General features: G+C 38.8%; 1 protein-coding gene across 1 annotated transcript; it reads left to right on the forward strand.

Annotated features, from left to right (window-relative positions):
* The first annotated feature begins 11,417 nt into the window (after positions 1 to 11,417).
* LOC113526581 (cadherin-2) lies at positions 11,418 to 109,153 on the forward strand. The gene is made up of 16 exons (XM_026913759.3): positions 11,418 to 11,669; positions 13,118 to 13,226; positions 67,408 to 67,643; positions 80,721 to 80,870; positions 81,439 to 81,594; positions 85,050 to 85,194; positions 86,383 to 86,555; positions 89,629 to 89,766; positions 91,306 to 91,491; positions 91,737 to 91,990; positions 93,478 to 93,620; positions 95,471 to 95,704; positions 97,693 to 97,926; positions 98,805 to 98,944; positions 101,429 to 101,593; positions 107,522 to 109,153. Exons 1-16 carry the CDS (start codon positions 11,613 to 11,615, stop codon positions 107,726 to 107,728), a joined length of 2,727 nt encoding a protein of 908 aa, XP_026769560.3. The 5' UTR covers positions 11,418 to 11,612; the 3' UTR covers positions 107,729 to 109,153.
* The last annotated feature ends 35,026 nt before the right edge of the window (positions 109,154 to 144,179 follow it).

Genomic DNA, 144,179 nt, shown 5'->3' on the forward strand with positions numbered 1-144,179 from the left:
TAGAGTAAACTAGTGATTCTGCAAAGGCTACATGTCACTGGCCACATACTGATGATGTGCTTTCCTTCCAGAATATCCAAAATAATAGCTATCTGTGTGTCGGTCTGGAAAAACCCGATGTTACTGCAGATGAATTCTGCCAAAATAACGAAAAATTCAGTTATGGCAAGAATATGGGTTTTATTCCTATGACATATTTTGACTCTTCAACTCTAAGGAAGCATAAATATATTTGACCACAAGTACTTAACCATATCTTGGCTGTCTTCCTGTTGGGTAAGGATCCAATTTAACCAACATGCTGGTAAAAAACAGTCAGTCTGCTTAAAGATGTCTAAAACCTTGCTAGCTAAGTGCGATTTCCTCACACTAAATGCTGGTTTGGATAGCTACGTGCTAGAGCAAAATGGACATAATTCTAACAAATTCAGTCTACAATGCGAACTCGCTGCATTCGGAATGAAATCTTTAAATGCAATTTTCTCCCTTTTCACTTTCGGTTGTAATCGGACTTTAAATTGCTAGAACTTTGCCTTTGGTACGCAAAGGAAGTATGTACAAAAAGTACAGGAAAGTTGTTTTCATAACTATATAATGAAGAAAATTTCACCATGTGACGAGTTTTCCCAGGCAGATACACATACAGTATAACATGCTGACTAGTTAGCTCTCTGAAAAAATCTGAACGCTTCACATTACTTTAAGAACTCGCCAAACTTGAGAAAATGTTGCAGTAAGTAAGCTGGGTGTCTATGTTACCCGTAACCTCTAGCTAGCGAGTAAAGAATGCTATGTGTAGTTTTAATGTTCTGTGTTAATACATGGGTTTAATCAATTTTACCTCCATTTAATTACATTGAATGTTCATGCTCAGAAATTGGTACTAAATTGTACCATTCCCCGTTGCTAAGGTGGTAACCTCAAGCATACACCATTTCTACATTTTCTACATGTAGTATGTGCTGTATGTATTACCTAGAAAGGTTGATATAGTGTATCATTAAAGGTTTACTCTAAAACATAATAAGGGTCCAGTTACCACCCTACCCCAGTGACAAGGAAAGGTCCAGTACCTTTAGTACCCTTTTTTCTGAGAGTGTCAGGAACTTATTCTGAAATGCCTATCTGCTCCTCTGTAATGAGTATCTGCTGAATACTTTCTTGCTCTTACTCAAGTACTTATTTATATGACTACTTTTTTAAATCTTTTTTTTGTGAGCTAAATGACATGATTTAGAGTGTTTGCGGAACTGTAAGGGTGAAGGGCAAGAACTCAAAGAACTTGTGATGGAGTTCTGGGCTCAAGGGTCTTGGGTAGGCGTTGTAGAAGTCAGGAGGAGACATGGAGCTGGTGAAAACTTCAGTTATTTACATACTCCATATTTTCATTATCTACTTAAAGTTACAAATCCTGACATGGTGGTGCCTTGCATGTGATAATTTGCAAGTTGTAACGTAAAAACGTCATTTCCCACCTCAGGACTTTCAATGTATAATGTAGAAAAAACAAATAAATACATTGCCGCCCACGAAAGCATGTCTTTTGTGTGCTCTGTCAGAGCATGTAAAGCTTATTAAAAGCTACTTTAACTGCACTTTCACGGTTACAGGCATGAGTGGCTGTTGGTTCTGTTCTATCGTAATGAACTTCGAACATTCATGCAACATTTTAGACTGAAATTGCAGCACAGCAACAACAGCAGACAACAGCGAGTACCTTAGCAGCAAGCAATCTAGCTAACATTAGTGATTAACATTAGTGGTTATAGATTTAATCAAGCACTGTGTCTGTATATTAACTGATTTAAAGCCAATAACTGATTTGAAAACTCATTTGAAAGCAGAGAAGGGGAACTTTACACTGTTCACAGTGTGAGCGGCCATGTTGATTTGACATACCTCTTTACACAGGGAAGGAACTGGTAGTTGAGCAGACTACCCTAAGTTGTCGAGTTGAAATTTCAACTTGAGGGGACGTTTTCTGTCATTTTTATCAGTTGTAAGCAGGGAATTACAAGTTGCAACATGGCCTCGAATGCAGCATAAGCTCTGCAGGGCTGTAAAATCTCCAGGAGCTGCACTCAGCACGATATAATAGGTTTGAAACAATAGTTCCTCCCCTCTTTCCAGTCAGAGAGAAAGAGAGAGATTAATCCTGACACTGTTATTCTCAACCATTAAAGGTTTTAAACTAGGTTGTGTTTGAGTTTGGGATTGGAAACCTGGCCTAGAATGCATCACGTGTGAAGTCTATTTTTTAGACTTAAATCTGTACTTTACTTTTGACGTTTACTTGCTACAAGGGGTTAAAGTGGAATTTGGAAGGTGATGGAGGGTGAAGTTTCACACCAATGATCACTGAGTAGACCTGCATTAACATTAATATAGAGTTAACCTATATAGGTGTCATTTTGGCTCTCTACACACATGCTAACAACTCAGTTGAGACATATTGACTGGGATAATACTGAAGCTAAGTTAAACATTACAATAGAATGCCATTTGTGTTTATTTTTCAGATTTCAATTAATTCACTTAGCCACGTGCATTGAATCTGTGATTGTGAGATCAGATTACACTATAGACTAGCTAGCTAGCCTAGTCACCAAGCCAAGAAGCTAGCTACATTTAGGTAGCTAGCTAGAGGAACATAAAATCAACTTGATTTGAAGTGATTTACATTCCTGCCTCTAATCTTGTGAATCTTGTGCCCTGAGGTGACGTTTTAGCATCAGACAGCTTTAAGGAGTTCGATTTAAATTCCTAACAAATCTAATCTTTAACAGATGAATCTGCTGCTACGTATACTTTGTTTTGCGACAGCTAGCTTTAAGCATTCAGCTAGTTTGTGTTGTCAGAGTTATCATGCTAGCTAACATTTAAAGCTGTTGTTAGCTAGCCTTAGTGCATGTTTCCCTGTGTTGCTTGATGAAAGTAACTAAATGTGAATCTTTTTTGTATATTTACTTTCATAGTTTAAGCAAATTTCAAACTTCAGTGATTGAAGCATTTAAAGCTGAGGTTCAGGGTTTAGCAGAGGATTTGTTTAGATGAGAAATTTCTTTAGTGATTTTGTTCAGTGAAAAATTTCTGTACTTTTACTTGCTGGGGTTGTATGTTTTATTGACCAGATGTGCCACCCAGTGTTCTCAGAAAAATGTACTAAATTGAGGTGTTAAGGTAAAAATGCTTACCACTGGAATCGTAACCTCAAGGGGTACAATCTTCAGTACCTTCTTAAAGGAACATAGTTAATGCACATAATTGGACCTTAAGGACCTCTGTTGTACCTTTAAGGGTAAATTTACATTGATTGCCTCTTGGGGAACAAAAATGCACTTTCAGTAAGATAGCATGAGAAAAAGGGGTGTTATGATCTCCAGAGCCTGATTACAATATGGAAAGAAATGAATCTTAGTCTTCACTTTTCATGTTGCAGCTTATTTTTATTCCTGTTAGAATAATGCAGCAGTTACAGGATATATTTATCCCTGGTTCTTCAGCAGAAACCTGTGAGAGGAATAATAGAAGAATAATCAAGCAAAAACAGAAGTGTATTTATCTCTGTAGGTCTGGAAAGTGGATCCAAATCCTGTAAATCTCACACTCTGGATATGTTTTTGCCCCTGATAACACGCCTAACGCTCATGATGAAGGGTTTATGATGATAAACAAATTAAAACACACCTGGTGTTGGGTTAGAAAAGAACACACATGCAGCACACTGCGTAGTCAGGATCAGGCTTGGGAACTGCTGGAGTCATGGAAAGTGAGTAGGAGGTTTATTTATTTTGGACTAGATTGAAGCTCAGGTATGGAGCCAAAATATCTAATAGCGATCACTGAAAATCTCTGACCATTGCAAATTCACAGTAGAGTGCTCACAGTATGGCTCATATCAACATAAGGATATCAACTCTAAAAGTCTTTCTAAAACAATTGACGTTGCTTTACACAGTGCAATTTTCATCACGATAATGATGTCAGATAAAACCGTAAATTATGAAAGAATTCCTTGGTTAGGAATAAAAATCAGTGGTCTTGTGGTGCATACGTAGCGATTAGTCTGTCTGAATGGGACCCTGGTGTATTTTCCTCTTCGGTGCAGTGCTTCAGTCAGGTGAGAACACAGCAATTACACTCAGATGCAGACTAAAACGACCAGTCAAGGGTGTCTAAGCAAGGTGGTCCCTCTTCTAGTCAGGCTCAAAATGAACTCTAGCATGGTTTGATTGCTGTGAGAATGTGATTCGACTCTGTATCAACCTGACTGCAGGAAGCGAACCAAACATGCCTCGTACTAATACGTTATTGCTTCTATAGTAACAACTGGGCCACAATTTGTATAAATTTACACTGAAAGATTTAATCATCCAGAACTGTATGAAAAACAGCATATTTTATCACTTATCTAATGATCATAACCATTAACATTATTTATAAATTGTTAGATATGTCACTTTGTTGTAGATCTAGTTCTTTTTAGGTCAACTTTTTCTGCCTGTTTTAGTTAACTGATGTTAACTATATACAGTTAGGTCCGGAAGTATTTGGTCAATGACAGAGTTTTTGTGATTTTTACCTTTATAAACCACCAGGGTAGACTTTCAGCTTTATTTTAAGAGGTTCCACAAAAATATGGCATTTACCATTTAGGAATTACAGCTATTTTAAGCAAAGTACTTCCATTTTCAGGGGCTCAAAGGTATTTGGACAAAGTGACATAATTGTAAATATAACCATAATTTTAATACTTAGATGAAAAACCTTTGCAGTATTTGGTGAGGCTCCAGACTTCAGAAGTCACGAAATTCTGAGTTTCCTACCTGGAGATGCTTTGCCAGGCCTTCACTGCAGCCACCTTCAGTTGCTGCTTGTTTGTGGGTCTTTCTGCCTTCAGTCTTGTCTTCAGTAAGTGAAAAGCATGCTCTATTGGGTTGAGATCAGGCAACTGACTTGGCCATTGAAGAATATTCCATTTCTTTGCCTTCAAAAAGTCTTCAGGTGCTTTCGCAGTATGTTTAGGGTCATTATCCACCTGCACTGTGAAGCGGCGTCCTATCAGTTTTGTAGCATTTGGCTGAATGTGAGCAGAGAGTATAGCCCTATACACCTCAGAATTCATCTTGCTACTTCTGTCAGCAGTTACATCATCAATAAACACCAGTGAGCCCGTTCCATTGGCAGCCATACATGCCCATGCCATAACACTGCCTCCACCATGTTTGACACATGATGTGGTATACTTTGGATCATGAGCTGTTCCTTTCTTTCGCCATACTTTTCTCTTCCCATCATTCTGGGACAAGTTAATCTTGGTTTCATCAGTCCAAAGAATCTTATTCCAGAACATGGGAGGTTTTTAGATGTGTTCTGGCAAAGTCTAATCTGGCTTTCCTGTTCTTGAATGTTACCAGTGGATTGCACCTTGTTGTAAACCCTCTGTTGTAAACCTTACATTCATGAAGGCGTCAGTCAATTGTCCAAATAACTTTGAGCCCCTGAAAATGGAAGTACTTTGCTTAAAATGGCTGTAACTCCTAAATGGTAAATGCCATATTTTTGTGGAAACTCTTAAAATAAAGCTGAAAGTCTACACTTTGATCACATCTTGATATTTCAAATCCATTGTGGTGGTGTATAGAGGCAAAATCACAAAAACTCTGTCTCTAATGTTAGCTAAGTCAAACATACTACATTGATAGATTTTATTTCACACTAACGATCGTTTACCTCGACAGAAATGGAGGATGCCCTGCGAGCCCAGATAAGAGCATGTGATACAGTGGAAGGGGGCGTGGCTTCCAGGAATATTATTATTGGAGAGGTCGGACAACTCAAATCATTCCAGATTGGCTCATCTTCTGGTTTATTGGAGAGAAAATGACTGCTGTTTTGTTATATTTTTGAAGTCGAACTCATACTAGCGTACTCCAATGTTAAATTGCAGAGCTCTTATGCAAAAAAAATGCATAAATATTTGGAGGTTTGGTGATATAATTGGAATAAACATCACTGGTCATCACGGCAGTGTAGTATCTTGCAGAGATAATGAAATTGTTTCATCTCAGCATAAGCCTAGCAGTCTCTCCACATAATTTAAGCCTAATAATGAACCAGTTAAGATGCACTGCACTGTGGAATAATGAAGAAAAACATATAATCATAAAATTGATATCGGGAAGCTTAAAATCTCCAGTGTCAGCTCTTTGTAAAGGCCAGGAAGTTTTCTACCATGGGAAGAAAAGCGGAGTTTGTGCTTGTGGGATTTCTCTGTAGTGAGACAAGCTGTGCTTTTTTGTTTTATTATTTTCAAGAGAGAATTTCAAGAGAGAAACTTAATCACTTGTGTGGAACTAGCATGTGTGTATTTATTTGAACACCTGTGCTCATGTCTGGCTTTCTAACATGTGCTTGAATATGTTTCTTGGCGAGTATGGAAAACAAAAAGTCAGAAATAGACCTTTTAATCAGGGTTGGTTATTGTCTTTGACCTTTCTGCTAGTAAATAAAGCCTAACATTCTGTTCATTTTCCATACATGGTTTGGTTGTTTACATCTGGCAAAGCCGACCCCCAAAAATTCAAGCAGATGGTATATAATACAGAGACAGAAGTGTGTGTTGTAGGTATGGAATGTAGCACAGTGATGGGAAATGAAGGAGTAAGGTGGGAAAATGACTCACGTATCTACCACGATTACATCATTCTGTCCCTGTCACGAGAAGCCGAGTGATTACTGGTGAGCCATTTTAATTCAATTTCATTGAATTCAATTTCATTTCAATCAACTCATCTCTGAGCAATTCTTTTACTGTCATTAATCACGCACAATGTCGCGAACAAGAAGACGCTTATGTCTCAGTGGTACACAATAAAAGGCTTATGTAAGAATAATATTTGACCTCCAAGATCTTTATGTAAAATGTCTTTAATTACTCTGACTGCTCTTTCAATAATGCACAGTTACATTCAAGCAGACATTTTGGAGTTGCGAAGGCTTTTCTTCTTATTCTGGGAATCCTCGCTGATAAAGCTGCTTTGATTATAATGAAGAGCTTTATGAATAAGCAACCACATCTCCTTTTCTCCCATCTGTTTAATGAAACATTTTAAAGTACAGTGTAAATTCTAAAGGATTGCCTCCAAACGAATAAAGCCGTAATTACTCAAGCGTTAATGCCTCTCAGTCCTCAGTATTAAAAGCTCTTATTCATAAAAGTTGTGTAGATAAAAGGGCAGATTTGAGCGTCTGGTGTGATGTGTGAACAAATCTGTGTCTGATTCATGAAACTGGCGTAAGACATCAAATGAGCTTTTATTTGGGTTTTTTGATTTGATTTTATTTTAATGCACTGGTTGAATCATCTACATACCGTATATGCAAGCAACACACCCTAATTTACACTCATACACTGTATATACATTTCTGAACACCGTGTATTAACATAACTAACAAAAATGGGTTCAAGTGAAATATGCTCAGAAAGAAATAGGTAAAAGTGAAGGTAAAAATGTTTACAACTATTAATTTTATTAAAAGATTTTATTGATGTAACACACTCTAATTTTTAGGTATCTTTAGGTATTTAAATTTTCATTTTTTCCCTTTATTCAGTGAAAAAAATTCTAATAAAAATTTTGTCCAGCAGTGAACATCTAACATAGAAGAAAACCTGCAGGTCCTGTGATAGTGAGGCGATAAAAAGAACAGGCTTTAGCAGGCTACAGTTATCCAGGATCCTAGAAAAAGATGTAAATTAAATATTCATTTTAGTGAAGCTCAGTTCGAGGTGCTTGTGTGTGAGTTATTCTGTTCTATTCTGAAAAATGGCACAAAAAGGTGCTTTTTTGCAGCCCTCACTTTTTTTTTTTTTTTTTTTGCTTTTAGCTAGATTTTTTTTTATTCATTGAAGAACTTGAATGGGTCAGATGAAATCCAGTCAGTCTTAAATAAAGCTTTTTTTTAAATAAATAAATGTGAGCCAAATTTCCATCCTGAATGAATAACCAAATCCATAGTCATATTAACAAAGTGCTGAGGGCAAAAAAAAAAACATCCAACACTGAAAAGCAAAAGAGCAAAATGAATAAAGTCGCATCTGACATGTTTTAATGTTGATATGAATTAATGTAATAACTCCAAACAACTATGTAATGATCACCAGATATCTTTGAATAACCCGGGTGTTCTTCCTTCTTCTGTCCAGGTATCCGCATCCAAGTCAATGCTTTGTGATGCCTTTGGTACGTAAGTGCGACTTTTCCTCAGTGATTAAAAATCCACGTCTTCACCACTGATTTACATTTATGAATTATATTCTGACACGAAATCCCATTACTTTAGCACAAGGTTCGCATGTGCAGAATTACTGCTGAATTATTAATGTTATTTCCAACTTTTATTTGCATCACTTACTGCATACTGCTCTACTTACTGTACTTGCTATAATTATTGATCATAGATTTCAAATTATTTTGAACTCAAATCATGCATTTCTCAGGTTGTTCAAAATGTTGTTATGCTCCAATTTTCACACACACACACACACACACACACACACACACACACACTACAACCATACATGAGTTTGTGATACAGATAGTGTTGTGGTTTTGAGACCACAAATCAGTGATCTCCGTCTTGTCTCAGTCTCGGCCTATGAAGGCTCGAAATATCTTTTCAGCACCACCCAAGACAATAACATCATTTTCATGAACAAGTACTTTGTAATGTTCTCATTACAGTACAAAATGTATAAATACACCGATCAGCCAAGTGAATAACATGGATTATTTCATTACAAGATCTCCTGTTAAGGGGTGGGGTATATTAGGCAGCAAGTGAACAGTCAGTTCTCAAAGTTGATATGTTGGAAGCAGGAAAAATTGGAAAGTGTAAGGGCCAGATTGTGATGGCTGGATGACCAGGTCAGAGCATCTCCAAAATGGCAGGTCTTGTGGGGTGTTCTGGGTATGCAGTGGTCAGTACCTACCAAAAGTGGTCCAAGGAAGGACAACCAGTGAACCGGCGACAGGGTCATGGGTGTCCAAGGGCTTATTGATACATGTGGGGAGTGAGGACCAGCAGGTCTGGGCTGATCCCACAGAAGAGCTACTCTAGCAATTGTTAATGCTGGTTATGATAGAAAGGTGTCAGAACACACCGTGCATTGCAGCTTGCTGCAGATCGGTCAGAGTGCCCATGCTGACCCCTGCCCACTGCCGAAAGCTCCTTCAATGGGCACGTGAGCATCAGAACTGAACCATGGAGTAATGGTAGAAGGTGGCCTGGTCTGAAGAATCACATTTTCTTTTACATCATGTGGACGGCAGGGTGCGTGTGTGTTACTTACCTGGGGAAGAGATGGCTCCAGGATGTACTATGGGAAGAACGCAAGCCAGCAGAGGCAGTCTGATGCTCTGGGCAATGTTCTGCTGGGAAACCTTGGGTCCTGGCATTCATGTGGATGTTACTTTGACATGTACCACCTACCTAGACATTGCAGACCAATTACACTTCATGGCACCAGTATTCCCTAATGGCAGTGGCCTCTTTCAGCAGGATACTATGCCCTGCCACACTGCAAAAAGTGTTCAGGAATGGTTTGATGAACATGACAAAGAATTCAAGGTGTTCACTTGACCTCCAAATTCCACAGATCTCAGTCTGATCGAGCATCTGAGGGATGTGTTGGACAAACAAGTCCAATCCATGGAGGCCCCCCTCGCAATGTACAGGGCCTTAAAGGATCTGCTGCTAACCTCCTGGTGCCAGATACCACAGCACACCTTCAGAGGTCTTGTGGAGTCCATGCTTTGATGGGTCAGGCTGTTTTGGCGGCACAAGGAGGACCTACACAATATTAGACAGGTGGCCATGTGTGGTGTTGGTCTTGGTCTTGGTCTTGACTTGGATTCCATTGGCTATGGTCTTGGTCTTGACTTGGTCTCAGCCAAGGTGGTCTTAAACCCAATACTACATACAGATACACCAAAGACACTGAATCTGAAAAGATTCATCAATAAGGAAATTTTCATATGCTCATTTCCTGATCAGACTGTACGCTACTTTGGAGAATAAAGGCCATTGTGTTTTAGTCACTGTTTTTCAAATATCAGTCGTCAGTTATTATACATCACTTCTGAGTACTGATTCATGTTTCATCAGCTATTATATCAAATTATATATTTCTTTCCTCATGACACCTGATAACTGTATTAGAGACGTACAGACTGATAAGGTATTGAGAACTGATAAGTGAGTGATGCAGACTGAATGGAGAAGTCGTGGAGTTTGTGTACAGTTGTACCGAGCAGACAGCTGTAGCGAGGTGAATATCTTCTCTAAGAAACATGTTCGAGCAGTCAGATATACTGTGTATCTTTGTGTAATTTAGAAAATTTCAATTACAATCGCATCTATGTTCTTGATGGAAGATGGTTCTTCAGTTGTCCCTATGGTGGAGCACTTAAAAGTAGAAACCCTACAAGAGAGTGTTTTTCAATCAGAAAGGTTCTAGCACAAGAAAATGTAAAGAAAATGGCTGCATTTCAGCGACTCTAGTTTTCTACACATGAACCATCAACCATCATCTCCAGCCATTCATCCAGTCACATGCATTTAAATAAATGATTTAGCTGAAGGCAGCTCATCGGACCAGAGCCTAGCTACATGGCTAGACATATTAGATCAGTATAAACTCAGTTTTCACAAACTGTCAAAGATTTTTCATCTTGATCAAAGTCAATGATGAAAACAGAATGATTGTGCAGAAAAGTGTGCGTTTATTCTCTCCATGTCAAATTCCTAACTGACGTCTCATCTGTTCAGAGTCCCTGGCTGGAGTCAAAAGCAGTAACATGAATCGCCTCCCTTTCAGATGGTCTTATTTGGAAGTTATAATAAAACTATTAAGCATTTAAAGATTCAGTCACGATTCAGTCATGTTAGCTGCTTATCTGGCTCATTTGGAAGAAAGGAATTTTATATAACTGGACCTTCACAATTTTTTTAATGCTGGGTTGATGGCATACATCCATTTAAATCTCTCTCAGCTTCTAAAGACATAAAGGAATGAAAGAATGAGGAATGAGAAAAGATGTACAGAAAATGAAGGCTGAGAATTTAGAAATGGAGGATTGTAAGAAATGAGGAATGCAAAATGAGAAGAGATGAATGAGATGAATTGAGCGTGGACTATGAAGGGAGAAATGAGAAGAGAAGGATGATATGCTTTATTCTAAGTTAGACACGTCCTTCTTGGAGAAGAAGAAGAAGAAGGAGAAGAAGAAGAAGAAGAGGAAAGAAGTATTTAGAAGATGCGCATAGGAAAGCCAAAATCGGAGCAGCCAGTAGGGGGCGTGTTTGAGAGAGGATCCTGAGTGTGAGTGTGTGTGTGTGTGTGTTCCCTTTCTCTCTCCCCTCTCTAACGGAGTCGCAGCCTCAGTACCAGCGAGGCGCTCAGAGCGGATACACGGGCGGAAGGAGAGCTTCATGCCGCTGCCGCTTGCGCATTAACCGGGACGTTTTCTCCCCAAAACCACGCGGGATATTTACCGGGAATTCAAGCGGAGATAGAAACAAATAAAGGACAAGACTAAAGTGTCTCAATGGAGCTAAGCTTAGGCCGGGGCTCGCTTCTGCTCTTCCTCCTGACAGCACTCCAGGTAATGTGAATCCAGTCACTGCTCCTTTAAGCTGCTCGGGTTAAGAATACGCGCTTGCTCTAGAGCACAAATACGCACAGAAAAGATCAGAAAAGATCATCATGGTCGTATGTAGTTTTTGTCCGTTTTTGTTTGCGTAACTTTGCACTAAGCTTGACTTTCCCCTCAGCGCATTCTCTTTTTACGCACCTTTTCTGTTTTCATTTCCATAACGCATCATATCCCGATTATATATGTATATATTCTTAAAAAAATCATGCTTTTCTAAACTGTTATAAAGTTGTTCATTATGTCCAGACAGCACTATGACCACTCTATGCATCTTCAATGGAGTTATGTGTTATGAACGTTATGAGCTTTGTCATTCTGACGCGCTTTAACTTAACAGGCATGGACAGTTGAATGTAAATGATGTGTTGAAGCTGATCCCTGGGGAATAAAAAAACAATTCCCCAATCTGTCAGGGTTAATAATAAGGCTTTTAATGATATATTGTGATAAATTGTAGTGTGTGGTGGCTAGTTTTTCTATGGAGAGCAAACTGGTAGAACATTTCCGTCAACCGTTCCCTCATAACACCAAGACAAAAAAATGTCTTGTAAAAAATCCCAGAAAGTAAATTAATAATTAAGAGAAAGAACCCCATGTAGGTTAAACGGTTAGGAATTTTAGAATAGTGGATGATCTTTCTTTTCCCTGATCTTCTTTTTTCCTGTTTACTTTCTGCCTGATTAATAATAAAGAACATCTTGAGCCAGTTTCTCAGCCGATGTGTGGTGAGTAAGGTGTCCTGGTAACTCAGTGATAACCAGCTATTGTTCTCCCTCGCCTTGTTTTCATTGAAATTCCGCGGATTGAAAGAGTGCAAGTGGCATGAATAGCTGTGATGCTGTCCTGCTCTGGAGCTCGCATTCTTTTAGGGCCCCTCACAAAAGCGATTGTATTAAGACCGTGGACTGGTGGAGGTTGTGGAGGGTGGGGGGTGGGGGTCCTGGGGCAATTTGATATAAGGGTCAGTGTAGGCACTGAGAAGTTTGCGAGGAGTTTGCATGCACAGAATCCCAAATCCTGTCTTTTTTTTTATCTGTATTTAAAAGAAAACACTTCACTTCACAAGTCCTGTGGCACTCTGAACTAAGGCCACCATTCAGACGGAGCAGTTCCATCTCAAACAGCCGTGGGCAGATCTAATGCTGCTGATCGATCACTGGCTCTCGCACAAGCTCGGTGGAAAACAAAACGGCTGCTGTTCTCGTTTCCTGCCACGCTCCGCAGTAGAACACTTAACCTCGCCGGCCTCATTAGCCTAATTGCATTCACTGTCCCACTATAAAACAGGTGCTGCCTTTGTGTATGTGTGTGTATGCATGTGTGTGTGTTGAGGGGTTAAGGGCCATGGGTTAGGGAATGTTAATTGTGCACTGATGAGTCACTCTGTGATTTTGCAGACTGGCACAGAAGGCAGAAGCTCCGTACCATGCAAGCCTGGGTTTTCTGAAGATGTGTATGACGCACCGATGCCTGAAACCCTACTGGAGGGACAGCCGCTTCTCACCGGTAAAACAAAAAAACAAACAAACAAACAAAAAAAACCCACAAATAATAAAGCACACAGAAGCTTGTTGTGGGCTCAAGGCCATGCTTGTGTGTGTGTATGTGTTTCTCAAGTGCATGTGTGGCTAGTAGTTGAGTACAAAAAAAAAAAAGTGCTTTCTGGTATATTTGAAAATGTGTTGGTTGTTTGTAAGGTGCTGTAGTGGTGGTCTGTGTGTGTGTGTGTGTGTGCTTGTTTTTATATTTTGGTGGGGAACGAAACGAAAACTTTTTTTCCTTCTGTTTTGCAACAAAAACTGCAGCTTTTATGTAAAGGTCAATGGAAGGTTCTTATAATAGAAGGTCCTTACTGTGTATGCTGTGTGTGTGTGTGCTACTCAAAGGGAAAGTTATCAAATGTCCTTTGTGTTATAAGGTGTTCAGTGTTGTGTGTGTGTGTGTGTGTGTGTGTATCACATCAGCTCCACGTGTGGTTCTGATCTATGGTGGGTGAAAACAAGCTTCAGACATGTTTAACCAATTAGCCACACTGTTATGTGGGCTTAAAAGCCATGTTGTTTGGTTTGTACACCAATAAAAGTTCAAGCTCTGCTTCTAATCACCAACTTGCAGAAAAAAAAAAAAAACGAGCTTTTCTGAAAAGCCTGCAGAGTTTTCCACTTTGTGAAATTTGTGTGCTTCGCTGCCAGGAAGAAAAACAATGGAAAAAAGAGAGGAAAGCAGCTTAAGCAAATTTGGGTTTGCTCGTAAAATAGAACTTTTATTATTTATTTATCAGCAGTTTGAGGAAGAATCACGTTTCTTACCTTTAGGTCTTGGTTTTAACTAGAGATGCACTGATACCACTCTCAGACCAAGTAGGAGTACGTTATTTGGAATTCGTCGATGTCGATACCGATAACGATAACGATAACGAAATCCATAACCCACTAAGTATTAATCAATCAGGGATATCACAGGACGTATACTTTAGTTTACGTTTCCCTGGTTTAAATAGTGGCCCTGAAAATTGCATGTTCATGCGCTACTAGACTCGATGTTTTCAACATTAGCTAGTTGAATTTAACTTAAGTGCATTAGCTAGCTACAAGAGTTACCTTGGATTGACTAGGGTTGCAATGGAGAAGAGCGGGTTTCCATTCATTCTTTTATGACAAACTATGATGCACTTATAGGGAAAGTATTGAGTGTTGTGTATTGTGGATATTTTCATACACACTAAATGGCACTGTATGGATGTGGACCGATTTAAAAAAAAAAAACAGCATGGTTACTTGCAACTTCAAAACAGTAAGCACAAATCAAGTCATACGAAGGTTAAAAAATTGGATTCTGGTTGGAGTTAGCTTTTATACAAATTTCGTATAACATTCATTAATGTAAAATTGGACACAATCCAACCACTTGCCTCATTTGTAAAAAAATCTTATCATAATAGTATTCAGTAAAGTACCTTAACATTTCCAGGAATTGTTTTTTTTTTTTCAATGACATCAAAGCCAAAAAAAAAAAAAAAAAGGACATGTATCCAGCTCACAAGTACCTGGCAAAGCGGGCTGGGGAAAAAAACGTTCCTTTCTTCTATTCCCCTGAGTAGCATCCTTGTCGTTAAGACCCCAAGCTCGCAAAACATCTCAGAATGACTTCTGGAGCTTTTATGATCTCTGAGCGTGTCCAACGCGTCTACTGTTGAGAGCCATTCAATGGCCATTTGGGAAATGAAGGCAGTGTCCCATTCCCATTCCCAATAAATGCAACCCATTTCAGGCTGGTCATACAAGACTTTCCTGAGATCTAGAAGAAAAGAATTTCACATAAAAACTACTTCCTGTTTGGTCATGGAGGCATTTCCAACCTGAGCTCATGAAGAAACCAAAAGAATTTGAATGAATGAAGGTGATGTAGGGTGGATTTCATTTGATCTTGTATAAATTAAGTCAAAAGAAACGATAGGAACACTACATCTAAACTTGTGTAACCTATCACACCAATTGGTGCAAGTGTTACATTTTTCAGATCCTTGCTGATTTTTTTTTTTTTTTTTTTTGTAATGTGTACTGGTTCTGCGAAGGAGAATTGGATTTTACATACATGCAACCAGTTGCTTTTTTAATTAGAAACAAGAATACTGCCCTCAGGGCTGAAATGGTCCTCGTTTTAGAAGCTACACCATCTTGGAACAATGCTATCCCAATGACTTCTTGACAGTTTTAAATGAACGTGTGAATGAAGCCCATATCCAGCTGCTCCGTAAATGGTTTGATGGCGTCTTGATGTGCTGCAACCAAATGAAGCACAGCCAGTAATTATTGCCTCAGAGAACCCTCACCATGGTGTTAGCTCCTTCTGTGGGCTTGCATTTGATTAGAGCCCCCGTCTGAACAGAGTGGCTCTGGGAGCTGCTGCTGGATTTCACACATTCGCTACAGATATCACATACTAGTGGAGAGGGTGAGGTAGTCTCAGGGAGATGAAGAGATGTGGGGGAGGGGTGTTGGAGGGAGCCATAGAGAATGAGAGAAGGACAGAACGAGGGGAAGGAGAATGTCATGGGTTAGAGGTCACCATTTGCTTTCTTTACCCTTTAAACCCATTCCACTCCCCCACCATTCAGTCTCCTCCAATGGGGGCACTTTGCTTTCTACTGGGTTTGGAAGATCAGCCAATAAGCAAGGCTCAAGGCCACTAGTGCTCAATGTCCTCTTTTTCGAGCAAGCTTCAGCATCCTCCCAACCTATTATCTCACACGAGCATTGAAAGTCCCTTGATAATTCAGCTCCAGATCTCCTCTGCCCTACCTTTATGCATGTTGCACAGCCCAATGGGGAAGCTAATGGCCAGAGACCGTGCTAATGAAACACCATCCGCTAATGGTGGCCCCCTGTAGGGCGCTGATTTTCACGAGACACGGCTCCCAACAAGAAGCCTCACACTCTACTCGGCAATTTCCACAAATGCAACCATGGCATTTGATCAGAGTGGGTACCATATTACTGTGAGGGTTTTTCATAAAACTCAACTCATTAAATGTTATCGTGGACATATCAATTGCTTTGTATGTGTTTTCTAGGAGTGGCTGAGTTTTTTTTCCTTCCTTTTCTTGCAAGGGGCTCATGCCTGGGTGAGGCAGGATTAATAGCATGCCAGGCTAGTGCGAGGATGGTGGTGGTGGTGGTAATGGTGTGGTGGGAGGGTGGGTAGGGGGGGCACATTCATTACTTTGCTTAATTGCAGCCTCGAGGCTGTAAATAATGATTGAAATAACTCTGGACTGACTCGTGCTGCAGCCGCTTGTTGCTTTGTAACACGGGCCTCAGCGTTAATGGCTGAGCAGGTCTGGAAATATGTAACACGTGTGTGGTGATGCACGTTGCTCATATGTCTTGTCATCCTGGATTTTAACATAGAAGTGGTTTTTTTGTTGCAGAAGAAAATTGATGGCCTCATCTGTCTAATGTAGGGAGCTTTGCTTAATAGTCTGATAGCTTGAATAACATCACCCAGGCAGCAAATTTTAGGAAACGATTAACAACATTTGAGATGAGGATATATGTTTAAGTAAAGAAGGGAGATCTTTCTATATGTGTTATGTCTGTGTAGACAGATAACCACCATTACTAGAAGCTTAAAGGCACCATAAAATGCTCCAGATAAGCTTATCTCATTCTTTATATAGTTGATAAGCTGAGGGAGCCATTACTTCTTTAAATGTACTCCATTACAGCTCTTTGCAGCAGGTTTCCTCATGGCTATTTTTAATAGATCCTGATGTACTGCTGATGCTTTGTAATGGCCTACCTTTTAAAGCCATTTTTACCCATGGCATCATGATTCAGCCCAGCCATTATGACTATCTGTTCCCAAAACTGGGTTAATGAATATTCCCCAAAGCCTAATTGAATGTAGTATACTTTCAAGGCGCCACCCAGCATCCCTACACCCCCCACCCCCACCCCTTCAAAGCCATCCATCCTGCTTTCATTTCTCCTCGCCCTCCACTGCTCTTCTCCATGGCTTGCATTTTTATTGCTAATGAAGCGTTTCTTGGCATGACGGAAAGGGCACAGTGTAGATTCTAACCTGCTTCTTGGTTTTCCAGTGCCTTTAGAGAGAAAGACAGAGAGAGAAAGAGGGGAAGAATATGTGGCCATGGTGAGCATGAGACCTTCTCAACTAGGGTCAAATTTGTAAGTGGGGAACCACAGTTGACTGACTTCACAATCTTGTCGAAACAAGCGAAGTCAATACTATCTCATGCAAGAGGCGCTCACTCGTAACTGCACTCTTTCATTTTTTTTCCCATTCAGCTCTGACGAGTGGCCCACAATAAGATAACTGTTTTATATACCAGTGATGTCTTGATGGTAAAAAAAATTCAGAGAATGGTTTTGTTTAACATATTTGTAGAAATGCTAGCTCAAATAGGCTTGTTGGCCTGATTTTGATGAGTGGAAATAAGTTTTAAAATGCTTTTGTCTTTGAAAATTGTTCCTAATTGTACAGTTAATTAATTATCCAACTGTCCACTTTAATGATGATTATATCCTAGATAATAAGATGCCATGGTGTTTTTTTTGGAGATTACTTACTCTTACTGATGGAGAAACTTTGATGTTGTATAAAGGCAGAATTGCATTCTCGATCTGTCTGACATTCTGGCAACATTTTGGTAAAACTCTCCTCTGAAAAGTACCTGTCACATAACTGTAACCTTGCACACATTCTGTCCTTTTCAAAATGAATAAACTACAACCAGTTTTTCTTCAATCAAGAGTTAGTCTACATATCATATTGGTGTCTATAATACTAAGGGACAGATACAAAAAAAAGCTTTGAAACACAAATTTTGGGCATTTTAATCAATTGAAAGTCAATGTGTTAAGTGTATTAAGAAGTGCATTAAACAATTTATTGAATAATCCCCAATTAATATGTTCCTTTGGGATTACAGACACTGGCATTCTGTTCTAACACAAATGAGTCCTACTAATGCAAATGGCCAGAAACACCAATTGTTCCCTTAATCCCACTAAATTAAATGAGAATGGATTAAACCGGGACTACATTTCCACACACATTTCCAGATTAAGCCAGACCATGTAGAATCCAACCTTATTTAGCAGATTCCGAGAGTGCCAGTCTTGATCCTGGCGTCACCACTGACTGACTGTTTTTTTAAAAGATTTTCCATCTCTAGCGCAACGCATGAAAGGTTGTTAAGGATCTCTGTGATGTCTGCACGCACCATTACAGCAGCTCTGGGTACACCTTGAACCACTTTAGACTATTTAGAGAATAGTGTTTGGCCAAGCCTGACCCTTACGACCTGGCCCCTGTAAATCTGGCTCGGGGTTCATGCCCCCGAGGCATGTTCTTCATCCAACAAAGCATGTGTTTGGTTTAATAGACGAGCGAGTAACCTTAAATCACATAATGCCGAGACCTTGTCTAATGACATGAATATGGCTTGACTGTGGAGGAAAGAGTCGTAACTCGGGGCCTGATCAAATTGGGCCTGGGATCTGTGGCGTATTGTTGTCAGGCTTTACGTTGTCAGAAGATGGATGGTGCACATGTGGCCTTGCACATCCTAGTGCTTAAAACAACTGCAGTATCAGTGGGAGATGGATTTGATTTTGATTCGAAATGTGACACGCTGTAAGACATCAGGGAGAAACAAGATCCATGACTTCAGCTCACAGAGCTCCCAATAAAGCCACTGAGTCAGTAGCTGATCTCAGTTGCTCCCTCGCCCTTATTGTCTTCTCTCTTTGGTGAAATCTTCATTCTCCTCTGTCGCTATACATCTGGACATGAAGCACAACCTGACTGCTGAGAAACGTGTTCCTTTTGATCCAGCATAGAGGCCACAATGTCTAGGGTTTCTGGGCCAGAACTGCACTTGTCTTTTTTTTTTTTTTTTTTTTTTTTTGTTTTTTTGCAAGGTGTGGTTTTCACCTCTTGAGCGAGACAGGAGCAGATTGATGAGTTCAGGGTCACTGGGTTGATCAATACATTGTAATGAAGGTTGCATTTCAGTTCTTGGATCACGCTGACGGATGTTTAAAATCAGGCCGCTGCTTCTTCATTGGACAGTGTCGTGACAAATAATAATCGTACCCCTGTGGCTACATTTATGACACGCTGTTGCTCCTACTGTACCATTTTGTCATATGCTGAGTTCTATTATGTGCTGTTTTGCATGTGTCATGAACGTTTAAACGAGCACAGGTTTATTTTAGAAAAAAAGCATGTAATGAATTTAACCATTTTTCTTTCCCAGCAGAGTGGAGTTGTGCCTGTTAAATGTGTCAGTGCTTTGTCTCACACTTTGTTAACACGTTTGCTTTGCACGATGATCCTTGTACTGCCATGCATTATTCATGTATTGTGATTTTTATCAGAAACTTGCGAAGTAGCATGAATATTCAGATGCTATTTTTAGTCTATTTGTGGTCTATTGCTACTCTTGTGACATTTTAAACCTTCGCTGAATTTTTTCCCAAAGAGAACATTTGGTACAAGTTACAGCGATAGACCATATGGCTTTATGTACTCGTGTTTTATTTCATCCTCCTTAAAAAGACAGATGTTGCATTTTGACTGGATAAAGTACAGGAACTGATTTATGGTGGATCTTTAAATGTCTTATGAAACAAGTTATGTTGTGCATAATTATTCTAGATATTTGTAAGCTAGCACAGAAACTCCGTCCCTTTGAGACATGCTTTTTATAGGCTCCAGTTTATTGACATTATTGACCTCATGGTCATCTGATGTGTATTGAGTCACTCTGGCCTGCAATGACAGCCATATACTTTTATGTTGTAGCATCTATTAAACAAAAGATGAGCTTATTGTGAAATGTTTATTGTTCATAAGAAATGGGTATTTCGAGGATTGAGGTGCCTTTTAGCTGTTGTAACTCTTAAAGATTTAACATGCATTTAACCATGCATAAAACGTACTAAGTGATCTCAAATATCTTACATTAAACAGGTTTCTTTGCTGACAGCAAAGAGCATTTTTCTCTTGAGTAACAGCTTTTTTAGCATAGAACTAGCAAATTCACAAAACGTGGGACACTTTACCTGTGTCCAAATGTCTTTTACCTTTATTTTATATACGCATTTGTAAATGTAATATCAGTGAGAAACAAATGGCGCCCCAGTCGTTCCATCCCCCAGTTATTTCCTTTTAGCAGTAGGAGTTCAGCGCATAACCTTTTGGCAACTTTGGTGCCCCTTGTGTTTCAACGCTATGTATTTGTGACACGGCCAAACCTTAACGCTTTGAGAGTCAGTGCGACTAATTGGGGAGCTCCTTTTAAGGTCAGTGACCTTTACTGAGCTGTGAGGGCTATTATTTTATTCATGTTTGACCACCTTGGCTTTTGCATTCTTATCAGGGCAGGCAGTCTGGACAGTGTCTTGCCTGGGTTGAGGCAGTGCAGGACGTTTGGAATGTCCCGGTACTGATAAAGCTGTTAGCATTAACGTTAGCTCGCCTTTTCCACCCGTGTGTCCTCTCTCTCTCTCTTTCTCTCTGTCTCTCGGCACTCGGCTTGTTATCACAAGCAGAGAACGTGAGTGACACTGACATTAGGCAGCCGAATGAGGTTCTAGCTTTCAGTTTTTTTTATCTACTTCACCTTCTTTTTTGTTGTCGGGTGTGCGCCTGTTTGCCCTTGGCATATAATTAGCCCGCCTCAGCTCTCTTGGCCCACAAGGCTGGCAGGTTTGTGTCCGCTGAGAGTTCTATCAAGTGCTTCCCACCCCCTCTCCATTTGCCACTTGGTCAAATTTCATGTGATCCATCACACTTTTTAGCCAGTGCTGTGTTCAAAATCGTTAAAGGAGGGGAAAAAAAGTAACATCTGAACGCCACTCTATTGTAGTTTCTCTCTCTCTCTCTCTGTCTCTCGCTCACTCTCACTCAATCTCAGATGCTCTCACCACAAGCCATAATTTTGTGCACCCAGAGATGACAGTCATTTTCCAGCTCTAGTGTCTGCTCATGAAAATGAAGCCTCTTTGTCGGTTATATGATTGTGAAATGCACCTGTGTCACCGCAGGAGGGGACGGCATCATGGGATGAACATCTGATATGCCACATTTGTGCCTCAGTTGTTTTTTTCTTGTACAGACGTGCCTCCTTCTCACACAGAGACACCGAGGTCTCTGCTAACCTACTCCACATTTGTGGGCTGAATTTGATTTACCTTCATGTTGCTCTGCAGAGAGAGTTCTACGACCTGCACATCTAATGAGAGGGAGTAGAAATAGCAGTGCTGACCTGGCTTTCTGCTCCACTCGAAGTAGATGGGGGAGGGAAGCGGCAGACAAAAGAAAGAGAGAGCGGCCTGGCACTTGGCAGACAGCAGATCAACACTTTGCAGAGAAATGTTTATTCTAGCAAAAAGCTTCCTTGTGTATTTTCTCTCCTCCTCATTCTTCCTCTGGTGTATTTTCCCCCTGCTCCTTCTTTTTTTTTTTCCTTCTGTGAGGGGTGAAGGCTGTTTGGCTTGATCTTGTGTCTCCTCCTCTACAAAGAGGCCCAGTATGCCCTGCTCAGCCGTTGTTGAGCTGCCAGTCCACCGAGCAACTCAATGTCCCTTTTATTTAGACCTCTCTAGTTCGTTCTCGTTTTCTGTCTCCTGTGGACGCTCTTTCATTCTCTGTTTCTTTCTGTGTCCTTTTTTGCTCGGGCCATCTCAGTGTCTCTTACTGCAGTTTATCTCTCAATCTTTCTACCTTCCTTTCTACATAATCATACATGAAGGACAATTTAGAGAGTCGTGTACTTCAGTAGTAAAGGTAAAGGTAGTAGAATTGAAGTGTTTGTCAGCTGTGCAAGCAAAATGCTTCTCAAGATGGTCTTACTGATTTCAGCTTCAGAAGCACTTTGCTGTGTTTGATACACATATATATATATATATATATATATATATATATGTATATATATATGTGTGTGTGTGTGTGTGAAATGTGAAGTGAAGTGACTTGTGGCCAAGTATGGTGACCCATACTCGGAATTTGTGCTCTGCATTTAACCCATCCTAGTGCACACACACAGAGGTGAACACACACACACACCGTGAACACACACCCGGAGCAGTGGGCAGCCTTTTTTGCTGCGGCGCCCGGGGAGCAGTTGGGGGTTCGGTGCCTTGCTCCGAATATATATACACATATACACATACACACATACACATATGTATCAAACACAACAAAGTGCTTCTGAAGCTGTAAGCAGTAAGACCTCTATATAAACCCAGGGGGTGGTCTCCCTATGGAGTGGGTGTGGCCCAGTATTTTTGCTGTGTTTGCAGCTTCTCTGAGCTCTTCTGCAGCCACTGCTTGGCTAGCTCAGTCAGCAGAGCATAAGTCTCATAAAGCCCCCTCTACATGTACACAGATATTTCAGAAAATTTAGCTTTTTCGCCTTTCCCTTCCACCAAAAATGGTGTTCTGGGTCACTCCGGTTTCATTGTTTTGATGTGATCGGGAAAAACAAGAAGTAGTTCCATCTCATCGTCAGGCCACACATACGAATCCTTGCATTCATCATTTTTCATTTTAGAACTTTTGGCCATGTTGGTGTTTTTCCTATATTTAAACTCCTCTAATGCTGAATATGTTTATGCCAGTCTATGGTATGCTATCGCTTTTATGGCATGCTTATGTGAGTGTTTTCAAATCGTATTTGCATTTTCTTGTGGATGGAGATATTTTTGAGAATGCTGATCATGTGGATGGGAATTATGTATGCCCGGGGCCTTGATCTCAGGGTCGTTGGTTCCTGCCACACATTGAGTGAGGTGCTTTCCTTTCTAACTGGGTTTTGGCTTGTGTTTTTAATGGATACTTCAAAGCACTTCTGGATGAGGCAGTCTGCCAACTGCTGGAAATGTAAATGTGAATGTAAATATCTTGGATTATCTCCAGTGTCGAGATCACGGCTCTGAATGCTGATGTCATCAATGGGACAACCTTGGATTTAACCTTCGGCATTCTCAAGGAGCTCTTCTTCCACTGCCTGGTATTTCTCTAGCTTTTATTTTTTAAACATTCTGTCATTTGGATGTTAAGGTCACTTGGGATTGCTACTTCTATCTATTATCACCACGTCTGGTTGGTTCTCTATAACATGTTTATCTGTCTGGATATGGAAGTCCCACAGGATCTGTTGGAGCTTTGTTGTTTTCTACTACTCTGTGGTTTCTCATATTTGACATATATAGAATGTCCAGCTCTTGCTCCTCGCAGATGTTCATGTATGATCCCTAACCCCATGCTGTGTGATGTTTCTGTATCTTGCACCCTGCTGCTTGGTGCTGGATTGTCTTGGGGGCTTTTTTGCACAGTCTTAACCCTTCTGCTTCGCTTGATCTAGCGACTGAGTGCTTTGTTGTATAAAAATATATCTCTTTTTTGATTATTCTCATGCCTCTTGCGTCTTCCTCCATTGCTCTCTTCCTTCACCCCCCACGTCTCTATGCTCAGTGTGTAGGTTGGTGATCAGTTCATCTTTTCCACCGAGGCCTCCATTAAGCATAGAACTAGAGGAAACAATTCAATACCAGCAAATCCCTCACTCCTATTCTTCTTTCCATACCCCCTTTTGTTTTTCTTTCTTTCTTTGGGGTTTCTTTGGCAGGCTCAGAGCAGGGTGTGGCTCTCTTTGGCACGACTATTTGTTCTCTGAATCGGGCATCAGGTTTCCCCAGTGGCACCGCCTGTCTCCTGTAGCGTTTGGATCTCCATGCATGACACTCGCAGGACACAGGCTGCCGTAATAATTCAACAATGAGCTCATCTCCTGGAAAAGCACAAGGAGGAGAAGAAGGAGGAGTGGGAGGAGGAGGTCAGAAATGGTGGTGGGCATGGTCTGTGGTTTCTCAATCCCTGCACTTGGAATGTTTTTTTTTTGTCTTTCTCCCACTCGTCTGATTCAGCTCATCAGGTAATTGCTTCCTGTTATGAGCCAAGCCAGGTGTGGAATGGGGAGAAAGCACAATGATGCAGTGAAATAGTGAAACTCAAGGAGAATACAAGACAAAATAAAGATGCTGGATGACAGTAGAATACAAGAACAATGAATAAAACTCCACAGATCAAGTAAAGTACAATCAATATGCACTGTAGCAGTGTGACTGCTGAAATCATCAGATATTCTAAGACCGCTTGCTTTTTCAAGCTGTGACAGATTTAGCTGTGGCACAGAGGTGACAGTGAAAGTGGGAGATGATGGTAATTGACCCTGATCCAGTAACCACACGAACAAAGGTTTACTTCCTCCCTGGGAGGCACAGAAACAGCGATCAAACACTTCCCACCCGGGGCTTGGGTTTCACAGCAGCATTTCCGAGTGGACACGTTCTTCTTCCTCTCCTTTCTCTTGTCTTCAGCCCTTTTTAGTCTGCCCATCCCTATCTTTTTCCTCCTTCCACCTCTCACACTGTTCTCTTCCATGATGGATCGTTCATGCTGGCCTTCTGACCTTCAGTTCTGACCTCCTCTGTCACTCTTAGTCCAGATAAATGACTGATGGAGAATAATTGATGGGGCCTTGGATTCAGGTTTTAGAGAGATACCTGAAGATAATGTAGCTCTGGCCTGCGTCTAGAGTCGTTCCTCTTTCCCTCGAGTCGACTAGCACGTCTCACACTCTGACGAAGGTGGACGAGTTACTCTGTTGCTTGTCCATTAATTCCTCAGAGAGAGGCTATCGAGTCGGAAGCCTCCACCAGACAGAGAGAGCATCACGTTGATTTATGTAATAGAAGATCTTGTGTGTGTTTTCTGGAAGGTTTCCAGGAGCTTCATCCCCAGCTCCAGAGACCTCACTTGTCAGTGCCTCCCTCTCTGTGATCTTTCATTTCATTTAATTTATTTAAATCTGGAGAGAACACATCAAGGGCAAGCTTTAATTTACAGCAGTGCCGAGTTACCAAAAAACAGAAGATGGCAATGAAAGCATGAGAGACTGTAATGAACAGACAGGCTGGGTGATATGACGATATAATATCATTATTATGATAAATTATATCATCAATTTAAGGGGGACTAACTAGCCTAGTGGTTAGTCTCGCATCTCTGGGGTTGGGGGTTTGAATCCCACTTTGTGTGTAGAGTTTGCATGTTCTCCCTGCGCTTTGGGGGTTTCCTCCCCCAGTCCAAAGACACGCGTTGTAGGATGATTGGCATTTCCAGATTGTGTATGTGTGTGTGTATGTGTGTGTGTGTGCAATTGTGCCCTGCGATGGGTTGGCACCTTGTCCAGGGTGTGCCCCGCCTTGTGCCCCGAGTCCCCTGGGATAGGCTCCAGGCTCCCCCGTGACCCTGTGTAGGATAAAGTGATACAGAAAATGGATGGATGGATATCAACAATTTTCCACAACACTACTCTTTTGCTAGTAGTTGTTAGCAAAACTATAGATGATGCATACTGTGTATCATAGACATGCCTTTAAATATTGTCATATCGTCATTAGTTACCTTCTGATCAATCAGAATCAAGAAGTGGATATTCTCAGTATTTAGAATATAGCGTTATCTCAGTGCTCTCATTTTAGCTTTATTGATTGACCTGCTGCCATTTCCAGAGCGCCGGGTGAAGGAAAACACACTCCTCCATCTTACGCTGATGTCACCAGGCCTCATATCAGCTCTGCTGGCGTCAGTATTTACTGTGACACAAACCAGAGGCCATGAGCAGGAAACATTACAGTACAAGCTTGTGTGTGTGTGTGTTTGGAGAGCAGCTTCAAATATACACTAGCTCAGGAAACTGTGATAGACCACATCTGCACGGTCTGGTATGTGTACGGTCCAATTACGGTCTCGAGTGCAGGAGGCATCTAGCCAGAAGGGGCACTGCTTAACATCCTTTACCGACCAAAATGGCAACATAAATCTGAAGTGGACCGCTCCGACATCCCTCTTCTCCTCCACTAAACGAGACACGGCCTGAATTAAAGCCCAGCTCTCAGCCTTAGGGCCGTTTCCCCGCCGACGCTAACGGCTCCAGCATGGGCCACTTTGAGATGAGATGAGTTTAAAAGTGCAATAAGCATTTCAAGATGACACACAAGCTCCCCACAATCGGTTGTTGATGGTTGTTGCTTTTTGTTTTTTCAAAGTCGTAACTGAAGCGTGTGTATCCGTTCATGCATGGAGCAACGAAACGGCGTAATTGTCCTTGTTTATGAAACGTAATACACATTCGGTTGTGAGCGCAACAAAGCGCCAGAAGGTAATTTGATCGACCTGGCGATGGTAGACATGGAAACATCCAACTCATTAAGGATGCAAAGCCTTCTCTCTGCTCCCTTCCCACTCCCACTCCTCCAACGCACACACTCATCTCCTGGATACCACTCTCCCTCTATATCTTTATCTTCCCTTCACCCTTTCTCTACGTTCAAGTTTCAGGAAACTTTACCTCTGACTCTTACAATATGTCAACACTGGAGACTCCTTACAAAAAAATGATAAATGAATATCTCTACAGAAAACTCCACCATATTAAATATTTTTAATTGGTCTATGTGGAGTGTCCGCCATACAAGTAAGCTGTTGCTATAGAAACGATAATGTATTAGAGTGAGTGCATTAATGTACAGTAAACCTGTGATTCGACTTGCATTGGGAATTACTCTCAGAGCTGCTGTCAGATAATTAATCAACATCTTCTGACCAATCAGAATTCAGTTACGTGAATTCAGGCAATTTATTTATTTTTCTCCATTTGAAAGATAGTTGGAACCACATTTTTGGAACGACCTTCTTGTTTGGTATCCTGGAGTCCAGATCTTGCTGGCTCTACTCATCCTACCACATGCCGATAACTATTGTACATATATATATATATATATATATATATATATATATATATATATATATATACACACACACACACACACACACACACACACACATTAGTTAACAGCATGTGGTAGGATGAGTAGAGCCAGCAAGATCTGGACTCCAGGTTATATATAAAATTTGTATGTATGTATGTATATGTATATGTATATATATATATATATATATATATATATATATATATGCACACACATGGCATGGAAAAGCGAATATAACTAGGTAGGATAGTGTTCTTCTAAAAAGTGTGCCCTGAAGCAACGGATTCTAAAATACTATTTTTACATACTATTTAGTAAAGAAGTATGCGATTTGGGACAAAGCCTTATAGTGTTTTTTTTTTTTTTTTCAAAAGTGAGTGAAAACTGAGTGAAAGCGTGATGTAGTGATGGTCACATTCGCCCAAACAGTGGTTCTAGCTCTACCCATATGTCCATATTTGGTCTTTTGATAGCCTGCCATCAGAAGAATTTAGCATGGGTACTTAGATTAGATATGGGTCAGTTGGCAATGGAAATAAAACGTGGACTGGACAAAGGACAAAATGTGGAATGATGGATTTGTACAGTGGAAAAACAGTATTTTATTCTCTTAATCTTACCTTTCTGGTCATCCCCCAACCCATGTCCACCCTTGCCCGACTCTCTCTCTCTCTATCTATCCCTCTCCCTCTATCTCAGTAAGGACACACACTGTAACCTTTGGCAGGCGAGGCTGCAGGTGCTGACTGGAAGACTTTACTTCTATTAATTCAGGCCCTGGCCGATATTTCAGCCAGCCGATCTGAATTTTTCCTGCCCAGCACTGGTGACATGGAGAGCGGCCGTCTGGACCCAGTGATATTGACTGTTTGAGCAGCTTGAAAGCTCACCTAGGTGACAGCATAGTTTCTTTTCTTTGAAACGTGGTCACAGAATTTGCTCACGCTTTTTTTTTTTTTTTTTCCTTCAGCTGAGCAAACAGAACTGAATAGCAGCCATCCAAATTCACTGTGTTACGGACCAACGAAAATGTAGATGAATTAATATAAAGTGATATACTTTATTATAGCATACCAGGGTAAGTTCTTTCTGCTGTTTCTATAGCAACAACTCACCCAGGGACCTGTATAATAAACTGATTAAAAAAGTGTTGTTATTTAAAAAAGTAAAACATATAGTCCTTGAAATGCTGAAGTATTTCATAAGGAGGCATTTATTTAATGTTTATGGAAGGAGTCTCCAGTGTCAGGAAGTCTTTAGTCAGAGGACTGAGGACTTTCTGGTTTCTTAGTAACATGACTAGTGGTGCTTTTTTCTCTTATTAACTTCAAGAAACAAAAATGTTAGACTGGTGAGGAAATGACTGTTTATAGCTGCTTTAACGTAAGTGAGAAGAGCAGCTTGTCTCATGGACGTCATTAAATGTAACGATAAATGGATAAAAATGTATGACGTGCTGTTCTTTAATAAATTGACAATTGTAATTGTAAACAAATTGCTGTGGTGTAAGAGGAATAAAACACGTCACGATCTGATGTTAGCAGTGTTGGTGTGTAACTCTGCTTCACATCAGGCTGCATCACACCACCCTTAGATGATTATTTTCCTATGACAGCACACCCTCAAGTGTTTCATTGCTTACTTATCTTTTGCTGAAGTGCAGTCATAACAATGAGCATGTCATGGTTTATGAGGCCACAAAAAAAAAAGCCTCGCTGTGGGTCAGTTGTGGAAAGAATTCAGCTCATGCACAGGAGTGTGTGTGTGTGTGTTTTCTGTCTCTTCTTCGTGGGAGGCCACAAAGGAACGTGACCCCTCCCTCCTACCCACTCACTGGCCACGCATAGTTTTTAGACTTCGATCTCATGTTTACACAAGCGCGAGACTCTGAGCACATCAAAACCCGATGTTTTATTTATTTATTTTTCGTTTTCAGAGATCTTTTGTACTGTGTATTGGGTGTTGTTTACACTGAACGTTTGAAAAGGGCGGTTTCTGATCTTGAAACTAGTGCTTACATGTTGGCTTGGATTTATTTCCCCAGCCATTTTGCTTGTTGAAGTGTACAGCTTGGCAAGTGGATAGAGGAGATTTGCCGTGTGGGTATTGGGGATTTAATATAGAGAGGGACAGATTTTATAGCTGATTATTTGAGTCTCGTGAGCTTTTCCAACCTGTGTGCTAATATCGTCCTGTGTGGGGAAAGCGAACGCCGGCGTAAGCAATGTCGCGCTGGAAAGTCGGCTAAATCCCGAGTGCAGACTCGGTGGATGTAGTTCACAGAGCATCCGAGTGCTCGTAAATTCTGCCACACACATAATTACTGCCTATGAGCCTTTGTAGCTTTTGCAAATGAGCGGTTTTCCTTGTGCGGCCTATTAAATTTCCGCTGGCAAATTGAATAAGTGGAGGAAAATGACAGCTGCTGGTGGGCCGGCGTTCCGATGTGAAAGCTTTGTTTTTCTCCGGGTGTTCAACAGTGACCGCGTTGTCTCCGAGGCCTGAGGTCACTCGCACAATAACAAGGCATTGTGCTGTGAAAATGCAGTGCAGCCACTGGTGGATTTCGACACTCTGTTACTCCGCCTCGACTCGAAGAGCACTGACAGGTGCATCAGAGGCAGCCATTTCCCTGGATTTATGATGCATTTCCATTTCCCATTCGCGAGGGCAAATACAGGGCCTTCTTTTCTCCCTGTGATTTTATCAGTTTAGTCATAGAGCTGTGGAATTTAAAGTCTAAAGCAAAGCTATTTACCTTGTTCTGGCCTTGACTGTCATGGTAGATAGAAATGCAGACTATGTGTAATGAGAGTGCGTTTGTGTACGTGCGTGTGTTTTGTTTGTTTTATTAGACCTGTTATCCAGGCAGCCAATCAAACAGCAGCACAGCCGCTCGCATTGCTTTAAAAACTACCGCACTGAAGTGAGGAATGACATCATTACAGCCAAAGAGGAAGCCTAAGAGCTCTTCTGGACTCTTTTACACATATTTAACTCAATTTCATTCAACACGTTATTCATTTTAAATGATGCACTCGGAAATAAAATGTTATTTTGCATTACAGTGGACAGTGGCTCCTGATGTGGATTGTTCAGACTAGAAGAAAGAATGTGTGTAAAATAATAAAGAGTCAGAAAAAATCGATGTCATCTAGAGCGTTTATAGCGCTTTTGGTGCATGAGATAATTTGACTGGAAACATCTCAGGGATTGAAAGCTTGGCTAGTGAAGAGAAATTAAGAGCTGCTATAAAGGAAGGAGAAGAGGAATTTAAAAATCTGCTGTGAAAGATGTAATTAAAAAATCTATGGAGAGTCAATAAGTTGACACTGGAGACTCCTTCCTTCCCAGAAAGCAAGTCCTTAATCCTAAAAACTTTCCGCTATCCAGTTTCTTATGCATGCCAAGCTGCATTTTTTTGTCTACTAACATCAACAGAGAGGAAAAAGCAAGACTGGTGAGGGAATGACTGTTTATAGCTGTGATAACACAGATATAACTGATAACACAGACTAACTGTCTTGCACATCTTTCCCAACATGAAATGTAGCTGTAAATGGATAAAAAGTATGAACTTTTGTTCTATAATGAATATAAAAATTGTAATCGTTGGCAATTTGTTGTAATATAAAGGAAAAAAATACATGGGGTTACGCTGTTATTGGAAAATAATCAACTCTATAATCATCACACTACACTGTCATTGATTATTTTCCTACAACAAAAAGCCAGCAAGTATTTTATTCCTTACTTCCTCAGCCCCAGCATCCAGTAAAGCAGATTTAAGTCTTTTTTTGTTTTGTTTTTGAGCGAGCCCTTATTTTGGGTGGATTTTGGACAGAAAAAGGAACATCACAGATTTGAAAGATTTAAAATAACACTTTGGGTTTTGGCTGCATTCATTTTCCTTTTCCTATTCCTTTCATCGTGAATAAAAACAAATGTTGTTGCTATAGTCTTGAGGCATTGGCACATATTTTCTTCTAAAAGAAACCCTCTGATCCTCTCACATTCACACACACACACACACACACACACACACAGAGGAATTCATAATGCGTAGAGTATGAAGTAAGGCGCATACATTGTCCTTGTTTCTCTAATCACTCTTTATTGGTGCAGCATCATGCTTATCGTGCGCTCTCACACGTTAACCTGATCAACACTCTGTGAACTAAATGCAGCCTAGCCTCCGAACACGTTTTATTCAGCGCTAGCAGCTGGAGCCTCATCGTCCAGGCCGAGCGCAGAGGAGATGTTCAGTCTTCAGGGCAAGTGCTAGTCGTTCGTGGATGCAGCTGTCAGCAGGAGTAGAGCAGCACTCCGGCGCCGTCCCATAACTCCCCAGTGATGATGCAGTGTCTGCTCGCATTTGGCCGGCCGCGGCTCCTGCGTGCTGATTTATGGATCCGTAGCATGGCAGGAGGTGAACGGGTGGCTGTTGAGGCGAATCTGTCTTAAATGGCAGCATTTAAGATACACGACTTCAGATATGGGCTGGGTTTAAATTGCTGAGTTGTACTGAGTGAAATTACCCGAGACAAAACTAGTTTTATGCAGTCATATTTCTGCTTTTGCAATATGCGTATTTATTACAACAAACAAACAAACAAGCAAAAAAACTCTGGCTTGACAAAACGCTCATTTGCTAATTGCAAGCTTCTAAAATATTGAGTGCTGACATTGTGTGAATTTGACTAAAAAAACCTTTTATATAGTCTGCTGTTTTATTTGAGTAACAAATGAAACACTCGGGGGCGGTGTGTGTGTGTGTGTGTGTGTGGTTATGTTATAATAGGAAAATAATCAATGACGGAGTGGTGTGATGTGAAGCAGAGACACTGTCACAGCCCTGAAGTTGATGATATATTCCTATAACAGCATATCCTGAAGTGATGTATTCCTGTTACACCACAACAATTTGAAATTTTTTTAGACTTTTTATCTTTTTATAGTTACATTTAATGTTGTGGACCGTCCACGAAACAAGTTAGTTCATATCATCACTTACAGTTGTAGTGTATGTATATTGTATTTATTTCTCTTTTGTGAAGTTTACAAGAAAAAAAACAACAAACGTGTCATGTTACAGAGAAACCACAACACATCAGCGTCTCTCATCTGAAGACTTTCCTGCAGTGGAAAACTTACAGACTGTTACAAAGCACTGACACTGGACACTGACTCCTTCCATAACATGATAAATAAGCATCTTCTCTCACAAAACTTGTCCACCATGCAAGCCACTGTGAAACAGCTGTTGCTATGGAAACGATATCGTATTGATTTGCCTTGCAGCTGGAACAACTCTCAGAGCTGCTCTTATAGAAAATTAAACAACACCAATTGAAAATTCAACAGCGCTGCATTATAAGAACAGTTACAAAAGCTTATGCAGTCTCTAAAACTAAACCATAACCTTTATAACTTTTAATTAAAAGAATTAAGTTGTGCAAATTCCTGCATAATACCACATTGGCAGTATCAGCATTGTAAAGGCCAATATTACAATATTACAAATAATTAGCAAATGTTTATATTATGAAGTATAATGACCTGGTTTGCCTGGTGAAAAATGAAGAAAAAAGGTCAAAGGATTTCATTTGAGACATTTTTTCTAAAATAATAGCTTATTGGTAGATATTGCTATAAAAAGTCAGGAAGGCTTATTTTTCCAGGTTGAGGCTAAATAAATCTTTCATCCTGAAATTTTAGCAAAACAGCATGGCTGAGTATTCAGGGAGTCGTTCAGTGGCAGGCAGAAGAATGACGACTCCTTAGCCAGCCGTTCGCTAACAAGTCCTACGCGACTCTTAAAATGGAGAGAGTTAAGAGCCAGGCTTGACACTTAGAGTTTTATCTGTTCCCAAAAAAAGTGACAGTTGGACTAGAGATCGTCACTGGAGAGATGGAGCAGGAGAGTGGAACAGAGAGTGGAGAGTGACGGAGAGAAATAAAGAACAAGGGTGTCTCAGGTGAGAGTAGTTGTTTGCTGGGTAAGTAAAAAAAAAAATAATAATGTGAAGTACACAGCTCACAGCATAACATGTTGAAGAAGACTGTTTTTTTTTTTCTCCTGTCACATACTTCGTGTCTTTGTAATCAAAGGATAAGCCACAGGGAAAGCTTCTGATGTACACACGAATCCCGCTCAGATTAATGGGTCTCTGTGAGGATTCGGAGCAGCCCGTATGAAAAGGCTCGTTGTCGCTCGAGGACGAATAAGCGTCTCGGCCGTATCACTAATCTGACCTTCAGACGTATTGCTTTCTCAGTGGGACGTCCTTCCACCTTTTCGTTTCTGACTGGAGGCCTGTTTACGTGGCTGCGGCATTAAAACTGAAATCAAACCACACAGACGTTACGTCATATTGTTGTTCTGTTACTTTTTTATTTTATTTTTCTTAGTCATCAGAAGAAATCCTGAGAAAGTGTGTTAGCAGTCACGAGCAGCACCTGGATGTGTATCGGAGCGTGAGCGGCTATCTCCGCAGGTTATCTGTGCTGAAATGTGAAGGGGTTTATTTTCAGCTGTCTTTGCTGATCGTTATTCTTAGGCTCCCCATGCCTGGGTGGATAATAGCCACCCTATAAATGGGGTGGAAGCGAGCCTCTAACACCTCGGCGCGCTCGTTTTCATTCTCTCGCAGCAGAGGGGCCGTCGGGAGCGCAGGTGTTAATTGTCAAAAAGTCACCTGTTACAGAGAAGTGCATAAAAGCTCAAAGGTGTCGATGCAAATCTCATTGCACTCTTTTCTGTGTTGACGGCAAATGGCTCGCTGACTATGAGACCTTTCTTAGGCTTTAAAAACATTAATTATGTGGTGTCGTTGTGACGGGGGCGGAAAACTTAGGGAGACGTCGTTTTATCGGCCGACAGCTCAATTGAAATGGCATTTTCTTCTGTGTTCGGCTTGTTAAACTCTTTAGCAGGCAGATGAAATCATCCCTATAAGGCACCATGCGTACTGACCAGTGAATAGAAGTGAACATGAAACTGGAAGTGAGTTTAACCTTTGTCCAAAAAAAAAAAAAAAAAAAAAGATTTCCTCTTTGCTTGGCAGCCATGTAATGTAAAGACCTTTTCACCCACTGGTGAAAGAATGTGAAGGTTTACTGTGGGAAAGATGCTCTTTGCTTGATTTGCAGTGAGTTGCAATGAATCATAGCTGTTTCCCCTTAAATGGACATTTCACTTTATGGAAAATAATCCAAGTTCAAATCTGAAATGTTTCATTAATATGAAAGAATCTATTGTTTTGATGCCAAAATCCTAATCTTGCTTTGTTCAGCTAGGAAGTGAGTTGCCCAAAGTATAGTGAGCAAAGTATATCCTGTTGTCCTGCTCAATTGAACTTCATTTTAAAAATTCCACCTCAGGTCTGCCATTTAAAAAAAAAAACTTTTTATTTTATTTTATTTTATTTTATTTTTCTTATATAGCACATTTCATACATTTAAAATGCATCTCAAAATGTTTTGCAGTGTGTAAAAAACAAAGAGTAAAGAAGAAATACAAGGATAAAAAAATAAAAACTAATAAAAAAATTAAAATGACAAAAAATAATGATAATATCAGTGACAGAAAGAAGAAAGTAATAACAAAATAAAATATCAAAATAAATAATAATATGTGTAAAAATTAAACTACAATATTTAAATATGAAATAAATATATATATATATATATATATATATATATATATATATATATATATATATATATATATATATATATATAAAAGTAGTGTAAGAGTAAGGCAGATAATAAAAGCTAAATGTTTTTAGCTATTTTGTTTAATCAGATGTTTAATAGCTGCAGCCTGTTGAATGTTTATGGGTGATGTGTTCCAGATCTCAGGTGCGTGAAAACAAAAGGCTGCTTCATGTCTTTTTAGGTTTCATATGCGTACTGTGAAGGAAGCTAGCGCAGTAATCTACCAGGTGAGACTGAAATTAGAAACATACACAAGTTCTCTAGTTGTGTGTGTTTGTGATGAGCTTGTAGCTTTGCTCTTTTTTACTGGCCTCCCAGGAGGAGTTGCTCAGCGAAAAAGAGGAGGGGGGGACAGAGAGAGGGAGAGAGAGAGAGAGAGGGAGAGAGAGAGAGAGTCCATCTATTGGCCCCATATGGACTTCCCCCAGGCTTTCTCCAATGGATTTGACATGGATAACACTGTTGTGTTTGTAGTTTAGTAGCACTGGGCCACTCGTACATCCAGCCTTCTGCTTGATGAGCGTGCCGCGAGGCAACACACAGGTCGCTGGAAATATGGAAAAAGCAGCGGGTTGTCCAGGGCAACAGAGTGCTCTCGTCTTGAATTTCCCTCCAGCTCTCTTGGCAGTGGGACTCAAGCTAATTACGAAGCAGGAAACCAAATGAACACTAGTGTCTATGAGTACTCATATTATGTCATGTGGGCTTCTTAAGTGCTCCAGGATTCAGTTAATTAAGGCTCTACTTTGAGTTTAGATTTTCTCATAAATCAGTCCAATTAGCCAAGCTTGTAATCCATGTCAGGCTGCCGGCCATTTGTAGTAATAACACCTTAAATACATAGATGCCCCAGATAATTCATCGCGAGATTGAACAGAACCCATTGATAAAACCGAGGGAGCGGGCGTACAAGGCTTGTTTTACTGATTGCTGATCATTCTTTGTTTTATTTTAAAGCGGATAAACAGTTCAACTTTCTTCAACGTTGAACAGCAGGTCATCGTCATCTATATTCGTTACCATCCGCTCTTCATTCTTCATCCAAAGATCTAATCAGAATACACTGAAATTGATCAGAAGGAATTTCTTTCCTTCACAGAGTGGCAAATGAAATACAATTAAAGAAAAGTTAAAAGGTACGTTAATTAGTTTATAAAAAAATGCACGACTTGGAAATAACTGAAGTATTGAGCCTTGTTCTCTGAGCTGTTTTTTTAAAGCCGTCCTCTGAAGACGGTGGTAATTGCAGACGCTAAACGAGGAGGCAGAGGCTCGTTTCTGCTTTCAGTTAATATGAATGCTAGCATGGTGTGCGGGGAGTCTTTAATAGCCATTTTCAAGTAGAGCTAAAGCAAATTAAACCTGATGGGCCTCCTGTCTCGTACGGCAGGCCTTAATGTGCTAGTGATGGACTGAAGATCTCGGCTTGGAATGCATCGAACGATAAATCCGCCTTTGCTCCCACGGCCCTTTGCGCAGCCGGTAATTGGCCATTAGGCCGGCATGCAAGATGGAGGAGCCAGATGTCTGGGTAGTGGCCGGGACTCCACGGCGGGTTGTTAAGTTGGGGAGGGGGAATGGAGGTTGTAAAAAGAGAGAATATCGGGGGCTGGACAGTGTCCCTCATTAAACGCGATGGTGCTTGGTCTGGTGGGGACCATAAAAAGCAGTGTAATGATCTTAGCAGAGGAGCTGCTCAGTTTGCCCCACACTCTGAGCTGAGCAGTAAAAGGAATGAAGGAGCAGGAGAGGGGGTTGGAAAAAAATTAATTCCCCTAAGATCCCAAACTGTTGCTCACAGCTAGGGCACACCTGTCCTTGAGTATATGAAAGTACCTCAGAGTCCTTACATGTCCCCATTCCCTTTGCCTCTTCTCTCCCTGCTCTGGTGCATGTCCTTAAATTGATAGAACATGAATAGCTCCTTTTGGTCCTATCAAAAGCAGCCTGTCCTTACCTAATGAATATCCGTCCTGATTCCTGATTGAGTGCAGCATATGTGATGACAATTTTCCTGGATTTGGATTGTAATCCCATCCTGACATGCTCTTTGCAATGGGTTTAACATGCCCCTAAGGTTTATCATATTACCCATCAAAGGGGGAAGTATTCATTTGATCACACATGGTCGCGGTATGCTGGGAAACAAAAGAAGGTTGGATCTTCTGTTCGTTTATTTGGTTTAGGCTGGCAAATGGTGAGGGTCTAGTCAGATTAATAACATTCAGCAAGGTGTTAAATATCCAGAAGCTGCTATCTATTCCACTCCTCCATCCTAATTTGTTTACCCAGCTCTCTTTTTCCAAACTCAGGCTAGACGCAGCTGTTAGTTGGAATGGCAACGACTTCTCATCATGAAGGCCGTAGGGTAACACGTGGGCGATCAAAAACACAAATGTTTGTGGTCGAGGGTCCTCCTGATATCCTGGGGTCACCACAGCTGTCGCCCACACTTCTCCCACACGTCCAGCTCACTGCTCAAAGTACCAACTGGTGCTAGAGAAGGAAGCAGTGATACGTGCGAGACACAAGGCCAGGCATTTGCAGCATGGCCAGAAACAAAGATCGGCTTTCAGCGATTAGGCTTGGGGCTTTAGTGCTAGGATAACAATTGCAAATCCTTTTAGTGCCAATATTGTGTTCCCCAGTGTGATTATTATGTCTCATTGGGGCAAATGGGGGAATTATGAACTTTTTTTTGAGAGGGGAAGTAAATTACCAGTTAAGATGTTCAGGTCAGAGAAAGGGAACAGATGTAATATTCACGAATGAGTCCGAGAGGGAACAGGCTGCCCCATTTCCTGGATCAGGAAGCATTTATTCCAATGAGCAACACTTGGAAATGAGCCCCAAACAGGTGCTGTTTCAAACACAGCTGTTTAGAGTCCCGTGACTCCATAGAATTATCAGCTCGTATATTTCTCTAGCTCTTCTTCCGTGATTCTCAGTTTAGATGATATTCAGCGTATTTGTTATTCCATTTTGTCGCCTTGTTCTCACCCTGTCAAACCTGCTCTTGTGTTTTTCTTGCTTTCCCCCTTCTTTAGTTTGCTTTGTTCTTGCTCTGTAACTGATCCCCGCAGCACAGGGACCTCTGGCTCACATTAAAGGGCAGATCATTTTCAAAAGTAGCCGGGATAATAACGATACCAATACATGTTTTGGTGCCGGTGGGTGCATGCCGAAAGACAACGCTAGCTAGAACACTAGCAGAGATACTAAAGACAGCTAGCACCTTCTCATAAAGAGGCCATCTCTGTGGGGTTGTGACTTGCTTCTGCTCTCCTGAACTTCATGCCTTCGTTATGGAAATTGCATGTTTTTGAACATGTGTGTGCTAACCGTTGAATGCTAATGAGCCCGTTTTGATTGCAACAGCTAAAATGGGGCAGATGAGGAAGAAATCTGATTAGAAATTGAAGATATACTTAAGATATGAAAGAAAAAAGCATACTACCTGGACATTTGTATGTATCTTTGACCTGGGAAAGTGGATGTAGTTTACATGTAAAGGTCTTAAGGTACAACCATAGCTCTTATGGCCTAATTATGTACCGTAACTACATAAATACAGGAAATATATTCACATTCCCAGGTAATCCCCCTTGCAGGTATCAACTCCATGCCAGGCAATAGTGTAGTTTAGTATGATTTTTTTCCGCTCAGGATGTAGAGCCTGTATATAATGTGGTGGATATTGCAGACCATTTGCATATGTATGGCATCAAAAGGGTTTTTATTCCCTCTTTAATGCTCGTCAAGTAGAGAAAAAACCAAGCTGGAAAGGGAATTCTAGTAAAATGTGTTTTCTAAACATATGCAAACAATCCTTTCATACTTCTGTATTAACAAGTCTTACAAAGACCACATTAAACCCCCAGCCTGAGTGGCTCCATTAAGTGCTGAACTATTCTACGTACCATTACAACTAAATATTTATTTTATAAGCTTTTATTTGCATTGACTATCATAATTCTGGTGTTATTAGGGAGGATATCATACTTACTGATTTCACAGCAGTCTTTAAACCCTTCCATTATGTTGAGTTAAAAATGCCAGGTACTGTGACTCAGCCCCTTGGTGTATAATTGAATCAGCCAGCGTGTTTGTTGCTGGTCATTGGAGTAACCGGAGAAGCCCTTGTGCCCTCCTGCCGAACACTGTCATTGTGAGGAGCTGAATGATGGATTTGTTCATGTTGACCTAGAGGACAGCATGAGCTTAGCACATAGTGTTAGGAGAATGGTTATTAGTATGACGTCCGTTTCTATGGTTTCTATGGTTTCTATGGTTTCTGTGACCCTAGAGCTGGGGTACTAGGAGCAGGGGTGCTTAGAAAGATCTGGATAAGCAAATAATACAACTGAATGGAGACACCAGTTACCTTTTAATGCTGAACCATTAAGAATTAGTTAATGGTTGTAAATAAGACAATTTGAAGTGGTTCTGTTTTGTAGTTGCGCTTCACAATACTGCTTTTGATTAGTACCACAGACTCTGAAGAGATGAGATATCTGTTTTGAACTAGAAGCCAAGAACAAACCAAGAGCATACTTGTCAGTCCAGTTGTCTTTAAATATTCTCTTGTCATCAACAACAACATGCAATGTCCTCATGTTTAGAAAACTGGAGTCGCCGAGCTGGAACCATTCTCACTTGAGAAATCACACTTGGGTGCGGACCAAAGCAACTGCGAGGTGGTCTCTGTCCGCTTCCAAGAGAACTCTCCTTCATTTCTGAGAAAGTGAGTCGACTCTGAATTGATCCAACTGCAAGACCTGAATCAAAAACATGCTGTGTGTTTTGGGTTGCAGCATTTTTTTTTTATAGATGTGCGCTGATAAACCGAGCCACGGGGTGCCAACTGAGCCAAAGGATGAGCTGTAGTGCTGTTGAAATGCCACATGTTCTGGAGATTTGGACCAATGAACAGAAAGAGAAAATCAAAGCTGGATGTGACACAAAATGTTTTAAATGAGTTAGTTAACTAGCTCTGTGTTGTCCATGCTTGGGTCATTTTTGACTTTTTTGAATTTTTTATGAGCAAAGGTCTGTTTAGTGTTTTCCATCTCTTTATTTCGTACCAGTGAATGAAAGTGGTTTATGAGGACTTTTTCCATCAATTTTGCTCAGATTCAGACTTCATAAACAGACCTATAGGTGTGAAAGCGCTATTAAGATGTCATTCTTTTCACTTCAATTCATATAAGCCAGTTTTAAACCTGGATTTGGAGGGTTATGTCCATTTCTAAGCTGTGCTTTCTTGGAAAAGGAATAGGAGTACCCCAGGGTTCGAATCTAGGAGCCCTTTCATTGATTTTAATGCATGTGCATGATGACTGGATGGATGAATAAAGGGTATATGAGTGGTGCTGGATGATGAGTGACTCTGGTCTTGTTATAAAGGAAACCTGTGGCTACAACACCAGCACAGCTGGACGAAATAACTGTTTCCGCTCCTTTCTTTGTTATACGCTTGCTCTATCTCTCTTTTTTCTTCCCTACTCTCGCTTGCTCTCTTCTCTATATCTCCTTTCTTTTCTCTGTGTTGTGCTTGCTTGCCAAATGTAGGTATTGTTTGTTGGAAAAAACACAAAGAAAGAGATGGATAGGGAAACATTTACATGCAATAGTCGTAAAACGATTCCAGATTCAGGTACAATAGAATGGAGTGTGTGTGTGTGTGTGTGTGTGTGTGTGTTGTGTGTGTGGGCAAGAGATTTTTCTATGTGGGTGTGTCTGGATATACCTTCTCTAAAACAGCAGCAGCGGTAGGATAAAAGGTGTACGTAGGTATACACACATGCTTGGTGGACGTTTTTTTTTTTTTTAAACATACCACAAACTACATTAGTGCCATATGGAGTGAGAGATTACATTTGCACTGACATTAAATGTCACTTCTTACATCTGCCACAAGGCAACTGCTTGGGAAAATGAAATAATAAAATAATAAAATCAAATCAAACAGCTGATGGATGGCTCACTGTGATGCCTTTTCCATTTTCAATTTTTTTTTTTTCTGCAGACCATCTGTTTTGGAATATAGTCACTGCATTAGTCAATAAGCGGGTCAATATTTCAGCATTTTCCCATCTACTGATGTGACTGCTGATTGGGTTAAGGGGATGGGATTCAGTTAGCGGGGTTTTGCACAATTTCAAGTGTGTTTTTTTCCTTTCTCCTTTTTTTTTTGGAAGGATGTCAGTGCGAGTCTCAGAAATAGTATTTCAGCCATCTGGAACGGAGAAAGACAGCAGAGTTGCTTCATTTCACACTCAATAAACATCGACTGCTGTATAAACATTCAGAAAAACCAACTGTAGCCAAATGGGTTAAAAAAACATGATGTGGAAAATGAAATACTTCTGAGTTTTAAGTTATGTATATAGTTATAGTCTGCTGTTCTCTCTCTCTCAGTTATTTACTGATTCAGAGTCAGTTTAATGATCCATAATGTATAATGTATGAATGTATATGTATAAATAATTTTATTCGAGATTTTCTCCAATTCCTGTTTTGTGCAATGTTGTGAAATTTTATAATGGGCTTTACTTATTTACTGATTCAGAGTCAGTCTAAGTATATATAACATTTATCATTTTCTGCAGTAGCAAAACAATTTTTTTTTCCTAGATTCACCCAGAATTTTCATTTTGTGTAACTTTATAAAATATAATTCGTTCCATTCTTTTACTGACTCAACATGCATTTAGTGATTTATTATATTTATCCAGCTTTTTTGGATTAATAAACAAAAATTCTAGACCCTCCTTGAATTCTTAATTTGTGAAGCTCTATAAAACAAACAGGGCTCCAATGATTTAAAGATGTGGCTGAATAACTCTAATAAGGCTAAAGATTTTTTATATTTAGCATTTTTATTGCGTAACTAAAACTTTTATCAAGTTTTTTCCCACAAATTTTTAATTGGCTTCGTTCACGTACTGATTTAGGGTTAATCATTTTAATGATTTGTAATATTTATTTATGATTTTTGCATAAATATACTCTAATTTTATTCTAGACTTTACTCAAATTCTTGTTTTGTGTAACATTTTTGAAATGTAATGAGCTTCGTTCATTCACTAATTCAGAATCAGTCGAATTATTTATATCTATTTATATTTTTTTTCAGAATAAAATTTTATTCTAGACTTTCCTCAAATTCTTGTTTTTTTTTTTGTTATTACATATTAAGATCTTTTTATTTATCTATTCCACTCCAGCAGGATTTATTCTTCCACAATTCTGAAATAAAAGTGTGAGATGATGAGTGTGAGTGCCATGCCTTATCTTTATCACAGAGTGAGAGATTAAAAAGCTAATGCATATCCTAGTGCACATTCAGCCGGCTCTTCAGAATAGACTCAATCTGAAGGCTCCAAATTGCTATTCTTATATCTGGAGGCGTAGCAGGGGACACTGGGAAGAAAATGGGACACCACCTGGCACAGTTTAATCCTCCTGCTACCCCTCCACCCGCCTTTTCCGGAGGTTTCTCCGTAGCCTGGAGCAGGCTGTTACAGTATGATGCCGAACACACGGAGGCAATCGAGGTCCTGGCTAACTGGGTAGACGTGCTTTTAGCTTGGGTTTAAAACGAGCGAATCAAGTGATTGATGTCGAGTTGAGCGCTGCTCTTTAATCAAACGTTCATTTTTTTTTCCCGCTGTATTTGAATCGACTGTCGAGTGGTGGGAGGTTCAGTGGAGCTCTAAGTCATGGCTACAGTTTTAGCAGGCGCATGGGACGCAGTGAAAAATCACTTGCTGTATCAGCCGAGCTCGAGCTCACGAGTACTTCACGGCAGGTGATAAGTCAGATGTTTAAAAATATGAGCATGTTTAAAAAAGATATCCAGGCTTAAAGGAGCAAAGACATTTGACTGCAGTCATCATTTTTTTTAATCAGTAACTGAGTCAAATAGCATCGTCCTAGTATGCTAACACATTGTGTCATTGTGTACAGAAAGGCCAAAATCGTCATGGAGACACAAACACGTGTATGTTTATGGCTTTTAAAGAAAATCAAAACTGAAATCAAAACTATCCTTTTTTTTTTAACCATGCTAATTCACGTCCTTGGACATACTGTGCAGTTATTAGCATTGGTTCAGATTCTGACCATGCTAGCACAGTGCTATTTTGCTCAGTTGCTCATAAATATTGTGACTGCTGCACTCAAGCATCTTTGCTTCTTTATTTCTTTTTTTAAAAACATGTTCATCATGTTTATGAGTAACCGAGCCAGTTCGCATTGTCCTAACGTTGTCCTAGCATTGTCAGTTCAGAATCAAGGCTAAACCGTGCACTGTTTTTGAGAGAAAAGCAAAGCTGGTATTCATGAGTACTTCACGAAAAGTGATAGGTCATACATTTAAAATATGAAAATCTGTTTAAACAAGAAATCCAGCCTTAAAGGAGGAGAGATGTTGGAGTGCAGTCATCATTTTTAGGAGTAAATGAGTCAGATAGCATCGTCCTAGCGTTGTTGATTCAGCTACTAATAAATGTACTTTTTTTTATACAGAAAAGCAGAAATATTCATGGATACATAAATGTATGTATAGATTAATGGCTGTGAATGAACTAAAAACATAACCTGAAATCAAAACTGACTTGATACTGATTCATGTCGATTCAATTCAGAAGATATTTATGTACATTTAGATTCATTTGATTCAATTCAAAACTGAATCAGTGATTCAGTCTTAGTTTGGAAAAGTATTTTTAAAAGACTTCACTATTATTTCTCATTTTCTGACTGAACAGTTTATGAAATGTTTATACTCGTTCCTACAATGTCGAGGTATCATTTAAGGAATTGAATCGATTCGCATTTCAGTAATGTTCAATATGATTCCGAAGCTATTCATTTGATTCAGTTCCAGCTAGCAGTTTGATTCAGTGATTCAGTGTTATATGGAAAAGTATTTCTAAATGACATCCCTTTATACTTCTCAAGAATATTCCTGTATCACTAAGTCGATTTTAGTTTAAACATGTTTATGTTGTTAATAAATTGTGATTCATTCAGCTGGGAGGAACGAATCATTACGCAAATAAGCACAGAAAGAAATATCGAGTTGTATTCAAAAATACATCTCATAATTGGACGAAAAAATGCATTGTGTTGTTTTTAAGGTCAGAGGAAGCAGCAGGAAGCGGCATTAAGTTTGGCAGATGATGAGTGTTAGGGTGCTTAGGGTGCAGGAGGAGGAGATGAAAGAGCTTTGGGGTGGTGGATTTGTCTCCTTCCTCCCTGTCTCATGTTTAATCACTCATCAGATGTGTGTGTGTGTGTGTGTGTGGTGCCATACTGTAACTGCTGCCTTTGTTTGGAAGAAATGAACGGAGTTTGCGAGTGATGCATGAAAGGGATTTTAATCACTTTTAATATTCTTACTTTGCAGAATTGTACGCCATGCAGCAAAACCCCCTGCGTTGATTTAACACCTACAGTATCCATTCTTCCTGCCGGACACAGAGCGAATCCAGCGCACGGGATTTTGCTGTGCGTGCTGCGTTTTGTACGTTTTATTGATGTTAATGCGCATTGCTTTGGCAGCATTTGGCAACGTTACTCTTCTTTGATGCCAGTGGAGCACTACTGAATCGAAGTGCTTCAAATTGGATTGAATTGAATTGAGTGGGAAAAGTGATTTTTGTGGTTTTGTTCTCATTCATTCTTTCAAATTCCTTTTGTCTTGCTTTTTTGGCACTCAGGTGGTCGTTTGTATTTGCTGTTTAGCCGAAAAGATGTACTATCTCTCGAGTATCTCAATCGCACAATGTAGCTTTAATCTCAGCAAAGGAAGAAACGGCAAGCTAATCTGTTTGAAGCTTTCCTGAATACGCTTCCTGGTTGTTCACCTCGCAGCATTGTTTGAAGATTACCAGACGCAGAGTCGGAAGCGCAGCAGACACACTCGTGTTCTCTCTCGCGTCTCTTGAGGTCAGAACGACTCCGTAATGCATTAACGTGACATTTAGAGGCATTAATAAAGCCTCTAAACTATTAACCTGACATTCCTGTGAGTTATCACAGCTTATCCTGCTTAACACAAAGAGCGAAGGCCAGAGGCCGGTGAGCGCTTTTATGTGTCCAGGCACATTTAGGGCTTTGTGGTTTGTACACCCTGCTTGGAGAATGAAACAAGGGACAGATGGGCTTGAGCATCTCACATACACACATACACCTACACACACACATACACACTCATACACATCCTGGTTCCTGGTGGGTTTGGCTTCCATTCGCTGTTATAAATCACAGATGTAGGGATATGGACATGCTCATGACGGCGTGATGGTGCAGTTTACTCTCAGCCGCCCTGGAGTTTGTATAAGTAAAAAAATTTCTGAATTAGCTACACAAGTCTAATCTAACCAATTTGTTTAGTAAATATATTTGAAGAATATATTACAGTCAAAAAGGTTAAAATGCTCAGCTCTGTCCTATTGGATGATTTATTTTGATTATGGTATTCGAATTGATTCTCATTTTTGAGTGTTTTCATTTTCTAGTTAAAACTTGTCTTCCTTAAGATTAAAAAAAGAAGAAAGAAACAAATTCAGGTAGTGTTCAGCGACAACAATAAATTTAAAGAAAGGCTGATTAGAGACTGAATTTTGTAACTGTTTTAATGTACAAGAAAACAAACTAACTTGTTTTGCAGATATTCTACAATATGAAACATAACTATAAACAGGTGATGTTTAGGTGACGTGTTCTTTAAGGAAGAAAAATTGTAATTGTTGGCAAATTGACATGATGCCTTGAAAAGTTTCGAAAAAGAGAAGAGAAGCTAATGAGGAAACAGCTGTTTACAGCTATTGAGATGCAAGTGAAAGCAGGAGCTTGTTTTGCAGATGTTCCACAACATTAAACGTAACTGTAAATGGATAAAAAGTACAAGGGTTAAGTAAAAATGATAGCTGTTGGCAAATTGCTGTGGTTAAACACTTTGTAATAGTCAACTTTGGTGAACTTCAACAACTGTCAGGCCTATTGTTGATTATTTCCCTACAAAATCACAAAAAAAAGTGTATTTTTCCCCTTACTTAGTTCCTCAAAAGTTTCAGTGGAAACTTGACTTTGCATTTAACCCAAGAGTACTGAAATGAATGTCACTGTCCAGTTCCTCATGTGAGCTTTTCGTAGCAGTCGGTATAAAGTCAGTGTGACAAAAGTTTCGGGATCAAAACTCTAAAAGAAGAGGTCGAAAACATTCCTGCAAACATCTGGATGTATACAAACAGCAGCCCTGTTTCTAATATTTATGTGTTTGTTATATTAATGCTTGTCACTAGTGAGATATGAAACTGTATCCATGATGAATACTAGTTGTGTACACGGTTTCTTGGCACCAGGTCACGAACAAGCACATCCCTGATATTATATTTCTATAACAACAGGTGCAACAGGTCCTTCATGTTGTGAAAGCAATGGCACATTTGCTCTGAGAGTAGACAGAGTAGTGCTGCAGCTCTGTAGAAGACGAAATGCTGCTCTCTCCGCACACACTCGCACAGCAGAAACATTTCCCATCTGCTGTTTATAATCCAGAATGGTTAGAACTGGAGGACCAGCAGAGACTCAAATAACAACAGAACAACATGCAGTTTTATTAGTGCTGTGTAATGAATAATCTATCATTTCTTAATCGTTACAATATTGGCCTTTGGAACACAGATATCTCAGACGGCTACATTATGCAAATGAGCTCTCGGACAGCTAAATGTTTTTATTGCGTGCTGTGAGTACCGTGACCAATTTCAGCCGCCGTGGTCGAGTGTTTCTTAATCACAGCATTTACACGATCCAGCACGAAAATAATTTCGGTCAGAATAATGTAGACTAGTCTATAATGGATCACCAGTGGATTTATTAATATTTATACCATGGTTCTGTTGAATTCTCAAATCCGATTGGTCAGAAGATACTGCAAGGTTTCTACTGATGCACTCCTTATAATATGGTATCGTTTCTATAGTAACAACTTACACATGGACTTGTAACCACATCAACCTTTTTTTTTTTAACCTTGTAATTGTTGATATGGTGACATTTTCTTTAAGGCAATGTTTATTTAGCATTTATGGAAGGAGTCTCCAGTGTCAGTGCTTTGTAACAACCAGAGTTAAAGTTCTCACTTTATGTTTTCCGTCACAGGAAAGACCTCCAGATGGAGGAGTTAGAACTTTGTGGTTTGTTTAAATAACTTCAAGAAAGAAGAAAAAGAAAGGCTGGTTCGGAAACAAAAATATGTAAATGTAAGTGATAACAGGAAGTAACTAGAAATCCTACAACATAAAAATGCGACTATAAATGTATAAAAAGTACGACATAAAAATGGAAATATTTGATTTTAACTATATGGTATTTGGACTAAATTTGTTTTAATTTGTTAATACAGTGCAAAATTCACATTTCTATTTGAAAAAAAAATGAATCATGGAGTGTTACATCGCATCTTATCTTTAATGTCTATGATTAAAGGATGGCGTGGTAGCTAGAAAATGAAAAGAGAGAGAGAGAGAGAAAGAGAGAGAGAGAAGAGAGCCTGGTGATTGAACGTCTGTTTAAAGCTGCTATAATGAAGTGAGAACAGAAACTAACTGGTTTCATGGATGTTCCACAACATTAAGCATAATTAATAAACAGATATAAAATATGATGTGTCATGGTTTAATAAAAAAAAAAATTGTTAGCGTTGGCAAATTGCTGTGGTGTAAGAGGAACAAAACACTTCAAGATGTGCTGTTATATGGAAAGTACTCAACTTCAGGGTTGTAAAAGTGAATGGGTTTCATATTAGGCCACATCACACTACTGAAATAATCCATCACGGATTGTTTTCCTATAACAGCACACCTACAAGTATTTTTATTCTTTACTTATTTTAAAGTAGGAGTTACTGGAAGTAAGGTCTGTGACTGTGCACTTCCTCATCTGGGCTTTAATTAGCAGTCTGTATGTAGTCCGCGTTTCAGCTTCAGTATCAAAACTCTACAAGATGTGGAGAGTGAACGCGTCTATGCAAACACCTGGACATGTATTAAGTTTTAGTTGGAACATAAAATGAGTACTTCTGTGCAAATTGTTCAGGTGCCACTCTGATGCAGGAGAAAAGGGAAGTGTTTAAAAAAAGAGGAAAGATTGAATCACACTGAGTCACCAACATTTGCAGTTATTTTTAGTAGAAAGAAAAAAATCGCATCACTAATTGTCGAGTTCACAAAATTCATCAGAGCAGATTGTGAGATTTTACCAGAACGAAGGCTGTAGATTATAAAACATCTCTTCACGTCTACTGGAAAAAGCCTCTTGGTAAGTATCAGCTCGCCTCCTGCCTGAGCAATCAGTCATGCATAAGAAAGCAAGCTGCTTTCTGGAATGAGTGAACTCTGTGTCTTACCACACCGAGTGTGTCATTGTGAAGTGATGGCGATGATGACAGTTCCTCTTGTTAGAAATGACCGAAATGTTCCTTCGTGTTCTTGCACACACAGTTTCTGGCTAGACACACGGTAGTTAAGACAACCACAAGTTCCCACCATTCACACCCCATTCGCTCTCTATCTCTCTCTTTCCATATTTTATATACATATATATAAATATATACACACACACACACACACACACACACACACATATATATATATATATATATATATATATATATATATATATATATATATATATATATACATACATACATACATATGCATTTCTTTGATATTTGGTGTTATGGTTATTAGCACAATTTACCACCAAGTTCACCATCAATGGCCCTCCAGTCTTGATTCAGCCTGCCCGCAGATATACACACACACACACACACACACACACACACATAATTGCGGGTACACACTGAATGATCTCCCCCTCCCCCCTATTCATCCTGTCCTTCCTCCGTCCTCTCTCTCTCTCTCCCCCTCTCTCTCTCTATCTCTCTCCTCATCCCCCTCTCTTGCTCTTGCTCTTGTTCTTTTTCACTGCAGCCGCTTTGCAAGAGGCAGAAGGAGAGAAATAAAAAAAAAAAAAAAAAGCTGATGATAATGCAGTAGCCTAGGCTGCGAATGCTGAGGGAAATCAAAGCAGGCGTGTATTAAACAGTACGTTTCTTTAATTTCCTTTTCGCAGAGATGAGACTCAAGAACTCGGGACGGTCTAATATATCACCGTGATGATGAAAAATGGTAATTTTTTCTGAGATGTTCCAAAGAAATCTTCTGTTATTCATTTGTGCTGTGTTTGTTCAAAGTAGTCAAAGGCAGATAGTGACATCACAGTAGATAAAGCCCTGCTGTACCACAGTGCTGCGGAATTCTTGATTCTGATTGGTCAGAAGGTGGTGATTAATTTTCAGTAGGTCCAGCTATTAGTAACAGCTTAAACAGGGAGCTATATAGTGGATGCACCAGATAAACACCAGGTTTAACACCACCTAATATGGTGGTGTTTTTTTGTAAGGACAAGTACGTTTCTAATTTATGGAAGGAGTCTCCAGTGTGAGCACTATGTAACAGTCAGAAGTAACACTGTAACTTTAAGTTTTCCGAGACGGAAAAGACATCAAGACAGAGTTACCACTTTGCGAGTTTTCAGTAACGTGACAAACTTTCAACAGAGAAAAAAAAAGCTGCTATAACATAAGTGATTACAGGAACTGTCTGTAAATGACATGAAATATAACTATAAATGGATAAAAAGTATGACATGCCATTCATAAATGTACATATAAATGGATATAAAGTATTACATGCTGTTCTTTAATGAATAAAATTGTATTTATGGGCAAATGAGTGTAGTATAAGAGGAATAAAACACTTGGGTGTGGGCTGTTACTGGAAAATAATCAACTTTTGGCCAGTAATAGTAACTTTGCTTCATATTGGGCCACATCACACCACACTGTTGTTGATCATTTTCCAAAATCAGCATGTCCTCAAGTGTTCTATTTTACTTAGCTTACATTTTGAAAAAAAACCAAAAAATTATGGAAACACTCCTACAATTAAAAATCCTTCAGCAGTGTCGTAAAAACGTTTTTCAAAGCAACCTTCTGTGAAAAATCAGGAAACTTCTTGGAGCCAAATTCAAGTTCCTAGAACCGGAATATTCAGAAAATGTTACGCTGGGATTGCAGGCCCTCGTTATCATGGCCTTGTCTTGAGTTTATAAAGAAGAAGAAGAAGAACGCTGCTTGTTTTCAGTCTCTCCCCATCTCCTTTGTGCTCTTTCTCTGTTGTTCTTTGTGTTTCCGAGCTGAATTCGAGCGGAGATGATTAGGAGAGGAGTTGGCCTGCGCGTGCTGTATGCATTGGCATCTGTTCTAATCCTCCCTCCTCCCCCTAAAACCCTCCAAATACCCTCACACCACCCTCCTCTGTCCCAGTCCTCCCCTATCCTCATTCTCCCTCTTTTCTCTTCCTTCAGATAGGATTTGTCAGTTCCTCACAAAATCTGGAAACATTGTTTTTTTTCTCGTTTGTCCTCTTTTCCCCTCTCACTGCATTAAGAGGTTTGTTAAAACCTGTCATGTGTTGTAAGTGGGATGGCTCGGAAAGAAAAAAAATCATTACTGAGGTGAAGTGTAGAAAAACAGGGAATATGAGAGACAGTGAGGTCGTGACTAAAAGTTTTTGTTCTGTCTGAGCTTTACATAACATTTGTCCTGAAACAAGTATATGCTTTTGATCACGTTCCAAGTTACATAGATAGATAATGTTTCCCCGAGGCTCTAAGAAAAACTGTGTCCTGATGTGATATTATAGCTGTAATTCCTCAAGGACTTGTCTGTCTCTGGAACAAGCAGACGCCTCTGTACTGCAAGCCCACTTTAATAAGTTGATCAAATCTGACAACTTGACAAGAATCAAGGTCGATTTTTCCATTTGCATCACATTTACAAAATTAAAATACTTTCCAGACATTTTAGAGCTTTAGTGAACACTGTACACTTTGTTGATAATTAAGATGAACTCAAAAATTACTTTTTTCCCCTCTTTCTTACAAGTAAATCAAAAGTAAATGATCAGAAATGTATTTAAATATAATATACAAACTTGTTACAGTGTACCAAAACAATCATATGTTTGTTCGCCAGTAACATTAGCTAAGTTAGTTAGTAAGCTAGCTGAGCACCTAGAGGTTGAAGGTTCTATATGTACATATAATCCTACGAAAACTTTCAGTGTTTCCACGTCTGAGAAGATTCCATCAGGTAGAACCCTTTTTTACAACCTGAGAACCCTCTGATTAATCAATGAACCTATAAAGAACCTTTAAAGAACGTTTGAAGAACCTTTTGCAGTTCTCTTTTGGTAAAATTTCAGAATCAGCCTTCCAAATGGCGAAGAATGCATAGTTTAGTGTTAATAAATTTGAGAGTCAGCAATTCAAGAGGAGTTAACTCCTAATCATATTCATACATACACATACATACATATACATATATATAGTTACTTTAATTAAATAATAAATGAATAGAAGAACGTTCTGTGATGACCCGCTCCCTCATCTTCATGGGCTTTTCTTGAGTTTCTGTTTTGGACATTTCTCACTTTTTCTCTTCTAAGAGCATACTCTTGACCACTTATGCATGTGTGTTATTGAATTTTGTGAGTCATCACCCTACTCCATGAAGGGACAGAGCTATACTTCCATTAAACTTGCTTCCTGAGCCCTCGTGCTGCACTGTCTGTTTGTCCAGCACTTTATTTCCTCACTGAAGGCCTCTCAGTGCTGTCTCACCTCTCCTGGCCTCGTCTAACAGCTCCACATGGCTCCATAAAGAGCTGTAGAAAGTGAAGCTGTGGTTCTGCTGTGTGGGTCGGGGCGAATATCTGCAGACGCTGCTGATCATTTGTCCTGAATAAAGAGGGCACTGGGGACGCCGGTACTGCTCTGAGCGTACACATACGCCGAACAGAGCATGAACACTCAGTTTACTCAATGCTTATTATTCAAGAATGCATTATTTAAAGCACCATTGGATGTGTAATTAATCTATGTAAAATATTACATTGTCTAATATTTTTAAACGACCACCAAATTGCTAAAACTTGCTTAGGAACATCTCCTTTACCTAAGAATATGCTGTTAGGTTTGCTAACTGCTACTAAACTAGCATTTGTCACAGCTAGACCTTAAAGAGATTTTAATATTTAAGTCTTGATTTACATTGCTAGTCAAACGTAAAATATATAACTTAAAATAATTAAAAATATACAATAAAACCCAACATTTTGTTCACCAACATTAGCTTAAGTTAACTAGCCAGCTAGCTAACTGCTCTTAAGCTAGCATGTTTGCCACAGGTCAACATGAGTGCGATTTTGTTGTGGTTATATTCTCCGCTATATATTAAGAGTACAAAAATACCATAAAACTCTGATTTTGTTTATCATTAACGTTACCTAAGTTAGCTAACCACCCAGCTATCGAGCTAGCAAACACACTCCCCTTTGTCATAGTCTCGATTTGTACTGCCATATGCTTCATGATTTAACATTAGCCATACTTACACAACTAAAATACACAACACCCAAGATTTTGTTCATGACTAAGATTAGCTTAGTTAACTAACTGGCAAGTTAACTGAAGTTTGTTTTTTTGTTGTTATATTCCCAGCTATGCATTACAAAAATACCATGCAAATGCTAATTATAAGTTTATCATTAACATTAGTTAGCAGTTAGCAGGTTACTTTAACAAACATAATTTTTTGTCATCACTGTCATTAGTGCAATTAGCTAGCTGGCTTAGCATGCAGGCTTCCATAAAACCATAATTTTTTTCCATTGCTAGCATTAACTAGGTTAGCTAGCTGGCCAATGATAACTGAGTTTGATGCTAATTTTATTTAGCTTCTATGAAAATGACATAACTTAAAACTCAACAGTGAACTGAAAAAGTAGAATATATAATTTAAATTTTACAGATGCAGTACGAAATTTGCTCAAATTAGCTGTTCAGAGATTGTAATCTCAGAAAAAGCGTGTTGTGCTGGAATTTATACCAATATTTTCATATTGTCCAGCCCTAGTTAGTATAATATCAGAGTGTATATAATGATAAACTGTAGTTTAATGATTTAAATAATGGCGATGATGATGATGATGTGCTTGTATTGGGAAATATCTCAGGCTTTTCTCCTCTCTAACCCAGCTCTTTACAGAATGCCCACTTGGCCTGTTATTCATAAGAATATTGGTTGTACAGATAGAGAGGAAGTAGTGCGTGTAATTGGAAATATTCGGTATATCCAGCCACTAGGGCCTGAACTCTGGATGATGAACAGGCTTCTCGGGTTCCCTGGGTTGCCACGAACAGGAGGCCAGTTCCTGTAAACAAGTCCCACGCTGCATGAAAATCTCTCCTGGAGTATCAGAGTATCTTCATTATGAGGGTGGAGGACGACACCATGCATAATTCAGTGTTTTTCCAGCTACTGCAGGTCATAGCAGCGGGTCAGAGAGAAAGGATTTGGGTGCGCATGTCCCTCAAGCGTAAACATGCTTAGCACATGTCGAGTGTGTGTGTGTGTGTGTGTGTGGATCCTTACAGGTCAGCAGGTGCTATTGTTGTTGCTGGATGCAGACTGAACGAGGGACAGAAGAGCGCTGGCTAATGAAGCGAATGGGCCCGGGGATCGAGCAATTTGTCAGCAATTTAATCACGTCCCAATCTACAAGCATGTTCATTCAATCAGAGATCAAATTATCTGAATTATAGAGGAGGACTCGGGGGAGGGGAAATGGCTTTTGTCTTCCTGTAAAGCTTCTTTGTCCTCCGCTGACTTCTCCCACTTCGTTTCCCATGCGTTTTGGATGTTGGGATGTCCAGAAAAATCGCCTTTGGAATGGATTTTAATGACAGATAAGACAGAATAGATTAAATATTTATAGTAAATGATGACAGACTCACAGTTGCACTTCCTGTCCCGACTTCAAATGCTAGTCTTACTTCAAGAACTCATTAAAATGGATTTAACCAATATGGAAATTCCTTTCTCTAACCGCCTGGTCCTTTTCCCATCATGTGACTCAGACTGTGGGTGGTGGTGTTTTCTTACTTTCTTTCTGTCTTTTCTTCCCCTAGAGAGGTTGCTTGCTGGGTGTTAGGTGTTAGCATCCTCCCAAATATTTAGCGTGAACCATCTCTCTCTCTCTTACTTTCCCTCTCATGCGCTCTGCAGGAAATGTCGGGGAGGACCGGGGTGATGCATTCAAATGGAAATGAATTGGAAGGGGGGGTGGGGTGAATTGGTGTGTGTGTGTGGATGGGGGGAACTCTTTGCTGGAATCCCCACAGATCAGCCTGTCAAGTGCTGAGCTTCGATGAAAAGCCGTTTGAGAAAAAGACAGAGAGAGAAAGAGAGAGAGAGAGGCTCTAGCTCTAAACTCGGCCTCTTTTTGAACCTTTTGTCTAGAAAGTGTGCAGCGGGCACATCGCTGTTTCAAAACTGTATGTGTTCCTGTCAAATCAGCAATGTCAGAACGTACATAAACACACACATGCACACACACAGGCATAGAGGGATGAGATGCACCAGCACCAGCTCCAGCTCCTTGTGCCTTATTTGAATAGCTACGAATGCAAATGGAGGTGAGCCCAGCCCAGAGCCAACCCCAGATGTTCCCATCTCCCTCTCTCTCGCCCTCTTGAGGCTGTGATGTTGTCATCGCCTCACGAGAGGAGGCGTTATTGGCTTTTCATTTGTGGCCTGGCTCCTAATTTATGATAATGCAAGTGCTCAGATCGAGCTCTCAGGGCTCGGGACCTGCGCATTTATTGATCTGCAGCCACACGAGCTACACGCTGTCAATAGTTAATCTAAACTTATTTAATTGGACATTTATTTGAATTTACTGCTGTCTGATTAGATTGCATAAGACACCGGGCCTTGACGGTGATTTGCTGTTTATCGGAGTCATTAATTTCTAATGAAGGTTGCAATGTTCACATGACGTGTCACATAACAGATAGTGTAAATGTATAATCTACAAGACAATATGGATTTCTCGGCATACATCCTCAATGGCATCGTTTTTGTGTATATTTCTTTCTGTAAGGGCATTACCTATATATATACCTCAGCATTTCTGAGCCTGAGGACATCCAGCAGGAAACTGCAGTGCACCAATGCATGTATTTCATTTGCAGAGTCACGTTCAGTCTTCTGCTCGGTGTAAGTTATGACCTGGTTCATACCTACATTACTGTGATGGATCTTCTGTCATGGAAGGCTACTTTTGGTTCTCTGGGCAGGCTGCATGGAGAGAACTGAGGAAAGGATGAGGTCAGTTTGTGCCATGAAATGGAGATCAGCAGCACTGTTAACACTTATTGATAGCATAAAAATAAGAATTACATAAACAGCTACTATCCAGCCTTGGATTCATGTCAGTTTTTGTGACTATTGATCATGAGAATCATTTTTTTAAAGCAAGGAATGTGAAATGTTGGAAAGTCTAGCCATAAGAACTTAAGCTCTATGTATGTTTCCATGTGCTGGTTTCCATGTGCTGGCCTGTAGCATATTGGTTTGGGTTCAATCTCTAGAATGAAACTAACTTGCAACTAATAGATACTGTACAGTATACAGCAAGGGTCATCAACTGGCAGACCTAGCAAAGTATTTCAGTGGATAGAACTGAGCACTTGCAAAATACTAATCAGCTGATCAACATATGAAAAAACTGGCCGTAGTTCACTGACTTCAAGTTTTGTAAACATGAATCATTGCGGCTTATGTAGCAGATCCTCTCTCTGGGCAATCTCACACATTTATGTAAATTATTTAGCTGAGGGCAGCTCTGCATTTTGTGTGTTTATTCTTGTTTTCAACTTCAAACCAGATACCTCATCTGTCCAGAGTCAAACTATGAAACAACGTAGCAAAGTCAAACTACGAAACAAACAAACAAAACCCTTCAGATTGTTAGCCATAAACTAATCTCTAATGGTCATTCTGTCATGTTAGTTGCTTATCCTGACCTTTATAAGTAAGGAATTTTATGTAACTGGACTTTCATGATGTTAGCTACCACTTTTTAGCCTAGGCAACCAAAATATAGGACTGGGCAAAACACTGGCGCTTTTACTATGTAATTTGTCAGCCCCTGCATTTTACTTTCATGGGTGTCTTGTGCTGCTTCTGATATAAAATATGTTTTAGTAATTGTTAGTTTTTAAAAATGACAGGAAAGCGGATTGGGCTTTCTTCATTGGACCAGTCAGTGATTTTAGATATGGCAAGCGCTGCCCCAATAGTTTCTCCTCTGCAGAAAAATCAGACTCTGGAACAAGGTTCTGGTTTAGGTTCCTAATGAAAATTGACTTCTAGTGGAAATGTAGCTATAGTTCCTCAATTCCAGAAGCTTCGTGTGCTGGAGACATGCCAGTATACTCTCCTAAATGGTATAGTGATATACTTAAGATATTGATTGTTATAAGCCTAATAACAGCTCGGCATTAAGTGGAGTACTGCTGCATCAAACCCTCTGCACTGGTACGTTGAGCAAATGAGCAATGAAATGTCATTCTTTGGCTCTTTGGATTCTCTGCTGACAATCAGAATAGCAACTGTTTCTTGTCTTGCTAATTATGCTGCACAGCAACACATCCCTTCAATAAATGCTAGTCCGTGCCCTTTCTTTGTTCATTCCCCTTTTGCCGTTGAGTGGAATGAACCGTGTGCTCCTTTCAAATGCCGTACACCGGAAAGTACAATTAAAATCATGACCTTTACTTAAGTGCGTAGTTTGGGACTTGCATTTCCCAGCATTGTTATATTTTTTTTTCTTTATCAGATTGCTCAGGGATGATAGAGCAGACCGACAGTTTGGTCTTTTTCTTACCGCAGTAGTCCTGTTTTGGCCTCTGTCTAAAGAGCTACTCACAGGAGAACATATAGATTATTCATTTGGCAAGAACCTTAAGAGGCAAATAGTGTGAAATGGATCCTATTGTTGGCTTTGATTTCTGGTGTAATGCTGCATTTTATTGTACACAGAATGATGGGATAAAGAGTTGAGAATGTGGGTAAGAACCACCTTGTTTGAGTTTGCATGGAGTGTCAGAATGGCTGCATACATGGAAAACAGCATAGCATGGTTCCTAGCATGGTGAGCACTTCTTGCACTTAGTTTTTGTCCATGTGTTGTTTTATGTCTTGCTATGTGCCTTTGTTTTGGTTCTAGTCCTGTCTCTGCCCCTGTTCTGTCACTGGTTCTCCTAAGGTGTGCACCTGTTCTGTGTTTCGCTCTTAATTAGCTTGTCTATTTATACCCTGATATTTTCGTTTTGTTGCAAATTCTTATCATGCATTTTTGTATTGTTAAGTAGATACTATTTTCTTAATTTTAGCTGGCGAGAATTGTAAGATGGGAAAAGATGCTGCGTTTTTTCCATAGTATGAACCATCAGTTTGACTCAGGCATCCACACATTACTGAGTAGAAATACCAGAATGCATTTAGATGCAGAAGTCTTCCGAGTGAAATATAAAGGAGCCTAACTTCTGGCTCTTGTGGTGGGATTGAATGCTATTAAACCCACAATATTTAACAAAAGGACAATTCACTGATCCACGTATGTTCCACACTCCTTCTTATACCCAGAGGCAGCAGGTCCAGATGATACTATCACTTGTAAATTGAGGCTAACGATAATCTGACTCGCTAGCTTAGCACTCAGCCCTTCAGAGTGAGTTTAGATGTAGTGTTACCAGAGTGTAGGCAGGTGTTAATACTTCTGTCACCACTGACCTACAGACTGGCACATGAGCCGACCTAGAAGTCAATGAGCTGTTCATGTCTTGTCCAGAAAAGCCAAACCAATGGCCGGATTGTGAGGAAAGCAGCCTTTGACGTCTTGCGATTCCAACCCTTTTTTAATCTCTCTGTAAAGCCTCTCTATCGAGCAGCCTTCATCAGTGTGGCGAGAAGCAAATCCCGGCAGCTCCCAGCTGATAAGCACGCGAGGATGTAGCTTACGTTTGTCAGGTCTCGAAAGCTGCAGTCTGTGATTCAGCCACTGGCTAATCCAGACAACTCAACTGCAAGCTGTCTGGGGGCTGAGAATTTATCCAGGACAAAGAACTGTTGCACACTTTACTTTAATAGCAGAGGTTTTATTTATTTCTTTGCCAGGGTGCAGAAAGAGGTCAATATTGTTTAGCCTGAAATGTTTTCCTGTGCAATTACTGTTCATATGTTGTGTCAGCAGTAATTACAGGGATGGTTAGTTGTTATTCTGTAAGCCTACAGCTAGTGTGAACACAAAAAAATTCAATATTTACTTTAGTATTAATTTGCTAAGTCATGCACAGCCCTGAAAAGGTTCCTTTACTGCTTAATAATGAAATGTGTATGATTTAAACTTAATTAACTAACATGCTACATGCTAAGCTATCTATCACTATCATGGCCCACTTAGAAAAAAGAATCCTTTAAGGGGAGTTCTTTGGACAGTTACAGTGCCTTTGCTTTCCAAGGACATATTTGCTAATTGCTAACTCGGTAGTTACTCCAGGTCTGAGACTAATCACAACCTTCAAAGTTTCATCAAGGGTTCTTTGTGCAGTTAAGGTTTGTTAGTTTTGTAACATTCTAAAAAAGGATCTATTTGGGCCCTTTTTGATAGGGAAACACTACATAGAACCAGGACAGTTTCCCCAAGTAGGACAACAAAAGAACCCATGCTGAACACATTTGCGAAAATGAGAATTGTCATTTTGGCTATTGTTTTTCTCCACTGTAGTTATTCCATGTCTGAGACTAAACATGAGAACCTTTAAAAGTTCTTTAAAGCTTCAATGGATAGTTAAGTATTCTTAGTTTCCTAAAAAGGATATACTTGGAACCCTTTCTGACAGGAAAATACTACATAGAACCTGGAAATTTTCCCAAGTGGGAAAACAAAATAACCCCTGTGGAACATATTTGCACAAATGCTGATTGCTAACTCAGCTATTGTTTTTCTTTGCTGCAGTTCCTCAGGTCATTAAGGTTTCTTTGGATAGTTATGGTTCCTTAGCTTCCTAAAAGGGAACTACTTGGGTCTCTTTAAAGTGGGACATCTTAAGTACCCTTAATGGCTCTAGATTTAATCTTTAAGTGTAAAACTAATTGTACATCCTTTAAATTTGTACATATGTAAACAATGTAAAGTAAAATACATGTAATTATTTTCCAGGTAAAAATTCCAGGTCATTTCAGCCATACAGTCAGATAGCGTGGTACTGGTACTCGAGATCCATCCTTATCCAGAGAACAGGCAGTTAATACTCAGCATTATCTGACTCTTGAAGCTCTGTGGTGCAGAATCTGATATTACATGTCTGCTTTAATGCAGTGAGGAGATCTCTCAAACGGGAACAAGGGTGATTGTAGTTCTAGCAGACACTCGATCTATCTGTCTGCTTGCCATGTTATTGTCGTCACAATGGGATTCAGGTTTTGAGAGAAGGAACCCTTTTGGGGAAAGCAAACGGGGGCACGGGCAGAGGGCGAATGTACCGAGTGCCAGAGTCAATTTCACATTTTCAGTGTTGTCGAATCTAAGGGCCTGCGGGTCACTGTGGCCACACAGAGGCAGGGTTTTGATTGCAGAAACAGATCTGTAACTGTTCTGTTGGTTTTTGGACTGGAACCTGCAGTGCGGCACAGGAGGCTGTGAATCAAACTGTCTGAAGACAAATCAGAAACTGCTGGTAACAGGGAGTTGTTTAAATTTCAGAGGCTGTCGGCGATTGATGGACAGACCTGCCAGCATGGCTATGCATTTTGATGGGATTTATGGATATCAGAGACTGGCACATAAACAAACCTGTGTAAAATGTGCAGTTGGGAAGAAATAGAAAGTTTCAGTAATGGTGTGTCCAAGAGATGATGCGATTGTGTCAGGAAGAAAGGAGACTCTGGTTTTAATGAAAGCTTTTCCTATCATGATCAAATGGTTTTAATGGTTTCCAAAGGGGCCACAATTTTTGATTGAGTTACTGATCCAGGATATAGTCATTTTGGAATTAAATGCATATTTAAATTTTGGGTAAATATTTGCTAGTTCTATAGATGAAAGCAAAATGTTTAGGATTGTATATATTAGAATCACAGGTGGTGTGGTGGGGCAGTGGGTATTGGGTGGTGGATACGCGTTACTGCCTTCAGGGTCCTCGTTTCAATCCTGATTTTGGGATACTATCTTTTCAGACAGTTTTCTGTGTTCTCCCTGTACCATATGGGTTTCATCCAGGTTTCCAAAAATATGCCACTGGGTGAACTGGAGATGCTAAAGCTTAAATAGAAATTCAAATGTTAAAATGAAAGAGACATAGTACAGTAGATGTTGTTGGCAAGCATATTAAGAGTTCATGAAACCTCTAACCTTTAGCACAAGGGCACTATCATAGAAGACCATATTCCTGTTGGAAATGTTTGAATCCCATTAGTCAGTCATCTACAACCAGTTACAGTTCAGTTGTGAAACCGTTTGGAACCCAAATGGAAAGGGCTAAATACCTTTACAAACCATTACGAAACACCAAGTAGAAGCCTGTAATGTTTTTAGCAGGAGAGAGTGTGTGAGAGCAGATGACTGAACAAATTTGGGTGTTAAAAGAGGTAGGAAACATGAGATCAGAATGAAATCACTTGGTGTTAGTGCTGCAATATTTCTAGGCACCACTCCTTTTATAGCTATAAGCACATTACTGTAGCTATGGTGGCCTCCATTCATTTATTTCTCTCACGACCAATGTAAATGTCCTCAAAATCGAAAAGGATTAGATGGTGAATATCCATCTTATCAGCTTTTTTTCTGAATCCTGAAGCTCAGCAGTGTATGTGGCCCAATCAGAGGCGTCTCTCGACACTGTAGCATGTGTTCTGAGACACCCACCAGCTCCTCTCTAGGGCAGAAAGGGCGACTTCCCCGCCAAATCGCTGCACAAGCTGGATTTGGTTATCTGTGCTGTTGAATAATGCATCACACAGGCAGCAGTGCATCCTGGGCATGTCCTCTTTATCCCTGCCCCCTCCTCCGGTCGGCCTCCTGATGAGCCTCCTATCCGGGGCGTTACACGCCTGTCGCTTTGCTTTTCCTCTGCTGGATTACTGGCGTTTGTGTATAACAGCATGTGGAGTGGGTATAATGGTGATGATTTAAACCCCGGCCGTTATAACATGCCAATCAGAGCAGATTTCTGTTCATCAGGTGTTCAGTGCTGTTTTCCTCAGAGAAGGAGAACGGCTTAATTCACTTTTTAATTCATTTTATACCACACCGCTGTTGAATTCTCAATTCTGATTGGTCAGAAGGTGTTCATTAATTTCTTGACAGTAGTTCAAATCACAGGTTTGCATTTGCTAATGCATTTGCTCTGAAACATTGTCATTTTTGTAATATCAGCTAAGTCGTAGGAACTCCACATAATCTCACATAAACTCTTTATGAAGATTTTTATTTAGCATATATGGATTTTTTGTCTTTTTAAGCTGCAGAAAGAGAAGAATACAGAGGCTGGTGAGGGACGAAATGTTTATAGCTGCTATAATGTAAGAGATAACAGGAACTAACTTCCACAACATTAAATGTAACCATAAATGGATAAAAAGCATGATATGTCATTTATTAATTCCTCTGGTTTAAAAGAAATAAAACACTTCAAGACATGCTTTTATCAGCTTTGGGGTGGTCGCTGATTATTTTCCTATAATAACACACCCCCAAGTGATTTATTCCTCACTTATTGGTGCTTGGACATATTTATCACTCTTCATTTCTTTCTCTTTCTCTCTCTTTGTGCATCTTTCCTGTCAGAGGTTTATCCGGTATGTCACGTGACGTGAAACAGACAATGCGAGGGCCCAGGCCATTGTATAGGAGCTGTTGTTTGTTCGTGGAGGCACTGTGTGTGTGTTCATGCATGTGTGTGTGTTCTGAAAAGAGCCTTTCAGCTAAAGCTAATGTGGGCCAGGGTGCAGGGTATTAGGCTGGCCCATGCCTCTGCTGATGTGGCCCTTTTCTGCCTGCATTGGCGCTTCAGTCCAAAACTCTATAGAGAACTTTATCTCCAATGGCCATGACGACGTATCTGTTGTGTGTGCGCGTGTGTGTGCTTTGGAGCGGAGAGTGTAGTCAGTGTTTGTGGAATGGGAGGAGATGCCATTTATTTTCGAACTCTTGTCAAACCAGGATTAAACCTAAATCAGCACTGCTATCGTTGCACGATATGGACAGAAATAACATTATACTGCTATACCATGCGACGTTCCTGGAATTATAAACACATAGTGGTGTGCTGTTATAGGAAAAACGAGACAGTTTCTCTGTCTGCGCTCGTATTACGACATAACGTTATACGAGCATTACGAGCAGAATTGCATTAGCCAACAGGTTAAGGTGTGTGTGTAAAGGAGGAGCCGCATGCTACGACCACACACACACACATCATTTCATTACTGTTGGAATTTGCTCCGTCGGTGGGGGATTTCTGCTGTGGCGCCTTAAAGCTGAAGAGGCCTCCCAGAGGAGGAGAGATGCAGTGTGTGCCAAAGCTCAGCCAGGCCAAGAGTCTGAGCGCGCACACACACACACACACACACACACTGTACTGTACAGGCAAGAATCTGCCAGATTGTCTTACAGGACTATTCTGTTTTCATAACACACATAGACCCACGCAACATGTAAGATTCACACACACACACACACACACACACACAAGATAAACACATAAAAATGTTTGCCTGTGTTAATCCATATCACATGTAAGTGCCATAGACACCTTAAGCTCAGAAAAATGTCTGAAATAAAGCACTCCATCACCAACTCTGCTCCAAAACTTAGGGCTTTGGCTAACTTCTCAAACACGCAGACGGACAAATTCCCTTCAGCTGGCAATTACCTTGCTGGTGAATCTGTAGCGTCTGTGCATGTCTGCTGTCAAGGCAACCGAACACGGAGGAGTTACTGCGAGCTCACTGGATGTGAGGAGAATCAGACAGTGCTGGTGATAAAATTAATTAGTGCACTCGGCATATTGTTTTTTTATGTTCAGCTCTTGGTGCTGCCCTGAAACCTTTCTCTGGATCTCAACGTGCCATACAAGTCACTGTTTCTTTTTTCTGGACTTCTTTTTATTTATCACTCCCTGATTTTGGGTTGTAACGTTTCTTTTTTGTGCAGACATTCAACATGTCTTGCTTGCACACATGTACAAATGTAAAAGTTTTATGGCCAGTATAAGGACCCGAAACCTCGGGTTGTAATTGCGTGGCACCACAAGCGATGTTCGGATCTACGCAGAACCTAATAAACATTAAATTAAATGAGGGCATTAAAAAAAAGAGGCGAGATTTTGTAGCAATTACAGGCAGGATGTGTGGAATAATAAACAGCTCTCCTAAAGCCAGTCAGCCGTCCGAGAACAGAAGTCCGACCTAAACGGAGGACGTGTCCTGTTCTGATAAACTGCTATGGCACTACCAAGCTTTCAAGTGTCATTAAACTCTCGATTAAATGGCGTTCGATTAACCAGCTGTTCATTTTCTTCATTGAATGAAGCTGTGGATAATCGAGTCAAGGGTTTTTTTTTCGAAATGACAGCGAAACATGCCTCCTGAATGCACTTAGACACCAAAGAGCTTACTCTATATAACATTTATATTGACATCACATGACACTTTAAGTGCACAAACATCAACTCCATTCAACTAATTATAGTTCTTCTGATGACAAAGTGATTTACAGTTTTCACACCAACTTCTGAAATTACTTTTACAATTAACTTTTACGATTTTTATATGAAAATTATTTTTCCAAACTCTATTGATTTCTCCTCACGTCAATATTATGGGCTATTTTGTGTACATTCATGACATAATCCCAGTTATGGGAGAGGGGGTGAATACTTATGCAAGCCACTGTACAGTCACAATTAGACAGTGTGTCTGGATTTATTGCGCTACTTTATAACAAGAATTTACATATTTCAGATAATGGGTATGTCTGACCTCTTCACTGGATTGTTGTTCCTACAGTTTTTGAGAAAACGTTGCCACTTTGAGAGTCACTATCTGATTACAAACCGTGGTTAGGCTCACGTACGTTTCACTACGACACGTAGCTATCCAACAACTTGATCAAAGCGTGACATTGACTGTGTGAGGAAATCACACTTAGCTAGCAAGGCTTTACGTCTTTTCGCAGATGACCATTTGTTAAATCCTTACACAACATTATTTTCCCAATAAACCTCAACAAATCTCAACATTTCCATGTTGTTTTGGTGAAATGTGTTGATGGTTTCGTAAGCCTGAGGTGTCCAAGTGACTTAAAGACAGAAAAACCCATTTTTGGCTCAAAAACCAATAAAAAATGATTTATCTTTTTTTTTTTGTTTTGTTTTTTTTTAGCCACAGCTATACCAGATGGTTTCCCAAGACCACCACATATATAGATCAGTTTTTGTTAGCCATCTTTGTTAGTAATGTACAAAATATACATTATGATTCTGAGCATTTTGGTTTTGGTCAATCTACAGCCAATCAGATCGTCCACAAGCATTTTTATAACCATTTTTTAAAAATGATTGACAGGAAAAATCTCAGACTTATTCATTCTTTAATAATAAACTCTGACAAAAATGTAATAAGTGGAATAACCATCATAATACTATTCAAATAGGATAAGATTTAAGGACAGATTGGTGTGTCTTCATTCAGCTTGTATTCATACATTTAATAACTTATAGTTTTGACCTTTATTATAAGCGCTTGTTTGTAGAACTTGTGGCCATGTAAGTTGCACTTTATCATTAGTAGGTCACATGACCATAACTTGTGCTAGGAACTAAGTAACTTACATAAAAGCCCAGGATGTGTCGCTTCTTTGACAAGTACATTTAACTGTTCTGAGTTTTAAACTTGGCCAGTATGTAGTTTCGTTTTAGTCTTGATGAGCAACTATAGAAATGAGAGAGCACTTCCTGGAGTGTCTTTTTAAACCGAAGAAAATAAAAAAGCAAAACCACTTTTCCCCCCAGGATATACCCGAATCTTTCGTTATTTCTAGGTAGAAGACTGCGTAATCTTTCCAGATGTGCAGTCCATAATAATTCCTGACACGACAGATTCTGACTGAAATAAAATCCCACAGATACTGCGGTAATAATGACATTACCCCAGCTTATCATGTAGAACGAATCCGGTCTGAACAGGGCTACAGTCAGAAGAAAGTCAGTTTAACGAGAAGGCACTTTTTAGTAGCTAATCTAATTCAGTTCAGTTTTAAATTTCCCTGGAAAACTCTGTTGTTGTCGAGTTTTTCTCGCTATGAAGTCTAGATTTTGTTTCTGACTGATAGGTAAGCCAGGTAATGGGAAACGTCAGCTCCTTTCTGACAGATTGAAGTCCAAAATTGCTGAAGGAGACGCAGTAAATAGTGTCTGAGGCTGTTTTTTTGTTGATTGTGAATGGCTCAGGGAGAGAAAGCTGCATGTGTGTAGAGAAAAACACCAATTTTTCAGGTGAAGTCAGTGCCACAGACAGCGCCGTACCTTTGTGTTGTGTATATAATGAGTGTTGTGTCTTTTTGGTTTGTTTCACCCTTTCTCTCTCTCTCTCTTTCTCTCTCTCTTGTGTGTCAGGGTGATAATCGCGGCTGAAATTACATTTGCTCTCATCTCATAGTTCTCGAAGGCCTTCCCAATTCACTGTCCTCTCCGAAGGTGGAAACAGAGCCAGCGCTGGTGTCCAATGCATTTGTTTACACCAATTGTGGCTTTTTTTTTCCTCCCGTCTCCTCCTTCCTGCTCTCTTTTTCTCTCTGGACGTGTTACAAACAGAATGAAAGGAGACAGGGATGGTGAGAATGAGAGAAAGAGAAAGAGAGAGAGTGCTTCTCGCTGAAACGCTTGGCTGCCTCGTGCGTTCGTGTGGCTTAAATGCTGTCAGTTTGTCCAGAGTCGACAAAAAAATTACACGCACAACATCCGTCACGACGTCTGCTTCTCTTCCATCTCATCCTTAGTGTTGTTTCCTCTGTTGTATGTTTTTTTTCCTCAAGACTTCAGTCACCTCTTATTAAACATGCTTTTATATATTTTTTGGATATTCATTTTTAATCGTAAGCTCGGTATTAAAGCCTGGATCGAGACAGAAATCTTTGCAACTTTTTCGGCCAATTTGCAGTTCAGAAAGTGCCTTTCGTGTGTAAATGACTGCATTTATTAATAACTCCCCGCTCTAATTATGCGGCAGAGATCGTTAGCATCGCTGAGCGCAGAAGGAGGGCTGGACCAGATTAGCCTGATATATTGTGTATGCCATGTGGCTAGTTGGTTTAGAAAGTAAGTGTTTGCCCCAAGGGGCCTAGTTTCATGCCCAGGAAGAGAGCCCCTGTCAGGGCACCGTGTCATCGTTCTGCTTCAGCAAGTGTGTGTGTGTGTGTGTGTGTGTGTGTGTGTGTGAGAGAGAGAGAGAGAGAGAGAGAGAGTACAGAATGAGAGATGGAGAAAATGAACACATTAGGAATAAAACATTTGGGGGCATGCTGTTATAGGAAAATAATCAATGATGCAGTTGATTATTCCCAAATTTTCCCCAAATGGATTCTTTTCCAATAACCTCCGATGCCCCGAAGTGATTTATTCCTCTTATATCATAGCAGTGTCAACGGTTACAGCATTTCTTTTTTCTCTCACTTAAACTTAATGAGAAAAAAAAAAAAAACGCTGAAGACTTTCCCTTGTTGGAAAAATTACTGACTGGTACAAAACGCTGACACTGGAGACTCCTTCCATAAATGATTCTACATTTTTCTTTGATAAATAGCAACATTTTTTAGTCACTTTATAATTAATCTTGTGAATGATCTGCTATGATAGAAACGATAATGTATTAGAAGGAGTGCATTAATATAAACCTTACTGTTGGAACTACTATCAGAGCTGCTGTTAGAGAAAATGAATCAACGTCGTCTGACCAATCAGATTCGAGAAATCAGCAGCGCTGTGACGTCATTTTTAATAACAAACAAACAAACAAACAAACAAATACTGACAGTGCCGCTCGCAAATATCCACCACCTTGAAATAACACGATGTGCGGAAAGGAGATATATTAATAAACGGCGCATCTTTAACCAGGATGCACTTTCTTCCTCCAGCAGGCGTGAATAAAACACCAACACGATCCAGAACGAAGGTTGAGAGGAGTTCAGAGTGGAGCCACGACGGAGTGGTAATCTGCCGGAAAGAGGGCTGACTCTCATGTGCTCGTCGTTGTGATTCTGTCCGCATCCTTTAGGGCTGCGCTTTTCCCACTTCCACTCGTTTTTTTTTTTCTTTTATGCCGTACCTTTTCGCAGAAAAGCCAGTGGGGCTGCTGAACACCATCCATAATGTATGAGCGTCACACTTTTACCTTTTTTTTTTTTCAGCAAATCTTGTCCAAAACATGCATTTATGTTCTCAAAGATAGACAGACAGAAGCACACACAGATACGCAGTGTCCTGTGGGGAATCTCTCTCACATTCACTCACTCTGTCTCTTTCTCTGTGTTTCTTTTTTTCTGCAGTGAGGTTTCAGGACTGCGGACGAGGAGAGCGAGTGCACTTTGAGTGCAGCCAGCCGACAGATTTCCGGATCGAGATCACCGGGGAGGTGTTGGCTCTCTGGGCACTCCAGCCATCTTTATCCTCCCTGTCCTCCTTCTCTTCTTCTCCGCTGCTTGTTATAGCGCGAGATGTGTCCACGCAGGAGCAGTGGCAAACCGAGATCCGGCTCCGGCCATCGGCAGGCCGCGAGTCACAGGTATGAAACTCACAAAGCAAATGATCAAAAGTATGTAATCTCTGTATCACTTTGAATCATTAGCCAGTGACATTTTTGATTTTGTTCACGTTACAAACCTTATTGATCAGTGCGAATTACTTACTCAGATCCAATCTTTGTCATCATGACTTGCGTCCGTGTTTCTCACTGATCCATAACCTGACATTATGGTGATGTGCCCTGAAACCACTCACATTCACACCTTTTCAAAATCAGTCACACCTTCATACAGCCTGAACAACAGAAAATTCAGAGTCACAGGACTGTCCATCATTTCTTTTACAATCAAATGAACAAACCTGCAGCACAAGCCTTCAAAACAATTTCAAGCTTTCAATACAAGCACAGTGTAAATGCATCATATGACGATTATATAGGGAATAAAGCACTCAGGGTGTGCTGCTATAGGAAACTAATCAATGACAGGATGGTGTGATGTCACCTGACGCAAAGGGTACTTACTGTTACCACTGTCGTAACACGAAGTCACGAAGTGTTTTATTTCTCTTATACCACAGCAAACAATTATCAACAATTATGTTTTTTTTTTTATTTAAAGAAGAATATTTTATTTCTTTCATGTTTAGAGTTACGTTTAATATTGTGTAACATCCATGAAACAAGTACGTTCCTGTTATCGCTTACGGTACAACAGCCTTTCCTTTTTCGTTCTCTTAAACATAAGATAAAAACCACAAATTGCTACAAATATTAAAAAAACCCCACAAACTGCAACGTTCTTTGTCTTGAAGACGTTCCCATGTCGGGAAACCTTACCTCTGTTACAAAGTGCTGACGCTGGAGACTCCTTCCAAAAATCTTTACCATATCAACGCTCCCACATTTTTCTTTATTAAATAACAACACGTTGTATATGTTGTTTATGTGAAATGTCAGCCATATGTCCCTGTGTACATATAAAAATCCGACACTGCAATGTAACACAAACCGTGATACAGCCTGACCATTAAACAATGTTCAAGGCTCACATGATATGTTTAATGCTGCATTATAGAAAGAAACTCTTTCAGTTCTTCACTGTGCTATCTTTAAATGTGTGTTAGATATCTTAAATAATCACCTATGAGCGGTTTGTGTATGCTGTTTATAATGATTATAGTGGTGTTGCAATAGGGTGTGGGTGTGTAAATGAGTCTTTCCTGCTTAAGCGCAATAAAAAAAATGGAATACTTTAAATAAATTTAAATGATGCACAGTTTAGAAAAAGACAGAAGTTTCTTGATTTGCTTTTTTTGACAATGCTGCTGGAAAATCTAGCAGCAGACAATCCAGGCCAGCTGGTAGCTTATTTTCCAGCTTCCTTATTACATGACTGCATGATTGATAAATATTTGAGGTTTTGTAATTGCTTGACCAGCTTGGCGTGCGTTTTGGCAGCCGGTAGTGGGTCAGACTGAGCTGAATTTTTCAGCAGGGATCCTAAAAATGTATAAGTCCAAAGCAAATTACAGATAATTCTTTATAGTATAATAATAATAATAATAATAGTAATAATAATACAAATTCAACTCTACCTCTAAAGAGATCTTTGGTTTTTGTCCTTTTGGGGAAATCTGTGATGTTTCTATTCAACAGACAGTCTAAGTAGAACTCCTTTAGAAAGCAGGAACCATGAAGCATCCAAAGAACCCTTGGGGAACCCTTTGTCTCAAGAGTTAGTCTGATCGCTTGTTTTTCTTCATGGTCAGGAATCACACGCTGTATTGTTGTGTGTGGGATTTTCCTTTCAAACAAAACGGTAACTCTGAAACCTCTAAAGGTTCTTCGACTCTTATTTTCGATACAAGACAGAGTTTCCATTAGAGTTTTCGATTCTGCGTAGAAGCCCTTAAGAGAGCAGGAACCATCAGTCATCCAAAGAACCCTTATGGAACCCTGTTTCCTGTGAGTGTAAATGTGAGCTTCTTGTGAGCTTGTTCGTCCTTATGGGAAGGAATCAGACGCTATTTTTTTTCTCCTTAATCCTAAGGCTGAATTTTGGCCCTGTCCTATGCAAATATGCAAAACCTGTTGATGAATGGCCGCTGTGCGTATGCGTGCATACTTCAGTGTTTAATGAAGCTGAGTAAAAGCTGCAGGTCCTCTCTGTGCACTATTGTGCCATATGGTTTATTGTGCCCGAGCAATAATTCTGTTTCCTCTAATCCCATTCGCCAGTGCGTTACAATCACCATGACCACTAATTACAGATATAGAAAAGAAATGAAATTAACATTTCTAAATGGCTGCACGCGATGGGCGCTAAACTTTAACAGGCCTAATAACAGTATAGCGTAAGACGTGCCAGCTGCTTATGCTCCTGTTGTTCGGCGGCTCCATCAGCATGACAGATTCGTATAAAGAACAAGAGATGTTGATTGTTGATATAACCTTTAAAAAAAAGAGTGCTGCCTTCCATCTGTTTGCTTTCCACGTTATTGCGCTTGAAATTCTTCACGCCTTTTAAACCCTGTGATTTAATGGCGCAGAGAAAAGAGGTGTTCTGTGTGAATAGATGCACTGTGATTAAAATCTCAATGTGTCAATTCGTGGATGAACACAAACTTAAATACAACAACTTGGGGAGTGATAGAGGAGAACAAGCACAAATCAGCTTTAAAAAAGGAAAGAAAACAGGTTTTAGCCCATTTAGCTGGAGATTGACAAGGCTACAACTTCTCATTATGCTGTATAGCTCCTCTAGTGGTGAATCAAGGTATGGCAATGATTAAACACATTGGAAACTTTAAGCGTTCTTGGGTTTGTCTTTTTTTTTACTGTGGAACCTTGACGGTTTCCCTTTTAGATAAGATTCTAAGTAGAATCCTTTTAGAGAGCAGTCAGCCATCTGAAGAACTCTTGGAGAACCATTTTTCCTGCAATCACACATTAGCTTTATGTCTTTTTCTTCTTCATGGTAAGGAATCACATGCTATGTTTTTGTGTGTGTTTGTGTTCGTGTGTGTGTTTATTTTCGATTTTCTGGTCTGTCATAGTTTCTACAGCTCCCCTAGTGGTGAACCAAGCAGTGCTGATCAGGAATTGAAGAAAAGCTATGTTCAAAACTGTCCCTATATATTGCGCTATTTTCATGGTCTGCCATTTTGTTGCACTGTCCAAAAACATACTGGAGAAATTGAGTGCACGATTTTAATCCCATAATGCACTGTGATATAGGAGGTAGTGTAGAAACGATAGATCCTAGCGGCTATGAAATACCCAAAATGGAAATCCATTCTTTGATACGTGCTCCCCCTCTCCTCTCTCTGAGGAACGCAGTGGGTTACTATGGTAACATCGCATCAGAGTACAGATTTTTTACTAATTTATGGAGTTTTAAGGAATTTCTATAGCTTAGGATTGGTTTATATTCAGCTCGGTTACTTTATTATACGAAATCCTTTACTTCAGTCATGAATTCTCTTCCCTATTATAAAGTTCTGTGGCTCATTCCCGATTTTCCAGTGTAGGGAATAGTGAATATGGAGTGCTTAGGACGTAGGTTAGAGCTGTCAGATTTAAACTTTTCCCTCCAGACAACGTGGCATGGCTCAAGAACGGCTTAACCCACATCTCACGTTTTGTCGTATCGATATCTTTTTTCCAAGAGTCCCATACGATCCACCCATCCACATATAATCCACCATTTTCAGCTTCCCAAAGGAATTCCAAACGCCTTCTACATTCACTGTGCTTGTTCACTACATAGCATGTAACAGAAAGGTCTACTTGCCTACATTTCCATGAAGCCTCAAAAATGTTTTCCACTCAAACATTACTGCATTTTCACCAAGATGAAAAGTTTTGGCACCCACTGGCTTTGTCTAGAATGCTGACCACCACGTTTGATCGCTAGTCATCACACAGCCTTTAGAGAAACTCTTCCTGTTCCTATTTTATGTGATGAAAAGCACACACACACACACACTCAGACAGGATACAGATAGTCCTCGGTTTTGGTTTGTCATGCGTTGCGACATTTTCTGGCGAAAAAGTGCCTTTACTTAGTGACTGGACCAGATTTGTCAGTGACGTTACTTTGTTATAAATAGTTTTCCCTTGATTTGGGCTCTGCATCATTCACGGGAAGTCTTCGCGGCTTTATGCAGGCCACATGCATGCGGTTAAAGCTACAGGACCGTGTGTGTGTGTGTGTGTGTGTGTATCATCAGCAGGCCGTATGGATCAGAGCACGTTGTTGGGTTATATATAACCTGGCGCGTGTTCTTTAACATCATGAGGTGATGAACTCATTTGCACTTGTTCACGATTCAGAATGTGGTGAGATCGCGTCTGTGTCTGTGCCTCGAGACACCAGGGAACAGGATCCTTTTTCTTCCTTTCTCTCTTTTTTTTTTCCACAGCTTTAAATGGTGTAAATTGTCTGGGTTATGAAGAGTCGACTGTAACATCCCTAGTGGAATCTTTCTCTCTTGCCGTCTTTTTTTTTTCCTTCTCTTGATTGGATTCTGTCCCTGCTTTCGCCATTTCCCTTTTCCTTGTGGTCTTTTTTCATTTCCTAACCCTCTCTGTCTTTTCTCAGCACCTTGCTGGTGCTTCGTTGCTGCTTTCCAGACCTCCTTTCTAGCAACACATGGCTTTCTAAACGAGTGAAATTTCTAGAAATAACAAGAAGGAACACAAATTAATATGTTTTTATAGCTTTGTAAAGATTACACACTCAAAAACTAAGGCTTAAGATATACTTACAGAAATATCGTTTTCTTTACTAAACCCCACCCCCCAAACCCATCCATAATTTTCATGTGTTTTGTGAATCAGGGCTTTCATAGCCTAAAACTACAGAATAAATATACATGATACAGTCACACTGATTAAACCGCTAATTTATAAAATCTAGAAATAGTACATCACAGCATCTAATTATAACATTAAATTTAAAAGAGGGTGGCATTAAATACCACAAACACAACAACACTGTTTAAAGCAATCAGTGTAAGTTATTATCAATATAAATAGTTTAGATTTCCTTGTATACAGTATACACATGTATCAGTACATCATCACAGGTCTAGCGTTAAATATTTCTTTAAATATATATGATTAAATATATGATTAAAGGTGAAATGTGTAATTTTTGAATTACAACCGCAATGAAAACATTGACAAGGTTTCTTCTTGTCTTAACTGCTAAAATGATGTTCACCTTGTTGCCTGTTAAGAAGAAAAAAAAAAAAACTGAGCAGGTATAATCCGGGGGCGAAGATCATTTCCGGGACAGAAAATTGTTAGCAAACACCTGAAACGGAAATGAGCCAGATTCGTTGCATTGAATTTTTTTTCTAAGACATCTAAGAAATGATTACTGATTAAATGATTGTTACACTTTCAAATTTAACATACCGCACCTTTAAGTGCTAAAAAGGAAAATTTAAGCTGTTAAAGTAGTAAGATATTCAGAGCTAAAAATGAGTTTAAAAGAGCTTTCTAAAGATGTACACACTCAAAGCTAAGACTCAGGATGTATTTATAGTACGATCTCACATATTTTCTTTACTAACCCCCTCCCCATCCCACCCAATCCCATCTCATAACTCCTTTGTGCTTTGTCAGTGGGAGGATGTATCAGGGCTTTTCGTAGCCTAAACCTAGTCAGCGTAATGAATACAAGCTGCACGACGTGGCAGCTCCTCCTCATTAAACTCCTGCAGGTTTGGGCTTTTAATGATGTCGTTAATCTCCGTGCTCATTGTATTTATAAGGATGTGCCACCAAGTAAGACTGATATGCAAGCTCCTTGTAAACATGCATATGAATATTAAGTGTAAACACAAGTACTTGCTGATGAGACAAGGATTCTGGCTTGTTGACTTTCTTTACCATGTGCCATTTTATATCTTATTAATCTTTGAATGAATGGATTTACAAGCCGAAGGAGGAACACACATAATCTATACATGTTCATTAATAGGGATACGGCTGGACCGTGATGTCACCGCTATCAGCCCAAAGTTCATATGCAATTAATGACATTTCCATCAAGCCCTTTTGCTCGCAGGTTCTCTAAGGTCATCATTAATAAGCAATCTCCATGCTGTTTGTCATAAATCAGTGTGTGTTCACTTATCGCATCAGCAATTAGCTCCGTTATCAGTGCAGAGAGTAGCACAGGCCCACAGGAGTGCTTAAATCAATGACCGGTAAAGATTTCTTCATTAACATCTTCATGACCCCTTATGTTTGCACAAGATGCAACACACGTCATTTCACCCACAGGCTGAGAATAATGAGCGATCAGGATCATTTTTATTCCAGTGTAATCAAGAGCAGGTCACGCTCAAGAAGGTGAAATCTCGTGTCACAGTGATGCTTTATCAAAGTTTATGGGGAGTAGAGAACAGAATATATACTAAATCGAGGATGTCTAAACTAGCACTCGGGGCCGTTTCTAGCTTTCAGAGGTATAAAAAGTTGTTTAGAGCCTCCGAGCCACCAGAGGGCGCTGTAACAAAGCAGGAATTATATATAGCAAGTAGGTCCAATCAAAAAATAAAGAACGATTAAAGGTGCAGTGTATAATTTTTGAATTACAACTGCAGTAAAAACATCGACAAGATTTCTCTGTCTTAACTGATAACCCCACTTCTGCAAAACGAAGTTTACCTTGGTGCCTTTTAAGAAGAAAAAAAGCAAAACTGAGCAGGTGTATTCTGGGGCAAAGATAATTTCTGGGCCAGAAAACTGTTAGCAAACACTCGAAACAGAAACTAGCCAGAGTCATTGAATTTAATTCAACATCTAAGAAATCATGTGATTGTTCTATGCTTAGAAATACTCTTTAATTTAACATACTGCAAGTCCTAAAAAGGAAAATTTAAGGTGTTTGTTAAAGTAGGTTTTTAACACATTTAGAGTTTTAAAACTCTAAAAATTTTAATAGAGCTTTCTAAAGATGTACGTACTCAAAGCTAAGACTCAGGATGTCTTTATAATAATATCTCATAGATTTTCTTGTGTCTCAGTGATGCTTTATGAAAGTGGGGACTAGCTAGCTTTCAGAGGTATAAACAGTTGCTTAGAGCCTCCGAGCCACCAGGGGGCGCTGTAACAAAACAAGATTTATATATATATAGCACGTAGGTTGTCACTTCAGAAAAGCCCTGCTAGTACTACAAATAATCATTTATTACTAATAAACTTTATTCATGCAGCAAGTTACATCTAGACTTTTTCAAGCACTTCAGGACGTGCTGTTATAGAGAAATAATCAGCGATGGAGTGGTGTGATGCAGCTAGACCTGCAGTGCAGTTACTGTTACTATCCTGAAGTTGATTATTTTCCAATTACGCCACAATCCGGAGTGTTTTATTCCTCTTATAATGCAGAAATTTGCCAAAGCTAACAAGCAATATGTATTAACAAATGACTCAACATACTTTTTGCTCATTTATACCGTGATGTTTAATCTAGTGGAACATGTGCAAAACAAGTTCCTGTTTCATTAAGGTCTTAAAACGAGAGTATTAATGTAAACCTGCAGCCAGAAGTACTGTCAGAGCTGCTGTCATAGAAACTTAATCAACAGCTATCATTACTATAATAAATGTAAAACAAAAACTAATTAAACATATAAAACACCAAATAAGAGGATAAACTATATGACACAAGCACACTGATTAAAAGTTTATAAAAGTAAGGTTGTAGTCCTGATTTAAAAACAGTACCTCAAGATCTCTAATTACAGCTTTATATTTATAAGTGGGTGACATTAAATGCCATGAGACATATGTGGTGTGTTTGTTCTTTTAAAACCTAGTCATTACTGATTCATGCAAAGGATGGATATTAGGAACATGACTCTGTTATTCTTCCTTGCATACGCTGTAATGCTGTATCAGCAGAACATACATATTACACCTTTAGACTTTAATAACAATGTATTAAAAAGAAAAGAAAAAAAGGTTTGATTAAAGGTGCAGTTTGCAGTTTGTGCATTATAATTGCGATGAAAACGTTGACAAATTTTCTCTTGGTCCTCTTGGTCTTAACCAGTCTCCCCATTTCAGCTGTTTCTTTTGTTGCCTTAATAAATGAATGAATGAATTCAGAGCCTGGGCAGTTCTGTTCTGTGGTACACCTAATTTCAGGGCCAGAAAAATGCTAGCAAGCACCTGAAACAAAGAAACTAGCCAAATTGTACTGCATTGCCCAAGCAGTTCTGTTCTGTGGTACACCAAATTTCAGGGCCAGAAAAATGTTAGCAAGCACCTGAAACAAAGAAACTAGCTAAATTATACTGCATTGTCTATAAAATGACTGACAGGAGGCCAATCCAAATACAAATGAACACTCCGAACCAGAAAGCATGTTTCCAAACTGTTTTTTTTTAATACAATTGTTCTGAGACAATGGCTTAACCTCTCTCTTTTTAAATCATTTTTACATAACTTTCCACATTATTTGTTCTAGTAGGAAATGAAAAATATTGACTATTGCACCTTTAAATGTGAAAAGAACATTGAAGTTGTTTATGGAAAAAAGTAGACAATAAATTTAAATTTAAAATTTGTAGCGTGAGTGATCTGTCTGTGTCAGGAAACACCTGGTTGTGTAAAAACTAGCAGGAAAGAAGCACTGCTCCACATCCTACATGTCGTTATAAGTGTCCTGATGTCTCTTCATCCGGGTGTCGCTTTGTGTGCAGAGAGACGTGTTAAAACACATTTTCCCCTTAGCCTTCCTCACACACTGCTTTCACACCTGCAGCAGGTACGACAGCAGACCTCAGCTCCATAAAGAGAGAAGGAGAAAACTACATGCACATCTTCTCTCTCTCACATGCACGCACACACACACACACACACACACACACACACACAGTAACGGGGCTGGAGTAATATCCTGGGAGAGTCTGGTCTGCCTGTTAATATTTTACGCAAGGCTCCCTTCAGTTGAATGCAGACTATCTTCTTCTTCATCAGAACACACACACACACACACACACACACACACACACGCACCTGCTACATTTAACTAAGCAATCCACACTTTCAGCCCCGCACTGGGATAGCCAAAAATGCATCAGTTTGATTTCTAATCCAAAATCCCCTCGAGTGTAAAGGTGTCAAAATAACCTAGGAAATGCTGCACCTGAAATTACTGATGTAGCAACTTGACACAAAATATATTTAAAAATGTTTCTTTACAAGGAAGGGCTGTCTTTGAAGTGTGTTAGCTAAATATATAGTAAACAGCTAGTTTGCTGATAGTTGTCTAAAATAAGGTAATAAATATAGCTGGGTTATCATTGGAGTAGCTAAACAAGCTTGCTAATGATTTTCTAAAATAAGGTAATAAATATAGCTGGGTTATCACTGGAGTAGCTAAACTAGCTTGCTAATAGTTTGCGAAAATAAGGTAATAAATATAGCTGGGTTATCATTAGCTTGCTAATGGTTTTCTAAAATAAGGTAATAAATATAGCTGGGTTATCACTGGAGTAGCTAAACTAGCTTGCTAATAGTTTGCGAAAATAAGGTAATAAATATAGCTGGGTTATCATTAGCTTGCTAATGGTTTTCTAAAATAAGGTAATAAATATAGCTGGGTTATCACTGGAGTAGATAAACTAGCTTGCTAATAGTTTGCTAAAATAAGGTAATAAATATAGCTGGGTTATCACTGGAGTAGCTACACTAGCTTGCTAATAGTTTGCTAAAATAAGGTAATAAATATAGCTGGGTTATCATTAGCTTGCTAATGGTTTTCTAAAATAAGATAATAAATATAGCTGGGTTATCACTGGAGTAGCTAAACTAGCTTGCTAAAAGTTGTCAAAAATAAGGTAATAAATATAGCTTGGGTTGTCATTAGATGAGCTAAACATAAATAATTAGCTTGCTAATAGTTCCCTAAAATAAAGTAATAAATGTAGCTGAGTTCTACATTTGATAAAAGTAGCTAAACTAGCTTGCTATTAGTTCAGTAACATAAGGGAATAAATTAGAGTTCAGATTAGAGTAGTAGATAAATATGTAGGTTGTAAATAATCCCTTCAGATAAGGTAATAAATAAAGCTATTTAGCATTAGAGTAGCTAAACATAAATAACATTATGTGTATAGGATAGAAAGCTAGCTAGCTCAATTCTGTAACATAAATGGTGTTCTTTTGGTGTAACCGAGAAACTTTCTCTGTTCTGAAGACTTTAACATGGCGGAAAACCTACTGTTACAAAGCACTGGCACTGGAGACTCCTTCTATAAATGTTACATAAACATCTCCTTATGATATATAAAAAAATGTTAAATAAGAACACGATTTTTAACTTGTTTATTATTCGATTATTATTTAAGCCCGTATGTATGAGCTGTTACTATGGAAACACTCACATATTAGAATAAGTGCATTAATATAAACCTGTGATTTGATTGACAGCTTCACTATTGTCGGAGCTGCTGTTATTTGAAAATGAATCAACACCTTCTGAACTATCAGATTCGAGAATTGATCAGATATAAATTTAAATGCTATCATTCATCAGGAATGTTTTTCTTACTGTTATTAAAACACAATCTTTTTGAAGATATTAAACTCATGTGAAAACTTATAAATTAAGTCAAGGTTACAAACTTGTGTGTGTGAAATGCACTCGTTGCTCTGTATAATTGGTATAATTGGTAATTGAGAGCAGGACGTGCCGCTTGTTTCTGACTTTGCTTTATTTGAACTTTAAATGCCATTATTCTTAAAAATGTTTGAAACAGATTGTTTAGAGTAAAGAATTCGGCTTATATTCCTTCTGTTTTTCAGGGAGTTTTTTCGGTTATTATTGTCATCTGTGGGTTAAGGATTGTTTTCTCTGCACCAAGTTTTATCTTTTTTCTTTTTTTTTTTTAAAATTTGAAAGACGTTGAAGCATTTTGAAGCATTTTGGGGTTTCAGAGTATTTGGCACGCAGGTGCTGTCAAATCTTTTTTTTTTCCCTTCCAGCCGAATGGTTAGATGGATGGAAGATGTGGAGTCTGCGTGTCTGTGTGTGTTTGAAAAGTTCAAAGTGAAGCATGTGAGCTTTTTTTTTTTATTCAGCGCAGGCATTTTAATCCCTCTCAGCTGGTCAGAAGGATGTGCATGTTAGCCTCACCTTAATGAATTTCTTCTGAACTTCACTCTTGCTGATAAATTCTGGATGAAAAAAAACATCATGTAAATCCAGTTTCATTTTAATATTAACGTATTTGGTGCTGCAGATTTGGCAAGACTATTAGATGAAGTGTGGAGCCACATGCAATGAATCCGAGTAAAGAATCCTCTAATCTAATCTAAATAATCCTGTATTAGTCATTCAGATGAATCTGAAATGCGTTCTGATGAGACATGGATAATAATCTCACACTAATAGGACTGCGTTTCTCAAAATAAGTCTCCGACATACTTTAAGATGGTTTTTCAAGAGGTTTTTGGATTATAAAGGCTATTAAGGTTTCCTAAAATGGTTCTATTTGAAACTGTCTCTCAAAGAGCAACAATCTTCGTAGAAGGTTCTGCGTAGAATGTGTAAGGGTTCTCCAAACAACGTTTAAGCATCTACATACAACTTTCTGTTTTGTAAAGTGTACAACCAGGGTTTATAATGTTTATTATTAACTCTGATGCATTCATTTACTTACTTACTTACTTATGATAATGACAATGGATACTATTTATTTATTTATTTATTTATGACATAACGACTGTTTGTTTATTTGTTTGTTTATTTATTTATTTGTTTATTTGTCTGTCTGTCTGTTTGTTTGTTTATGACATAATGACAATGGATACTATTTGTTTTTTGTGTGATTGTTTACTTACCTACTTATTTATTTATTTATTTATTTTTAAATTTACTTATTTACTTCCTTATTTACTTATATACTGTGATCATCATGAACACTATTTATTTATTTATTTATTTATTTATTTATTTATGATATAATGACAATGGACACTATTTATTTATTTATTTATTTATTTATGATATAATAAGAATGGATCCTATTTGTTTTTTGTGTGATTGTTTGTTTACTTACCTACTTATTTATTTATTTATTTTTAAATTTATTTATTTACTTTCTTATTTACTTATATAATGTGATAATCATGAACACTATTTATTTATTTATTCATTCATTCATTCATTCAATTTCTTATTTATTTTTTTACCTGTATGATTTGTTGATAATGGACACACTCAAATGCTATTAATATTTTTTTTATATAGTTATTTTTTTTAACATTGCCTCCTTGTTCTCAATATTCATGTAAGTTTTTTCCCCTCAGCCTGTTCTCAGTCCTTGGCTCTTCTGTTTGATTTGAGACATTTATTCTCATAGTAATTGTCAGTTAATTAGTGATTGTACTTTAGTTCTTTAATGTGTAAATCACAGAGATTTTGATCTCAAATGAAAAATGCAATTATTTTATAATTTATTATAAATATAGCTTGGTAGTGTAACACAACAATTAAACATCTTTTTTTTTTTTTTTTTTTTACTACATTTATACATTACAGAATACATTTAATTCAGTTAAAGATTAGATTTCTTGCATATTTCCAAGGTAACAGTCTACAAAGACATTTTTCCATAACTGTTTTTAATTTTTTTTATTCATTTTTACCAAGAATGCCAATAATTCTGGATCTGACCGCTGTAGTTATTAAAGTTATAATCCCAGTTAACTCAATTTCTTGATCTAAATGTTTAGTGTAGAACTCATGACAATGGAAAAAGTGCTGTTAATATGATCTAATTTTTAACACATTGTGGTGGAAAGTTCAGGAATGTGGTTAATTAATAAATATAATGCTCAATATTTGACTAATGTGCTTAATATTTGATCATTAGAAATTTTTTTTAGAAAATTAGTGTTGTAATTACAGAGGTTCAGAGAAATTGTTTTCTACACTGAATAAATGCTTGAATGCAACAATTTTTTTTAAAAAAAAAAGAAAAGCAGAGAATTGTTTGAGTTGCTATTTCCTGTGAAATGCGCTAAACCTTAGTCATCTTCAGTCTGAACCTCACGGTGCTCCTCTGACTGTTGTGTGATGTGCAGGAGGCGCTCGAGTCCAGGAGACTGCCGGAGATTATAATCCCCTCGCGGCAGGTGAACAGCCAGATCAAACGCATGAAGAGAGACTGGGTTATTCCTCCTATTAACGTCCCGGAGAACTCCAGAGGACCTTTTCCACAGGAGCTGGTCAGGGTAAGGTCTCTCTCTTGCTCTCTCTCTCTCTCTCTCTCTCTCTGTTTTCTTTTTACTCTTATAAACCCTCACACACTTACACACACTCACGGGTGGATGATATAAGTCAGAGCAGCCTGCGGCTACATCATTTCACCATAAAGCCTGATATACATGTTCCGTCAGAGCCATACAGCACACTTTAACCGTCTTCACTCGTCCTACGCCTGCGCGCATAGCTTGCCCCACAGACAACATATAATCCCAGCGCACTCCAGAGCACCCACACAGTTCACACACCCACACGTACCATCTGCTATTACCGAGTCAAAGAAGCCTCCTCGACGGCAGCGCAAGAGTGTAGCCGTGACTCGAGAAATGAATATTGGCAAAGTTGTAATTAATTTCAGCATGACACCGGAGAACTTAATCTGCCTTGAAGCACCAGGCAAACACACACATGCGTTTAAAAAAGGAGTATGAGGGTTCTGGAAAGCTTGGGTACCAAGAGGTCGCTCCTTCAGGACTTTGATGAGTTTTGTTTCACTCCTGTATGTATATGTGTGTGTGTGTGTGTGTGTGTGTGTAGATCCGCTCGGACCATGATAACAAGGTGAACCTGCGCTACAGCGTGACCGGCCCCGGAGCTGACCAACCGCCCACCGGGATCTTCTCCATCGACCCCATCTCAGGAGAACTGAGCGTGCTCAAACCACTCGACCGCGAGCACATCGCCAGCTTCCACGTAAGTACAGATTTATTCAAATAAATAAATGACCTTCATTTCTGTAAAGAAGCTTCTATTTAATTGACTCCTGTGGAGAAAATGAAATGTTGCTGAAAATGCTGCATCATCAATTTTTTTTAAATCTCTAACTTGTGACAAATTTCATATACTGTACATACACTTCCCTCGAATTTGTGAATAATGCTCCGTTCCATTTAAATCAGAAGTGGGAAGTCAGAACTCAGAGTTATGTCACTTTTAACCTGCGTGGAAAAAAAAAAAAAACATGGACACCTCTGTGTTCATCCCTCCTTAGCAATAAGCTAGCCTGCTAACATTAGTGATGAGTGATGAATATTTTTCTCCTCAAACCTGTGAACTGTATAGTCAGTGTTACAGATTTAACAAGCGAACATGTCTGTTTGTTGATTGAGCTAAAGCAAATACTTGTATATGCAGTATAGCTCATTTAAAAGGAAAGCAGTGCTGCTGTGTTTACTGCTGATGATGAGCAGCCATGTTGATTTGACGTCACATGGTGAACTCAGGGTTGAGGAGATCTTCTCGACTCTCTGAGCTGAGGGAGTGTTTTCTTTGTTTTTTTTCCCCTAGTTGGCAGTTAGTTGGAGTTACAACACTTGGTTAAATGCACTAAAACTTATTTTGTACTTTATACTCTTTTTTTTTCCTTTAAAAGTAAACCATAGAGTTTGTAGTGATAAATTTCTTGTATGTACACATGTAGAACAAAAAATCCATCCAGGAACTCTTCTCTGTAATAGTCTACCATTAGCAAAAGTCGGACAGTTAGCTTCTACTGTTACTTTTTTTATTTAGCCCCGCCTCTTTAGTTCTCTTCAGCCACCCAGTTAGCCACACCCACCAGCTTTCTACAGCTGTCACTTAGCCACACTTAGCCAAGCATCCACTTAGCTATCCACTTAGTCCATCAGATCTCTGAGGCATCCAATTAGCCACGCCCACTAGTTCTCTGCTGCCACCCACTTAGCCACACCCACTAGCTCTCTGCACCAATCCAGTTAACCATGCCAGTCAGCTCTCTGCAGCCATCTGCTTAGCCACACCCACTAGCTCTCTCCACTTAGCCACACCTACCAGTTCTCCAGCTATCCACTTAGCCATGCCCCCTCATCTCTCTGCAGACTCCACTCAGCCCCACCCACACATCCCTTTAAAATCTTCACATAGCCCCACCCCTTCAGTTCTTTGCAGTCATCCACTTACCCACGTCCAACAGCTCTCAGCACCAATCCACCTAGCTCCACCCATCAGCTCCATGGAACCATCACTTTAGCCTCACGCCTCATCTCTCTGCAAACATCCACATAGCCTCATTTAGTTCTTTGCAGTCATCCACTTAGCCCCACCCCCTTTTGCTTTCTGTAACCCTCTTTTTATCCACACCCCTTTAGCTTTTTGAATCTGTCCATTTAGCCCCGCCCTCTTATCTTTCTGCAAATGTCCACACAGCTCCACTCCTTTAGTTATTTGCAGTTGTCTACGTAGCCCCGCCCCCCTAGCTCTTTGCAGTTTGTTAATCCAACATGAACATGTTGAGGATATAAATTAGGATTCTGTAATAAAAAATACAATCACTGTGCAGATTTTTTCTAGTATGCCTATTCTATAATAATGTCCCTCACGGGAGATTGGATGGCATATGGACTTTCATGTGCCAGAAAAGAAGCAGGATACATGAGAGACGTATTTTGATTTTCTGCATTTTATCTCACGAGTCGTGTTTGCCTACATGGAGCGCCTGCTCCGTTTATACCATACATAGTGAAAGCTTATTTTTTACCGGGGGCCGGTTTGGCAGGCTCTCTGTCTGACACGTACATTTGTTATGTGTGTGTTTTACGCTGCCCATTTCAGTGCGACTTAAGGCAGTAAAAATGAGGCATATTCCTCGCCGGCTCAAAATGGAGCACGCATCGACACGGCCGTATCTGCAAATTTACTGCCACAATTTCACAGTTAGAAACCGCATCTTCAAGCATTACTCTCAGCATGTTCTCACAGAGCTCATGAGTCTATGGCATTTCAATTAACAAACCCCCCCCCCCCCCCCACCCCCCCCACCCCCCCCCCCCGACACACACACACACACACACACACACACACACAAACACGCACGCACATACACACAGATGTGTAGATGTTCATTTATATCATTTAAGACCTCACATAAATTTGCAGTCTGAGAAAACGATGGCCTATAGAAGCTTATCTTCACACTAAAAAGTATAATCTGTGTGTGTGTGTGTGTGTGTGTGTGTGTAAGTGCTGCATAATAGCACATTATGATTATACAGCTACACATTGCAATTGTAATATGCCTGCTAATGTATTTCAACAAACTGGTGAGGCTGTAATGTGTCACGTTTATTAACACATTCATTGGACTAAATGTGCAGAGACCACAAAATATTTTCATTTTTACACACTCATTTGCATATTAGAGTCTTTCGAGAGATCTGTATCACAAAAAAAAACAGCTTTGAGATATACTTCACTATACAAAAATGTATATTGTGTGTGGATTATTGGTTAAAATGACTAAATATATATATATTTTTTTAAAATAAACATTTAGGGATGTGTACCCCTGCAGATGGGGGCGATAGAGAGCAGCAATAGAGGTCGCGTCTCAAACCTTACTGTCACACTCTTAACTACTGCCTAGTTTCAGTACAGTTATGTCAATTTATGCCTTCTTTGACTTCCTTTTGCGTAATACGTATGTCACAGAAGTGGCCATTGATTGTACAATCTTAAAATAAGAGCACACCTGCAATTAGTAAGCACAAACCCAGGCAAAGTGTTATCTCATCTATCTTTAGATGTCCACTTAGTCCCAGCCCTTCACTTATTTGCAGTTATTTATCTATTTAGCCCCGCCCCCCTTTGCTTTCTCTAAGGGGTTAAATTATAATTCGTAAACGCAACATGAACACTGTAAAGATGCAATGAGGATTTACTAACTAAATTGTGGATTTCATAAAATTATGATCGTTTCATTTGCGATCAAATTCATTTGCAACAATTTCCACATTTTCCAGCGTCCTTTTTCTATTTTTTTATTATACATAACTGTCCTATAATGAGCTTAATCATGTTGGTGATTGGTTGGTGGCATATGGACATTCCCGCACATATAAAGCGGTAAATGATTTGCACCAGTTTGAATGTAGCAAATCCAATATTTCTTCATTTCTTAATGCTGCATGTGTGTGTTACTGCTACTGTTAATGTATATACATTTTCTGAAACTGTGTTTAAATCATCTGTGTGATGACTAGACCGCTGTAGCTCTCGTAAAACCACCATTACGCTATAATTATGGATCCTTAGAGACTCTGTGGGTAATTTTTGTATGTTTTTTGTAAGTCACTCTGGATAAAAGCACCATACCAAATGACTAAATGTAAATGTAAATGTGTTGTGTGTAGCTGAGGGCGCACGCAGTGGACCTGAACGGCAATCAAGTGGAAAACCCTATTGACATTGTGATCAACGTGATCGACATGAACGACAACCGACCCGAGTTTGTTCATCAGATCTGGAATGGGACTGTACCAGAGGGCTCCAGGCCAGGTGTGTGTGTTTGTGTGTTTGTGTTTGTATGTGTGTGTGTTTGCATGTACAAACATGCATTTAGTCTTTTATGAGGGTCAGAGGTCCTCAGAAATATAGGAAAGTGTCAAATGTCCCCACAAACACCCAGTCCTAACAATAATGGGGAAAAAGTGTGTGTGTGTGTTTGTGTGTGTGAGTGTTTGTGTGTGTGTGTGTGTGAGAGAGAGAGAGAGAGAGAAAGAGAGACAGAGTGTGTTTGTCAGTACATGTATTTAGCTCTTTGTGGGGACCAAAACGGACCAAATGTCTTCACAATGATAGGATAGTGTTAAATGTCCTCACAATCACCGGTCCTCAGAAAAAAAGAGTGTTTTTACAGGTTTTATTTGAAAACACTTTCCTAAAAGTAATCAATGGAAGGTCTTCACAGAGAAATATGTGTGTGTGTGTGTGTATGTGTGTGTTGTCAGAACCAAAAAGGAGCAAAGGTCCTCACAATGACATAAGAGACATAATGACATAATTGTCCTCACAATCATTCAGTCCTGACAAAACTTTACATGTTTGTATAAAGGCTATTTGAGGCTAGGGTTATAGCTAGGTATAGGTGTAGTCACAGCTTTAATTATCTACAGCAGTGGAAGGTCCTCAGAAAGACGGAAAAATGAATGTGTATGAGAGTCTGTACATGACTTCAGCCTTTTCTGGGGACCAAAAAGGACCAGATATCCTTAGAAAGGTAGGATAGTATCAAATACCCCCACAATCACAGAGTCTTCACAAAGGTAAAGTGTTTTTACATATTTATTTGCAAAAGCAATAAAATCAAAATATTTCCTTCTGAGGTTAAAGTTAGAGCATATTATTAATTAGTCATTGCTAGGTCCTCACAAAGGAAGAAAAATGAGCTTGTGTGTATATATGAGTGTATTTGTGTGTGTGTGTGTGTGTGTGTGTGTGTGCATGCTGGAGCAGTTGTTATTGATTATTAATGTTTCTTTGGCTCTCCTGTAAGTGCCTCGGTGTAACAGAGCTCATTAAAAAGTTTTTGGGATGATAAACTGAGGACTCATTTGAAGTGCTGCTGCAGTCATTAAGAAAAATCTTAAATTAATAATCCTAACTGAGTTACCTTAATTGTGTATTGATGAGAAACTGAGAGAAACAGGACTTGTATTGATGGCTAATGGATTGCTTTCTTTTCAGGCACGTCTGTAATGACGGTAACAGCTGAGGATAAGGACGACCCGCGCACGCAGAACGGCCAGCTACGCTATAAGATCCTGTCCCAGAACCCTGAGAGCCCGAGCGCTAACATGTTCACCATCAACAACCGCACTGGCAGCATCATCACTGTGGCGGCCGGGCTGGACCGAGAGGTAAAACCCCATCAAACCTGGATGACACTCTGGATGAAATAAATTTAAGATGCGTTTGTTATTTACAGCAAATACCCAGTAGCCTGCAGGTTTGAATGCTGTAAAATAATTACATGTTAGCAGTGGGAGTAAATTTCAAAAGAGCAAGAACTGATTCTTGGCTTGAATGTTTGAAATATATATATATTTTTTCTAGCTCACACAATGTTCTAGTATTCCTTTTTTAGTTCTCCAACTATTTTGGCTACAGTACTCATCTTTTTAAGCCAAATACCACTTTAACAGACTAGAAGATTTTTATTTAGAAAACTGTAAAGGAAAGAACATAAAGCATATCATTCTATGTAAAGAGCACCTCTATATTGCGGAATATATAGAGTATATAATGAATATAATGTTTAATAATAACAACAGGTGTGACAAAACTTCTTATTTAGTTACTTAATAAACCCATTTGAATTATAGTTCTATTGAATTATAGTTCTATAGTAATTCTATTTACATTCAATTATAATATTTCCGGAATATTATTGTATTTTTTTTCCCTTCAAATGGAATTTTCCTTTCCTGTTAAGTACCTTTTGTAGTACATACCTCCAAATACCCCTATGTGAGAAACACATTTGAGTTAGACATGATTTCAACACTGTAGGAATGTTACGAAGTATCGTACGAAGTAAAAGATTTTTGAACATTCTTGCAACCAAAATTTCCAAGGATCGTAATGTTCCAAAAATGTTCTGCTAACCTAAAATTTTTAGCTTGTAATTATGTTACCGTTTGAGCTACGCAAGCAGGAATAAACGGAATTGTTATTCATGTTTCTCCAAACTCCGCCTCCTGCGCTAGGATTGGCTAGTAGTTTTTTCCTCACATGTCCACAAGCACTATACCATAATATTTCATAATGACAGATTGCTCTTCTGTCTGTGAAGATACCCAATGTAACTGTGTGTTTTATTTATGTAATTGTGAATTTTACCTAAACGATGAGCGCAGAATACGACAAACAGGGAACGGATGCGGAAATGCCCCTTTAAATTTGTGCAAAAGTCTGATGAATGTGTGACAGAGAGAGTTTTTGAATAGTTGATTTTTGCACTCTGTAATCATATTACATGCAGCAGCTTCATGAGAATTTACATAGTAAACAACATAATCCCCGAAAGCTTTATTTAAATTTGCGCAAATGATTGATGGTCGTGACAAAGAGGGTTATTCTGATTGAAATTTAAAAAAAAATAAAGCTACAAAAATATTCATCGCACTCAGAGCCCAGAGATCTTTAACAGATCACTGTTAAACATATATGGATATGTAGTGAGGAAGAGTTTAGCAGGTTTTTTTTTGCTGCTCTTAAACACTTAATTCAGCTCATTAGCTAATTATAAAGTCCTCATTAGCTGAGTCAGGTGTGCAGTGTCTGGAAATCTAAACTCGGGGAACCCGTGTGAGAGCAGGTTGGACAGCTTCCTGCTTCAGCCACGTTCCTTCTGGTACCTAATGAGGCTTTTAATGGCAGAGTGACTAATGTCGGATAAAATGTCTGCTACTGATGACTCGTCACCATCCCAGTGTGGGAACACCTTGGCTGTGCAAACAGCGAAATATTTACACTGGTGTGCACGGGAACGTGTGTGTGTGTGTGTGTGTGTGTGTGTGTGTGTGTGTGTGTGTTTGTATGTGTGGCTGCGTGTTGACAGAATGCGAGAACATGCGTGTGACCCCCAGTCATTGCAGGCCTGTTTAATTAAACTGCCTTCCAGACAGAAATAAAACCTAAATAAAATAAATAGATGGTAAAATGCTAATAAGGGACGCCCTTGGTCAATCTATTCCACTCTGTATCCTCGGTAATGTATGCAGCCGGGCTATTAATGAAGCCGGAGTGTGATACGGAGTAACGCTGTCCGCTGCCCACCACACATTATTGACACTGGCCTTGCAGGATGTTAATGGAGGTATTAAATATAATGATTAGCACAGCAGCTTCACTCTGGGAGTGCAGGAGCGTGATGGAACCATTGATCTTTCTCTCTATGGTCAGAAAATAAAAGAGTATAGAGTTTGGGAAGACTTTATACTCTGTAAAGTGTGAAATCTAAACACAGATATCGTGATGCTCTTGGTGCAAATTAGGCACCGAATTCAGGCTCGCAACTTTCAGTTTGAAACAAATCAGACTACGCGTGTGTGGAGGAGGTTTAATATGCAGCAAAAAGTCATCGAAAACACTGAAATGTAATGTAAACATGTAATTATTATTATTTTATGACTCAGACTGAAAGCAGGCTCATACTGGAAGCTGGCATTTCAGAACCAAGCAAACTAAAAAAACCTCAATATAAATTATAAAGTCTAAATTATTTAAATGTTTTTTCTGGGGGGAAATGTGCGCTTCCGTGCGATTAACCTTTGATGCATATAAGTTAATTATCTCTCTGATAAATGTGTGGTGAGCTGGGAAAAACCTACACATGAGGATGTTTTGATACATATAGTTTGCCCATGCTTTCCTGAACTGAAGTGTGTGTCTCTTTTTTGTGTATCTCGAACACAAGCATATTTATAGCATTTTAAAATCTGAAAAATGATTTCATTCTGCAGTGCAGGAGAATTGCAGACATTTTGAAAGCTGCGATCTGATTACAAATTGAATCGAGTAGGATAATTTCCATTTCCAACAACTTAATCAAAACATGACATTCTCAGTGTGAGGAAATCGCACTTAGCTAGTAAGGTTTTAGACGTCTTTAGGCAGACTGACTTGTTTGTTAAACTGGCTCTTTACTCAGCGTGAGCATCGCAAGAAGACGTCAGGATGAAAAACGAAAATAAAAAAAAACATTTGCATGTCATTTTGATGAAATATATGTATATTTATGGTTTCTCAAAGTTGAGGGGTCAAAGAATGTCAAATTTTTCGATTTTATTTGACTTTTTTTTTAGCTCTTGTGAGGATTCAGCTGCAGCAACATCCAATGCGCTTTCAAAGACCACCACAGAAATAAGCTGGATGAGCAGCAGAAATTTCCAAAAGTTCCCAGCCTGATTGTTTTATTTCTTTTTCCAGAAAGTTCCTCAGTACACGCTGATCATCCAGGCCACCGATATGGAGGGGAACCCGATGTACGGCCTTTCCAACACCGCCACGGCAGTCATCAGGGTGACTGACGTCAACGACAATCCACCAGAATTCACCACCGATGCTGTAAGTCAAGCTCACTTCCGTATCTCTTGATCTTCATTAAGTGTTTAGAAATGCTTTTCGGGGAATGCAAATATCATTTGATACAAGAGCATAATGTCAGGATAGTATTAGTATCTTGCAAGTGACTGACATTCTGCACTTATACAGTTGAGTACACAAGTTTGCACCCTTAGGACAGTGCCTTAGGAAGTGTTTCATTTAGTGTATTAAATGTTCATTCATTATTACAAAAAGTCAATCAATATTCAAAATGATATCAGTTCAAAAGTTTCTTTATGAATGTAATTTAATAATAACTTGTAGGTCCACCGTGCCTTCAACATAATATTCATCCCTGATACTGTAACTCTAATTTCTCACATTACACATTGTCTGCTTCAAATCAGGTTTGGAGACAAAAGACTTTTCTGTTTTCACTTGTGTTTTTATTCCATTTTCATTTTGTAGATAAATGATCAAATGTATACGGTCGGGACGGTTAAATCCGTCACCCAGAAACGGTGGGGGGCACAAACTTTGCACACCATTTTCATAATAGTGTATTGTTCCTACTACTGCTAGGCTCCGTCCTTTTCTTTCTCTGTCCCTCTCTCACGTTTCTCTCTTTAAGACAGGTACATTATTACCAAGCTGCTCTGTTCAATATCTGCTTGTTATCCAAAACAAGAAGAAAAGAAATAAGCACAGGTGTGTTTAATGGAACCGGCAAAGTGTTGGAAGGAAGGACGTTTCTTATTATTTTTATAAAGCTGTGCAACAGTCAGGTATATTTGAAGAAGAACCTGGTTGTATTTGACAGCCAGTTCTTTAGATATTAATGAGGACTTCAAAAACAGTACCTCTGGGTTTTGTTTAATCAGCGGAGGTATTAAGGGCCGTCTCGCTGCCTTGGAGCAACTCGTCCTGCAAAAAGCTGCCAGACTGACTTCTCTTCGATCAGTCTCTCTCTCACTCACTCGCTCGCTCACTCAGAATAACACAAATCACGTTTTCCAAACGTGTCTGATTCAATTACCTGCAGAGTATCTCACATTCACTAGCATTCAGAGGAAGTATTTCAGCATGATAACATCATTGGGTTTCATCATGTAGATTAAATTCTCGTTTGTAAAGCACATATGAGATGTTGGGAAGTGATTATGTGGTGGGAAAATGGAAGCAATGCCAAAATTTATTGTTAGTTCAATAGTATCTCATGGCAGAGGGTAAATTTGGTGCTTCACAGCTTCAGGGTGTGTGATTTGATCCTGAAATCGCGTTATTGCCTGCGCGAAGTTTCACAAACTTCCTCCAGGTTCTCCAGGTTCCTCTCATCTCCTAAAACATGGTGGTAGACGAATTGGCGACTCTAAACGACCCTCAGGTGTGAATGAGTGTGAGAATGTGTGTGACGGCCTGGCATCCCAATACAGGGTGTATTCCCGTCTCGCACCCAGTGTTTCCGGGATAAGCTCCAGATCGACCAAAACCACTGAATGAGCGGTAGTGCTATGGAGTGAAATATCGCTTTACATTTTTACATTTTCACCTTTTTCGCAGTTCTACGGTGAGGTGCCGGAAAATCGTGTGAACGTGATTGTGGCCAATCTGACAGTGACGGATAAAGACCAGCCCAACACACCAGCGTGGAACGCAGTGTATAAGATCACAGGCGGAGATCCGACTGGCCGCTTCTCTGTCCCCACTGACCCCACCACCAACGAGGGACTGGTCACCGTTGTCAAGGTTAGCAGAAATATCCAGAATCCATTCCTAACACATGCTTATTTCTTTGTTTCTGGCTCCTGTTGCTGTGATTTTTCTTTTGGTGCTATAGACATTGTACTGTCCAGATTTGGTCCCTTCAAAGTCTTGAAAAGTCCCTTGTTTCCTTACCTAGAAACGTATAAAAATTCCAAAATTTTTGATAATGTTGTCTTAAATTTTTGATAATGTTATCTTAAATTGGGACATTTCCTGCCCCCAAACAGCCCATTGACTACGAGACAACCCGGACGTTTGTGCTCACCGTAGTGGTGATGAACGAGATCCAGCTAGAGCGAGGTATCCACCTTCCACGCCAGTCCACAGCCACTGTTTCTGTCCGCGTCATTGACGTCAATGAGAGCCCTTACTTTGAGCCCAATCCCAGACTCATCAGGCTGGACGAGGGCATGCCGGCCGAGTCGGCGCTCACCACGTTCGTAGCACAGGATCCGGACCGCTTCATGCAGCAGACCATCAGGTACAAGTGCTGCTTGTGATAAAATAAATTGATATGGTAAGATTATGTTGAATGTTCAAGGTCTACTTACAGTTCATTCCAGTCCTCAAGAGGAAAATCATTAATCACATGCTATATATATTCATATACAAGTTGTGTTCAAATTGTAAAAATTTTTCAAAGGGGATTATGGGTTCATATGCCCCACCAGTCTTCCACTGAAGACACCAAAATTATATCAGTACAACAAATCAGTATGAATCAGTTAACAAGTTTAATCTAACTCAGAGCCTAATTCATGTGTAGCATAATTGAGAATCCTCAATCATAATAAACTCAGATTTCCTACCTTATTGAAAAAGCACTCATTTACACACTATTAGAAAAATAATACTGTCCATCATTCTGAAAGGTTCTTGGGTTTGCTCTTCTGAAATAATTCTTAAAAGTTCCATGTAGAATCCCTTTAGAAACTAGAATGCTACCTATCCAAAGAACTCAAGAAACCTTTTATCTCTAAGAGAACATGAGAACCTCTTCTCTTGGTGCACAAGTACTTTGCACTGATTTGTTGGTTGTATGTGGAAATTCTTAACTGGTTGGTTGATAGTGGAAACATCTAATTTGTTGGTTGGACATGGAAACTTTTAATTCATTGGTTGGATATTGAAATTCTTAATTTGTTAGAAATTCTTCATTTGTTTGTTGGACATAGAAATTCTTCATTCGTTAGAAATTCTTAATTTGTTGGATGTGGAAATTCTTAATTTATTGGTTAAACATGCAAACTTTTATTTAATTGGTTGTACATGGAAATTCTTGATTTGTTTGTTGGATGTGGAAATTCTTAATTTGTTTGTTGGACATAGAAATTCTTAATTTGTTTGTTGGACATAGAAATTCTTAATTTGTTAGAAATTCTTAGTTTGTTTGTTGGAGGTGGAAATTCTTAATTTGTTGGTTAAACTTGCAAACTTTTATTTAATTGGTTGTACATGGAAATTCTTGGTTTGTTTGTTGGATGTGGAAATTCTTAATTTGTTGGTTAAACTTGCAAACTTTTATTTTAATTGGTTGTACATTGAAATTCTTGATTTGTTAGAAATTCTTAATTTGTTTGTTGGACATAGAAATTCTTCATTCGTTAGAAATTCTTAATTTGTTGGATGTGGAAATTCTTAATTTATTGGTTAAACTTGCAAACTTTTATTTAATTGGTTGTACATGGAAATTCTTGGTTTGTTTGTTGGATGTGGAAATTCTTAATTTGTTTGTTGGAAATTCTTAATTTGTTTGTTGGACGTAGATGGAAGTGGGTGAGTATAGAAACTTGATCTTGCATGGAATTAAACAAGCTATTAAACAATCTAGCACCCTAAAGCATTCTTGGTTAATCCTGCTGGGGGAGCCATTACAAATTCACCGTAGAATCCTACAACAAAGTGTTTCCCTTCCAAGCTGAGCTAACAGTAGAACTGACATCAATTCACACATTCTTTCTGTCTTAGATACTCGAAACTCTCAGACCCGGCTGATTGGCTGAGAATTGATTCAAACACCGGACGCATCACCACCATCGCTGTTCTGGACCGAGAGTCTCCGTATGTTCAGAATAACCTGTACAACGCCACATTCCTCGCCACCGATAGCGGTAAGTTTGAAACGTGACTTGTAGAGTTACTTCTGTGTTCCTGCAGCATTTAAAAAAATTAAACTGAGTAACTGAAAAGCTAAAATGTAATAACTAAATAATAATATATTTTTAAAAATCCTCTATTATTAAACTGTCGGTCATTAAATATGACATCACTCCAGAAAAAATGAGCTGACAATAAACAATTATCACAAATAACGTAAAATGTAAAAGTATATTAAAAGTATTAAATGCATATTAACAGGGATGTTGTTTTTCCCTTTGAGGAAACCATTAAGCAACAAATAAATAAATAATTCAAATAAATTAAAAATAAATGTTTTACTCCCTAGATCATTTTTTTTCTGCATACCTAGTTGTATTTTGTTTGTCTTTTTTTTTTACCCACACCCACACATACAGTTTAAAATAGATGCAGAAAAAAAACCACTCCATTTTAATGGAGAGATTTCCAAATAACAATAAAATCTTTTAAATGATTGAAACTCATGAATCATGTAAAACATCAGCAGGAACGTAAACTAGCATGGTTTTTTTTTTTTTTAAAAAAAGGCAGATTTGTTTCCAGGCTCTCTTTAAAACCTCCTCTCTTGTTATCCTTCCTCCCATTTCCTCATTGATGGATGATTCAGCAGGTCTGTCAGTTTGACTCAGACCACTTTCGCTACAGCTCATCCGAACCGCTATGTGTAATTATTTTATCTCTCATGACTCACACTGACTCATGGCTTTTTTTTTTTTCAGGTGAAATGTTTATCTGTGGTGAAAAACAAGGGCAGTGCTGAGCCTTCGAGCTGTGCCCAGACATATTGCTCATGCTAACATGCTCTCCTCCTCTACATATCAGAGGTGTTCTCAGGTTTCTCACCCACGAGGTGTGAGTGCAGTGCCATATTTAGCATCAGCGACAGAGACACCTTAAGCAAGGTGAAAGCGCGAGCATGCACCCTGTGGATTCGTTCACTTTTTTAGCAAGGCAGATACGGGTAAATGCTAGAGCCTGCCTCTGATGAGTTAGCATGACCTCTCTCTGAAGAGTCAGAGCTTTGGGCAAGTTCTCTATTTCTGCACTTATGACCTCCATTTCCAGGTTGTTATAAGAGCGCTACTGCTGATTGGGCATCTGCGTTTTGGAGTGGGGACAAATTTCAAATACAGTACTCTGAAACACAGTTCACTGGTCATCCAGCTCAGAAGGATTTGCTTGGAAAACCAAGCGATGAGCGATGAGCGATGGCCAGTGTTCAATGCATGCTGGGATTTTTCAGTGCTTAAGTTAAGGTATCCAGAATCACCTCGGTGTTAAACGAGGCGAATGAGTTCGGTTTACCTCTCCAGTGATTTATAAAATTCAGTCAGGAATACAAATGAATCGCTCACTTTGTAAACAAGGGGCTGTTTGGTTCACTGGCAGCATTTGGAGCTAAACTGAGGCCAGTAATGACAAAGCCTCGTCCAGTAAAAAGATTTGTGGTTAGAGATGTTGCGATGTGGGCCAGGCACTGTGGCTTTCTCTGTGGCCTAAATAACAAAAGCTTCTCACTGCGCAAGTTCTCAGGCTGCTTTAATATGCAGCGTGTATCACCAGCGGCGCTATACACACACACTGTACATCAATAGAAAGCAGGATAATGTGAGAAGTGGTCAGATAACCTCACTGCGCTGCGGTGATTGGAGAACTGGAGTGAGAAAATGAGTTTACCAGATTGCATATGGTTATGAAACCGAGACCACAGGGAACGCACAGCACCAGGCAGTTCCAGCTGTTCTGAATGGAGGGCAGTTAGCTCGTTTACCCCAACGCCGTTTACCTATATGTGTGTGTTTTTATGTGTGTGTTTGTGCAGGCATTCCTCCAGCCAGTGGAACGGGCACCCTGCAAATCCTGCTGCGTGACATTAATGATAACGCTCCTCAGGTGTTCCCTCACGAGGTCGAGATGTGCGAGAAACCCGAAACCAACGGCATCAACATCACGGCTCTGGATGGAGACCTGAACCCCAATGCTGGACCCTTCGCCTTCGAGCTGCCTGCTCGGCCCAGTGACATCCGGAGGAACTGGACTCTCACACGCCTCAATGGTGAGCAACACACACACACACACACACACACACACACAATCGTTATTAGCACTGTGTGATGAAATAAGGCACACTAAACTTATGTTCTAATATTTTTTTTTTCCTTTATTTATTTGTCATGTTTGTCCATGTTTATAGGAAATCTTATATAATCATATAAAATATCAATAATTTTTTTTGTATGTTTATTTAAAATGGTCACTTCTATTTGACTGGCAGGTTTTGTTTTGTCTTTTTTTAATGAAATTTTAGCATTTAAAAAAACATTGTCAAGTGCAGGTATAAAATCTGCACAGTAATCATAAAAACTAGGAATAAAGAGCTAATAATAATAATAATAATAATAACAGCATCGGATTTTATACATGATGCACATTTGTGTGTGTAATGCACAGGAATATAATGAAAATAAAATATCAGAAATAAATAAAACAAAACAGGATAAAAAATTAAAAGCAAAAAAAAATTAGCAAATGATAATAATAATAATAATAATAATAATAATAATAATAATAGAAAGAAAGAAAGAAAGAAAACTGAAATAAATTATAAAAATAGATCAAAACGTTTGACTTTAAAAGTTCTGTTAATAAAACTAGGTGAGGTATTTCAAGGCTGTGAATTTCACTGATCGCTTTTTTAAAATATCGGAGATAAAAATTGACCAGTTTCTCACAATCAGCCCATCAGATGGTGATGCGTTTGGGAGAGCAGCACTCTCTTTATTAGGAAATATGATGTGAATGCTGCAGTGTTGTTGTTGTTTTTTTTTTTTGGAAAGCTGGTCTCAGCCTAACGAGGACAGATGGCCCGAGTGGAGAACAGAGCACAGAGACAGACGCTCAGTGCCACGCAAGAGAACAGACTGGACAAATACTAATTCAAAAGCTGGTCGCAGAGCACAAAGCGCCTTCCTTTTTGCCGTGACTTCTCCGTATAGTGTCTAAAAAACAGATTTCACTGATTTCCCATCAAACGGTGACATTTCTGCAGCTTTGAGTGCAGCAAAGGATTTAGATTTGCAGCTTATTAATCCAGCGAATATCTCCCAATAATGCAGCTTAGGGATAAAACAGCTTGCCATCTAATCCGCCTGCCCCTGATCCTTTACACATTACACATGTATTCCTCCACATTCATGGCCTTCTGCTCTCACACAAAACCCTCAGACTTTCCTGTCTAATTACTGATCAGTTACGCTATCAGATGTGCAATTAATTAAAGTATGATGACTTCCTGTAGGAAGTTAATGGATGGAAATGGGTCGGTTCATTTATTTCTTTACTGTATTTAAATAAGCTGTCACTTCCACAGGCAATAAGAATGAATGTGTATGTAAATATACGATAGATAGATAGATAGATAGATACCACAGACGTGTACCACAGACCCTCCATACAATCTAAGAGTAATAATAAACAGATAAAAAAAGTTATTTAACAAAGAAAAACAATGTAAGTGTATGTTTTATGGAAGGAATCTGCTGTGTCAGCACTTTGTAACAGCGAGTTTTTCCACCACAGGAAAGTCGGTAACATGACAAGCTATATATTTTGTCTTATTAATTTCAAGATACATTATTATTATTATTATTATTATTATTATCCTGCGTTCACACTAGTCAGCGCGAAGTCTCTCCTGTCACTTGTAATTCGTTTCTTGTGGGCGTGGAGCGCGTGATCATGTTGTCGCTTGTGGGCGTGTACCTTGTGTACATACACTCACCAGAGACATCAAAATATGCCTATATATCTATTTATATGTTCTTCTAACTAATGAAACGCAATTTAAATAGCACTTTAATCGGTGTGAAAATTGTTTCTTTGATTTACATATATTACGTGTATAGCTTTGTATCATCTCTTAGCAAATTAGCAGTGCAAGCTAACAGTACTAGCTCCAAACACTCTCCTGAGACATCAGTGATCTCTGCTTCATCCTTCCGAGCTTCATTTTTCTATTTTCTCTATACATTTCCATTGTTTCAGGTGACCACGCCCAGCTGAGCCTGAAGATCGGCTTCCTAGAGAGAGGCATCTACGAGATCCCGATCTACATCACCGACTCCGGCAACCTGCCCATGTCCAACACGTCCTACCTGCGCGTGAAGGTGTGTCAGTGTGATCAGAACGGAGACTGCACGGATCAGGAGTTCCTCGTGGCCGCCGGACTGGGCACAGGCGCCATCATCGCCATCCTGCTCTGCATCATCATCCTCCTCAGTGAGTGGAAAGACATGACACCGAGGGATATCAGGGATATAGTAGACGATTGTGGTGTTACTTATTTACAGTATTTTCTTAACATATTTTATTTCATTTCAGCACAGTTAAATTTCTTGGCCAAAATTTCCTCCTCTTTCTTCATTAATATAAGGAAAGCTTTAGTTTTTTGACTGTGAACTGTAGAGCATCACAGGTGGGAGTATTATCATTTAAAAAAAAACATTCACATTTTTTAAAATGAAGATTTGAGAAGAATGAAAGTTGGAAACTTCGACAACAAATGCCTGTATTTGCATACTGGAAAGTGATTGGCTCAGACATTTTATGATGTAATAATACTTCAGTACTAGATACTAGATCTGTTCAGTACTAGATCTTTAACTAGTCTTCTTTCCCCCCTGGAAAAAAAATAATTATAATGGAATAAATGGAATGCATTACAGTTTTGTTAAAAAGTATTTACAATTACTAATCAGACAATCTTATTAAAATTGCAATACCTTTTTGTAACAAAGAATTATTCAAAAAATTATTTATAATTTTTGTTAATTAAACAAAACAATACATAACAGTGAATCGTGGAATCCAAATTTTTCTCTCTGCTGTATCTGAGCGTTTTACTTTTTTACTTGGCATTAAGCATAATGCTAATCCACTCAAAGTTTAGCTGAATGTAAACATCGAAAGCAAAGAACGCAGTGTTTATGCGAATCTGAACACTGATTATATTATATTATTGAAGGTTGAGGTGAAGCCGTGCAGTGTGGTTTTATGGCTTTGGCTTTATGTCTTTATGGCTTTATTCTGACCTTCTTGTACATGCTTACAAAACATTTAATCAAAATCTCTCTCTCCATCTCTCTCCATCTCTGTAGTCCTGGTGCTGTTGTTTGTGATGTGGATGAAGAGGAAGGATAAAGAGCGTCAGGCCAAACAGCTGCTGATTGACCCCGAGGATGACGTCCGAGACAACATCCTTAAATACGATGAGGAAGGAGGTGGAGAGGAGGACCAGGTACACACACTCACTCAATCAATTAACCAATCAATTCTCTTCTTGTTTTTTTTTTTTTTAAACTTAGATCTGAGCTTCATTCACAGTGGAGCACACACATGCAAACAAACACACACACACACACACACACACACACACACACGGTACATATAGTGCACGTTTCACTTTTCCTCTACATATCCACTCCAGATGCAGTGAGTGATATCAGGAGCAAGCGGATAAAAGAAAGCAGTGGCAAACACTAAAAGATTTCCTACCATTTGATTGAATTTAGCGATTGTACATTTTCTGAGGTATGGAGAGAAACTTGTGGTGCAGGAAGATGTGAGTGTGTTGGTGTGTGTTTGTGTGGAGTGTGTGCTGGAGGAGAAGCAGAGAAAGAACAAAACTAAAGAAATAAGAACATTTGCAGTGCCTGTCAGAGACAGCAGTGCATTACATCTCCCCGTCTTTTTCCCTCTTTCTCTCTCCCTCCTTGCTGTCGTGCTGAGAGGAGAAGTGAAGTTGATAAAAAGGTTTTAGGAGATGGAGTGATTTTGATCATGCAGCACACTTAAAATAAATAATTATAAACCCACAATGACGGCTCTTATTCAGAATCAGATTTTATAATGGGTGTTATATGGATGGATGGATTGATGGATGGATGGTTGGATGGTTGGATGAATATTTGGATGGATGAATGAGTAGTTGGATGGATGCAAGGATGGATAAATGGCTGGTTGATTAGATGGATGGATACTGTGAAGAATGAATTGGTGGAAGGATAGATAGATGATGTGATGGATGGGTAGATGGATGGATACATACATGTCATGATCGATCAGGATCGATGGATAGATGCATAAAGGTCAGGATGGATGGAGGATGGTTGAATAGATTGATTAATAGATGCTGGGATGGTTGGATGGTTAGATGCATTGATGAATGGATGGATGGATGGATGGATGGATGGATGGATACATGGATGTCATGATGGATAGGTACATAGATGTCAAGATGGATGGAGGATGGTTGAATAGATTGGTTAATAGATGCTGTAATGGATGGATGGATGGATGGAGGGATGGATTGATGGACAGACAGGTAGTTGAATAATTGGATGGATGGATGGATGGATAGTTGGGTGCTGTGTTGGATATGATGAATGGTTGAATTGGTGGTTGGAATGATGGCTGATTGAAAGCACAGGTGAATTACAGATTTGAGCTGCATGGATAGATGGATGGATGAATGGGTAAATAGATGGTTGAAGGGCTTGATTGTAGTTGGATGGATGAAGGGCTGTTTGGATAGGTGGATAGATGGATGGATGAATGGGCAAAGACGTGGTTGGATGGATGGAGGGCTGGTTGGATAGATGAATAGATGGAGGAATGGATGGTTGGATTAATGAATGGATGGAGGGTTGGATAGATGGGTAGATGGATGGATGGATGGATGGATAGATGAATGGGTAAAGAGATGGTTGAATGGATGGAGGGCTGGTTGGATAGATGGGTAGATGGATGGATGGATGGATGGATGGATGGGTAAAGAGATGGTTGGATGGATGGAGGGCTGGTTAGATGGGTGGGTAGATGGATGGATGGATGGATGGATGGGTAAAGAGATGGTTGGATTAATGAATGGATGGAGGGTTGGATAGATGGGTAGATGGATGGATGGATGGATGGATAGATGAATGGGTAAAGAGATGGTTGAATGGATGGAGGGCTGGTTGGATAGATGGGTAGATGGATGGATGGGTAAAGAGATGGTTGGATTAATGAATGGATGGAGGGCTGGTTAGATGGGTGGATGAACGGCTGGTGGATTGTACCTAAGCACAGTTCCGAAGCTGGAGCTGTGTGTGAAAGTGAAGTGGAATGAACACCCTGTATCTCAGATATCTGACATACAGAGCAGCTTAGCTCCTAATCCGGTGCTGGCTTCTGCAGGAACACGGAGGTGGGGGTTTAGTGCTTAGATTTGTGAGTAGGTGTGTGTAGCTCAATCCAAGCAGAGAGATCAAACCAATAACAAAGAAGGGGGTGTGAGGGGTCACAGGGTTGGGATGAACCAATGGAGGACATGAAATGGAAGTGTAGAAAAGTGCTTCTAATAATGATAGAGTTTAATACATACAGTACAGCTACAAGCTTAACGTACTGTGTGTGTCTGAGCGTGGACTCAAGCACCAACACTACCTACATTTTTTGATTTTTTTGTTTTTTTATTGAACATAAAAGCCTCCTGACTTTTAATAGGATTAATTCAATTCAGTTCCTCTTGTTAAAACCATGCTGAGTCACTGAAAAGCCTGCTGCTCCAGTTCTCCACTATTCCACGATGCCCAGGTCCTCAGCAGAACCCAGAGCTGGTCTAATCCTATCGCCAGGGCAATGTTAATGGGATTACAGTGAGTATATGGAGAGCTGGAGCTTTGAGCCTGAAGCACAATTAGCCTAGAGAAGCTAACTATGAGTGTGGATGTGTGTGTAGGATTATGATCTGAGTCAGCTGCAGCAGCCGGACACTATGGATCCGGAGTGTGTGAAGCCTGTCGGGATCCGCAGACTGGACGAGAGACCGCTGCACCCGGAGCCTCAGTACCCGGTCAGATCAGCCGCTCCACACCCTGGAGATATCGGAGACTTCATCAATGAGGTAAAACACACACACACATACACACATTTCTTTTCCTCAGTAACCAACATGAAACATTTTGGCTCCTTTAATTATTAAATAAAAGCCGCAGTCTTTGTTAAAAATATAAAAAACTAATGAGGACCAGTTAGACCTCACAAGGTCAGAACACAAGGTCAAGTATTCCTATCCTTGTGGGGACATTTGGTACACCATCAAGATATAAAACCATAAGACACCACCCTCCCAGACACACACACACACACACACACACACACACGCACGTTCTCAGGTGATATCGGAGATGGGTTTTTAATGATACACTGGCTACTTACTGATTCTCACAACACAATCATTCTGAGGTTTCTTTTTTTTCCACATTGAGTCACTCAACACTCCGAGGCCAGAGGCACTTAGCCATAATTGCAGTCTCTTTATTTAGTTTTTTTCCAAGAATCATAGTTGAGGTTCATAGCAGGGAACTGAGTGTGAGCCAATCTGTACTCACACTCTAAAAAACAAGCAGGCGGGGGTCAGAACCAGGAAACAGCAAAACACATGACTGAAAAACAGAAAACAGAAAACCAGAAAAACGCAACTCAGAGCCACAGAAAGAGTCGTTATTACCCATGAGCAAGTACAAGTCCTGGGCTGGGGGATGCAGCTCAGTTTATGGGTGCTTATTATTTAGAAATATAATGTGAGGCAGGGACCTGAGTCACAAAAGCCATGTGATACCATAAAGAGTGAAGTATGTTAACCTAAGATTACTGGTTGCGGGCACCATTGTCAATATTGTGTTTGTTCATGAGCTATGACATAAAAGGTACGAGAAAAAGAAACAAATGAGCTGATGGTTAGCATCAAATGAAGATATCAGAAATTGCTGAACTGTAATTTTACAGGGAAACATATTTAATAGATTTTAGATTCTGTGTATCCTCTAGACCAAATCCAACTCCCATACTGAAAACCGCACTATATAAAGTTTCTAAACAAGCAGGAAGTACATATTCACAAATTACTAAGACAGAAGTATGAATCCTAATGAGGTCATAGCCATCCATGCCCAGGAGTCCAAGAGAGAAAAATGGGCTGTGCTTTCTGGATGGGAGGGATGGCTTCTAGCCACTAGCAAATCATGGGCATTCTTGAGCTCATATATGCGGAAGGGGGGTCACGGTTTAGTGGTTAGCACATTTGTCTCGCACCTCCGGGGTTGGGGGTTTGACTCCCTCCTCCACCCTGTGTGCACAGAGTTGGCATGTTCTCCCTGTGCTTTGGGGGCTTCGGGGGTTTCGGGGGGGTTACTCCAGTTTCCTCACCAGTCCAAAGACATGCGCTGTAGGCTGATTGGCATTTCCAAATTGTCCATTGTGTGTGCAGTTGTGCCCTGCGGTAGGTTGGCACCCCATCCAGGGTGCCCCCCACCTTGTGCCCCAAGTTCCCTGGGATAGGCTCCATGACCCTGTGTAGGATAAGTGGTATGGAAAATGGATGGATGCGGAAGACGGCACATAGCGCTTTCCTCAGAATGTGTTCAGCTGCCCTGTGCATGAGCAAGAGTTTGAAAAAGTTGCTGGCTTCATGTGTCTTGGTGCTAGCCTTCTAATGAGACTGTTATTCTTCTTCTTCTTTCGGCTGCTGCCGTTAGGGGTCACCACAGTGGATCATTGGTCCACATATTTGATTTGGCACAGTTTTTACACTGGATGCCCTTCCTGACATAACCCTCCCCAATTTTATCTGGGCTTGGGACTGGCACTGGGAGTGCGCTGCTGTGTGCAACCCAGTGGCTGGGGTTGGTTCCCTGGCCGGGAATCAAACCCGGGCTGCAGCAAAGAGAGCACCATGGCCTAACCACTAGTCCTCCAGGGACCATAGCCTTCTAATGAGACTAATGAGACAAAAAGACTAGACTTTTTTGTCTAAACCAAACCTTTACTATTGGTCTTGTAGTCTGGTATATTTCAAAGCCCAAAGTGGTCCAGAACTGCCTGTGTTTACTTGAGGTGGCCATTTAACTGACTTTGCAAATGACCAACAATGATATGTAAAGATGCCTTCTAAGCCCATCCAGTTCAACTCACAAAGAAACTACTGTTTTACGATGTACAATTTTTGTCTAGGACAGCAAAATTAAGCCAAAACTTGCACAGTGTAAAGCCAACTTGACATTCTGTCTTGTCTTTCTGAGACAATTGAAGCTCATTCTCTTTTACGACAATAACGGAGGCCTGTATGGGACTAGAGAGTATTTACACACCCCTCTATGTTTTTACGACTAGTGCTGGGACACGGTTTACATTTACTTTTTCTACACTTATTTTACTGACCTTCTTCCTCTTTTCTTTTTACTACCTAAGATTTTGCAGAGTGGAACCATTCACTCTCTCGTCTATCCTTCTTTTTCTTTTATTTAAAAAATGTTTTAAGGTAAGAAGGGCATCTTTCAATACGTCTTTCAAGGGAGAGTGTCTCTGAGTCAGTGGTGCTCATTTCAATCTCTGCCATGTTGTTCACGTCTTTCTGTCTTCACAACGAAACGAACAAATCCACTTTACCGTTTTATTTAAAGAAACTCTCTCCCAAGGCCCTGCAGGGACAGTTTGTTTCATTTTCTCCCTCTCTTCACCCAGCTGGTAGAGACGGCCTCGGCTTGATATATGGGAGCTTATTTATCTTATCCTTCATCTTTGAAGTGCAGAGCACTTTGCTCGAGAACATCTCTCTCTCTAACTCTCTGGCTCTTGTGGCGAGGCAGGGATGAAGGGGGAAATGTCCGCCGGTTGCTACGTCTCGCTGGCGATTTTCTCATTACCTGCCCAGCATGGTGGCTCCTTTCTAATTCCGCTGCTCCTCCCTGATCCGGAGGCCCGGCATGAAAGAAAGAACGGTCGGGTATAGAAGATACACTGCCTTGCATAAGTATTCACCCCTCTTGAACTTTTCCACATTTGACATTTTAATGGCACACAATTATGTGACTTCTGATAGCGAATGGATGCACCAGAATTAATTTAGGGGTTTCACACCAACTTGTGTGACTAGCTATGCAATCACAACATTTAATAATTTTGCTTAACTATGTTGATTTTTCCCCACACTTTGATATTATTGGCTATTTTGTACTATAAACATGGGGGAAGATGTGATCTCAGTGACTTCATTGTTACCAATTAACTGCTGATCTCCTGGGATTTTTATGCACAACAGTCTGTAGAGTTTAAAAACATCCAATGAGTGGCAGTGTTGCTGACAGAACCACCTTTTTGAAGAGAGAGGTAGAGATGAGATTGACCAGACTGGTTCGAGCTGACAGGAAGGCTATGGTAACTCAAATAACCACTCTTTACAAGTGTGGTGAGCAGAAAAGCATCTCACAACATGTCAAATCTTGAGGCAGATCTTGAGGCTACAACAGCAAAAGACCACATCAAGTGCCATTCCTGTCAGCCAAGAAGAGGAATTTGAGGCTCTTGTGGGCACAGGCTCACCCAAACTGGACAACTGAAGATAGGAAGGATAGGAACAAAACATAGCTACATTTCTTTGAACAGTTTATGAATCATTTTGGAAGTATGAAATTGCTTATTTATCGTGTTTGTGTTTTTTATTGGAAGGTCAGCATATCTCAGATAATCTCCTATACTCATTTAAATGAGATTTACTTCAATCCCACCTAGCTTGGCTTTTCCCACAAAAATTGATCATATCATTTAGCAAAAAAAATTCTTTTGCTCCACCGTGCTTGGCAATACCTTGGTGAAGGTTATTTTTCAGTAATTGCTCACAAATAAAAAGAGAAGGTTTTATTTATATAGCACTTCTCATGTTTCATGCTCAAGGTCGCTCTATAAATTCCAGAACAAAAAAAAAAAGAACCAATTAGTCACAGCTTAGAGATTGTTTGGTACAAATTCAGTTTAATTTAGCCGTAATGGTATGCTAACAGAGTTATTGAAGCCCTCAGTGGTGAGAGAACATACTGCTCTTGGTTACAGTTAGTCTTTTGAGGTACACTTTCTTGGTCCAGGACAACGTTTAATCTCGGTGCTGAAAGCAGACCATGCTCATGGTGTTTTTTTCACCATAGCCGGATCCAGTGCTGGTCACAGTTCACCTCAGATCATTATTAATCCCCATGCTGAGAAAGATTCGTGTCTTGACCTTTCAGTGTGCAAAGTGGAGGTCGGATACAATGAGCTGAGCAGACCCCTGGAGCACGGACGACATGCCCGTTTGTGCTTTTCCTCCAAGCTCCAGGATTGGGCTGTTTACAACAAGCTAATGAGACGATATTAAGGCTTAGGAGGTCACATCACGTAATGTCACAGGATTGATCCAACATATCGTCTGCATGAGCTGTTTGTTTATAACTAATGAGTAGACAAGTGTCATACCTTATTTCCAATCAATTATACACCCCTATAACTGTAGAGTTACTGTTCAGATAAAAGCTGACCCCTCTGAAGGTCATTGAATAATACGCATTCTGCCTAGGTGTTTGTTAGGTAGCTTTAGCTAGCTATCATGTTTTAATACAACATAACTGTTCGCATCCAGGCAGTAGGACGACTTTTAACTTTTAACGAATTTTAATCTTGAGCTGTATGTTTTTATTTCTTTTTCTAGTGATGCAGTTAAAGGCAGAGTTAAAGTCTGTGCATTTATTTGTGTTGCTTTTGAAAGAAAGGTGCATGAACGATTCGGACCTCATGCCATTTATTGCTCAAATTAATACAAGAAGTTCAAAAAAAACGCTTATTCTCTGAGACATTTCTGAGCTGTATTTAACGCCCAGTCCTTTCAAGCAAATACCAACCGTAAACATAGCAAACATGCTTCTGAATATCGTTTTACTGTAGTGTGTAGTGTGCACTCAAACACAATCTCTTACTCTCATCGAACTCAGAAGGGGTGGGGTGTCAACATGGCCTGCTCATGACCTGTCCTCCCCACACACCATGTGTTACACTCCAGACAAAGTCGTGATAGTGCTCAGCATGTGTAGCATGTCAACCAAAACATGACTCATACTCGCACTAAACATGACATTAGATAGAATTTAGCAGGAATTAGGGTCTCGACTGGAATTTTTATGACTAAGGTTTCATGAGAAGCAGTGACTTCCTGCTCCCTTAATTATGTTTCCGATCCATTACACCAGAAGTGCATCTAATAGTAATATAGGTTACTTAAGCTCTTAAAGTGAAATCTAAGACATCTATAAGGTTAACTGATATTTAACTGTAGGTCTTTTTTAAACAATATTATTATGATGCTAAGTAATGCAAGAGTTATTGATTTTTTTCTTTGGTTTCACCTCAAATTGTTTTATTCCTCTTACACTACAGAGATTTGTCGCTTTTTTTATTTTTTGATGAGTGACAGATTGCACGTTTTATCCATTTATAGTTACATTTAATGTTGCTAATAAGACAAATTGAATATTGAGTAGCAGCTAAACAAGTTGTTGCAACACCTTCTGACCAATCAGAATGCAGAATTTAACAGCATTGTAGCATAATTATGTATAATGCATTAATATAGACAAGCTGAATAATGACAAACTTCTTGTTAATGTAACACAGAGATGCCTTAGTGCCTCTTTCATACTTTTTTTAAGGTTTCTTCATTTCAAGCTGTTTGTTTTTCTCTTTTTTGCTAAGAACATACACTTTCAGCCTAGTTTTGGGTGCTGCCTGATATACAGTTTATCAAACTCTACTGAGCAACTCTACTCATATATATATATATATATATATATATATATATATATATATATATATATATATATATATATATATATATATATATATGAGAATTTTCAGAACAATACACAACTGACCCAAGGTGAAAAAGTTGCACGTAGGAATGAACCATTGCATTATTTATGTGAAAGTTTTTGTTTTGGGTTAAAATAGTTTTTTTGTTTTGTCTGCGCAGGGTCTGAAAGCAGCCGACGGTGACCCAACAGCTCCTCCATACGACTCGCTGCTGGTGTTCGACTACGAGGGCAGCGGCTCGACAGCCGGCTCGCTCAGCTCCATCAGCTCGTCCAGCAGCGGCGGAGACCAGGACTACGATTACCTCAACGACTGGGGACCGCGATTCCGCAAACTCGCCGACATGTACGGAGGCTCAGACGAGTGAGACGGAGCGAAAACCGAGGGAGAAAACACACACATGCCTGGCTTTTCTCTACCCCCACCCCCATTCTGACTGATGGACGAGGACAGCTTCTGTCAACCGATTTTCCCCCTGAGAACAGACGGATTTAAGCAGAAAACTAAAATGTATTATGAAAAAAAAAATGGGAAAAAAAATTGACAAAATAAACAAATTCCTAGGCTCAGTGTTGTAGTGTAGGCAGATTTATGCTTGTTGAAGGCTTTTGGCACTGAAGATGATCTGGAGATGAGCGGAAGGGGAGACTGGGAAGAGATGACGTCACTGTTTTTGGATTGTAGGCTACGATAAGCGCTCAGTTACACTGACTTGAATTTTACAGTACAGAAGCACTGGGATTTAACGTGCCTTTTTGTACATTTTTTTTTGGATCTGAAGGATAGTTTGTAGTATGTTCAAGGCTTTAATGGTACTGACATTTGGAGTGATTTCAAGACAAAAGTGTTAATTTCTGATCTGCTTCATGACGTTTCTTTTTCCAGGTTACCATCTACAAAGAACAGTTATTTAACGAAGTTATGAACAGATCAAAAATGAAGGTTCCTACCTTAGCTAGGACAAAATGATTGACAAGATCAGTGTACAGTACAGTAAAAATGTAGAAGTCTTTTTTTCATTTAAAGTTGAACGTTACATATGCAGATGGTTGCAGATGAAGGGAGTTTTCAAGAAAAAGTTTTCTTTCTGAAGTGGTATTACATTTTACAGAAAAAGGCAGCAGTTGTTTCCTTTCTGCTCTCATTCATGTACACTTCATTTGCCTTAGCTGCCATCTGATGCCCTCAGTTTTTACTCTACTGTAAAAATGTGTGTACATATTTCTTTTATTTTTTTCTTCTTTTACTTTTGATGTAGTCGATAAAGAAGTGCAAAAACGGTTTCAATCTTGTAAATGTAAAAAAAATAATAATAAGTAAATTGGGCTACATTTTTTTGCATGTTTTTATCTTTTCACAACAATGGTAAAAAAGGACCTCTTTCCAAAATTTATGTACGGAGTGCTAAACACGATTTCAGCTGATGCAAGATATGTGGAAGGTACGAGTTTTTTTTTGTAAGAAAAAAAAATAAAGAGACAAAAAAATAATAAATGGTAAAGCAAGTTACTCCACAAAAAAAAAAAAAAAAGAATCACAAACAGGACAAAAAGAGTAACATTATCAGCACAAGTGTTGAATTTGTACCAAAAAGGGATGAAGGTGGTGAGGTTGGGGGGAGTTGGGGAAGGGGGAAGGGGGAAGGGGGGTGTTTGTTGTTGGTTTTAATGACTGAGTCAGCTTTAAGAGCCGGAAAGGTTTCTGACACACGCTTTGTGGATAATCTTATGTACTGGAATTCCAATTATTCACCCCCAAACACCTGAATAAAAAGGCTAATTTTGGAGCTGAATGCTGTTTTGTTCGTTCCCGTGTTTTCTGCTTCGCACGTCAAACGTCAAACATGAATGCAAAGCTCTGATGCTGGAGACTCCTTCCATAAATGCTTCAGAAAACTTCAAATTCGCACAATTTTAATATAAACCTGTTCTTTGAATTATAGGCAAGAGCTATTGCCAAAGCTGCTGTTACAGAAGAACAAACAAAACCTTCTAACCAATCAACTTTGGGAATTCAACAACGCTATGGTATACTATAGATTAAATGATTCACATTGTTACATTACAACACAGGATTAACGGTTTGGTTTTGCCACAGGATTTCTCATAGACTACAGAATTGTCAGCCATCAGCTGCTCACTGGGGAATTCTGGGAAATGTTGACTCATTTTTTCTCTAACATTTTGGGAAGCTGTGGGGGTTCTTTTCTGTGCTGGGATTCTCAGGGTTAAATTGGTCCAAAGGACTCAGTCGTCATCTTCGTTTTTATCATTTTGGTCTGTGACTCAACCCTCGAAAAACGGTGGGTCATGGAAACTTCTGTTCTTATGGACCTTTTGGTCACAGCATGTAACACTTGAGGCCACTGACTCATGGGAGGTTTTACAGGGCTCCTCTTAGATCTGAGCTGGAAATAACAAAAGCAGTCATCAAAAGACAGCCAGAACCACAAGTAGTGTTCTGTAAAGAGTCTGTTCAAATAACAGTATACAGCAGCTGGTTGCTTCCAAATGAAAAATAACTTCACTGCCAAATATAAGAGTCCCAAAGACAAGAAAGAGGTATAAAATTAATGTATGAATCAGATACATATTCTCTGTAGTTCACTAGGGTGGAAACTAGCCACTGAAGCTAGTGTAATTTTTTCAGGAAAAGAAAAATTTTGCCAGTTGTCCCCTTCAGTTCATCTGATTGATCAATGTTCATCCTATAATGAAACATTTCTCTCCGGATGACCTATTGTGGTCTCTTCCAGGATGAATCCACCCCCCTCCACAGGGCACGAGGGCTCACTGAATGGTTTGATGAGGATGAAAAATCATATGCTATGACATTCATATTCACCAGATCTTCACCCGATTGACCACCAATTGGGATTGGGATTGAAAGTGTTCTTCACCACAATCATCAAAACACCAGCTGAGGGAATATCTTTTGGAAGAAGGATGTTCATCATGTCAGTACAGTTCCAAAGACTTGTAGAATTTATGCCGAGGTGCCTTGAAGCTGTTCTAGAAGTGCATCGTGGCTCAACTCCTTATTAATACACCTTATTAATACACTCCTTATTAATGTAGGTTTTTCCATTGATTTATATTAGTCAATGCCTATTTCCACCCACTAGCTAGCTCTCCTCAAGACTAACGTCTGTATCTTTTTTGAGTTACTGAACACGCTTGAACCCACTGGCATCTTAAACAGAAAACAATGATTGACCACTCAAGAAAAAAAAAAAGCAAAAAAGCAAATAAATTATGTAATAATCTTATATATAAAGTGAAAAGTTTTGCATGGGTTTTTACTGAGAAAAAAAATCCAAGAAGATTAATATTTGACAATGTGGGTGTATCATAAATGTCTACACTCCAAATAACAGACCAAATAAAAGAAGTCATAATGCAGTAGAAAGATTAACCTAAACTTCTTCCAAGTTCAGCAACAACAACAACAAGCGTGAATTTAGTTGCTGCCAGGTTCTAAAGGCCAAACTATTCGAGGGCTGACTAGGGTGCTCGATGGATCTTTACCAATATGCAACAAACACATTTATACATCAATTATTAATATTCGTTTAGTTGTAAAGGCTTTTATGTGACTGTGCAGGTTTTTGGTCATTTGTGTAGGCAGAATCTGTCAGAATAAATAATAGAAGAGATTTAGGCTTCCACAGGGGGGCAAACACTGCCACTGAAGACATAAATCAGGGAAATAAAACTGTATTGAGAAACACATTCGCTGTATAAAACTTTGGGTTGTAAGAAATTGACACAACACAAAGACCCACAATGATATGGAGTCATATGGACGTTTCAACAAAAAGAAATGGGCTATCAAAGCCTTTCAGACATAAAAAGACATCAGTATATAAGTTTTCATTTTTTTTGGTATCCATATTAGATTATTTGCTGTTAACAAATGCCTTAAGGTGGATTATTTTGGGCTTTTGTGGAAGCAAGCGCAACAGCACCACCAATGGTTGTAAGAAAAATACACAATGGTATGATGAAGTGAGGCTGGGGCTGATTTTGTTCTAGCCCATACTGTACACCATTTGTTTGAGGTGATTGTACAGTAATCACAAATGCAGCAGCATATCTGCCTTTAGCTACTGATAGATTTCATATTTTAGCCTCACGTCTAATATCACCACCAGCTGTCACATGATTATTACCATCTACACCAACCACGTATCTTATCCCAGGCCTAATAATAAGGCTAAAAGATTGTGAACTACACACATAATGTACACACCAAAGGTTCTCGCAAATAACTGTGGCGTTTAATTAGTCCTTGTCATTCACTTCCATTAGAAAAGAAAGCTGTAGATTATGGAGACCTTGAAGAATTGCTTTTTTTTTTAAAGGAGGTACAATCTCCAATTGTTTATCAACTTAACCTGCTGCAGTAAATGAAAGATTAGTATTGAATTCTCTCATGCATTTAATTTGCTGTCAGCAGGCCTGGCTTACAGACTGGTGATTTTATTCCTTCCTACTTAGGCTTCTAAGCAGACATCAAGTTCTTATGTAATCTTTATGCATTTAAGAACCACCTAATTTTCATGTTTTGCTTAATATTTCTGTTGTGAAATGATCTCTTTTATTGGCTACAGGACAATGAGTTTATATAATATTTATATATCATATAGCACAATATGGCATACAACTCCTACTGTACATTTTCGACTAGCGTTGACCAGATCCTATCATTATACCATCAACCATAGTTATGTCAGAACAAGAAAGCCTTTATTGTCATATTACAGTACTGTAAAATTCTTCTTTGTATCTCTCAGCTTGTTAGGAAGCTGGGGTCAGAATGCAGAGTCAGCCATTATATGGCACCCCTGGGGCAGAGAGGGTTCATGGCCTTGCTCAAGGTTTCGATAGTGGCAGCTTGGCAGATCTGGAGCTTAAACTCATGACTTTCTGATTAGTAACCCATAGCCTTAACCACTGAGCCATCACTGCCCGAAAGTGGCTTGGTCTCTGGGTGGATGTGAACCACCATCCGTTCAGTTAACAGCCAAACACACTAACTAATTATGCCACAGATACCTAAATGACTATGACTACCAATAGACTTGATACACATGCACACAAATGCAACCCTGTTCCAAAATACCTGATGTTTTGGGAAGGTAGGAGGAAACTGGAGAAACCAAAAGAAACCTACAAGGACATGGAGAGAACATGTTGAGAACCCTTGAGGCAGCAATGCTAACCGCTAACCCTCCATGTAGATTGATTGAAAACTTGTTCTTATCCTATTTATCTGATATCAGTGTCAAGAACATATAGCATAATAATATAAGCAGGTTGGTTACCCACTGAGGAAGTAGAGGAAGTAGAAATACCAGCATTTCCAACATAACATTATAACATATTACTGCCTTTTAAATAGACTCAGAACAGACTCAGGATTCAGTTTCATTGGATTCCTTTTCAGTTCCGTATTCTTACATACTTTCCAAGGCTCCACTTTAACTTTAAAGTTTGAGAAATTTCATTTTTTCTGTGTATTTTCCTTTTGAAAAGGGGCACTGTGTATAAAAAAAGAGGATGTGACCCCTGGATCTGTATAACTATCCCCTAAAGCTAAAATTCCACACCTCACCAATTGACCTGATTCATGTCCTAAATATACTATATACAGAGTTTCAGAAGTGTGAAATGTGAGACGTCTGTCTGATATGTCATGTTTATGTTGAAACAACCTCATACATCCCTAAATAGTAACCGCATGTCTTTTCTTGGTTCGTCATGAAATTGAGCAGTACAAGCCTTAACCACAATGTAATGGTCTTTTAGCACTAAAAAGTAAATTTCCATTTCGGATGACTTTCTGACTTCCTCGGCAGTTCTCACTCTCCCACGCCATTGTGCAACTGAACAGATTTCCTCCGCTGCACATCATAATTTAGCTAAAAGCCAGACAGTGGATCAGTCCTGCACTGATTGCACAAAAGAAGGCCTGTATTATAATGTGTGTGTAGAGAAAAGCAGGACACGGGTACTTCTTTCCTGTCTGTTCGCTCTACTGTTAGTCCATTCATACAGATTGCTGCGAGGCAGAGCTGACAAGCCAGATGGATATAACTCATGAAAGAGCGGACAGCTAATATGTGAGGCTTTCTGTTATTGATTTCACTCAGAACCTGTGCCAAGGAGTCAGATTAAGGACAAGCGATTTTCTTTACACCAGTTTAGCTCTTGAGAACGGTGGACTGTGGCTCCAGTTGTATATTTATCTTTTCAGTAATGCCAAGATGAATCACAATGGTTGCTTGAATGGTTATGAAGGACATTTAAGAGTTGTGTAAATATTTGAACCCCTTCAATATATAATAATTGTATGAATAATGCTGCCTTCAAGTCCTCCACCGAAGTTCATACTTCACAAATCCGAAGTTGTAAACATGACATGATGTGTGTTTGAGTGGTTTTTGGTAGAAACAAATCAACGGGGAAAAAATCTTTAAAATTGTACAGTTAACTTACAAAACAAAAACCAGAACAACTCTTACCATTGTCTATCCCTGCGTGCAAAACTAAAGCACAAGCAGGCATGCTGTTGTAGGAAAATAATCAATCACGCAATGTTGATTACTTTCCTATAACAGCACATCCCAAAATGTTTTATTTCTCTTATACCACAACAAATTCTCAATGATTACAATCTTCAGTTTATTAAAGAAAGACACATCATACTTTGTATCCATTTAGAGTTACATTTACAGCTTTACTGCTGAGTGTTACTGAGCAATGACACTGGAGACTTCTTTCATAAATGTTAAATAAACATCTCCTTACCGAAAAATTTCACCATATCAACAATTACATGCAATTTTTAAATCAGTTTATGTGCTGCATCCACAATGCACGTTAAGTTGTGTAAGAAAATGAATCAACACCTTCTGACCAATCAGATTAAAGGATTCAGCAACACTGTGATGTAACCACGTATATTAAGGTTATGAAATTTATGGACATTTAAAACAGGATATATTACTTCAATTTAATACAGCACATTTTTCAATAAATGCCACTCTCTACCCTTTCACCAACTTAACCTCTGATAGTAAATGAATTATTAGTGTTATATCCTCTCAAGCATTTAATTGGCTGTCAGAGGCCATGCTTACAGGCTGGTGAACTTTATGAATGTATTACTTCCTACTTATGCTTTGAAATAGATGTCAAGTGGTTTTATAACCCTTAGCTCTTAGAATTCAACCAATTATTCTGTTGCTAACTACAACTTTTCAGGATAACAATGACCTGTCTTGTACTTGTGCACAGCTATGCCATGTTTCCAGTGAATGATCAAAGCATGCATTGTATGGATATTAAGACATAGCTATAGAATAGACAAAGGCTGTAACTGCATAAAGCCCCAGGCACTGAGGAAGTAAAAAAACCTCCATGTCAAATGTCAAAAGTCTTGTTTTGTGGAATCCCCCTAAAACCGCAAGTGTGTGTGTTTGTTACAATGAATGTATACTGCAAAAATAAATGAACGTGTTACCTATCAGAAAGTGAAAAAAAAGGGTAATAGGAAAGAGGGAAAGATGAAGCATGACTGTAGTAAGTGGTGGAAATAATGATGAATGAATTAAATATTAATCCTCTTTCATCGACATGCTGTTCTCTACTTTGCTTAATGGTTTCCTACATTACCCACAATGCTGTTTGACTCTCTGGTGATAGTGGTCCAGTGGGATTTAGCCCTCTCTTCATCTCTACTTAGAGAGTGATGCGGCGGCACTTTAGTTATTTAGTCTGCCCAGCTCTTGAAGCTGCTCATCTGTACACTCTGTTCAAACAGATCAGCTTCCAAAGCTTCAGCTTTCATACTGATACCACTGTCAACACCATCAGGCTCGTAGATCTCATAGATCTCGTAGATCTCCCACTAGCCAAGCAGTTTTTGCCATAACTCAGTGGAACTGTATCTTATACGTAGCGGCATTGCATTCTGGGACTTTGAGGCCAATATTTGTGTTTAGGAACCAACAATGAAACCTGATTTCATGATTATATTTGAGATTGTTGTTTTTTTTTCCTCTATCAACCACCAAGGTAACGGCGTTAGCAATAGCAATGTGACATCAGAGTGAAACACCTCTCACAGAATAATAACAAAAATACAGCATCAACCAACAAATTCACACCAGAAACACTTAACACACCACAAACATTTCCATATCAACATATCTATTGGGTTTCAGGATGGAGTTAAGCTTATATCCACTGCAGGGTGTGTGTTGATGCACAGTGTGCTACGTGCTATAAATCACACTGAGTGACACTTTAAACTAACTGCAGCCGCCGTATGCCATCATATTCCACTTTTAAACTGAATTTAGTTTCATAACATGCTCATGAGGCGGTGAGTAAGGCACAGCATGTTTAACAAGCTAAGTTAACTGTCTTCTTACTGTCACACACTCTGCATACAGATGATGAGTGACGAAATCACCTCGGCTACGCCGCCGTTTTCCTATGAAAAGGTTTATGGGAATTTACACCTTGTAATGAACGTTTAGTTAATTACAATCCTATACAGAATTGATTTTAAAATCCTACTTTTTTGTTTTTAAAGCTTTGAATGGACTGGCACTCAATTATCTCTCTGACCCTGTGAGTGCAAATACATCTGTTAGACGTCTATGGTCATGTGATCAGAGATTATTGATGGTTCCTAGGTCTAGACTGAAGTCGAAGTGTGACTGTGCCTTTGCTATTGCAGGACACAAACTGTGGAATAGTTTACCCTTATCTCTTAGAGAAATTTCGACAGAATGAGAATTTAAATCGAAGTTAAAAACTTATCTTTTTGCGCAGGCTTACAATTGTTCTTAGAGTCTAAGGTGTAAATTTATAAATGTGCTTTGATGTACCTCTTTATCTTGCATTGCGGTTTGTACAGCATAGCTGCATTGATGTATTTTTGTGATGTTTCTTTTATTATGGTTGTACAGCACGGTGGTCAACTACTGTTGTTTTTATAAAACTAGAAATTGATTGATTGGTTTAATCCAATTCCACCCTGTTTGCTGTGCACCTTTCAAAAGCTCAGAACTACACTCAGTCTAACAGCGTGTACAGCATGAAGGAAAAATTCTCTTCCTTTCTCAGCACTGAATATTTACACAGGATTAAAAATACCGCACAGAGACATATTAGCACTGAGACATGTAGCCATGATATGCTGATGAGGCTGTGTCTTTTTGTCTTAAACTCAGACATTTGGAAAATAAACTGTGGTGTGTGTCGTGAATCACAGCAATCACACAGCGAGCAAAGCAAGATTCTCACAATCTGTAGGAAGTCACACTTTCCCCGCAACTGCTAAACATGGATTTACTATTCATAATGTGTTATTTATAATTCTGTTTTTTAAGATTTGCTCAAATATTGAGGTTCTCTCCGACAAGCAAGCAGTTGCAGGAGAAAAATGTTAATAATTTGTCTCACTTGGTAGAATGTGTTATCTCAGCTGTTTTTACATTACATCCAGGATGATGGTGAAGCCTGAACGCTAGCAAAGGAGCCATTTTAGGTTTACCTGTACGAGTGAATTCACGACTATGGTGCCATTTAACCCTCTTAAAAATTCAACTTTTTCATTTAATCCAAGAAAACATGTAGTCAACCATTCAAAAAGTCATAAAAACTTTCTTTTGCATGTTTTATTTGTTAATTTGTTGTTAAATGTAACAGGGATGACAATTATTTTAAGCAAAGATTTAGCGAAATGGTTAACTAGCATGGACCTTAATCTTTTTTTTTTTTTTTTTTAAATAATAATTTACTTTCAGACTATAATTTGGGTAACAGGTTTATACCTTCAAAGTGACTTCATCAGTTAATATCACCACAAAAAAAAAAAATATATATATATATATATATATATATTTGTGGTGATATTAACTGATGAGGTCACTTTGAAAGTATATATACATATATCATTTTAAATGCTTTATTGTCAGTGAATGATATATAAAAAATATCACCATATCACAACTGGAGAAAGTTTCACATACACTACAACATAAAAGCAAAGAATAAGACAAAAGAGGAGGGTATATAACCATCAATTGTGTATTATCTAATCTAATCTAATCACTGAAAATAAAGAAAAAAGAATGAGAGAAGAATTTCTCGCTTATTTTTCTTCTTCCTGTGATCTTCAGGAAATTTGGATGATGCAACTTCCTGGTGTGACATGACCTGGAATAGTCCAAATATTTTATAGGGGTGAATACGTTCAAGTCACAGTGCTGAGTGAATGAACTAAAATGTACATTCTTTGAATCTATAATGAACAGCTTATGGAAAAGGATATTTCAAGCGCAAGATGTGAAATGGATTCACACATTAATGTGAAAAAAAAGATAATTTTTAAATATTTTAATGGTTATATTTCAAGATCAAGTGTAGTTACAGTGGGCAGGACAGGCAAAATGCTGTTTAAGTGATGTAAACTTGCACATGAAAGTGTGTTTAAAATGTATTCTATCTTTACTGTACATACGGAATCGGAAGTGGAATATCAGTGAGATATAAACAGCTCCCTGATCGTGTCGAAGCAGCGTGTCTGGATTTACTCTGTCATACAGTGAAAGGAGCTGCAGGATCATTAAAACTCTCTTTCGAGTCACTCATAAACCCAAGCCTACACATATGGAAAATATCATCTCTGAACCCACACAGCGGTTCATGGAAAGACGAGAAATATTAAATCAGCCCACTTGGTTTATGCTTTTGCTTTATTTGTAAACTTTTGTATGAATGTGCTTTTATACAGCTTAGTGCTGCCATTTGGTCAATAATGCAGAAGTCCAATAACGCCTGAGAGAAAACTGTACAAAACCCAGAAACATTCAAATTCTGAGCACAAACGTCTGTGTGCAAATGGAGACGGCTGATGCCCCAGGTGACAAAATGCATCAGGCTTTCCTACTTTCTCCCCCAACATGTTCATTGTCATAATTTAACCTTATTAAATCTTATTAATCTTATTAAACTATCCCAAATCAGAGCATTTTAAAAAGAAATCTGCATGGTGCTAGTAGTAACATTCAATCTAATCTAATATTTCTATAATTAATAGCAGTAATATTTCTATTTTTAATGAATTTATAACTACTCAAGACTAAACACAATATCTTTTTTTTTTTCCAGATAAAAAAACGCTGTAGGTTTTTGGACCCCAGAATAACAATCTGATAATTTCCTTATAATAACTTGCTTCCAGAAATGTTTTATATTCTGTCAGCTTGCTACACTTTCGAATCTTCCTCTAGGGTTGTTTTTTTTTTTTTTTTTTTTTTTTTTTTTAGGAAACTCAGGGTTTCTATGTGGAATCCTACAACAGATGATTTCTTCTTTCAGAGAAGGTTTGAACCCTTTTATTAAGCCAAGAAGCCTTACCTATCCTAAGAACCCCTAAGGAACCCTGTCTACTTTTTTGCAACGCCTTTTTGCAACATTTTAGACTGGTTTAAAAATCAAAAAACAGCGAAGCTAAATGAAAAACATGATACTCCAAATGGAGATCCATTTCCTCCAGCTGCTTGCTTGCCAAAACCTGAAGCTGAGCAAAGAGAACATAACTTTTTCGCTTGTAGCTGTCAGTTTTAATTTATTCAGCTATTATCTCCACTACTTTCCACAGTCCTGCCTCCTCTTTCCTCTTTTTTTCCTCTTTTCTTCACTGATTAACAATCAGGTCTTATCCAATTTTAAGTCTTATTTTGACAGTTTGCATTTATTTAAATAAAATTGCAATGACAGGCCAGATTCAGCCTTATACACACCTCCTTTATATTATATATATATATATATATATATATATCCATTTTCTGTACCGCTTATCCTACACAGGGTCATGGAGAGCCTGGAGCCTATCCCAGGGGACTTGGGGCACAAGGTGGGGGACAAATCATCAACCCATCGCAGGGCACAATCACACACACACACACACACACACTCACACACCCATTCACTCACTACAGACAATTTAGAAACTTAACATCATCATGTAACATCATGCGTATTATATTTGTGACTGAGTATCCGCTATATTGGCCACTGTGAAAGACTAGAAACGATCACATATTAGAACAAGTGCATCAATATTAGTCAGAGCTGCTGATATAGAAAATTAATCAACACCTTCTGACCAATCAGAATTGAGAATTGAGAACAACTGTGCTGTGATATAAGGTTATAAATTGCACATGGATTCACATCAAACAATCTCCTCTTACTCTTTTTCCTTTTAATATACTGTATATATAATAGTATTAAATATAAAATATAAGAAAAGGAATATAAAATATCAATGGATTATTCAGGTGTGAAGTACACTCAAAACTTTCCTGGCATTAAATTAAAACTCATGGCTTTCCTTAACGGCAAACGTTGAATCTGCACCCATCACCCTGCATACATTCATCACTGTCTCATGTTTCAAAGTGGAAAAATCCTTTGAATACTTGTCCAAAATTCTGTAATATTAATATCGCTTTGATACAGAAGAGATGCTTAAAGGAAATCAGGCCTAAAAAGTTTTCCACTATCCTTACACACAGTTCCACTATCCTCACACATGGTTACACACACTGAATTATAGATCACACACTGCTGTCAGTCACTTGTCCTGACATCACTTAATCAGCCAGAAACATTTAATGCTAATTTCTCATCAGCGATGACAGCGTAATGATGTGGACCCGTCGTCTTTACTGAAGGACGGATAAGAAGCACTTCAGACGACAGGCTAATAAGTATTTAGGTCTGTTCGTGATCTTGATAACTGTATACCAAGGGCTGAGACATCCGTTTGTCTAGGACGTGTACCAGACTTGATGTTTATGAAGGACAGGCATACTAAATATGCCTGTCTGTGTGTGAGTACTGTTGGATTCTCGATTCTGATTGGTCAAAAAGTGTTGTCGTTTCTATAGTAATAACTCATTCACAGGGTCTTGTATGGTGGACAGTACATGTAATCGAAGCCTACTAATAAATGGATAAAAAAACGGTTTTATTTAACAAAGAAAAATCTCTACTCATAAGATGTAAGAAGACATGTTTTTAAGAAGGAGTCTCCAGTATCAGTGCTTTATAACAGTCAGAGACAAAGCTGTGATTTTAAATTTACAGAAAGGAGTTTACGGTTTCTTGGTAACATGACAAGCTACAATTTTTTTACTTAACTTCAACAGAGAGAAAAGCAAGACTAAAAGGAGACATTCAATGTTTATGGAAGGAGTCTCCAGTGTCAGTGCGATGTAACAGTCATAAAGTCTTTAGTACAGAAGACTTTGCGCTTTCTGGTTGCTTGGTAACACAAGGAGCTGCGTTTTTTTTTTTTTTTTTTTTCATATTAACTTCAAGAGAGAGAGAAAACCAAGAATGATGAGTTCCTGAAGGAAGTAACTTGTTCATTGGACACATAACAACATTAAACCTAACTATAAAGGGCTAAAAATTATAAAGGTGTCATTTATTAAAATGTTTTCCGGGTTTCTTGTTACCATGACAAGCTATGTCTGTCTTACCTCCAGGACAGAGAAAGGCTGATAAAGGAACGACTGTTTATAGAGGATATAACAACAAATAACAGAAACAAACTTCTTTTATGGACGTTCCACAACATTAAAGCTAACTATAAATGGATAAAAATTGAAGTGAATAGAAGTTTTCTATAAGGAGACATTTATGGAAGGAGTCGCCAGTGTCAGCGCTTTGGAACAATACGTTTTCCACCACATGAAAGTCTTCAGGACAGGAGTTTACGTTTTGTGGTTTTTCGGTAACATGACATGCCATGTTTGTTTTATTAGCTTTAAGAGAGAGAATGTAGAGAGACTGATAAAGGAAAGACTCTTTATAGTTGCTTTAGCATAAATCATAACAGGAACTAACTTGCTTCATGGATGTTCCCCAATATTAAATGTTAACTATAAATGAATAAAATGTGCCGATCTTTAATTGCTGTTGTATAAGAGGAATTAAAGACTCTGAGATGTGCTGTTCTAGGAAAATAATCACTCTGAGATGTGCTGTTCTAGGAAAATAATCACTCTGAGATGTGCTGTTCTAGGAAAATAATCACTCTGAGATGTGCTGTTCTGGGAAAATAATCTCCACTTTGCATCAGGTTGCATCACATCACCCCGTCGTTGATTAGTATCCTACAACAGCACACCCCCAAGTGTTTTATTCCTTACTTGATCCTGAACACTCCAACTTTCTCAGTTTGTGGGCTTGAGGATTGTATGGACATAATTCTGTATGTTTTTTTTTTCTTCTTGAAAACCCTGGCATATCAGGCCCTCAGTGACCCACAGAGGTTGTGGGAGAAACCTGCAAGCTTCTTGCAACAAGACTCGAGTAGAAGAGTCCACCCACGATTGCCTTCCTCGCCTCCCTCCTCTCTCATTCCTCAAGCTGATGCCTCATTGATTTCAGTTTTGTCTGGCATTACCGGTGCACACATGAGATGATGGTGTTCAATATCAGATGGAGTAGAGGAGTGAAAGTTTGAGACCTGAACCTTGAAACAATGTGTGTGGGGAGAGCAAAAGCACTATAACTTCAATTTATGGATCCTGTAGCTTCAATTCACACTTTCGCGGACGGAGGCTTATTGTTTTATCCACTTGTCGACTAAATCCAGCCTCACACACTTAACGGTTAGTTAAAGTCAAACACTAAATTAGAGCAAAATTAAACATTGATGCTATAAAACAGAGGCGATGTAAATCTAAAGGCTTAATTTGTTTGTGCATTAATAATTAACTAAAGCTCAGTTTCCCTACTGATTCAAGAGCAAGGTTTATTTTCGCTCTGATTGACAGCCAGTAACCCAAGCGGCTTTCAAAGATCAATGCTCTCGCTAATTTTACAATATGTACACTCACTGTTCTTGGTGTTTCATTAATCCCTGAATCTCTCATCGCCCTGAATACATTCATCACTCTCTCATGTGAAAAGCACACACTTTTAGACGCTTGAACCTTAACCATGTGGTGCGGTGACATATCGATCGAATACGTTGGTTTTCTTTTTGGTTGTTTTTTGCAGAGAAACCAATATAAATTGTTTTCCATCCATGCACCATGCATGAAGGACGAAGGCTGTGCATTTTTACCTCCCTTTAGAAAACGAATGGATTCAGATTGAACTAAGCTCGTGCGATATTGATTTTTTCCCCTTCTGCTCGTGATTTACCTTTTAAAAATCCTGCTTAATGATTAAATCGTCTAGGCTTAAAAACCATGACCAACTGACCATCGAGTGCTGCATTTGATTGTCATTAGAGAAATGGTTTATGTATAAATGACTATAGAGTCACAACAGCTTATAGCATCATTGATTCCTCTTTCTGTAGAACCTAACAATCAAATACGAATCAACTCAATGTTAAACAAATTTGCTGTTATTTTAACAATAATAAAAAAAAACAAGCTGCACACATCTAGACCCATGATTATGGTGCTACTGCACTATATATTGGTTTATATAAACATGCCATATATTAGTGCGAACGCATAAAGTCATAAAATTGTATCGTGTAATATTCTTAGTATGTTTTTGCGGTATTTCGGAGCAGACCATAATCTGGTGAAAAGAAAGTCATTTTTTAAACAAGGAGATATTGAGACACAGGATTTGCTCGAGTGTGGTTGAGATTGCTCAAAATGCTATAATAATAATATAATGTATATCTTACTAAGTGAAAATATCTTGAATATAGGTAGATTTATCTAACATCTTTATGAGATTATTAGGAATTAAATACACAATTATTCAGATGCTTTTGCTAATTTCAAGCTTTAAACTTTTTCTATAGGAAGATAATTTTGCTTCTTTCTAGAAATAAATGGTTTTTTTTTCCTGCCAATGCTCCGAGACTATTGAGGCTTGAAATTAGTAAAAGTGTCTAGAAAGAGATTTAAGAGATTTAATAGTCCTACATGTGGTTTTTTGTAAGGAGTTGATAGGAAATACTAGATACAATGTGTCTATTTTTAAGATATTTTCAATTTGCTGTCATTTTTTTCTGAGCTTGGACTTAAGCACGTTTTCTTGTGTGGTATCGGCTCAAGTGAGTGAGCTGTGAGTGTAGTAGATGAACACTCGACTACCTTATCTTTCAAATGGTGTGCACATATTCTTTCCAAGAGAGCATCAAATGAATCAAATTAAAAAAAAGTGTCATTTTATTAAATTGAAAATGCAAAAAGCATAATAATATTTTCAACATTTCAACACAACTGTCAGTGTGTAATATAAAAAAGATAAACATGTAAAATAATAGGATGCGCTGGATCAAGTGCTATTTTATTTAATGCCATTTTGTTAAGTTACATTTGCAGTGATTCATGTGATCATTACAAATTACACTATCCATGCAGGAATATTGGGCACTAGACTACTGTTAGATGTTTATTTTTAATGGTTGCCATATTCTTATTCATATATCATTTTATTACTTTGTAGTACATTTGAAAGTGATGAAAAAAAGAGACATGCATCGTCAGTCCGTATTTTCTATCCCCTGATTTTTTTCAGGTCCTCGTATTTAAAGCCACTGGTATAATTAAAAAAAAAAAAATGTTGTGAATGCTAAATCTGGCAACCTCAGAGGCGTGAATTATATGCATTGAACTATCTCAGTGCGATCGACTTAAGGACCTGTCCCTTGTGCTAAGAAAGTAGAACATTGTAGAATATAATCGAAAGCCTAGTTTGAAACGCATTTCCTTTTCTCTAAACGGGGTGAAAATACCATTCAGCATCTCAGATACATGCTGATTAGTGCAGCTGTTCATCAGTATTAATTACAGAAATGGGATATAACATTTCTCCCGGGGCTCACTTACACCCTCTCAGTTGTTCATATTTACAAGACGCCATTAGTCTTGGTTTCACCATGCTACACCTATGACATAATGTCAATAATTTGTCAAATCGATGTCCTCAAACGAGCAGCTAAATCTCCATCTTCTAAAACATCTTGTAGCAAGATGACAGATGAGATTAGTTCAGGCTCATCGGGCACAGGGCCACGGATACAAATGCACGAGTGCTGCCCCTGTTCCATCTTCAAAGTGGTATGGTCCGTTAGATCCAAATGAGTGAAAGGCGAGGGAGGAGCAGAGATGGGTGACTCCAGATTTATGGTGATGGAGGCCCACGCACAACTGTCCATGTTTAAATGGATCCATTGTAAGTGAAATTCGCACGGTGGCTGATGGATGTGGATGGTGTGTGTGCAGGGACGGGTGCGATGATGGATCTGAGACGTGGACAAAAGCCTCCCACACAAGCACATCATCAGACACGGAGGAAAGGTTCATATAGGGATGCGCTTCTCAAAGGATAAGCTATTTATTAGAGGAAGAAAGGCCAATGAAATCCAGGGCTTAGTGCCAATGACCCCATAATGCTGGAAGGATTTATCCAAAATAATGTGTAGGCCATTTCAGAGAGCGTAACAAATTCTTATAATAACAACAAAATGGTTAGTACCGAAGACACTGAGCCCCAACACACTCTTCTGTGCTCTGTATCTGTACAAGCACTTCATTTTATTTCTCAATTTTAGACTTGACACTATTGAAATGCTCAATTAGAGACCCAAAAAAAAAATCATTAAATAGATAATCATATTCTCTCTCACTGCCCCTCCTCGAGACTGACATTTAGCTGTGAGTGTGTGTGCGCATGTGTGTAAGGCCAGGCTTGACATTTCCCTCTTATTGCCCTGTCTCTACCGCGATTGAGACCCATTAAGCTTATTATCTGCCCTGCTCCCCTGAACTCACTCTCCACTTACACCCTACCCGTTGACCTGGCAGTAAACACCGTCATCATCTTTCTGCCATGGAAACCGGGCCATAAGGGATCTTCTGCAGTGACCATCGAGAAATTTAATGCTACAATCATCGATCTCTGAATGTTTTTTTCTGTTTTTTTTTTTTTTTTCCTGTAGAAATATGAGGTAATTGGAAGCCTGGACATACACACAGCTTTTTGTGTGAGAGGATCGGTAATGTAGAGAGAGAGAGAAAAGCACAATGCACACATGCACACACACACACACACACACACACACGCACACACACACACACAAACATTTCAGCTTTCATCTGCTTTTTAAATTTTTCAAATAAAATATAGCAGCATAATGCATATTTTCAGGCAGATACAGACCAAGAGCTTCAGTTATGTTCATCCCAACACAACACACACACACACACAACAATCTTGAGTTTACTGAAAATGGTGTGAAAACCAAAATCCATCCAATGAGCAGCTTTTCAGTGAGAGAGGTCCGAAGATAATGGCCAGAGTGGTTCCAGTGGTTCCAGTGTAGAAGGCTACTGTAACTCTAACAGCCACTCTGTACAGCTGTGGTGAGAAGAAAAGCATCTCAGAATGCAGAACAGACCGAACCTTGAGGCAGATGAGGTACACCAGCAGAAGATCGCATCGGGTTCCACTCTTGTCAGCCAAGAACAGAAATCTGAGGCTACAGTGGGCACGCTGAAACTGGACAGATTGTAAAAGCATCACCATTTATAGAATATTACAATTATCATATCACTTTCTATGCTGTGTTGAGGTGTGCATGATTTTTAACCCCACTCCCACCTTCTCTGAAAGGAATTCTGAACAATCCCGCTTATTCCCAATGATTTTTGTTGTCCTTTAAAGCTAAGAATAATTTTAAATTAAATCACTGTGGAAGGCCTATAGTGAGCTCTGTAATGACCAGCACTTTGTGAAAGAGCACTTGCAGAGCCGCGGGTTGCACATCGCTATCCAGCCCCACTCTTGTTTATAGTCAGATTAGCAGCACAAAGGCCATGCCAGACTCATTTTTTAGATGCTACTGATAATGATAATGATGTTGTCCATGACAGAAAAACTCAAATTCTGCTGTAGTCATAACATACTCCATTCTAGAAAGGCAGACAGGACACGAGCTTCCATGCTGTGCGCTCTCGGTTTCAGAATCAATGATTTTAGCTGAGCCTCCAGCTCATCCACACTTAATGTAATATGATACACAGATTTAATCTTTGGCATATTTATTGCACTGAGTTATTTATTTTTATTCTAAACAATGTAGACCTAAATGCATTGAAACTTGGAAATGTTGAAATGTAATTGGTAGGTCGTATGTGACGTTCTTTCTCTGCTAATTAATACCCCACGTTAATCTCCGTTAATAAAATAGCCAGTTTTTCCTATAGAACTGTAGAAAAGAATACTATTTTTTTATTCCTGGCATGACTAGTCAAAATGAATAGTCATGCAACATCTAATATATTTACAGTATTTACTGTAATGATTTATAATGTCTCTTTCCAGCGTTACTGAGAAAAAGATGAGTTCCCTTTTGAGCCTCGTTCCTCACAAGGTTTCTTCTCACAGAAGTTATCTCAGGGAGTTTTTTCTCTGCTACCATCTCCTCTGTTGCTACACACATAAAATTCAAACTGAACTTGCAGCTTTTGGTGCATTTTTCGACTGTGAAAGCCAGTTTTGAAATCAAGTATTATCCAGGAATTGATCTTGACAATGGAGGTCTGGTGTTAAGTTCAGCTGAGCTCAAGTGGGACCGCAGCATGCGCAAAAGTGATCTGCTCCTGGGGCTGGCTGTCGAATAATGGGATTGGTTGAATTTGTCAGGTTACTTCCCGTTTTAAGTTTCACAATGCCAAGGGGAAAGGAAGTCTGAAGATATAAGGTATATTGCTTTCATCATATATGAAGATATGAAAAAGGGATTTGAACATCACTGTAACTCATAAAAGCACTGACTTAACCAGTACATAAGGCTTCACCCAAACTGTTAACCATCATCGAGCAAAAGGAAAGAAAAAAATGATTAAAGAAATAATAACTAAAAAAAAAATACATATATTGTCCAAATAAATAAATAAATACATACCTACACATCTAGTTTTGGGTGATCCATAGTTTGGAAATACTGTTTGAAAACAAATCTGCGATGATACGTTCTAAAAATTGCCGAGCCTCAATCAGAGCAAATTTTTAACTTTTGGTTCATTTGCTGAGGGACATTTTCACCTGAAAACATGCTCATAAAACACTTTCTTTCATTGGTTAGAACTACGGTGACAGAAAAAGGTAATCAAACCTCTGCTAAGCGTGTGCGGAAATCACAAAAATCACCTGAGCAACAAGTACCTGGATCCTGCGCTAAATATATTATTACATAATTATGTAAATACTAAAACATAACTGTACTAGTTTACTGTTTATTTTCTCTTTTTGCTTGTTGGCCTAAATCTCCAGAACGCATGGCATTTCTGCAGCACTCCAGCTCTGTCCTTTGGATCAGGTTGTGTCTTGAGGCTCATTTCTACAAAAACATCTCCAAAAAAATTGCTGCAACCCAAAACACATGGCATGTTTGGTCACTTCCTGGAGTCGAGTTGATTCAGAGTCAAATCACTGAGTTTCTAGTGTTTGTATCATAAAGAAAACATAATTGTGGAAATTCCTTATCTTGTCTTTCATGGATGCATTCCCTGAGATCCTTTCCACAAATTAGGTTTTCGAGCCTTGAATTTGATCTCGTCAAGGACGTGACCTCGGAAAACGGAAAACAGATGTATGCACGATTCAAACATCTCCTTTTACTCAGCTTTCCTTCAAACTGAATTATGGGTGGAGGTAGAACTCCAGCCGCCTCGGGTGATCGTACGCCGAGCTGCTCGGGTTATCCTCCAGCTGCAGTAACACTGATACACATCCAGGCCGCTCACAGGAGCCGAGGCGATAATGTTATCACGATGTGCCAGCAACTCTGGCAGGAGACTGATCGATCGGACGCACATTTCTGAGCTGAACCCTGACCTGTCGTGCCCGAGCTCTATTTCCAGGCAAGGTCTTTTCAGACAAACCGCTTCTCAGTATTTTTTTTAAATCACTACTGGTGAATTCTATAAGTGGATAAAATGAATCATTTGTGTATTTTTTTTAACCAATAATTTAATGTTTTTAGAAATATAGTAGACGCAAATCACCTTCAAATCACTCCAATGTTATACACACCATGATCCTGATTTTTCTTTCTTTCTCCAGTAAGTGTTGCTCCTCCCAACCCAGAAAGACTGACAGTGACAGATGTAGGACATCTCAGACATCTCAGTCTATCTAATCATGTCCGTCAGACATACTGTAAACCATTTTAATTCAGAGATATATCGCATAATAATAATAATAATAATAATAATAATAATAATATATTATTATTATTATTATTATTATTATTTCATTAAAATTATCCTGTTAAAATATGTTTCACAAACATTTTTTTAAGTGTTCTGTAATATTTAACACCTAATAATGTTACTGAATAATTATAGTATTTAATAATTAAGTATTTTTTTCAGCAGTTTTTATAAGAGGCCAAGTTCTATTCGCATGCCATAAAACCATCCAAACATGTGGCTATATTTTTGAATAATTTACGCATGAAAGAGATAAATTCTAGACCTACACTCAAAAGTGTGTGTGTGCACGAGTGTGTGTGTGTGTGTGTGTGCGTCTAATGCAATATGGAGCAGTGTTTATTTATACATGTGTGTGACCATAAATGATTGTGTGCAGTAGGTGTGAAAATAAGAAAGAAAGAGAGAAAGAGAGAGAAAGAGAGAGAGGGAGAGAGAGAGAGAGAAAGAGAGAGAGAGAGAGGGAGAGGGAGAGAGAGAGAGAGATAATCATTCTCTCTGGGCTTTGCAGGAGAAATAGCCTGCACTTTTACGCTTAATAGCCCTCACTTTTTCAAGATCGTTTCCATTTTAGCTCATGACTGCAGGCTGGGCATTATGCGTTAATCAACAACTTGTCGAAAGGAAAAGAGCTTCAGTGACTACATTCTTTTTTGGGGTGAATCTATCACTGTTATTTGGCAAAGCTAAACCCCTGGCTACATTTTCCTCGCTCTTTCTCTATATACACACATGCCTGCAGTATTGTTTTGTCCTGCTGCTTTTAGCTGGAAAAGAAAATGGTGAAATGAAAAAAAAAAAGCAAAGCTCCTCCAGCTCACTGGAGCCTTGCTTGGAATTAAATAGCTAATGTTTAATAGGAGCTGATGGAATGGGAGTCCTGCGGGGACGGCAGACGCACTCGGAGCGCCGGTGCACTTGGTTTGCGTATGTCAGCAACGCTGCTGTTGTCTCTGATTGATTTGCAGTGAGATTGACACGGCTGTCCTGTGGAGCCAGCAGTTCCTATTGCCCTTTGTCCTCTATGAAAATGAACTGCTTTTCCGTGTACACTGAATGTGTGTGTGTGTGTGTGTGTGTGTGTGAGAAAGCGGGATAAGATGTTGGGATCGAAATCGAATACTACATAGTAGACACAGTAGATTTCTTAACAGTAGAAGAAAATACTCTCCAGTCTCAAGTAAAAGGTACCAAACTTTACCATTGTTTCTCACCAGGCTGGTATTCACAAAAAAAAAAAAAAAAGTTTTGTACTTTTAGTATCTGGAGAAATGGATGGAATGTACTGTTGCCTCGCAACTGCAGGATTGGGGGTTCAAATCCCGCCTCCACTCTGTGTGCGTGGAGTTTGCATGTTCTCTCTGTGTGTTGGGGGTTTCCTCTGGGTATTCCGGTTTCTTCCCCCCAATCCAAAGGCATGCATTGTGTGTGTGTGTGTGTGTGTGTGTGTGTGTGAATGTGCCCTGTGATGGGTTGGCACCCCATATATGGTGTCCCCTGCCTTGTACCTGAAGTGCCCTGGGATAGGCTCCAGGCTATCCTGCAACCCTGTGTAGTATAAGCCGTACAGAGAATGGATGGATGAATGTTTTGTTTCATAGTGGCGTTTCACGTCATCACTTGATTAGCGCCATGGACTCTGAACAGATAAGACATCCGTTTTGGGAGAATAAACCAATACTTCTCCATCTAGTCTGTAAACATTTTGTTTTTAACACGCCATGTCATCAGTTTGCTAAACAGACCAGAGATCGTAAGTAAAATGAAAAACATAAATAAATGAAAGTTTACGAGAACTTGTAACACGTAATTTCCCCTTTTCTGATATAATTTCTCTAGCCCTGTAGTCAGTCTCTGGTCCGATGAGCTGCCTTCAATTAAATAACTCACATAAATGCATGGGATTAGCATCAACACAAGATGTAAACTAGGTTGGATGAACTGCAGCCATTTTTTTCATATATGAATTCTGCTACAGTGTACTATTTTTTTTTTTTTAACTTAAAAACAGTTTCCTACCCCTGTGCTGGTGTGAGTCAGTTCAAAGTAAAACATGTGCAGAGTCAAAGCATTGACTCTGAATGCATTTTGCATTAGCTAATGATCCTTATAAATTCAATCATGTATAACATACGCTAGGAGTCGAGATAACTTCCGCGACAACAACCGCGGGTGTGATATTTCTTTTAGGCAACAGTTTTATAGACAAAAAAATTAATACTGAATAAGTGACATCATACATAATATGGCCAAATGTTCTGTTTATTTTGGCTCCACTAGCAGAAATAGATCCTGAAGTAATACACTCACTTTATAACAGGTCGGCTAGATGACTAGCTAGCTAGCGTCACTTTGCACATTCCTGTTAAAGGTGCTTCCGGTTAAATTGGCGTCCCTTCTTCCTTTTCATTTTCATCTGACAAGCTTTTATATTGTAATTCAAAAGTTATACTCATGAAATGTATTGTTTGCCATGTGCACTGATGATGTCGCTAACACTACTCTGATCTAACTAACAATGTGTCTATACCTCATAAGTGCAGTGTGAGGTGGTCTTGGTGTAGTATTTATATAACATTTATGCAGTTTCATTTTAAATAATGCGTAAAATATATTTCATTTGGTCTTACTTCTCGTATGCAAAATTCTGAGTAATATCCAGAGTACAGACTCGACGCAGTGCTTGAACAGGGCTCCATTTGCTATTTTGCTATTTTCAGCCAATAATGCTGAGGGTAATCCGAATCCCGAGTTCAATACTGGATATTTGTAATGTTGCCCTGAGTGACCTAAAACCCCATGTCTTATATTCCTAATCAAATCTGTTGTGCTGAAAAGCACTTCACTCCTCTATATCCCACATCTTCTCGCAGTACAACCACTGCCTCAGAAAGCATGATCTCTTCATTCTGCAGGAGTAACGGGATTGAATTACTCACTGGACATTTTGTCCATTTGATTATTACGATGGATTTTTGGAATTTCTTTTATAAATATGGTTTTGGACATGCATATCACTATTGAGTAAAATGTGTACGAGATTTCAAAGAGAACACGGGAACTATTTTGTCACGTAAGCACAAGGATAACTTAGTAGTACACCATTGGTGTATTGCTAATTTGCTTGGCTGTAAGCCATTTTTTTTCCCAATTCTCACTCAGAAGCCATTTTCATGTTTGGAAATTAATGACATTTGCAGTGATATTTTCAACCCATTATGATCAAAAATTTGCATTAACATCACTATACACTTTGTTCACCACTTCCTTTTAACACAAATCCTGACTTTGAGCAAAACTTCAAAGTCCTGTCTCTTTTCCTATAGAGTTTTGTGGAAGCGCACATCATATATAACTCCTTTTCAACATAAATAGACTATTTTGCCCAAGAAACTTTGAAAATATTTGCTGAACACAACATACTGATTTTTTTGGCTGAGTTTTTGCCACTAAATATAAACTGAAGAAACCAAAAGCTAACAAATCCAGGTTATTTATAGTAAGTGTGTTTGTGAACAGGTGAAAATTATTAAAAGTCCAGAGCCCTGTGAATGGGACGAGGAATCATGTGATCAGTCATGTGACATGGTTCGTAGTTTCTGACATAGCTGATCATGGATCTTGGAGTTTGTGGATTCAGTGTATTCAGTTGTGTATTCAGTTTTACCTCTGACTCTTACAAAGCACTAACACTGGAGACTCCTTCCATAACTCCATGTTAAATATCTTAGTACAGAAAATGTCACCATAGCAACGATTATATATTTTTCTTAGCTAACTTAACAATGCTTTTGCCTGTTTGTAAAAAAATCAACCAAACGAAATCAAAAATCCAACTGCATTGTGGTATATAACTATATAAGCTGACATGAGTGACACTCACAAAAGCACAAATACGTGGATTTCTTTCAGCCAGCTGTTTGTTTTTATTGAAATATCAGCATGAAATGGACTCATATGTCATTATGAAGCACTTTTAAGAGAATGAGAATGATGATTTGATTGGATGTCACTTAATACTTACTATCAGTAATGGCTTTTTACAATGTTATCACTCCTTACCATGTTAGCATGTGCAGCGATGGTCATAAAAATATCAAAAATAATATAAGACCTTGGTCAAACAGTTTTCACCTTCCAAAGTTAACGAAGCTCTACTTTTCCTCACACTCATAAACATAATGCCACTCATAAAATGAACAAAGTTGTTTTTATTCATTTTTTTTATTCACTCTGACTTTTATTCTTCATTTCAAAAACACACACACATACACACACACACAGACATTCCAGCACTTTTAAGATATAACCCTTAAAGCTTGAGGCGATTCCAACTTTTCAAATGTTAAACTTCAGAGTCTTTTGACATAAAAACTGCATTGTAGGATCTTTGGAGTACTAGGTTTGAGATGTGGTATTGCTGTCTGTGTTTACAGAGTTGAAATCTCTCACATGGGCTTCAGCTGAGGCCAAACATTTACATACACCTAGGCTGAAGATTCAGTTTTTTTTAACTCCACACATTTCACGTTACTGTACGTACGTTTCATTTAAGTTATCAATTAAGGCATCTACTTTGTTCACCTCAGAAGTATCTTTAAAACAATTGATTAGAGACAGAATTATTTCAGGTTTAATTCATTATATTAGAATTCCAGTGGGTAACAAGTTTACATACAGTACACCAAGTTGATGGTCTCTTTAAACAGTTTGGATGATTCCAGAAATTGATGTAATGACTTTTAGCAGCTTCTGATTGGCCAATTGTCATAATTAGGAGTTAATTTGGAGTGCTTCTGTGGCTGTAAAATGGCCTAGCTTTAGAGATCATGCCTTTTTTCACTTGATACCATGGGAAAATCCAAGCAACTCAGCCAAAGCCTCACAAAAAAAAAAAAAAAAAAAAAGTCCAGATCCTCCTTATGAGCAATTTCCAAACAACTGATGACATGACCATCTGCACAAATAGTTTTATGCAAAAAAAATCTTGAGACACTTCATCATTAAGGAAGGAGGAATAAACGAACTCCCATGGATAAACAAACTTTGGGCCAATAGGTTCAACTGAACCCCAAGACAACAAAGAAACTGGTGAAGGTAAGAGAGAGTGTTACATTACTGTGGCCTGAAAGACTGCCTTGGAAGGAAGAAGCCTCCACTCCAAGACTGGCATCAAAAAGCCAGACTGAAGTTTGTAGATGATCACCAGCCTTTTGGAGGATTGTTCTCTAATCAGATGAAACAAAGAATTGAACTGTTTGGCCATAATGATCAGTGCTATGTATGGAGAAAAAAGGGTGAAACTTCTAATCCAAAGAACATCATCCCAACTGTAAAGCAAGGGGGTGGTAGCATCATGTTTTGGGTATGTTTTGCTGGAAAAGGGACTGGTGCACTTCGGAAAATAATTATCTAAAACTACTAATCTATAAAGAAAAACCTCAAGACATCAGCCAGAAAGTTAAATCTTGGTCACAGTTGGGTCTTCCAGCAGAACAATGATCCTAAGCAAACCTCCAAAGTTGTAACAAATTGGCTTAAAGACAACAAACTGAAAGTATTGGAGTGGCCTTTACAAAGCTCTGACCTGAATCCCATAGAAAATTTGTGGACTGAATTGAAAAAGTGTGTCTGAGTAAGGAGGCCCACAAACCTGACTGAGTTATATTAGTTCTGTCAGGAGGAATGAGCAGAAATTCTGGCAGAGTATTGTGAGAAGCTTGCAGGTAAACTTTTAACCCACTGAAAATCTGATATAGTGATATAATAAAACCTGAAATAAATATGGCTCTTGGCTTTTATTTTAAATGCTCTATTATGGAAATGAAGTAGATGTCCTAATTAAATTTACACAGGAAATGTATGGTAACATGAAATGTGTGGAGGTTGAATTTCTTTACCCTAGGTGTATATAAACCTTTTGTCTTGACTGTACATGTCAGAGCTGGAGAGCTGCTATAATCAGATCTAACATACGTGGACTTATTAAGATTGTCCATAATTATTAAGTTAATGCATTGAGACTTCTTTATTAATGAATTTATTTGTAAATTATTTACAGGAGAAGAAATGTACTATTCATGGAAATCCAGTTTGTTTGGAAAAACATTTGTATTCTATGAGATTTTGTTAAACTTGTATATAAAGAGACTTACTAATGTCAGCCTTGATTGATCAGCTGATTAATTGCGAGTTACTGCGATTTTATACACAGATTATGCTGTCAAGCTTAAATCATTTAATTATCTAAATTTAATGAAACTTTTCTGAAACTCGGTCATGTCATATTAATGACTTGAAAGAAAGCAATCCAAAACAAGTCCATAAGTCCATAATAGATTAGCTATTTAATTAAAACCAAAGTATTTACACTCTATAAAAGGAGCAAGCATTAGCGTGTGTCCGTAGATGATTCGCTGCAGTAGCTGAACTGCATTATTGGAAGATTTAGCGCATCCCATGTTGAGGAAGCGCATTTTCTCTGTTTAGTCGTCTTTTTGTTGTTTTCAGCTGTCTTTGAGCTTTTTACCTTTGTGGCCTCACTAAATGCAAATCACTTGTTTACTAATTTACAGCTCATTAGCATTTACCAACATGTGCATGTGAGTAGGAAGAAAATCAGCATTACTGAAACTTTTGTAAATGTGTTGCAAATTTTTTGTTCCCTTTGGCCAACAAAAACATTTACGCACAACTTTACTGAAAGATAATACATAATAATAAATATAATAAACGAGACCCATAGTTCTCAGGTTATTCAAAGCTAAAATGAAACATTATACTGTGTTCATCACATCCCAGATTTCCCCCCGGTTCGACTCTTCAGTGGAATTTAGGAGGCTGTTTTACAGAAAACTGTGCAGAGAAAATCACTGGTTGCCAGATAGCACTCCTTCCAGACCTGTACTTGTGGAAAGGAAAATCATGGCCAAACTGTTAGACCACAATAACGCTATCTTCCTACACAGACTGACAGAGAGAGCCATAAAGACAGGACTGAGTTCAGCTTCATGGCCCAGACCATAACTTTTAAAAACAAGTGGTCACATGGGGGATTCTACCATCCACACAACTGATAGGTGTAATGTATAGAAAGGAAACACCCCCCACCCCCCACCCCCCACCCCCACCACCTACTGTATATAAACCCTTCACAGGCTTTAATTAATACACTCGTTCTTATATATTATCATTTCTATAGCAACAGCTCATTCACAGGAATCTGGATGCTGGATGCCACACATAATCTGAGATTATTAATAAATGGATTAACAAACCTGTTGCTATTTAACAAATGGATGTTTATGTAACATTTATGGAAGGAGAGACCACTATCAGTGCTTTATAACAGTCAATAAGTTTTCCACCATGGAAAAGGCTTTATTCTTCGCGGTTTCTCAGTGACTCTGAAAAACTGTGTTTTTTGTTGTTCTGTGATCTCCAGGAGAGACAAAAAAGAGTTTGGTGAGACGACGATTTGTTTATAGCTGCTGTACCGTAAGTGATAACAGGAACTAACTTGTCTCAGGGATGTAAATGTAACTATAAATGGATAAAAAGTATAAATTGTATACTTTTTATCAGGAATATAACAGGAATAACACACTTCAGGATGTACTGTTATAGGAAAATAAAAAAAAATCAGAGTGGTAAGAGTAATTTTGCTTCATCAATCATACATCCCTATCTTTGATTATTTTATTATAACTGCATACCCCCAACTGTTTGATTCCTTACATCACAGGTTTTGACGTAAGCCTTTCATAATTTATCCAGCACTGTTTTCTAAAATAACGCACGTGTTAAAAAGAACCAAAGTGAGTAACCTTCAAAAAAAAAGAAAAAGAAAAAAAAAAACAGTTTCTCATATACTTATACTGTACATACATACATACATATATATATATATATATATATATATATATATATATATATATATATATATATATATATATATATATATACTGTATATACTGTATATATATTTATATTATATATATATTTATTTTCTTTGCAAGATGCTTTGAGTAACTTTATTGTTTTCCACACGGGAATATTTTCGGAAGGCCGAAGCCTCGTGTAGAGCTCTGAGAGGCATCATAAAGCTTTTTTATAACCCTGTTTATGCAAGATTTTGTTTAAAATGGTCAAACCTCCTGTTCTGTATGTAAGACTGGTATATATGAGGGTGTATATGGACTGTCGAAGATGAAAGAGTGTATATATGTGTGTAAGGAGAGCTTGGATTCATGCACACTGCATGTGAGACTGTGTTTATGTGTTGTGGTGTGTGTGTGTGTGTGTGTGTGTGAGAGAGAGAGAGAGAGACAGAGAGAAAGAGAGGTCCTCTCTCCTCTCTCTTAGGGCTGATGAATGTTGATGCTGTTTCCCTCACGGGGGAAATAAACAGCAGGAGGATAATTAAAGAGAAACCCTGTGCACTGCAGTGTCTCTTGGCCCTGAAATGCCGTTGCCATGATCACGGCCAGTGTGCACGGAGAAGCCCGGAAAAACAGCAAAGCCGGACTGCGGCTCTGTACCGCCTAAATTTACACCAGTACATGCTGGATGTGGAAATGTAATGCGCTCACAGAGGAAAGCAAATGTAGATGTGATCTTTATTTATCTGCATGAAGCTCAAAATGGCGAGTCAAAAAAAAAAAGCAATGAAAGTCATATAGTTAAAATAAGGTTTTATTTGAGTGCAACTTCTTAAGTTAACATCTTAGTGTAATTCTTTACATTAATGCATATTAAGATCTAAACATCACGCATTTGCGATATTTTATTTTATCACTAACAATATGTTGAGAATATTGATATTTGAATTAAATATACAGCATTTCACCATGAGAATGTAAAAATGTACCAAATTAACACGCAAACAAGATGTTTTGGATAGATTTCAATCTTGTATGAGAACTTCTAAAACACATTAAAAAGTTTGTCTCAATTTAAAATAAATTGAATTTATAATAAAATAAATTTAAATAAAACACTTTAAAAATAACAATAATAAAATAAAACAGCTCATGGTAATGGATTCATTTGTTCTTATCAAGTGAAAATACCTTGAATATAGTCAAATTAATCTATTACTTCTTATTAGAAGATAATAAGAACCAAAAGTAAGATTATTAAACCAATTTTTTTTACTAATTCCAAGCTTGAAATAGTTTTGTTTTATTCGCAGATAATTGTGTTTGTTTATGGAAATAAATACTTTTAAAAAGTCTTCCAGTAGAGAAGACTACTTCAAGCGAGAAATTATTTAAAAGTCTCTAAAATGTCTAGAAATTAGCTTAATAATCTTATATTTGGTTTATTATAATCTTATAATAGGAAAAAACTAGACAAATTTGTCTATATTCAAGATATTTCCACTTGCTAAGATATCATTTTGTTGCAATGTTGAATAGAGAAAATAATTCCATTTCTTGGACTAAAAATACCATACTGAAAAGTCCTCAGGAAAAAAGTCTATTCCTGTAAAAGCCTACAAAACATCCTACACAAAAATTAGAAGAGTGATCTTTAAATGTTATGGCTATTTACTTTGCTGTTTAAAAGAAAAGTTTCAGTATTAAATAATATTACTGGGGAAGACACAACAGTAGATTCTGTCTTTCTTTTCTATATGAACAAGTCAAACGTTATGTTTTATGGTTCCCTTAACTAACATTCATTAGTGCCATAGTTGACATCATTAGGTCATTAATGCTTGCATTAATTAGTTTTCAGAATAAAACATTTACCCCAATAACGATCACCTACATTCACCAATGTTTATTACATACATGAACTAATGACCTAAATTATATGTTTGAATGAAGCAGGATGGGTGCCAATATTTACACCCAGGGACCTGAGTTCTGTATATTACCAAGCTGCAATTTAATTCATGTTAATTTATATGATTTATTTGCCATAAACGGAATAAAAATTAGTTAATTTTTAGTTAGCATATTTAGTTAAGATTTAAACAAGGACATTTATTTTGCTTTTTTGTTACTAATACTTATGATTTCATTTTATACCACAGCGCTGTTGAATGTGTACACCACCTTTTTGTTGATTATTTCTCTATAACAGCTTACCCCTAAGTGTTTTATTCCTTACGTAGTTAAAGGAACAGTAATGTTAATTACTGAACATGTGTCAGATATTTGCATTATAACAGTGTACATCCTAGACATCTTTCTTTTTATAGAAATTTCTCATTATTTGTCACACTATTTTTGTCATTAGTCCCTGAACCTGACACCGAACAAGCTGGAGTCTTAAACATTTCCACCTGAATGGAAATTAAGTGTGAAGAGCTTCTAGCGAGAAAAACTGATATAAGAAAAAAAAACTTGTAAAGAAGTTGTCTGAAAGTACATAACAGCTACCAAGAGAGCAGACTTTCAATCCTCCCTCCCAACAACACATGCTCTTTTATTTATCCAGGATGAAAGGGATGTTTCCAAGACAGTGACGATTTCCCCTGTGACACTGTTTAGTCACTTGCCGCAGAGCAGGAAGTGGAGACAGAAATGAAACACAAGTCCAATCTAATTGATTTCAGTGGATGATGAAGCTGAGACAAACTCACACTATGGAGGAAAAAAATAAGTGAGGTGCGTGAGCTGGGTTTGAATCAATCCAAAGAAGAAGCACTGAGCTGTTAACGGTGCAATAGACAACATTCGGCAAGATTAGGTTGGTTAACTATAACAGTTAAATAAATGGATTTTTTTACTCCTTTAGCTCCAATGCCTATTCCCACATGTACACAAAGTTCTGCACCCAGAACCTACAGTGGATCAACTAACATTCGCATGCTAACAAGAGTTATAATTAGCAAGGACTGTTATAGCCAAAGCCAAGTTATAACATTGTAAACACAAGAAGTTTGACTTGAAGGTTGGTTTTCTTTATAATAATAAAAAAATCTGCATAACAATTGATTTATTATGTAAAGCAAACTATTCAGACAATTCAAACCTGTACACAGATTGTGTTTACAGACCTGTCCAGGAGCATCACTGCTAATTCTATGTCCAAAATTCCTCCATCTTGGAAAAACGCTGCCAGTGTTTACTCTGGTTTTATTGTGTTTCTTGTTCTTAAGTGTTTTCGTGTAGAGTGTAGAGTGATTATTCGCTTACAATAGAATTATCTGGCTGTTCTGGGCGCTTGCCGAGTTCAGACTGAGATAGGGAAAAATTAATGTGACTAACAAGAAGCACATGTAAACACAAACAAGCATTCTGGACCATAATGCAGTCTTCCAAACAGGTTTTCTCAAGCACATAATATCTTTTGTGCTGAGGCCTTTTTTTTTTTAATTAAACTATTATTTTTTATTATGTTCTACATACTTTCCTGGTTATTTGTACTAGTACGAAATAAAAAAAAAATGACTACTGCACCTTTAAGTGTAGGAGTTAATATTTTTTTTCTTATAAATAAATTTAGCTATTTAGGGTCATTGTGTGTAAAACAGTGTGAAGGAAAGCAACCTGTCCTGAATGTCTTTAATAAATCTGCCATTAAAGCTACTAAAGACCCTGATTTACTAACAATACTAAGAGGAGCCAACATTTGAAAATAGATTTTCGCCTGTGTTAACTGTCCTCCATAGCTTTGTTCAGTTCAGATCTTCTGAGTGAAGAGTAAAAGTGAAACTAAAACTTGGCACACAAGTGTAATTCTGATGAAAGGCGATGAGAGGCATCAATAAACAGCTCAATATATGAGATGAACACAAAATACAGCAATGTACTGTAAACATCAGTGTGTGTTGAGTTCATGAGGTGAATGTGAATGAAAACCTTTTCATAGCCTTGTTAAAAGCTGTTGGATTTGAAGGATGTACATAAGTGGTGAATATCTAGTATAAAAGCAATTGCACCACAGTAATAATAAATCATTATTAATCATAATAATTTAACCACACATTATTAAATAATACCTAGTTTTTAAATTTATTACAGACTAATAAAAAACCTAATAAATTAAAGTAATAAAAAAACAAATATCTCAAAGGCAGAGAAAAAATAAAATTAAATAACAATAAATGAATTTTTTTTTAAATTGTCATTAAATAGTACATTTTTATTCAGTTGTTTTATTGTTAAATATTTATGTTGATAAATATTGTTAAATATTTATATATTACATAATATAGCCTTCTAAAATATGTCTAAATAATTATCCATCAACTATTATTAATAATATTTAATTTAAACTTATAAATAGATTAATAATATTTATAAACTTCAAATTAATTGCTACCCATTTTTAAGAAACGGTCTTGTTATTTTGTGATACAGGGAGCTTTCATAAAACTGTGGCTTTATTTTACCTTCAAATAGCAAAATCTGGCTTCTGCAAATTTAATACCTGACCTTTGGTCATATTTACACATGCGGTATCTGTCCAGAAGTGACTTTTAGCCTGTAGTAAATTCCTCAGTGGGTGCAAAATTGAAACATTTGCATTGACACTGCTCTGTTTAGAACCAAAATTGCATATTCTAGAGCAAATTTCATTGCTATTTTACTCATAAACAGCAGTGAGTGATGCAATCCTTTACAGACTCGATTAATAATTCAGCTTGGACGTTTTTACGGTGTTATCAAGCTTGCATGTGATTTTACACACACCAGCCTTTGGTAAATCAGAGCATTAAAGTCTAGATTGGATCAAGTGATTATTAGAAAAGCTTCATTCAGATAATCCAGCTGAAGGAGTATTATTTGCTTTCCTAATATGTTTACTGACCTTTTCATGGTAAACCATTGCATTGATTAACAGTTGCTGTAGCAGAGGTGTCTCACGCGTTTGAACAGATTTATCGAGTTTATTCTGCTCTCTGAACGGACAATTACGTGTGGACAACTGGGACTAGAAAAAGATGCAACAAATGTAATCAGCAATTCTTGTACTGTAGACACTAAGACCCTAATGGCCTGATATTTTGCCTCATTGGTTTTATTTGTTAACAGAAAAAGGTCAGCGTCTGTCTTTGTTTGGCATTTCCAGTATTGCCACCCAATCAAACCTTCAATGTTCATGTTTATACCACAGAGCAGTTGAATCCTCAATTCTGATTGGTCGGAAGGTATTGACTAATTTTCTACAACAGCAGCTCAGATAGTAGTGCAGTGCTCGTTCTAATACATTATCATTTCTACAGTAGACGCTCATAGTACACAAAAACTCATAAGGTGGACAATAAAGAGTGAAGCTTTTTATAAGAAAACATTTATTTCATATATTTGGAAGGAGTCTCCAGTGTTAGTTCTCAGATATTGGAAAGGCTTCAGAACAGAAAAGTTTGCACTACCTTTTCTTGTCTTATTAACTTCAAAAGATGTGATGCAATGCCCTATAGTGTTCCCTTACTTGTGAGGAAACATGATAAAGTGTCCAAATGTTTATCTTTCAAATGGAAAAGAACATGATGATGTACCTCTTCCAGTGATGAAAATGAGATGAAGTGCCCTGTAGGCTTTCCTATATGCAATAAAATGAGATGCAGTGCCCTATAGGCTTTCCTACATGTGATAAAATGAGATGAAGTGCCCTACAGTCTTTTCTATATCTGAGAAAATGAGATGAAGTGCCCTACAGGCTTTCCTACATGTGAGAAAATGAGATGAAGTGCCCTATAGGCTTTAATACATGCAATAAAATGAGATGAGGTGCCCTATAGGCTTTAATACATGCAATAAAATGAGATGAAGTGCCCTATAGGCTTTAATACATGCAATAAAATGAGATGAAGTGCCCTATAGGCTTTAATACATGCAATAAAATGAGATGAAGTGCCCTATAGGCTTTAATACATGCAATAAAATGAGAGGAAGTGCCCTATAGGCTTTAATACATGCAATAAAATGAGATGAAGTGCCCTATAGGCTTTAATACATGAGATAAAATGAGAGGAAGTGCCCTACAGGCTTTAATACATGTGAGAAAATGAGAGGAAGTGCCCTATAGGCTTTAATACATGCAATAAAATGAGATGAAGTGCCCTATAGGCTTTAATACATGCAATAAAATGAGATGAAGTGCCCTATAGGCTTTAATACATGCGATAAAATGAGAGGAAGTGCCCTACAGGCTTTAATACATGTGAGAAAATGAGAGGAAGTGCCCTATAGGCTTTAATACATGCAATAAAATGAGATGAAGTGCCCTATAGGCTTTAATACATGCAATAAAATGAGATGAGGTGCCCTACAGGCTTTAATACATGTGAGAAAATGAGAGGAAGTGCCCTATAGGCTTTAATACATGGAATAAAATGAGATGAGGTGCCCTATAGGCTTTAATACATGCAATAAAATGAGAGGAAGTGCCCTATAGGCTTTAATACATGCAATAAAATGAGATGAAGTGCTCTACAGTCAAAACATCACTCAGTAAAACATGCAGAGGCAGAAATCAGCACAAAATGAAAGTCATCAGCGTGTGTCATGTTTTCACATGATTGCAAATCTATTAAACGTTGTCCGTAACTCTATTTCACTTTAACGATGCTCCGTGAAATGGAAGTGAGCAGATCAAAGAGGACATGTCTTAATTTCTTGGCCGGGCTGAAGGTCGTGGAGTGAACAGGACGAGATGAAACAGGCCGCTGTGAATATGCAGATGGAAAAATCTCCCACAGTCGATCATACTGAACGAGCAGATGGGAAGAGGGAGCGAAGGCTCGGCTTTGAACCCTCCACCCTTCCAGCACATGGTAATGAAACTCAAACCTCACTTTTGCAGTCTTTGCCCAAGTGCGAAGAAATCATAGGTCAAATGCTTTTTTTTTTTCTAATTCCAGCCTGTCCCAGATCAACGCCAGCTGAGTGCGAAGCAGCATGAGGCATGACATTTGTTTCTCAGAGGCGAACTTAAACAAATCACTTTGCCCCCAGTAATTGCACACTTACCTATTTTAAGAAACTCGGGAGAGCTGCCCATTTTCCAGTTGATGCAGGTGACCAAAGGGGTCAGTGGCTTTCATTATGTGCGAACGCACATTAATTACAATTCAGGTTTGAAAGGAAAAAAAAAAGAAAAATGGCACCTGTCACCATGACAACAGCCCTGGCAGGAAACGGCGTTCAATGGTTTGTGTTTGTAGGCGCCCTAACAGCTAGTGCCCTAACAGCGGGGCCTTGAGTGAATGAATGCGTGGATTAACTTCATCGAACATGAAAAAAGCATCGCTGTGAATCTGCTCCCTCACAGTGCTGTTCATATGCAAACAGGGACTGTGTAGCTTTTGTTTACAATCCCTAAATGAAATGTAGGTCTCTGGAAATGTAAAATTAGTCCCATATAAAGCATTACTAAGATTATAGCGCTGTCGATTGTCCTGTCTCAAACTATAGTGCTTCGGGTACACTTTTCTGGCCACAAGCTTCAGAATCCTTATGGTTGCACCTTAAGTGGGCACTTTTGTATATAATATATAATATATTTGTTGTAGTCTGGGAAAATCCATTACATGTTGCTGTGGAATGATGCTACTTTGACATCT

This window comes from Pangasianodon hypophthalmus, chromosome 4 (assembly GCF_027358585.1).
Source record: "Pangasianodon hypophthalmus isolate fPanHyp1 chromosome 4, fPanHyp1.pri, whole genome shotgun sequence".
In the NCBI taxonomy this organism is placed as follows: Eukaryota; Metazoa; Chordata; class Actinopteri; order Siluriformes; family Pangasiidae; genus Pangasianodon; species Pangasianodon hypophthalmus.

Excerpts from the sequence above, each read along its gene's own strand:
- LOC113526581 (XM_026913759.3), top strand. The coding sequence starts at position 11,613 with ATGGAGCTAAGCTTAGGCCGGGGCTCGCTTCTGCTCTTCCTCCTGACA. Across the intron at positions 86,556-89,628 it reads CGGCCGGGCTGGACCGAGAG|AAAGTTCCTCAGTACACGCT; the intron begins GTAAAACCCCAT and ends TTCTTTTTCCAG. Across the intron at positions 98,945-101,428 it reads GAGGTGGAGAGGAGGACCAG|GATTATGATCTGAGTCAGCT; the intron begins GTACACACACTC and ends ATGTGTGTGTAG.